Source organism: Somniosus microcephalus, unplaced genomic scaffold (genome assembly GCF_052327205.1).
Source record: "Somniosus microcephalus isolate GS21.2 unplaced genomic scaffold, FLI_Smic_1.0 unresolved_chr5, whole genome shotgun sequence".
Taxonomy (NCBI): Eukaryota; Metazoa; Chordata; class Chondrichthyes; order Squaliformes; family Somniosidae; genus Somniosus; species Somniosus microcephalus.
In genome coordinates, this window is record NW_028225183.1 from 50,361,924 (window position 1) to 50,506,102 (window position 144,179).

A 144,179-nucleotide genomic window follows, 5' to 3' on the forward strand; every position below is an offset into this window, starting at 1 on the left:
TGCATTTAACAAGTCCGTGGTTAATTTATTTAATTAATCAAAACCTATCGAAGTGACTGTTAATTTTGCCCCTGATTACTGTATATCAAAGCTTACCCACAGCCGAATTCAAACTGACTGGACTGCAGTTGCTGGGTTTACCTTTTCACAGTTCATTATTCCATCATATGTAATGCCTTACTCCCAAACCCATTTAAATTTCTGATGACTGTTACTTAACCAAACTTGGAATAACAGTCAATTATAAACAAGCAGTTCTGTTTACCGTTCTGAGTCTTTTGAAATGGGCCGAATCAATCAAAGTGCAAATTTCTTCTCTGGCGATGGATGCTGGGACTCGGCTGGAGAGCGTTTTAACGCCAGGATCGTCCTGGTCACAGGTGAGGCTTCCATTAATTATATCATTCACAGTCTGATCAATACTGGGCCACTGTAACTGCTGCACCTGCCATTCAACCAGGCTTACACCCTTCCGGTGCCTACTAGGTGTGTGGCCGACCGGACACCTCATGAGAAGTGAATCTGGGACATACCATTTACGCAGATCAAATAACACATCAACTTGTAGTGCAAATTGTCTCTTCTTTGAAATTCATCTTTGGTCCATGAGGCTTCAACTTTGAACTGATAATTCAAGAGCCCTCACCCTGCAACACTGAATGAGCCAAAGAGGGATGTTTCGCTTTCGACTCTAATTATCTGGCCTGCAATGCTCCATGTGGTTCCCTTACTTGCACAGCACTCCAATCTCCATCGTTTTGGACAGCTGATGTGCCCTTCCATTCTAATTGTCGCTGAGGACGATGTAGGAATATACTTAGCGTTTTACCATCCTTAAAGGCTGTTTCCTCCTCTCAGCCTCTGTCAGAATCCAGGAGATCTTCCCGGCTGAAGGCAGCGACTGGCCGTCCACAGAAATAAATGTGCTTTTATGCCAAATTACTTCCTGCTTGTCAGAAGCTGAGTGGGCGAGGGAGGAGCCAATCAAAAAAGCAATTCTCGGACTTGCAGTAACCGAATTAAGAGATAAGTGCTTTTTAAAAGTGTACATCCATTTCAAACAAGACCACGCCTTTTTAATGTAATCTGCGTCAAGCAATTGCAGTTTCTTTAGCTGTAATCCCATTAGTACAAAGTGCTTTGAAGAACCTCCAAGAGATTTACTACCAGACAGCGCCCTGCGATTGTAACTTGTAATCTTCAAAGCTGCATCTTATCTTTCTTTTTAAAGTAAACTTATGCAACTTTTCACAGTTACACAAGCAAACTTCAGCCAAAATAAATCCACACCAGCATCTTCACCTTAAAATGAAAATCAGAAAAGTTTAAGATATTGATCTCTGCAATGGGTTTTGAGCTCAGTTAGGGCATAACCTTTACCTGATATTCTCAGATCGGGAGCTCTTGAAGTATTTCCACAGTTTAAATCAGTTTAAAACCAAAAAGGAATCAAAGTATCTCAAACATAATACACATGTGTAGACATATATAGGGAAATAAATTAACACACTAAAAACAGCACGTGCTTCTAGAAACTGAAACCAGAAACACACAGCACACTGACACATGGTAATAGTGTTTGTAGAAGAAAAGAAATTAAGTAGAAACATTCTGAGCATTCTTAATGTGAAGCTCTCGGCTCATTTACACATTCACACATAATTCCCTACACACGGTACTGGGCCTAATTCTAGGGAATGTAGCCGGGCAAGTGGTGAAAGTGTCAGTAGGAGAGCATTTTGGCGACAGTGACCATAATTCGGTGAGATTTAAGGTGGTCATGGAAAAAGACAAAGACGGCCTGGAAATAAGGGTTCTAAATTGGGGGAAGGCCGATTTTAATATGATAAGGCAGGATCTGGCCAAAGTGGACTGGGAGCAGCTACTTATAGGAAAATCCACATCAAAACAGTGGGAGACTTTCAGAAGGGAAATAGAGAGAGTACAACGCCAACATGTTCCTGCAAAGGTCAAGGGCGGGACCAACAAGCAAAGGGAACCCTGGATGACAAGGGATATACAAAAATGCATTAGGAAAAAAAGGGGGGCTTTTGGCAGTTACAAAAGACTGTGGCCTAGATTTTCAGTATAGACAGTTTTGGGGCGCTAACCTTAGCGCCCGCCCGCAGTTAGCGCCCGCCCCAAAGTAGCGCCCCGTTGCCGGAAATTCAGTGGCTTCGCCCTAAGAGGTTGGTGGAGCGCTAAAAGAGGCGTTCCACGACTATCTTTAGGCGCTAAGCCGGCGGTGCAGAGCGCAGCGCCCGGCAGAGACTCTGCTGCCAGTGAGCTCTTAAAGGGGAAGGGTGCATGTGTGTTTTTTTCAAAGGCAGAGTCTGGGGGGGGGGAAAGGTGGAGGAGGAGGAGGAGGAGGAGGAGGAGGAGGAGGAGGAGGAGGTGGTGGTGGTGGTGGCCGGAAACATAAATACACCGTTCACAACAACACACTGGAGCCTTCCACACAACACATGCAGAGTGCTTGTTATAGTGCAGGAGGAGCGCCCTTTAATTTGCGCTCCCCAGGGTGTGTTGCGTTCCATTTTACGAACGCTCTGGACGCCAGCCGCACAATGGGGCGGTCCGACTGAAGTTTGGATTCGGGGCGGTCAAAGGGCGTTGCACGAGGATGTGACGTCATTTTCTGCGCGCGCATCCGGGCGGCCGCTAAACTTTGCGCCGGCGCTAACGGGCAACTTAATTTGGGGCGGGGCGCAAACTGCGCTGCGCCCGGGCGCTACATGCATAGCGCCCGAAAATCACTTCTCTTAAGGCGCTAACTGCTGGCGCAAGCAACTGAAAATCTAGCCCTGTGGACGGAGGAAGCCCTAGAGGAGTATAAAAAGTGCAGGGGCATACTTAAATAAGAAATTAGGAGGGCAAGGAGTGGCCATGAAATAGCACTGGCGACCAAAATAAAGGAAAATCCTAAGATGTTTTATAAGTATATTAAGGGCAAGAGGATAACAAGGGAAAGGGTAGGGCCCATTAGGGACCAAAGTGGCAATCTGTGTGTAGAGCCAGATGATGTAGGCGGGGTCTTAAATGAATTTTTTGCATCTGTGTTCACTATGGAGAAAGACGATGCAGACATAGAAATCGGGCAAGGGGACTGTGACATACTTGAACATATTAGCATCGAGAGGGAGGAGGTACTAGCGGTTTTAGCAGGCCAAAAAGTGGATAAATCCCTAGCCCCGGACGAGATGTATCCCAGGCTGTTGTGTGAGGCAAAGGAGGAGATTGCAGGGGCTCTGACACAAATTTTCAGAAACTCTCTGGCCACAGGGGATGTACCAGAGGACTGGAGAACAGCTAACGTTGTACCATTATTCAAGAAGGGTAGCAGGGATAAACCATGGAATTACAGGCCAGTGAGCCTAACATCTGTGGTGGGGAAATTATTGGAAAAAATTCTGAGGGACAAAATTAGTCTCCACTTGGAGAGGCAAGGATTAATCGGGGATAGTCAGCATGGCTTTATCAAGGGTAAATCGTGTCTGACCAATCTGATTGTATTTTTCGAGGGGGTGACTAGGTGTGTGGATGAGGGAAATGCTGTGGATGTGGTTTACATGGACTGCAGTAAAGCTTTTGACAAGGTCCCGCATAGGAGACTGGTCAAGAAGGTAAGAGCCCATGGCATCCAGGGTGCCTTGGAGCGTTGGATCCTAAACTGGCTGAGTGGCGGAGGCAGAGGGTGATGGTCGAAGATTGTTTCTGTGACTGGAAGCCTGTGTCCAGTGAGGTACCTCAGGGATCGGTGCTGGGTCCCTTGCTGTTTGTGATATACATAAATGATTTGGATGAGAATGTAAAAGGTAGGATCAGTAAGTTCGCAGATGACACGAAAATTGGTGGGGTGGTAAATTGCGAGGAGGAAAGCCTCAGGCTACAGGACGATATAAACGGGTTGGTCAGATGGGCGGAAAAGTGGCAAATGGAATTTAACCCTGAAAAGTGCGAGGTGATGCATTTTGGACGGACAAATAAGGCAAGGGAATACACAATGAGTGGTAGGACCCTAGGAAGTACAAAGGGCCAGAGGGACCTTGGTGTACATGTACATAGATCCCTGAAGGCAGCGGAACAGGTAGATAAGATGGTTAAAAATGCATATGGGATACTTGCCTTCATTAGCCGAGGCATAGAATATAAGAGCAGGGAGGTTATGATGGAGCTGAACAAAACGCTGGTGAGGCCACAGCTGGAGTACTGTGTGCAGTTCTGGTCGCCTCACTATAGGAAGGATGTGATTGCTTTGGAGAGGGTGCAGAGAAGATTCACCAGGATGTTACCTGGGATGGAGCACCTCAGCTATGAAGAAAGGCTAGACAGGCTGGGGTTGTTTTCCTTGGAGCAAAGAAGGCTGAGGGGGGATCTGATTGAGGTGTACAAAATGATGAGGGGCATAGATAGGGTAGATAAAGAGGAACTTTTCCCCTTAGTAGGGGGGTCAATAACAAGGGGGCATAGATTCAGGGTAAGGGGCAGGAGATTTAGAGGGGACTTGAGGAGGAACCTTTTCACCCAGAGGTTGGCTGGAATCTGGAACTCACTGCCTGAAAGGGTGGTAGAGGCAGGAACCTTCACAACATTCAAGAAGCATTTCGATGAGCACTTGAAATGCCATTGCATACAAGGCTATGGACCAAATGCTGGAAAATGGGTTTAGACTGGACAGGGATTGATGGACGGCGCAGACACGATGGGCCGAAGGGCCTCTTTCTGTGCTGTAAAACTCTATGGCCTAGAAATTCAGTTGCATTCGCCAGCCGTTAGCGCCTTAGGAGGGGTAGATCTGGAGCGCTAGGCACTTAGCGCCCGGGCGCAGGATGATCTGCACCTACGCCCAACTTCATTCGACATTTAGCGCCGGCGCAAAGTGTTTGCGCGCGCTCAGCTGCGCGCGCAACTTATGACGTCATTTCGTCGTGCAACGCCCTTTGTGCGCCCCAAACCGGAACTTCAGTCACGCCCGCCCAATGTGGGCGTGGCGGTGTTAAGAACTGTGAAGTGGAATGCAGCAGAGGCCCTGCGAGCCTCGGGGAGCGCTAATTAAAGGGCACTTACACTGAACTATAAAGGCCAGCCATTTTGCTGCAATGACTTTTCTGCAACGAATTTCTGGACAGAGACCAAGGAAGAGACCTTACTGATTTGGCCCAACATAGGAGAGGTATTTTTGGCTTCTGGCCAGAGCTTGGAAATTTGCCTCATTGTGATTTCATTGTTTGCAAGTATATTATGGGGGCTGCATGGGGTTCCAACCCTCAGTTCCAGCATTATGTGCGAAGGGCTCGCAGATGCTTGTGAGAGGGGCAGCCATGCCTAGACGCAGAGGGGGCATCAGGCGTCGGCAACGTAGGCCTTACCCACAAAGGGAATACCACCAGCAGGTGTCCTATCTCACCATGACTGCCGCGCAGTGTGTTAAGAGGCTGCGCTTCAGAAGGGAGGTGGTTGCAGAGATCTGCCAGCTGCTTCACAGAGATCTGCGTCCACAGCTGATGTGCAGGACGTCTCTGTCGGTGGAAGTGAAGGTCACGGTGGCTCTGAACTTCTATGCAAGCGGCTCCTTCCAAGCCGCTGCTGGGGACATAGCTAACATCGCCCAGTTCGCCGTGCATCGCTGCATCCGGCAGGTCACCGATGGCCTTTTCACAAGGAGACACCAATTCATCTCCTTCCCCATGACCCTAGAGAGGCAGGAGCAGCGTGCAGTCGGTTTTGCGAGGATCGCCGACTTCCCCATGGTGCAGGGCGTCATTCAGTGCACGCATGTGGCTTTGCGGGCACCTATCGACAATGCCGAGGATTACCGCAACCGGAAGGGCTACCATTCCCCCAATGTAGAGCTGGTGTGTGACCACAGGCAGCGCATCCTAGCTGTCAATGCCCGCTTTCCAGGCAGCAGCCACGATGCATTTATCCTGCGCCAGACTACTGTGGCTGACATGTTCCAGGCACAGCCTCCCCCAAGAGGATGGCTTATCGGGGACAAAGGCTATCCTTTGTGTATATGGCTCATGACCCCGCTCCGCGCGCCCAGGACCCCTGCTGAGGAGGCATACAACGAAAGCCATCAAGCCACAAGGAACATCATAGAGCAAACGATTGGCGTCCACAAGCAACGGTTCCGCTGCCTGGATCGCTCCGGCGGATCTCTGCAGTATTCGCTGGATAGAGTCTCCCAGTTCGTCGTCGTTTGCTGCATGCTGCACAACCTGGCTAGCCGCAGGACACAGACACTGCCACCTCACGTTGGACCACCACCTCAGGAGGACGAGCAGGAGGACCATGAGGAGGAGGAGGAGGAGGAGGAGTACCAGCCCAGGAGGGAGCCACAAGGTCCAAGGGCCGTCCGTCGGCGGCTTATTGAACGACACTTCTAGGCCGCCTGTCAGGGAATGGCTTGTGGCAATGAAGGCACATGAATACAGCCGCTCCACAAACCCTCAGCCGGTTAATGCAACAACCACTTGAAACATCACACATGGACAAGCAGTATAAAGAAAAAGCTTTATTGAACAAACTCAGGGCCCTTCCAACATGAAACCCAAAAACAGACAACACCCCCAAAAAACAGTCAAAAACATATCTCACTCCCACAACCTGGGGAGGAATAACAAAACTTGTCCATCCAAATGGCCTTCATCCTCGGCCTTACCAAAAGAACCCCCCCCATAGACAACACAACCACCCCCATAGAAAAAAACATTTGCCAACACACTCTACTTTGTGTGCTGAGAGGGCGAGTCCTTGTCCAGGCTTTCCGGCCCCTGGCCGACCTGCTGCTCCACCTCAACCTGGGCCCTGTGGGTGCTGCAAGGCTGGGGGAAGGCTCCTGAGGGGCACATTGCGTGACGACAGATGCCCTTGGGGGTCGGCCAAGACGAGCTCTGGCCCTCGAGGGGCCGGCTGCTGACTGCTGCAGCTGTGGCTGGGCAGCATCAGTCCCTCCAGCAGCTCGTCGCAGCTTCGCTGGGGGAGTGGCAGTGGCGGCTGCAGCAATGGGGGCAAGCTGGCTGATGCCAGGCGCTCGCTGCTCGCCTGAGACACTGGCACTCGGCCAGGCTGGCACTGCAGCAAGCGCAGCAGTCTGGTGAAGGCCAGACCGCTGTGCTGCTGCAGCGCGGCGGGTGCCCTGGCGAGGCCTGCCTGACACAGCGAGTGTGGCAGCAGTGAGTGCCCGTACTGCCCTGGTCTGTGCCCGCATCAGACCAGCCAGTGACTGCACGGCACCACTGATCAACTGTCCACTCGCTGCCTGTGCTGCCCTGAATTCGTCCTGACTCGCGTCCTGTGCTGCCCTGAATTCGGCCCGACTCGCGTCCTGTGCTGCCCTCAATTCGGCCCTACTCACGTCCTGTGATGCCCCAAATTCGGCCTGACTCGCGTCCTGTGATGCCCCAAATTGTTCGAGACCCCTGGCCTGTGCTGCCGCGAGTTGTTCGAAACCCCTGGCCTGTGAGGCCCCGAAATCGGACACACTATGGGCCAGGGACTCAATGGCCTCAGGCAACCGTGCCACAACCCCCATGAACTCGGTGGGCCGACGATCCGAGTCCGCAGACATTTGATCAAGGAGGCGCACCTCCTGGGCGAGGACCGTCTCCGGACTGGAGGCCGGACTCTCCCTCTGGGAAGAAGGCCGCCGAGCTGCCCGACCCTTCCCGCGTGGCTGCACGCCACTGGGCCCAGCAACTACACTCCCCTGCAACACTTCCCCCCTCTGGGGAGAAGGCAGCCGAGCTGCCCGACCTTTCCTGCGTGGCTGGACGCCACTGGGCACAGGAGCTACACTCCCCTGCAACACTTCCCCCCTCTGGGGAGAAGGCAGCCGTGCTGCCCGACCCTTCCCGCGTGGCTGGACGCCACTGGGCACAGGAGCTACACCCCCCTGCAACACTTACCCCTGGCTCTCCTCCAGGGAAGACGTGTCCCCTCCATTGCCATCGCCTGGCGCGGATGAGGGTTCCCCCGATGTGCCGCCTTCCTCTTGCTCCTCCTCGTCCTCCTCTTCCGAGGGACAGACACTCGCAGCTTCAGGGACCTCCTCCTCACCAGCTGAAAGCAGGAAGGCACAAGAGTAGCTTTAGAATTAAGACAGGGCGTCAGCGAGGGAGGCATGAGTGGTGGCATTCTGCGCATTGGTCGGACAGTGGCAAAGGATGTCGATCTGAAGCGCAAGGGGAACGAGAGAGGTCCAAAAGGTCATGTCCTTACCATTGGGGCCCAGCACAGGGTCGGCATCTCCAATTGCAACGGGGCCAATCACCCGGGCACCCATGAGTCGACCCACGCGGTCCTCAAGGTCACTGAGCTGCTGGAACTGGGGACGGCCTCCCCCGGTGACAGTCTGGCTCTTCAGATTCTGGGCCAGCTTGGCCTGCAAGAGAAAGGACTGCCTCTAAGTACAGTGTGGTGCCATGTTGTTGTGTGCACTGCCTCCCATGGTCGAATAGCTTGGCCAGTGTGTAAAGTGCAGAAAGTGCAATTGATGTTCATGCCAGTGCCATAGCTGCTGGATGAGGGCTGGCCATTAGGCCTTTGAGGTCCCTTTGCCCATAATTTGAGGTGCACATGCAAGGATGAGGAGGACACTGGAAAGGGTACTCACCCTGACAATCCGAGTGAGGTCGTTAAAGTTTTTCCAGCATTGGACAACAGTCCAGGATCATCGCAGGTGGCTGTGACCCTCTGGGCGATATCCCTCCAGGCTCTCCTGTACAACCTGTTGGGAGGCTTCTTGCCACTGTCCGGGAACAAGGTATGGCTTCTCTTCTCCAAAGCCCTAACCAGCACCTTTAAATCATGGCCAGAGAAGCGCTGCGCTCGCTCACGGGCCCTCTGCATCCTTCCTGGCGCTATTTCTCTCCAGCAGCAGTGTTTAGGCCTAGCTGGAGGGCTGCAGTATCAAGGGCGTGGCAGCAGACCAAGTCGACCCTTCCCCCTTTAAGAGCTGGCAGGCACCAGGGTGTCTGCTGTCACTCAAAACATGACTGCACCTGCGCTGCACCCGGCCTCGGCGGTATCAGTCTGCACCGCCGGCTTAGCGCCTAAAGATAGCCGTGCATCGCCAGTTTTAGCGCTCGAGCAAACTCCTTGGCCAAAGCTACTGAATTTCGGCGAACTGCCCTCCACTTTCCGGCGGGCGCAAACTTTAGCGGCCGCCCGACTTTACCGCCCCAAAAGTGGCCATACTGAATTTCTAGGCCTATGACTCTCTGACACTGAAACCACAAACAGCAGCCTTTACCTGCTGTGACGGGACTGATGTTAAGCTCTGTTTCCAAATCGTTCTCCCCCTTCTCATTACTATCTTTGGCCATTCTTCTAACACTCATCAGCACACGCTTCAAATGGATTTGAATGAAGAAGGTCCTCTACCTGAAACCATTCCATTCTCCATGGTAAATTCACCGCTGTGTATTTTTGGACTGCTACTTCCAGATTCCACCTGGGAGACCCTCCACGCCTCTGCCCAGGAAACCTTGGGCTAGATTTTCAGTATAGGCAGTTTTGGGGCGCTAACCTTAGCGCCCGCCCGAATTTAGCACCCGCCCCAAAGTACCGCCCCTTTGCCGGGAATTCATTGGCTTCACCCTAAGAGGTTGGTGGAGCGCTAAAAGAGGCGTTCCACTACTATCTTTAGGCGCTAAGCCGGTGGTCCAGAGGGATAGCGCCCAGGCGGGGCGCAGCGCAGGTGCGGTCATTTTTGGACTGACAGCAGACCCCGTGGCGCCGACCAGCTCTTAAAGGGGGAAGGGACGAATTGGTCTGCTGCCACGCCCTGCACACTGCAGCCTTGCAAAGAGGCCTCAACACTGCTGCTCAGCCCCAGGGAGTCATGGCAACGCCAGAGAAGGCCCGTCCGCGTGCCCTGCGCTTCTCAGAGGGTGATCTGGACATAATGGTCACAGCTCTGGAGGTGAGGCGCAAGATCTTGTTCCCAGAGAGTGGGAGGAATCCAACCCACCACGACTACACCAAAGCCTGGAAGCAGATCGCCCAGAGGGTGACGTTCACCGGCGATGCCCCCAGGACCCACAAACAATGTCATAAAAAATACAACGACCTGACCAGGATTGTTAGGGTGAGTGCCCTTTCCAGTCTCCTCCTCATTCTTGCATGTACACCTGACATGATGGGCAAAGGGAGCTGAAAGTCCTTTTGGCCAGCCCTCAGCCAGCAGCATTGGGACAGTCATGAGCATCAATTGGACATTCGGCACTCGACACTCTGGCCAAGCTATTCCACCATGGGAGGCAGTGCACACTACATCAGGGCTTCACTCTGGCCAAGCTATTCCACCATGGGAGGTAGTGCACACTACATCAGGGCTTCACTCTGTCCAAGCTATTCCACCATGGGAGGCAGTGCACACTACATCAGGGCTTCACTCTGTCCAAGCTATTCTACCATGGGAGGCAGTGCACACTACATCAGGGCTTCACTCAGGCCAAGCTATTCCACCATGGGAGGCAGTGCACACTACATCAGGGCTTCACTCTGGCCAAGCTATTCCACCATGGGAGGCAGTGCACACTACATCAGGGCTTCACTCTGGCCAAGCTATTCCACCATGGGAGGCAGTGCACACTACATCAGGGCTACACTGCGCACTTACAGCCCGTCCTTTCTCTTGCAGGCTAAAGTAGCCTTTAATCGCCAGGCCCGTGCCAGGGGTGGCCGCGCCAAGCTGCAGAAGCTCACTCGGCTGGAGGAGCACGTGTATGTGCTCATGGGAGCCCGTGTGATCGTCCCCACAGCGTGCAGAGTATCCGACCCTCCACTGCCCGGCAATGGTAAGGACTTCGCCTTTTGGCCCTCTCGCGTCGCACTGGCCCATCCGAGCTACCTCCTTTGCCACTGTCCCACCAATGCGCTGAATGCCACCAGTCCTAACTCCCTCGCTAACGTCGTCTCCTCACTCTGAAGCTACTCTTGTGCATTCCTGATTTCAGCTGGTGACGACCAGGACCCTGAAGCTGCCAGTGACAGCACCTCCGAGCAGGAGGAGGAGGAAGAGCAAGCCGGACCATCGGGGGAACAGTCACGTCCAGCAGGAGAGGAGGAAATGCTTGACACCTCCTCACTGGACGAGTGCCTGGAGGAACTGTCGCAGGGCAATGCAGCTTCTGGGACCAGTGGCGTCCAGCCACCCAGGAGCCGTGCGCGTGGCCTGCGGCCTTCCCCCAAAGCGGGGAAGGATCAGAGGGGAGTGCTGCTGATCGGCACACTCGCCGCCACCAACATGGCAAGGGTCCCCTAGTTCGGCCCCCTCCTCCCCAGCGGGAGAGTCGCGACTCCAGTCCGGACACCTTCACCTCGGAGGAGTTGCGGAAGCTGGATAAGATGGCCGAGGATTCGGACCGGCGCCACACGGAGCTCATGAGCATGGTGGGGCGCATGCCTGAGGCCATCGAGTCACTGGTGACCAGTGTGCGCGAGTTCGGGGCAGCAACTGCCGCGAGTGGCCGCATGCAGACTGATGCCGTCAAGACCCTGGCGGATGTGATGCGCACGCACACCAGGACACCAGGGGCACTCACTGCTGCCACACGCGCTGTCTCAGGCAGGCATCACCAGGGCAGCCGCAGCGCTCTACCATCCCAGCAAGCCACCCCTCGGCTGATTGTTGCGGATCCTGCAGTGCGGGCCCGGCCGAGTGCCACCGTGCCACAGCACCAGCCAGCGCATCCCAGATGCCAGCTGGCCCACTTTGCGCCATCCGTCGCCGCCATTCCCCCACTGGGGCGTCAAGGGCAAGCGGCTGCAGCTGATGGTGGCCAGGCTCAGGTGCGCCAGTCAGCAGATGGCCCCTCGAGGCCCAAACGCCATGTAGGCCGCCCCCCATCGGCATCTGGCGGAAGGGCATCTGAGCCTCAGGCGCCTTCCCCCAGCCTCGCAGCAGCCACTGGGTAGAGCTTGCGAAGGAGCAGCAGGCCGGGCAGGGGAGGCAAAAGGCTGGGCAAGGTCTCGCCCTCGTGGGCCACTCAGTAGAGGGTGTGGCCAGCTTTCCTTTTATATGGCGGTGGCCATCTTTATTTTGCCCATGGTTGTGTTGTTGGAGGGCTTACTTTTTGCGTTAGGCCGACGTTGAGGCCCGGTTTGAAGAAAGGTGGAGTGACTCCTCCCCAGTTTGGGGGAGTGAGTCGTTTGTTGGGCTTTTTGTGGGGCCCGTTTATTGTTTTTGGGGATTCATGTGGGAAGGGCTTTTCATTTTTGTGTAATAAAACATTTTCTTTATTCATGCAGTCTCCATGGTTGTTCTTCTTAGCGTTTGTTGGCTTCGCCGGCTGTTGGCTTGTGGAGCGGCTGCATTCATCTTCCCTCATGGCCCCTGGCCATTCCCTGACAGGAGGCTTAGAAGTACCGTGTAATAAGGTGGCGTCGTGCGGCCCTTGGCCCTGGTCGCTCCCTCCTGGGAACGTACTCCTGCTCCTCCTCCTCCTCCTCATCATTCTCCTCCTGCTCCTCCTCCTGAGGTGCTGGTCCAACGTCAGGTGGCAGTGCCTGAGTCCTGCGGATAGCCAGGTTGTGTAGCATGCAGCAAACCACCACAAATTGGGAGACCCGGTCCGGCGAATACTGGAGAGCTCCTCCGGAGCGATCAAGGCAGCGGAACCGCTGCTTGAGGACCCCAATAGTTAGCTCGATGATGTTGCGGGTGGTTTGATGGCTCTCGTTGTAGGCCTCTTCAGCAGCGGTCCTGGGCGCGTGCAGCGGGGTCATGAGTCAGGTGCACAAAGGATAGCCTTTGTCCCCGAGTATTCATCCTCTTGGGGGAGGCTGTGCCTGGAACATGTCATGCACAGAACTCTGCCGCAGGATAAAGGCATCGTGGCTGCAGCCTGGGAAGCTGGCATTGACTGCCATGATGCGCTGCTTGTGGTCACACACCAGCTGCACATTCAGAGAATCAATGCCCTTCCTGTTGCGATACTGCTCGCCATGCTCCAGAGGGGCCCGCAAAGCCACATGCGTACAGTCAATGGCGCCCTGCACCAAGGGGAATTCCCCGAGTCTGGAAAATCCCAATGCGCGCTGATGCTGGCTCTCCAGGGCCATGGGGAAGGAGATGAATTGGCTTCTCCTTCTGAACAGTGCTTCGGTCACCTGGCGGATGCAGCGATGCACGCCATACTGGGAGATGTTTGCTATGTCCCCAGCAGCGTATTGGAAGGAGCCGGTGGCATAGAAGTTCAATGCCACCGTCACCTTCACTTCCACCGACAGAGACATCCTGCACCTGAGCTTTGGCCGCAAATCTCGGCGAAGCAGGTGGCAGATCTCTGCAATCACCTCCTTTCGGAATCGGAGCCTTTTAACACATCGCGCGGCACTCATGTTTAGGTAGGAGCACTGCTGGCGGTATAGCCTGACTGGGTAAGGCCTACGTGGCCGACGCCTGTAGCCCCCTCTGCCTCTAGCCAGGGCTGCCCCTCTCACAATGTGTCTGCGAGCCCTAAGGACATGGAGCTGCAGCTCCGCGTTGGCACCCCATGCAACCCCCATCAAATCCTGGCAAACACTCAAATTTCCAAAAGGCCTCTTGCAGCGCTCTGGCCTGAGTCCAAAAATACCTGAGCTCTTGCTGCTTGAAACGAGTTAGCTATCTTTTGCCCTGCCAGTACACTTTTCACCTAATCCCAGCATATAACCATCTCGTCTAGCTTCTAATCTCTTTTACTTCTTTTGGTTCTTTTATTCTTTTGTCCGATCGCAACCCTGCCTTCGATCCAGTTCCTTTTCTCTCCAGTTTTGAAGAAGGGTCAAACCCGAAACGTCAACTCAAATTTCTCTCCACGGATGTTGCTTGACCTGCTGAGTTTTTCCAGCATTTTCTGTTGTTAGCTATCCTCCTTGTTGTGTCTCCAGAAATGCGTTGCACAAGAGTGTTTTCTGAAAAAAGGCTGGCCTTTATACTGGAGAGCACGTCCCCTTTAATTTGCGCCCCCTGGGGCCCGCGCTGGTTGTGTTGCGTTCCTTTTTCCAAACGCTCCGGCCGCCAGCCGCACAATGGGGCAGTCCGACTGAAGTTTGGAATCGGGGCGCACAAAGGGTGTTGCACGAGGATGTGACGTCATTTTCTGCGCACGCATCCGGGCGGGCGCTAAACTTTGCGCTGGCGCTAACGGGCAACTTAATTTGGGGCGGGGCGCAAACTGCGCTGCGCACGGGCGCTACACGCATAGCGCCCGAAAATCACTTCTCTTAAGGCGCTAACTGCTGGCGCTAGCAACTGAAAATCCAGCCCCTTGTTTCTGCTGGGACGTGAACACTGTATTCAGTGGGATCCACCCACCCGGGTAACCTTCCTTTTTTTTATATGTCAGGTCCCTGTTCGGGCGCCAATTTATCTGTAGGGATATAGATGTTGCAGTAACTCGTGAACCTGGACAGCAGCCAGCCAGAGAAAGTCACTCTACTCTGTAAATTAATGAAGTAAATGTTAAGGAGTTAAACATAGCAAACAGCGATAAAACAGTTTACTCAAGCATCAAGGCAACATTAAGGAATGAAAACGGCCAATAAACCAAGAATCTCAGTATTAAGGCAGAAGAGTGATCAGCTCTCCCACAGGCCCTGAATATTCTCCTTTTTGTTCCTGTACGTCCTTCCTCTAGGCGAAGGTTCTTCAGGCTCCATCCACTGCAGTAAATAATCTGCGACAATCTCCAAAGTTTATATGATTTTGTTGAGTTGAGGTCTGAATTAAAGTCAAGAGAAATTCCATTTTGAGCACTCCGCTGGGTTCTTTAATGATGGACGGCTGGCTGAGCCACTCAAAACCACGTGAACCCAGATTCTATATTTCGTGTCTTTCACAAAGATTTCTCAATATCTCAGCTCTGTTTTTCCAAGACAGTTTCTTGGAAAGCCAACATTGTTTTGAAAAAAAGAAGCCTGTTCAAAGCGCGTCGAAGCTTCACCCCATTGGTGCTTTTGCAGTTTCAACTTTAAAAGTCGAAATGTAAAGGGCAAAGTTGACCTTTTCCTTCATTCGTCAGGTAGTGGTCAGTTTCTGGCTGTTCACTCAGGTTGTGGTCAATTGGTCAGTTTCTCGATGTTCGGTCAGATTGTGGTCAGTTGGTCAGTTTCTCGACGTTCGGTCAGGTTGTGTTCAATTGGTCAGTTTCTCGACGTTCGGTCAGGTTGTGGTCAATTGGTCAGTTTCTAGATGTTCCGTCAGGTTGTGGTCAGTTGGTCAGTTTCTCGACGTTCGACCAGGTTGAGGTCAATTGGTCAATTTCTCGACGTTCGGTCAGGTTGAGGTATATTGGTCAGTTTCTGGACGTTTTGTCAGGTTGTGGTCAATTGGTCAGCTTCTCGATGTTTGGTCAGGTTGTGGTCAATTGTTCAGTTTCTCGACGTTCAGTCAGGTTGTGGTCAATTGGTCAGTTCCTCGAGTTTCGGTCAGATGGTGGTCAGGTGGGTCAGTTTCTCGACGGTCGGTTAGGTTGTGGACAATGGGTCAGTTTCTCGACGTTCGATCAGGTGGTGATCAGATGGTCAGTTTCCGGTTGCTCGATCAGACAGTGGTCAGTTACAGGATTTTCGGTCAGGTAGTGGTCACTTGGTCAGGGTCTGCCTGCTTATTCATGCTCTGGCAAATTGGTGTGTGTCTGCAGACTGGTTCAGGTATTGGTCACTTGTTGAGTTTCTGGGTGTCTGGAGAGTTTGTGGTCAGTTGGCCAGTTTTTGTGTGCTTGGTCAGGTTTTGTTGAAATTCTGTGTGCCAGGATGTGGTCCGTGCTAGGTGGTTGTGGTCAGCTAGTCAGTTTCTGGATGTTTAGAGAGGTTGTGGTCAGTTTCCCAGCTTCTGGATGTTCATTTTGTTTGCTGTCACCTGGTCAGTTTAATTTAACATATTCATTCACGGGACGTGGGCTTTGCTATCAAAAGTCGCATTTATTGCCCATTCCTAATGGACCTTGAGAATGTGTTGTTGAGCAGATTTCTTGAACCGCTACAGTCGGTGTGGTGAATGTGCACCCACGTTGCTTTTCCAGAGGGAGTTCCATGATTTTAACTGAACGACGATGAAGGAACGGCCGATATATTTCCAAGTCTGGATTGTGTGTGCCTTGAAGGGGATTTGTGGTTGATCTTGTCCTTCTAGGTGGTAGAAGTCACAGCTTTGGGAGGTGCTGGTCGAAGAAGTCTTGTCGGGTTGCTACTTGTAGATGGTACACACTCTGCTGGTAGTGGAGGGAGTGAAGGTTTAAGGTGGTGGATGTGGTGCCGATCAAGCAGGCTGATTCTTCCTCGATGGTATCGAGCTGTATTGCTTTGATGTAGTACATTAGTTTACGGTACTGCATTAGTTTCAGGTGGTGAAATTGTTTGAGGTGCTGGGATAGTTTAAGGTGCTCTATGAGATTCCGCTGCTATGCTTCAGGTGCTGCATTTGAGGTGCTGTATGATTTTAAGGTGCTTTAGTAAGCTGAGGGTCTGTTTTAGGTTGAGTGCCTGTATTAGCTTGGGGCTGAATTGGTTAGAGTTTCTGTACTGGTTTATGATGCTGTATTGGTTTTTGTTCTGTATTTTTAAATATGCTCTGTTGGTTTGAAGGGCTGTATTAGTTTGAAGGGTTGTGTTAGTGTGAGGTGCTGATTGGTTGCAACTGCTGCTTTATTTTAGTTATTTTTATTAGATTGAGGGTCTGTATAAGTTTGTGGATCCAGCGACACAAATTCCCCACTTTAATTGCTTAACTGAATGGTTACAGTTAACGAGAGACGTCACATCCCAGAGTGCAGCAGGGCAGCCCTGAGAGGACACTTTTACATTGGGAATTCAATTACTGAATGGCCACAGCAGAGAGAAGGACGTCACCGAAACAATATGAGGTCTAGAGATGGACCTGAAGGTGCTTGAAACAACAACCCGATTGCAGGGAGACTACAGCTGGCAATTTCCATTAGTTAATTAATGTGATCAGCAACTCCCAAATTTGGGGCTTTTAATTTCAATCTCAGCACTAAATGTATACTTTCACAACAGGGACTATCTCGGCTGTCGTTATCTGTTTGTTCGAATTTAAATAATATCTATTTTGGACGATGTTGCAACCTCAATGTCCCACAGGGTATAAATTAAAGGCAGTGGGAATGTACCGCCTCCGAGTATAATTCAGAGAGATTGCCTGCAGCACGAAGGGCCCATCGCTTCACACAGAAATTCAGTTACCAATTGACAGTGTCGAGAAAATATATTACATGGTCCTTGCCGTCATTGGTGTTACTGGTCCGTGACTGTAAGCATTGAAGTTGTGTGCATCTTTGTGTGAGCTGGTCTCTGGTTTTGCTCTGTGACTATTAATGTTACATGCTGGTCTAGTGGTGACAGTTACATAGACACCCGACCAGTGATATCATTTCGTTAAGTCAAATGTCCTGAATTACCTCTGCGGTTTTATTCCATTGCATCAACTGAAAATACACCACTGTTTTTAGTTCACAGGCTAGCTGAAATATCAAGCTATTCCCTTTAGTTGAAGATCATGTAGTATTGACTCAATCCTGAGTGCAAGCAACTCACTGAGGGGAAGCTATTAGTGAAAGAGGCTGTCACTGTAGAATTTTCTGAGGGTGGTCACTAACTGGAGTGGAACACCTGACCACAGTGGCCATGTTTTACTGGGAGTATCTTTCACTGTAGAACAGTACTGAGTGTGGGTCACTAACCAGAAAGGAACACCTGACACCAGTGGCCATGTATCGCTCTGAGTGTTTGTCAACGTAGAGTTGTACTGAGTGTGGGTCACTAACCGGATTTAAACAATCCAGTTCTACTTTGAATTCATGGTTTTAGGTGACTGATCTCTCCACTCCATGGAGCTGCCGATTTACGAATGCTGTTTTTGCTGTTCATTGAAGATATTTGGTAATATTCATATAGAGGAAAATGCATTCATATTGCTATGTTTCCTATTTAACTGCATCAACCGACACAGATGATATCTATTCACTGACATGTCAGCAGCAGTTCAGCACTGTTACGTTATTCAAATCCTCTGTATAATGAATTATTCTAACTCTAACTACAGGTACTGTAAACACTTTAATAGTCTGGGTGCTGATAAGTCCCCTTCCCCCAACACGGTCCTGTGAATCTGTGGGTCATGATTGCTGGCTTTTATTATCTTGTCATTATACGGGATGAATATTGGGCTGTGGTTATTGAATAGGCCACTTCTGCAACTGATTAACGTTTGACGATCGGGCTCTTATCTATGATATAGTCACTACACAGGTAACCTGCACCGATCTCTCTCCTTAGCTCAGTGGGATGTGTTATTGCGAGGTGGGAAATAACTGAAGAACATATATATCGGGGTTTTATAATACAGAGAGCAGTCCTAGGGTAGTAATACTAACATTAGTAATTGTTTAATAATGAAAGAAATAGTGCACTGCTTCAATAAATAAATACTTCAGCCTCGGGCGACTGTCTGTGTGGAGTTTGCACATTCTCCCTGTGTTTGCGTGGGTTTTCTCCGGCTGTTCCGGTTTCCTCCCACAGTCCAAAGATGTGCGGGTTAGGTTGATTGGCTATGATAAATTGACCCTTAGTGTTAGGGGGTTAAATACGTGGGGTTACAGGGATAGTGTGGGATATGTGTTGGTGTAGGGGTTACGGGGATTGGGTGGGATATGTGTCGGTGCAGGCTCGATGGGCCGAAATGGCCTCTATCTGCACTGTGGGGTTTCTGTGATCTGCAATGTTAGGAAAGAACGTCTTCTTCTAATCGTGTCCACGGACAGTCTATTCATAGCCCAGCCAGAACTGGAAACATTTTTGCACCTTGTTGTTGAATTCGGCAAGATCTGCAACAGTGCAGGGTTCCTCTAACGATGGGCATTGCAGGAGATGTTGCATAGTCTGTGCCTCAGTTCCACATTCACAAGTTGCCGGGTTGGTTGAATATCACCATTTGCTTTGTGATACCTTTGAGCAACCTACACCTCAAAGTCTGTTAAGGCACTTCCAGGTTGCCCAGTTTCAATTAGCTCTTGGGGGAAGGCTTTCATCAAGTAAAATTTCCATCGTATGGGGCTTGTTCAAGACGGCGAGCCGGTCTTTCCACAAGGTGATGCGGGCTTCAGATGAGTTTGTTTGTAATGGAACAACACTGTTCATGAAGCTCTTTCTTGACTTTAGGTGGCTGGGTGTAGGCATATGACAATGCAGAGGGTGTCTCTCATCTGATGTTTGACGGAGTCACTCTTTCTTGCTGGCTACCATTCTTCTTATATCAGGGGGAGTGATACCCACCAGGATATATAGGCTGTTGGTGTTTGTTGGTTTTAAGCAACCTGTGATAAATCAGCAGCTTGCATTCAGAACGGCATCCATCTTCTTGGCATGAGTAGACTTTTCCCAGGCAGGGCAGGTGTATTCGGCAGTGGAATAGCAAAGAGCAAGTGCAATGGTTCGCAATGTTTTCGGGCTTGTTCCCCATCTTGTGTTGGTGAACTTATTCAGGATGTTGTTTCGTACGCTCACTTTTGCCTTTGTCTTCTCGATGTGGTTCTTGAAGGTGAGGCATCGGTCAAGGGTGGCTCCTAAGTCGATAGGGTGCTCGCAATGCATCAGTGTTGCTCCACACCAGGTTACTTTCAGCTGGCTTCACGGTTTCTGAGGTGGAATGCACAAACGTGCGCCTTTGATGGGTTTGCGAAGGCCTCAGAAAGCGTTTTCTCCACGGTGTAAAAACCAGTGCTTTGGGCAATGACACATAAGTCATCAGCATATATAAAACGGCGTGTGACACCGTCTACAGGTTGGTCATTCATGTAGATGTTGTACAGCAGCGGTGCAAGCACGCTTCCCTGAAGAAGACCATTCTTCTGAATACGCCACCTGCAGCAGGAAAGAACTGATTACAGTGATTAATTTGTACTTATGTTACAAAGAACTACATAGAATTTAAAGCACAAAAGCAGGCCATCCGGCCCAATTGGTTGTTTGATGTTTATCCTCCACATGAGCCTCTGTCCATCCCAGCCCTTCTAACCATATCAGCATATACTTCTATTCCTTTCTCACTCATGAATTTGACTGCCCTCCACTTAATTGCATTATATTTTTGAACTCAACTGCTCCATAGTGTAGCGAATTCCACATACTACCCACACTCTGAGTAAAGAAACCTCTCCTAAATTCATTATTGGATTAATCAGTGACTACATTATATTTATAATCTCCAGATTTGGACTCCCTTACAATTGAAAATATCTGCTCTACGCCTATCCTATCGAACTCATTCATCATTTCAAAGCCCTGTATTAAGTTACACTTCAGCCTTCGATTATCTACAACAAGGAGACGTAGTCTGTTCATTCTGTACTGTTAGTTATGATCTCTCAGTCGTATTATCATCATTGTAACATAAATGTGCCCTTTTTGCAGTGCCTAGAATTTGTTTTTTTAACATGGCGATCAGAACTGTACACAGTACACTAATTGTTGTATAAAGAAGGTTCCTTATAAATTTTATATAACCTCTTAGCTTTATGATGCTATTCCTCTAGAAATGAACCCCGATGCTTTTTTGACACTTCCTGGCCTTGTTAACCTGCATTGCTACCTTAAATGATTTAATTGTCTGTAACCCTGAAACCCGTTGCTACTCTAGCCCATTCATACTCTTACTATCCAAGGAATATTTGAGAACCTTTTTCCTCCTAACAATCCAGCACTTGACACTTAGCTTCATTGAAATTAATTTTCCATGTAATCATGTAAACGCCCATTCTGCAAGTTTACTAATATCTTCAGGTATTTTCAGGTATTCCACCAATCTGCGAAAATGCCTTTATTCCCTACTCCCTATTTTCCGTTTTAGCAGCCAACATGCCTTCTATTATGCTGCTTGTCCACTAACTCCAGTTGCTCTGAGATTAGTCATGTGTCTGCCATGTGATACCTTATCGAAGGGATTTAGAAAACCAAGCTATATTACATCTATTACATTTACCACAGTGTCAGCTGTGGCACTGTAGGTAGCACACTCGCCATGAGTCATGAAGGTTGTGGGTTCAAGTCACACTCCAGGGACGGGAGCACATAAAGCTAGGAATACACTCCACTCCAGTGCAGTGCTGACGTCCCTTCTTCCTTCTCAGGTAGATTTAAAAGATCCCATGCCACTATTTCGAAAAAGAGTAGGGGAGCTATCCCTGATGCCCTGACCAATATTTATCCCTCAAAAATAATACAAACAGGTCATCTGGTCATTATCAGATTGATGTTGGCGGGTACTTGATGAGCACAAATTAGCTGCCACTTTTCACACATTACAACAGTGACTATACTTCATTGTCTGTAAAGCGCTTTGAGATGACCACTGGTAGTGAATGGCACTATATAAATCTAAGTTTCACAGAATCCCCACAGTGCAAATAGAGGCCATTTCGGCCCATCGAGCCTGCACTGACACATATTCCACCCAATCCCCGTAACCCCTACACCAACCCCACCGTATTTAATCCCCCTAACACTAAGGGTCAATTTATCATAGCCAATCAACCTAAACCCACACATTTTTGGATTGTGGGAGGAAACCGGAGCACCCGGAGAAAACCCACGCAAACACGGGGAGAATGTGCAAACTCCACACAGACAGTCACCCGAAGCCGGATTTGAACCCGGGTCCCTGGCACTTTGAAGCAACAGTGCTAACCACTATGCCACCGTGCTGCCCCGTAGTTTTCGTTTACGCTTTCTGATACTTATTCAGAGAATTCAACAAGATTGGTCAAGCATGACCTTGCCGTTTGGAATACTTGTTGACAATTCTTTATTATATTTCTTTGCTTCTAGAAGTTTTCCTATTACATCTCTGAGTAAAAATGCAATTATGTTTCCTGCGAGCGGCTTTAGCTTAACTGCTCTAATGGCCCTTGGATATTTATTCAGTCTTCTGTTATAAGTACCCGTACAATATTTACTCTCTGCCAGTTTTCTAATGCCATTTTACAATGATATACTAATGTACCTGTTCTTTCTTCTTATCTGTTTTGATATATGCTAATGCAATCCTTCTGAACCAATGGTTTTATTCGCTGTTTGATTACTTTATCAATTACTTCCCCCTTTATTCCTTAAATGTCTTGAAGTTGTTTGATGAATTTAGTCAATTAGTATTTGACAGGGTTTAATTCCACACCACACAGACATCTCTCCCTTCTTCAGGCACTGAACATTCATCCATATCTTTCTTCTACCCCTAATGTCCCACATCAAGCGTGGCTTCTTTCCTTCTGAGGTCGGATCTGCGCTCCAGGTGTCCATTTATATTTCTATACATGTCACTCTGCCTCTCTCCGGTGCAACCTCTGGTAAACCCGAGCTCCCCTCAAATTCAAAATGGATGGTATCTCGCCTGATAGACACCAGGAGGTCATTGTCTGGCCAGTTTCCCTCCACCGTCTCCGGCTTGTACATTTCTAGGGCCCCATTTGCAATTTATTGGTTTGGATCCATTCACTCGCCATTCCCGCTGGAGATCCACTCAGCTTCTCCAACTCTGGGCTGGGAATGATGTCCCTTAGAGATTCTTGACCTGACCCTAGTGCAGTGCCCCTGCTTCAAAGCACAGGTGCATAGACCTCGGCTGGGAACACTGGCATATCCCCACTCTCAAATAGTGTCGCTGTGGGAGCGTGGATTTGTCTCAGCTAGGCTGGATATTTGTGGTGTACTTGGAAACTTCATGTTCCAAGAATAATCCGGTGCACTGTTTCAACATTTTACTGTACATTGATGACTAGCACAATTTCCAAAAATAATCTGGACCCCTCCTGCAAGGTTTTGCAGTACACTGATGATGGGGGCCATTTCAAAACCTAATCTGGTCCCCTCCTTCACCATTTTACAGTTAGAATATAACAACATAAGAATTAACAGCAGCAGTAGGCCAAACGACCCTCGAGCCAGCTCCGCTATTCAATAATATCATGGCTGATCATCGACCTCAACTCTACTTTCCCGCCTGCTCTCCATATGCCTTGATTCCCCTAGAGTCCAAAAATCTATCAACCTCAGCCTTGAATTTAATGAAAGACTCAGCATTCCCTGCCATCTGGTGCAGACCATTCCAAGATTCACAAATCTTTGAGGGAAGAATTTTTCCTCATCTCAGTCTTAAATGGCCTACTCCTTATCCGGAGACTATGCCGCCTAGTTCTGGACACTCCAGCCAGATGAAAGTACCTCTCAGCATTCACCCTGTCAATCCCCTTCAGAGTCTTGTATGTCTCAGTGAGATCAGCTCTCATTCTTCCAAACTCCAGAGAGTATAGGCCCTTTCTACGCAATATCAATTCATAGGACAGCCCTTTCAGCCCAGGAATCAATCTTGTGAACATTCGTTGCACCGCCTCCAAGGCAGGTATATCCTTCCTTAGATAAGGAGATCAATACTGTTCACAGTACTCCAGGTGTGGTCGCACCAAGGCCCTGTACAGTTGTAGTAAGACTTCCTTACTCTTGTACGCAAACCGCCTTGCAATAAAGGCCAACATGCCATTTGACATCCTTACTGCATGTTGTACCTGCATTCTAGCTTTCTGTGTTTCTTGCACGAGGGCACCCAAACCTCTTGAAACGCCAACATTTGAAAGTTTCTCACAATTAAAAAAAATATTCTGCTTTGCTATTCTTCCAAAAATTGAATAGCCTCACATTTCCCTATATTACATCTACCACCTTACTGCACAATCACTTATTCTACCTAAACCCCTTTTCAGACTCTCTGTGTTCTCCTCACAGCTAACTGTCCTAACTAGCTTTGTATCATCAGCAAACTTGGATACATTACACTCGGTCCCTTCATCTAGGTCATTAAAATGGATTGTAAATATCTGAGGCCCCAACACTGATCCTTGCGACACAACACTATTTACAGCCTGCCAACCTGAAAAAGATCCGTTTATCCCTACTCTCTGTTTGCTTTCCGTTTATAAATCATCTATCCATGCTACTATATTACCCCCAACCCCATGAGCTCGAATCTTTTGTAATAACCTTGTATGTGGCACGTTAGCGAATGCCTTTTGGAAAGCCAAATATAATACACCCACTGGTTCTCCATTATCTATCCTGTTAGTTACATCCTCAAATAACTGTAATAAATTTGTCAAACACGACTGCCCTTTCATAAAGCCATATGATTCTGCCTAATTCTGTTATGATTTCCTAAGTGACTTCATACCACTTCCTTAACAATGGATTCCAGTAATTTCCCGACGACTGATGCCGGGCTAACTGGCCTGAAGTTCAATGTCTTTTGTCTCCCTGCTTTCTGGAAAAGCGGTGTTCCATTTGCGAACTTCCAATCCACTGGGACCTTTCCAGAGTCTAGGAACTTTTGGAAGATCAAAACCAATGCATACACTATCTCTTCAGCCACCTCTTTTAGAACCCTAGAATGTAGGACGTCAGGTCCAGGGGATTTTTTGGCTTTTAATCACTTTAGTTCCTCTAGTACTTTTTCTCTACTTATACTAATTACATGAAGTTCCTCACACTCATTAGACCCTGGGTTCCCCACCATTTTTGGTATGCTTTATGTGTCTTCAACTGTGAAGACTGATACAAAATAGTTGCTTAACCTTTGTGCCATTTCCTTATTCCCCATAATAATTTCTCCAGTGTCAGCTTCTAAGGGACCAACGTTTACTTTTGCTACTCTTTTCCTTTTTCCATACTTTTAGAAACTCTTACAATCTGTTTTTATATTTCTTGCCTTTTTTCTATCATATTCTATTTTTTCGCCTTTCATCAATTTTTTGGTCAACCTTTGCTAGTTTCTTAAACGTTCCCAATCCTCATGCTCAGTATTCTTTGCAACATTATAAGCATCTTCTTTAAATCGAATGCCATCCTTAACTTCTTTAGTTAGCCGCGGTTGGATGATTTTTCCCGTGGAGTTTTTGCTTCTCAATACAATGTATTTTTGCTGAGAATTATGTTATATGTCTTTAAATGCTAGCCACTGCTTCTCCAGTGCCATACCTTTTAATCTTTTTTTCCTAACTACCTTAGCCAACGTGCCCCTCATACCTATGTAATTGACTTTCTTTAAGTTTAGGACACTAGTTTCGGACTTAGGCAAGTTATTCTCAAAATTAATGTAAAATTCTATCGGGCCAGAAACTCGGGTCCCCAAGGGTGAGTATGCACTGTGAACTCACGCAAAGGGCCAACGGAAGTACCAGTGCTGTGCATGCACTGCGCTTGCGCTGGAACCTGGAACTTCCATTCCCTTGAAGGAAGGGATTCACTGGTCAAACGCGTGCACCGGAGAGGCAGCGTGTACACCTGGAACTTCTGATTTTTTTACAGGTTTCTCCGTTGGTATAAGTCCCCCGCAGTTGTGCAAGTAAAAAGCAGTTGCAAGGCCTGCTTTTAACAAGGTAAGAGGTTAATTAAGTAAAAGTAAATCATTTTTTCCACAGGTTACTCATTTCAAAATAGTTTAAAGAAAATAAGTTTATTTTTAGCCCCGTTATAAAATTTAATTAATTCTTGCAAAAATTTAAATTTTTGTTTGAAATTTATGTACTTAATTGTTATTTACAAAATGTGATTTAAAAAAATATTTGACGTTTTACTTAGGGCCGTTCTCTATTCATAGATTTGAAAGGTCTTCCTGTCAAATCTATGAATATTAATTCCCTGCTCCGATTGGCTCGCCATGGCCCACGTGGCCCCAGGTGATGCTGCAAATTAGCTTCGCTACTTGGATACGCAAGCACTGCATTCCGGCAGCTGGAGGAGGCCCAGGATCGGAATCCTACGTAGGCCCACAGCACAACGGCAGGTGCACTATGTAATTGCAAATCGGGGGCTTGTGCCTGCGGGAAGCTTCCAACCCGAATTTGTCACCCATTATATTATGATCACTCTGCCCCAGAGGCTCCTTTAGTATGCGATTGCTAATATACCCTGTCTCATTACACAATAGAAAAGTTAAAATAGCCTGTTCCCTGGTTGGTTACATGGCATATTGTTCGAGAAAACTCTCCATTATATTGATGACTGGTGCCATCTCCAATACATTTTACAATATATTGATGACTGGGACTATTTTCTGTCTGTTAACTGAACTGCAAAAATTCATTAAAATTGCATTTAATTTCCGATCCTCCATCATCTTCAAAATTTCCATCTTTGAAACTTACCTAAACTTGCTCTGCGCCTCTATCTCCATTTCAGAGGATAGGCTGTCCACTAATATCTACTATAAACCCACCGACTCCCATAGGTATCTTCATTATACCTCCTCCGAGCCTGCTTCCAGGAATAACGCTGTTCCATTCTACCAGTTTCTCCATCTCTGCTGGATCTTCTGAGTTTCCAAAATCTCTTCATTCTTCCACAGCCATGGATTCACGTCCACTGTGGTAGACATGGCCCAAGACCATGTCAATCCAACTTCCAGCATTAATGTCATCACCCCGTACCCTCCCTGCTGGAACCAAGATAGGGTTCCCCTGGTCCTCACCTTCCACTCCAACTGCCTCCACCTTCAACAGATCATGCTCTGCAATTTCCACAAATCTAGCTAAGGCTGTTGGCAAACATATTTTTCACTCCTTCTCCGCCCCTCCCATACCCCATCCCCTTGCGTCTGCCTGGTCCACTCTTCCATCACCCCCAACGTCCGCTGCCTTTCCCCTGACACCAATCTATGCAAACAGAGAAGTTGCAGCACCTACCCTTTCACGTCCTTCCTTCCCACCGTCCAGGGTGCCAAACATTCCTTCCTCACAATTAGCGATTTACTTGTACTTCTTCCAGTTCAGTGTACTGTATTCACTTCTCAGGATGCAGTATCCTTTTCATTGGGGAGGATAAACGCAGATTGGGTGAAAGCTTCGCTGAAAATCTTGGTTCAGTCTGCAAGCGTGACCCGGAGCTTCCAGTCGCTTGCTGCTTCAATTATACGTCTAAATCCCGCTATCGTCACTCTATCCTCGGCCTCCTGCACTGATCCAATAGATTTCAATGAGAAACAGCTCTGTATTTTTCGATTAGGCTCTTTATTGTCTGCCGGACTGAACAGGGAGGTTACAAACTTCAGGTCATAACCACCTCTCCCGTTTTCTCAGACAGCCTGTGCTGGTAATGGGGGATGGTTAATCTGGAGCCAATGGGAGTGGAGGAGGTGTGAGCTGGTGCTCTCGGTGGGGATCCCCTATCGGTGCACAGGCTGGGGCTGGTCCAAACCCTTGTGGCCAACCCGCACTTTACCCTCTTTTCTCCATCACAATCCCGGGCCATAGGATCCTTCTCTGCTTTGCGAGATTAACCATAATTCCCTCCCTGCGCTATTCTGCTATAAACATTTACACCGCCTCTGGACCAGTATTTTTTAATTGTCCCATTCAGCATCATCATCACACTTTTGCTATTGAATCACACTTGCCATCCAGCCGATCACAGACCTCCGCGTTCTTGTTTCCTCCACTACCCCAGATTTCTCCAGCTCTATCAATCCTATAAAAGTGTTCATCTGTAATATCTTCCACTTCTGCAGAAAGGTGATCGACCTCAAAATTTAACTGTTTCTCTCTCCACATAAGAACATACGAACATAAAAATAGGAGGAGGAGTAGTCCATTTGGCCCCTCTAGCCTGCTCTGCCATTCAAGAAGTTAATTGCTGATCTTCTACCTTATCTCCATTTTCCTGCGCTATCCCCATATCCTGTGATTCCGTTAATATTAAAAACCTATCGATCTCTCTCTTGAATATACTCAAAGACTGATCCTCCATAGCACACTGGTTTAGAGAATTCCAAAAATTATCCACGCTCTGAGTGAAGAAATTTCTCCTCACCACAGTCCTAAATGGCCGACCCCATATTCTGAGTATGTTACCCCTGGATCTAGACTTCCCAGCCAGGGAAATCATTCTCCCTGCATCTACCCTGTCAAGCACTGCAAGAATTGTGCATGTTTCAATGAGATCACCTCTCATTCTTCTAAACTCACGAGTATATATGCCTGGTCTACTCAATCTCTCCCCATTAAGACAATCCCTCCAATCCAGGAATCAGTCTGGTAAACAATTATTGCACTCTCTCAATGGCAAGTATATCTTTCCTTAGATAAAGAGATCAAAACTGTGCACAATACTCCAGGTGTGGTCTCACCGGGGTCCTATATAATTGCAGAAAAACGTCTTTACACTTATACTCAAATCATCATACAATAAAGGCCAGCATACCATTTGCTTTCCTAATTGCTTACTGTACGTGCATGTGAACTTTCACTGATTCGTGTACAAGGACACCCACGTCCGACTGAACTCCAACATTTCCCAATCTTTCACCATTTAAAAATAATCTGCTTTGCTACTTTTCCTACCAAAGTGGATAACTTCGTAATTCTCCACAATTTGCCATGTTCTTGCCCACTCACGTAACCTGTCTATATCCCCTTGAAGCTTCCTTGCACCCCCCTCAAAACTTATATTCCCACTCAGATTTCTATCATCAGCAAACTTTTATGTATAAAATGTTTCCCCTCATGCAAATCATTGCTGTAGATTGAGAATAGCTGAAACTGAATATTGATCCTTCCGCTAGCCCACTAGTTACAGCCTGCCAACCCAATAATGACCCGTTTTTCCCTAATCTGTGTTTTCTTTCCTATAATAAATCCTCAATTCCTGATAGTATATTGCTCCCAATCCAATAAGCACTGGGTTTGTTTGATGACCTCTTGTACGTCATTCAATCGGAAGCCATCTGAAAACCCAAATACACCACATCAACTCGTTCCCCCTTATCTATTCTATCAGCTGCAAACTCAAAAATCTCTAACAGATTCGTCAAACAGGATTTCCGTTTCATAAATCCATGTTGTCTGCCAAATCGGCCCAGATATTCGGATCGGAGGCTTCCCTCGTGTGCAAGCCCCCGACCTGCACTTACCTGGCGCGCCGGCCGTTGCGCTGTGGGCCCGCTTGGTATTCTGATGCTGGGCCTCCTCAAACTGCCAGCGCGCAGTGCTTGCGTATCCCAGGGGCGCAGTTAGTTCGAAGCGCCCCCTGGGATCACGTGAGCCAAACGTAGCAGGGAATCTCTATTCATAGATTTGACAGGAAGACCTGTCAATTTATGAATACAGGTCAATCGCAAATCATAACTAAAACTTCAAATAAATTTTAAAAAAACATCACATTTTTAAAATATCTATAATTTACATACAATAACTGTTTTAAACAATAATTTAAATTTTTGAAAATGTTAATTACAGTTTCTAACGCGGCGAAAAATAAATTTACCGTTCTCTGAAATATTTAAAAATAATAAAACTGTGGAAAAAATGTTTTAATTTTACTTAATTCACCACTTACCTTGTTAAAAGCAGCTCTTGCGACTGCTTTTTAAAAGTGTAGCTCCTGGAAATTAACCCTCCCAGAGGAAACTGCACTCGATCGACCTGTGAGGCGCTTCGTTTAATTCAACAGAATTTCTGGTTTCCCGCGCATGTGCAGTGCATGCACGAAACTGGCACTTTCGTTGGGCCTACGCGTGAGTACCCAACGCATACTCACCCGTGGTGACCCGAAGTTCTGGCCCAATATTATTATATTCAAAGTGTCCTGTTACCACGTCCTAAACAATAGATTCTCGCATTTTCCCTACTACTGATGTCAGGCTAACTGGTCTGTAGTTCCCCGTTGGGGGGTGGGGGGAAGCACTCCAGCTCCTCCTGGCCCACAAGCAGTGCTGTGAAGACAGTTACTGTCTCCTCGAAACTGTCCTCGCCTCCCTTCAGCTACCAGGTTTCGCGCGAGGTTTGGGAAACCCAACCCGCCACAATTAAACCCGTATAACAGGTTAAATCAAAGGCTGCCAGCCGCAATAGATTATTAAATTGCTAGCCCACCTTCTGGGAGCACTCCATTGCCCGCCCCCTGCTCCGCATCGGTTTAACCCGGAAGTGGCGAGCTGGAGTCGGGATGAAATTTTTTTATATTTTACTGTCCGAACAGACTCCAATCCTGCCGTTTTTGGTGCTAAAATACAGCCCTTACTTTCTTGGCTTTGTCAAGGAGAATGTTTGATTAGTAATGTCCAGACTTTTCTCCTTTTTCTTGCAGTTAATTTTGTGGCGATTGTGATCCTGTCCCGGGGAAAGTGCGGGCTTTCCACCTGAACCACTCGCTACCTGGTTGCCATGGCAGTCGCGGATCTAATGGTCATTATCACTGAGGTCATATTGTGGCAGATCAGTTACTATTATTTCCCAGGATCTTTCCTGGACATCACCCCTGTGTGTAGTGTTCAAAGTATCCTGAGTCGTGCAGCCGCAGGCTATTCTACCTGGTTCACCATCACTTTCACTTTTGATCGATTTGTGGCCATTTGCAGCCAGAAGCTGAAACCAAAATATTGCACCGAGAAAACTGCAGCTGTGGTTGTAGCAACAAGTTGCATTCTGCTCTGTTTAAAAAGCGTTCCCTTCTACTTTATATATGAACATAGACAGATAACCGACAATGTGCCGTAGTTCTGTTATGTAAAGCCAAGCTATTTTACTGAGCCCAAATGGGTGGGATTTGACTGGTTTTATACGGTTTTAACCCCACTGCTCCCATTCGCTTTAATTCTGTGGCTCAACGCTCTGACAGTCAGACACATTTTAATGGCCAGTCGGGTCGGTAAGGGGCTGAGGGGTGAGAGCAAGGGAGAGAATGGCAGAGACCCAGAGATGGAGAGCAGAAGGAACTCTATGGTTTTATTCTTCACCATATCCGGCAGCTTCATACTCCTGTGGTTGGTATTTGTTATAGATTTCTTATATTATTGTATTGGAGGAACAAATCCCTATTATTATAATGATTCTTTGTATACATTTGAAGAAGTTGGATATATGCTGCGGAGTTGAAGTTGCTGCACAAACACGTTTATTTATGGGGTGACCCAGTCCAAGCTCAGAGAGCAGGTGAAGAGTGTGGTGAAATATCCGGTTACCTCAATTATTCAATTAATTACGAATCACAACAACTGAGCTCAGGCCAGAGGCGGGTCCCAGTGTTTCCAGTCCAGGAATGTAATATTTAGCGCCAGACTCCCAGCATCTGAAATACACCAGGATTCGCTGGTGATCTGAAAATAGGTCATGGCACTATTTCTGACTGACAGTTCCGTTATTTTCTTTCGGGACAGGACCAGTAGTTTGCTGAATGTCACCTAAGCTCTTCTGTAAAGAGTCAATTCAGCTATTTAGTGCAGAAATTAGGAGGATTAGATTTCATAGAATATACAGCATATAAACAGGCCATTCGTCTCAACTATTCTATGATATCTATGCTCCACACTTGTCTCCTCCCACTGCATCTTCCTCATCCCTGCCTTTCAGCTTATCTTTCTGTTACCTTTTCTCTCACATACTCGTCTGGTTTGCTTTTGACAGAATCAAGGCGTCAACTCGCACCAAAGACCGGTAACCCACCACCCCTGAGCTCGCTGACCTACATTGGCTCCCTGTTCGTCAACACTTTAATCTTACAATTATCATCCTTGATTGCAAACCTCTACATGGCCTCCCTAGCTCTGTAACCACCACCAGCTCTACGTACGCAGCACCGCTCCACACCCACCGAGATCTCTGAATCCTCCAAATCTGGCACCTTGCACATGCATGATTTTAACCACGCCGCCATTACCGGAGGTGCTTTCAGCTGCCTGGGCCCTGAGTATTGGTATCCCCTCCCTAAAGCTTTCCCTCCTTAACTCTCTCCCCTCCATTAATATGTTCCTCAAACATTACCTATTCGATCATGTGTTAGGTAATCTGTCCTAATATTTCCCATGTGGCTCGGTGTCAATATTAATTGATGACGCTCCTGTGAAGCACCTTCGTACATTAAACTATGTTAAAGGCGCTATATAAATGCAAGCTCTTTTTTTACAGGAAAATAATGCACTTTCTCCACTTACATCCATGTCCTTTTTAAAGTATGGAAACCACAACTATGCAGAGTTCTCTAAGTGTGAGCTGACCAGGGTCCTATACAAATGTAACACAAATTACGAATCAGTTACAGCACAATGACAGGCCATTCGGCCCCAAATGTCCATGTCGGTGTTCAAGCTCCAGACCAACCTCCTCCCACTCTCCTTCTTTCAACACAGTCAAAATACCCTTCTATTCATTTCACCCTCGACTGCTTAACTCACCTCCCCTTCAATACATCCAAGCTCTTCGCATCAACTACGGCTTGTGGTAGCGAGTCCACATTCTGACAAGTAAATAGGGAACTCATTTCCTCCTGAATTTTTTATTGGGTTTATTGGTGGCAATCATATATCTGTAGCCTGGAGTTCTGTTCCCTCCCGCAAGTGGAATTATCTTCTCAACGTCTATCCCATCAAAGCCTTTCACAACTCTAAAGATCTCTATCAGGTCACGCCTCAGTCTTCTCCTTTCAGTCGAAAAGAGCCTCAGCCTGTGCAATCTGTCCTGGTAGATATAACCTCTCAGCTCTGGTATCATTCTAGTAAATCCTTTTTGCACCTACTCCAGTGCCAATTTGCCCATTTTATATGCTGGAGACCAGTCATTTTCGCAGTGCTCCAAGTACGGTCTAACCCATGTTTTATATAAGTTATAATAATAAATTATCTGCTTTACAATTCTATCCCTCTGGAAATGAATCCATGTGTTCTATTTGTCTTTTATGGCCTTATCAACCTGCATCGCGACTGTTAGTGATTATTGTATCTCTACCATCACATCCCTCTGTTCCTCAATCCCATTGAGACACTTATTTCCCAAGGAGTATGTGACATCCATAATCTTCCTATTAAAATGCATTACCTCATACTTCTCTATTTTGAAGTTAGTTTGCCAATTACACGCCCATTCTGCAGGTTTATTAACGTCTTCCTGTATTTTGTCGCAGCCCTCCTCTGAATTAACTATAAAACCACATTTTGTGGTCAAGGCCCAGCCAAATTTGCTGTGGATTTAGGGTCCATTTTAGGCGGTACTGAAATTTTATTCCGTTAATGCAAAATATACCAGTAAACTGAGTAAGCAGATAACTGTTTATGCAGGAATGATGGTCAGTTAGTTGGTGTTACATGAATGTGTTTTTAACCGAAGATTAGCCATGATTTATTGAATGGTGGAGCAGGCACGAAGGGCCGAATGGCCTAATCCTGCTCCTATTTCTTGTGGTCTTATTTTGACCAGTCATTCTACATAAAGCTAAGTCTGTTACTATTGTCCTCATTGTGTACTACAATTCCGAGTTTCGCTTCATCTGCAAACTATAAAATGGTGTCATGCTTACCCAACCCTAGCTTATTAATATGCATCAAACAGAGCATTAGAACTAATAGCGACCCCTGGCGTACAACACTGTCTGCCCCTTTAATCCCATGGGTGACAATTTTATGAACAGTTCTATTCTGTGCTACTTCTGCAAACACCTTTTGAAAATCCACCCACACACCATGAACCACATTGCACTCATGAAGTTCCTATTTTTCTATCAACTCGCATTCATCTATGTTAAGGTTCATTTGCCACTTAACAGCACAGTCTGCAAGTTTTCTTATCTCTTTTGTGAGATGTCATTTAGTGAAAAATGTCTTCAATATTTGAAGCGAAGCATCAGTTGTGTTGAATAAAAGCAATAATAATAAATAAAGGCAGATATCTACAACTGTGTGAGGTTTTGATAATTTCATCAGAAAATCTGAAGATTTATTGCAGAGTAAACTCGTTGTTTGTCACTTTGTACGATTGCTTTTCGAAAAAGTGGATGAAATTTGTATTTATTTCAACAAAGAGAACTGCTGTCCTGTTTGCATCAGAGCCTCTTTGTGTCTTTCATTAACTATTTATATCTTTAGGTTTCAGCTCTGGCTCAGTGAGTAGCACATTCGCCTCTGAATCAGAAAGTTGTAGCTTCCAATCCCACTTCCAGGGACTTAAGCACATAAAGCTCAGCAGACACTCCAGTGCAATGCTGAGGGAGTGCTGCACTGCAGGAGGTGCTGTCTTTTGGATGAGACTTTAAACCGAGATCCCATCTGCTCCCGTCCTGACAAAGTGTTTCGACCTGAAACCTTGACGCTATTTCTCTCCACGGATGTTGCCTGGCCTGCTGAGTTTTTCCAGCATTTTCTGTTGTTATTCCCGTCTGCTCTATCAGGTAGTGGTAAAAGATCCTGTGGCACTATTTCGAAGGAGAGCACGGCAGTTCTCCCCGGTGACCAGGTCAATATTTATCCCTCAAACAACATAACAGAAACAGATTATCGGGTCATTAGCACATTGCTGTTTGTGGGAGTAGGCTACCGCGTATCTTACATGACAACTGTTACTTCACCCCAGAAGGACTTCATTGGCTGTAAACTGCTTGGAGATTTCTGGTGTTCGACATAAGTTCCTCATTATCCTCAGTTGTTCCCAACACCGCCTAATATCAGCAGCTCCACACATCCCACACAATATCCTCAGCTCCACCCCACCCCACCATATATTCTCAACTCCACCCAGCCACTTACCCGGCGCAGCTCCTCCTTAATATCGTCATCTCCTCCCCACCCCAAGAATATCCAAATCTCCTCCTCACCACAACTAATACCTTAGCTCTTCCCCATCCCACCTAATATGCTCAGCTCCTCCACAGCCCACCTAATTATCTCAGCTCCTCCCACCTCACCTAATATACTCAGCTCCTCCCCACACCAACTAATATCTCTGCTCCCCCCGACCCCACCCCTATCCTCTGCTCCTCCACACCCCAGCAACATCTTCAGCTCCTCCCCACCCCACCTAATATATTCAAACCCACCCACATCAACTAATATCCTCAGCCCCTCCCCACCTCATCTAATATCCTCATCTCCTCCCCACAGCAACTATGATTTCTGCCCCTCCCCACCCCACCTATATCCTCAGCTCATCCACAACCTATCTAATATCCTCAGCTACTCTGCGCCACAACCTAATATCCTCAGCTCATTGCTCACCTGCTCATAACCTCAGATCCTCCACAACCCACCTATTAACCTCAGTTCCTCCCCACCCCACCTAATATCCTCAGCTCCTCCACACTCCACCTAATATCCTCAGCTACCCACCACCCCACCTAACTGCATCAACTCCTCCATCTTCCTAATATTCTCAGCTCCTCCCCAACCCACCTGATAGCCTCAGTTACAACCAGTCCCATTTAACATGCTCAGCTCCTCCGCAATTCATCTAATATCAACAGCTTCACACGCCTCCACCGAACATCCTCAACATCTCTGCACTTATCTCTGCATACATTCAACAGCTGCCAATCCAGTGGGTGCGATGAGCTGTCATAGATTATCAATCAAATAGAGCAAGGTGTTCCTGTCAATTCTTTGCAATTCGATGTAAGAGCAGAAATCCGCTGACAAATCCCTGGAGGAGAAATTGTGATTGACAGCTGTAGCCTGTTTGCAGAAATAGGTGAAGGGAGTACCTTCCCCTCCATAAACTGTCAAAGAACTCCACGTGCTTATGTATGCACGCAGTCTGCAGCTGTCAATCAAACCTTCTCCTCCTGTGAACGGTGCGGGAACTTCCTGCTCTTACATCAAGCTGTAACCAATTGACAGGAAGTTGTTGTTGTTCTATCTGATGCGGAATCTATGATAGTAAATTGTATGAATATAACAGAAGAACCTCCAGTTGTATTTTAAATGTCGTTATTTAACGCCTACGGAAATTATTTTTTTAATATTGGTCATATTGCACAGATGTGTTCAATAATGGTAATGCTCTGATCGCCCTCTCTGCTCCGTGCAGTAACTGCAGATAATTAGTGACTGAACACGGCGCTGCTACATTTTTCAGTGTAAAGTGGAAATATTTTAGCCCGTATTTTCCGCACGCGCTGAAAACCGATACTGCCGATCTGTCAATAATCCTCTTTAGAGATCGCACGCCTGCCCTGGTGAATGGCCTCTGCAGGTGGAGAATTCCACTTTCTGCAGAATCTCTGCCCACTGATAACATTTAAAAATCTTATGCCTGGTAAAGGTAGGTGTGAGGGCTTCTTTTACCAGCATAAGAGTTTCATTTTTCTTTTTAAAAAGGTTATTTGCTCACTTATATTTTAAAAATGCTTTCAGAAAAGCTAAGTTTATTTTTAGCCCCTTAAAAAAGTAATTATTTTTTTCAAAGTTTTAGTTTTTTTTGATTGATCACCATTCAAAATTTTGAAAGGTCTAAGCTGAGAGGCCGGTCAAAACTGTGAAGGGTGATTCCCTCCTTCGATTGGTTCCATTGATCCCGGGGAAGCATGCAAACTGCCTGCATTTCAGGGATACCAGGTCCTCTGCGCACGTGCACCAGGTGAAGCACAGGAGTGGAAGTTTCTGGAGCTCTGGAACCCACAGGTAAGGGCGTAATATTTTTTCCAGATTGGGAGCATCCAAACTTAGGAAGTCTCTGATAGAAAAATCAGGGCCAATTGTGCAACAAGAAAGATTGCTAAACTGCGTTTTTGAAGAATTACTTATGACTGTTGAATCGAACCATATAGCTGACTTGAGTCATGCTCTTTCTGAAAAAGTGCAGTCGTGTAAATGGTGTGTCATAAATCGCAACTTCTACAAGAAGTAACTCAGGAAGTACTACTGAACGGCCAGCTGAGGGCGCCGCCCGAGGAGTATAAATATTCAGGCGTGGGCCCAGCGTGGCCAGAGACATTCTGGAAACAGGAAGCTAGTGGCTACTAACTAGACCTCCATGTTTTGTTACAAGTCGATTAAAGCCTTGCATTATGTACAACCAAGTGCATAGTGAGTCTTTATTACGTCAATTTAATCGACTTGTTATCGTCTCCAAGCCTTGGGTGATTCGGCACAGCCAGCTGCAAGTCGAACTGCAGAAAGGGACCTGGGCAAGAAACTGATCCATCATGGAAAAACTCCTTAGACCCACTCATCTTGACTTGGATGCGAATGCACCTGTGGCAGCGAAGGTATGGAAGCATTCATTTCGTACCTTTAGCAACTTTCTTGAAGAATGTGGGGCAGGTGCCTCTAATAAGTTATGAATGCTTATTAACTACGTATCCCCTCATGTGTATGATTATATTGAGGACTGTATAGACTACGACACTGCTATCGAAATTTTACAGCAGGTGTTTTTCAAGTCCCTGAATGAAATCTTTGCTGGACACCTATTGGCCACAAATCGGCAGCAGCCTGGGGAAGCATTCGAAGAATTCCTCCAGAAACTTCGCAGGCTCAGCAAAGATTGTAACCTTAATGCGGTGCAGCTGAACAGTATCAACAGGAACTAATCAGCGATTCCTTTATCAACGGGATTGTGTCCCCTTTTATACATCAGCGCCTGCTGGAAAATAAAACCCTCAATTTACGGGCTGTTTGTGACCAGGCGTGTTCCCTGGACTTGGACAAGAAGAATGCAGGCACTTATATCCCACCAAATGGACGGGTGGCGGCTATCACCCTCAATAATTCTTTCGATATGTCTCGTGTTGATGCCCCAGCTGATGATGACTCTACTCTAACGGACGACGACCCTACCCTAGAGGCCTTTGCTGATGATGACCCCGCCCTAGCAGCATCCTGGCAATGAGGAAGAAAGTGTTTCTTTTGTGGGGGTGTATTCCATTACAGAAAATTTTGCCTGGCTCGTAATGCGACCTGCAATCATTGCAGCAAGAAAGGGCACTTTTCCAAGATATGCCAATCACGGGCCTCTGCTAACAAGAAAGGCCGATCCTCTAAAATACACCGGTCGAGAGCTCCTGTTAGCTTCACAGCTGCTATCTATGGAGATGCTCCTCCCCCAAGAACCACTGCTAAGGCTACAGCTGCCGAAGGAAAAATTATCCCTCCTCCAATCACAGCTGTTCTTCCCCAAAGTTTGTCCCATGCAGCTACGAAGGTTTCAGTAAATGGGCAGACTCTAAGCATGCTAATCGACTCCTGCAGCTCTGACAGCTTCATTAGTAAGCGGGCTGTAAGTAGGTTAAAACTTTGCATTTATCTCTCGGACAGGGAGATTGCAATGGCTCTGACGACTCTGACCACCAATTCTTCTGGCTTCTGTCTTGTCAACCTCATCCTCTAAGGTCACACGTCTACCTCCACCTGGCTCGGAGTACTCAAAAACTTATGTAGCGATAGGCTTCTGGGACAGGTGTTCCAGAAGCAGCACAAAAGAATCACTTTTGAGTTTGGAGGGTCGAAGTCGGAGCTTACCATTTCTAAAGTGCCGCTTTGTGCGCTCTCGGCGGCCTTACTCGGTGAGCCCTCCCTGTTTGCCAATCTCTCCCCCCGCTGTAAACCCATAGCCACCAAATTGAGGCAATTTACCCAAGACGACCGAGCATTTATCGAGGCAGATATCTCTCGCCTTTTAGCTGACGGTATTATCGAGCCATGTTCAACCCCCTGGCGGGCTCAAGTCATCATTGTGAAAAACCCTTGAAAACAACATAAGACACATCTGTGTATTGATTATTCACAGAGTAGTAATCAATATATCGGTTTGGATGCCAACCCGATACAACGCATAGATGTCATGGTCAACAACCTTGCCAAATACAAGGTATTTTCAACCTTCAATTTAAAGAGCGTGTACCATCAGGTACCACTGAAAGACTCTGACAAAAAGTATATGGCCTTTGAGGGCACTGGTCGGCTTTATCAGTTTTGTTGCCTTCCATCTGGGGTCACCAATGCGTTGGCCAACTTCCAACGGGCCATGGATGGCCTAGTCCGGCAAGTGAACTTGACATATACCTTTCCATATTTAGACAATATCACTATTGCCGGCCATGATGAAAAGGAGCATGACGCCAATCTTCAGAGATTTTTTGGCGTTCTCTGTCGTCACCACTTAACATTAACCGAATCCAAATCAGTGAAATCGGTGCCATCAGTGAACATTCTCGGCTACTGGGTGGGCAACAGTGTTATTAAACCGGACCCAGAGCGACTTCATCCACTTCAGGAGCTCCCTCCCCCTACGAATCTCGGCTCTCTTCGTCAGGCACTTGGCATGTTTGCTTATTATGCAAAGTGGATAGCTCACTTCTCCGATAAAATACAGCCCCTGCTTCATGCGAAGTCTTTTCCACTAGAAGCAACGTCTATTTCTGCCTTCAACCTCCTCAAACGACAGCTGGGGAAAGCCACGCCTCACTCCATTGACGAAAACCTTCCTTTTGTGGTTGAATGCAATGCATCGGAGGTGGCGATCTCGGCTACCTTGAATCAAGGTGGTCGGCCCATGGCATTCCTATCCAGGACCATACAGGGTAGCGAACTCCATTACCCCCCGTCGAGAAGGAGGCTACAGCCATCATCGAGGCTGTATGCCACTGGAGTCATTTTCTTGCTCGGCGTCATTTCACGCTCGTAACTGGCCAGCGCTCCGTGGCCTTCATGTTGGATAACCAGAAGTGCACAAAAATTTAAAATAATAAAATTCAACTCTGGAGGATGGAGCTGGCCGCCTTTGAATATATTATCCTTTACCGACCCGGCAAATAAAATTTTGCCCCGATACCTTCACACGGGCATTTTGCTCTTCAATATCAACGTCGACTCTGGTGGATCTGCATATGGACTAATGCCATCCTGGGGTTACCCTTATCTTGCACTTTGTGCGCTCCAAAAATCTATCATTTTCAACGGAAGACATAAAGAAAACTTGCTCCTCCTGTAGGATTTGTGCAGAATTGAAACCACAATTCTTCTGCCCATCAGATGACTTGCTCATACATGCAATGCAGTCTATGCAGAGGCTCAGCATAGACTTTAAAGGGCCATTGCCTTCGTCGACGCAGAACACCTACCTACTTACAATGGTAGACGAGCATTCACACTTTCCCTCTGCCTTCCCTGTCCTAATATGCTTACCTCTACGGTAATTAAACGCCTCGATCAGGTCTTTTCCCTTTGCTGGATGGCCAATTTTATCCAAATGGATTGGGGTCCCTCCTTTATGTCGAGTGAACTTAAAAGGTATCTCTCCCAACGGGGAATCATCTTGAGTAAGACGACACCATCTCACCCAATCGACAATGGACAAGTTGAAAGCTACAATGCCATTATCTTGAATGGTGTCTGTCTGGCGCTGAGGTCATGCAACCTACCAGACCAGCAGTGGGAAACTGTGCCGCTGACGTGTTACACTCTATCAGGTCTCTCCTCTCCAACTCCACTAATTTCACACCTCATGAGCGATTCTTCAAGTTCTGGCATCGCTCTACACATGGGACATCTCTACCATCATGGTTGGTGGCTCCAGCCCCGTGCTACTCCAGAGGTTTGTCCGGTCGGCCATGAATGAACCTCTCGTTGACGAGGTGGAGTTAACGGAGGTGAACCCAACATATGCACACGTGCAGTACCCTGATGGCCGGGAGTCCATTGCCTCGCTCAGAGATCTAGCTCCATGCCCAACTGGTCACACAGGCCCGAATGATGTAGGATCCCATGACGATAATGTCAACACTCCGCACCCCTATGAAGATGATGCCCTACCTGGGACATCGAGGGATCTGCCGGCAGTGCTACCGGATCAACTCAGGGAGCCGAATGCTCCCCGTAGGATGGCCACACGAAATGAGGACGCCGGACAATCTCCGGCTACGACCCAGGATGAGGCCAGCTCCGTGCCTGTGAGGACCCGCACCCAGATTCATGATATTCCCAGGCCTCCACAGGACGATCAAGACAACGTGGACTCGACCGACTTACCGGTACGGGCCAAGCGACCCAGGGCCCAGGACACGGTCCGGGGAGATGTGCCCTCCGGTCACAAGCAGAAAGCTAAATGACTACGGCTATTTTTGGTCTGCCTAGTCTGTTAAAGGAAGAGTGGACTTCCAAACCTTTTAGGGAGGAAGAATTTCATAAATTGAAATTTCCACAGGGAAGTACTACTGAACGGTCAGCTGAGGGCGCCGCCCGAGGAGTATAAATACTAGGGCGTGGGCCCAGCTTGGCCAGAGACAGTCTAGAAACAGGAAGGTAGTGGCTACTAACTAGACCTCCATGTTTTGTTACAAGTCGATTAAAGCCTTGCTTTATGTACAACCAAGTGCGTAGTGAGTCTTTATTAATCACAGGGTACTGAATTTGGATGATCAGCCATGATCGCATTGAATGGCAGAGTAGGCTCGAGGGGCCGAATGGCCTACTCCTGCTCCTATCTTCTATGTTTCTATGTTTCTTTGTTTATCGTTTTGCCTTCTGATCGTTGTTTGCAATGCAATAGGACATTGCAATTGCACCTCACTTTGCATTGTAGCAGTTATTTGCAATGCAATTGCACGTTGTAATTGAATATCCCTGAAACATAATCGCCATTTGCAATGCAATATAACATTGCAGTGGAATATCACTTTGCAGTATAATAGTAATTTGCCATGCAATAGCACATTTCAATGGAATATCACTCTGCAATATAATTCATTTGCAAGGCAATAGTACATTGCAATGGAATATCAATTTGCAAAATAATAGTAATTTGCAATGCAATAGCACATTGCAAATTAGTATCACTTTACAATATAATTGCCATTTGAAATGCAATAGGACATTGCAATGTAATTTCAGCTTGCAATATTATATTAATTTGCAATGCAATAGGATATTGCAATGGAATATCACTTTGCAACATAGTAGACATTTTCAATGCAACAGAACATTGTAATTGATTATCACTGCAATATAATTGTCCTTTGAACTGCAATTAACATTGAAAAGGAATATCACTTTGCAATATAATTGTCATTTGCAATGCAATCAAATATAGCAATGTAATATAACTTTGAAATGGAATAGTGATTGCAATGCAATGATCATTGCAATGGAATATCAGTTTGCAATATAATAGTGCTTTGCAATGTAATAGAAAATTACAAATCAATGTCGCTCTGACTTCTGACCATCGTTTGCAATGCAGTAGAATATTGCAATGGAATATCATTTTGCAATATAATCGTCATTTGCACTGCAATAGCACATTGAAATGGAATATCACTTTGCAATATAATAGTCATTTGCAAAGCAACATGACATTGCAATGGACTAGTAACTTGCAATATAATAGTCATTTGCAAAACAATATCACATGGCAGTATAATATCGCTTTTATAATATGATCGTCATTTGCAATTTAGTAGAACATTGCAATTGATTAGTGCATTGCAAAATAATAGTAATTTGCAATGCAATAGCACCTTGCAATGGAGTATCACTTTACAATATAATTGTCATTTGAAATGCAACAGAAGATTGCAATGGAAATATAACGTTGTAATATATTTGTCCTTTTACACTGCAATAGAACATTGCAATGGAATATCACTTTGCAATATAATCCTCATTTGTAATGCAATCAAACATAGCAATGGAATATAACTTTGCAATATATTAGACATTGCAATGCAATGGAACATTGCAATGGCATTTCAGTTTGCAATATAATAGTCCTTTGCAATGTAATAGAAAATCACAATTTAATTTCGGTTTGACTTCTGATCATCATTTGCAATGCAATAGGTCTTTGCAATTGAACCTCACTTTGCATTGTAGCAGTCATTTGCAATGCAATTGCAAATTGCAATGGAATATCACTGCAATATAATCGTCATTTGCAGTGCAGTAGAACATTGCAGTGGAATATCAATTTGCAATATTACAGTAATTTACAATGCAATGCCACATTGCAATGGGATATAACTTTGCAATATAATTGACATTTGCAATGCAATAGCACATTACACTGGAGTATCACTTTGCAATATACTCTTCATTTGCAATGCAATAGAGGTAAGAAATGAAGTATCACTTTGCAATATAATAGTCATCACAATGCAATGGAACATTGCAAAGGAATATTACTTTGCAATATAATAGTCATTGCAGTGCAATGGAACATTGCACTGGAATATCAGTTTGAAATATTATAGTCATTTGCAATGTAATACAAAATTACAATTTAATATCCCTTTGACTTCTGAGCATCATTTGCAATGCAATAGGACCTTGCATTTCAACCTCACTTTGCATTGTAGCAGTCATTTGCAATGCAATTGCACATTGCAATGGAATATCACTGCAATATAATCGTCATTTGCAATGCAATAGAACATTGCAGTGGAATATCAATTTCCAATATAACATTAATTTACAATGCAATGGCACATTGCAATGGAATATCACTTTGCAATATAATTGACATTTGCAATGCAATAAAACATTGCACTGGAGTATGACTTTGCAATATATTCTTCATTTATAATGCAATAGAAGTTTGGAATACAGTATCACTTTGCAATATAATAGTCATTGCAATTCAATGGAACATTGCAATGGAATCTTACTTTGCAATATAATACTCATTGCAATGCATTGGAACATTGTATTGGAATATCAGTTTGAAATATAATAGTCATTTGCAATACAGTATAACATTGCAATTGAATATAACTTCACCATATAAACATCATTTGCAATACAATAGCACGATGCAAAAGAATATCACGTTGCAATATAATAGTGATTTGCAATGCAATATGGCATTGCAATGGACTAGTAACTTGCAATATAATAGTCATTTGCAAAACAATATCACATGGCAATATAACATTGCCTTGCAATATGATTGTCATTTGCAATGCAGCAGAACATTGCAATTGATTAGCGTGTTGCAAAATAATAGTAATTTGCAATACAACAGCTCATTGCAATGGAGTATCACTTTAAAATATAATTGTCATTTGAAATGCAACCAAACATTGCAATGGAAATATAACTTGCAATATAATATTCATTTTCAATGCAATATGACATTGCAGTGGAACTTCCTTTTGCAACATAGTATTCATTTGCAATGCCACAGAATATTGGAATTGATTATCACTGCAATATAATTGTCATTTGCACTTCAATAGAACATTGCAATGGAATAACACATTGCAATAAAATAATCATTGCAATGGAATGTCAGTTTGCAATATAATAGTCATTTGCAATGTAATAGAAAATTACAATTTAATAGCCCTTTGACTTCTGTTCGAGATTTGCAATGCAATAGGACTATGCAATTGAACCTCACTTTGCATTGTAGCAGTCATTTGCAATGCAATTGCACATTGCAATGGAACATAACTGCAATATAATCGTCATTTGCAATGCAATAGAACATTGCAGTGGAATATCAATTTCCAATGTAACATTAATTTAAAATGCAATGGCACATTGCAATGGAATAGCACTTTGCAATATAATTGACATTTGCAATGCAATAGAACATTGAACTTGAGTAACATTTTGCAATATACTCTTCATTTGCAATGCAATAGATGTTTGGAATGAAGTATCACTTTGCAATATAATAGTCATTGAAATACAATGGAACATTGCAATGGAATATTACTTTGCAATATAATAGTCATTGCAATACAATGGAACATTGCACTGGAATATCAGTTTGCAATATAATAAAGATTTGCAGTGCAATATGACATTGCAATGGACGAGTAACTTGCAATATAATTGGCATTTGCAAAAGAATATCACATGGAAATATAATATCGCTTTGCAATATGATTTTCATTTGCAATGCAGTAGAACATTGCAATTGATTAGCGCATTGCAAAATAATAATAATTTGCCATGCAACAGCACATTGCAATGGAGTATCACTTTAAAATATAATTGTCATTTGAAATGCAACCGAAAATTGCAATGGAAATACAACTTGCAATATTATATTCATTTGCAATGCAATAGGACTTTGCAGTTGAATATCCTTTTGCAACATAGTATTCATTTGCAATGCAACAGAATATTGTAATTGATTATCACTGCAATATAATTGTCATTTGCACTGCAACAGTACATTGCAATGGAACATCACATTGCAATATAATCGTCATTTGCAATACAGTAGAACATTGCATTGGAATATAAATGTGCAATGTAACGTTAATTTACAATGCAATGGCACATTGCAAAGGAATATCACTTTGCAATATAATTGACATTTGCAATGCAATGGAACATTGCACTGGAGTATCACTTTGCAAAACACACTTCATTGCAATGCAATAGAAGTTTGGAATGAAGTAGCACTTTGCAATATCATGGCCATTGCAATGCAATGGAAAATTGCAATGGAATATTACTTTGCAATAGAATAGTCATTGCAATGCAATGGAAAATTGCACTGGAATATCAGATTGAAATAGAATAGTCATTTGCAATGAAATAGAACATTGCAATGGAATATAACGTTGCAATTTAAACATATTTTGCAATGCAATAGCACATTGCAATGGAATATCACTTTGCAATATAATAGTAATTTGCAAAACAATACCAAATGGCAACATAATATCGCTTTGCAATATGGTAGTCATTTGCAATGCTTTAGAACATTGCAATTGATTAGCGCATTGCAAAATAATAGTAATTTTCAATGAACAGCACATTGCAATGGAGTATCACTTTACAATATAATTGTCATTTGAAATGCAACAGAACATTGCAATGGAAATATAACTTGAAATATTACATTCATTTGCAATGCAATAGGGCGTTGCAGTGGAATATCCCTTTGCCACATTGTAGTCATTTGCAAAGCAATAGAAATTTGTAATAGATTATCACTGAAATATCATCGTCACTTGCAACACAATAGAATATTGCAATGGAATATCACTTTGCAACATAATAGTCATAGCAATGCAATGGAATTTTGCTATATAATATCAGTTTGTAAGATAATAGTCATTTTCAATGCAATAGAGCATTGCATTGGAATATTAATTTGCAATGGAATAGTAATTTGCAATGCAACAGAACATTGCAATGGAATAAGACATTCCAATGGAATATCACTTTGCAACTTAATGTTCATTGGCAATGTAACAGAACATTGCAATGGAATAGCACTTCAATATAATCGTCATTTGCAATGCAATAGAGCATTGGAATGGAATATCACTTTGCAATATAATGGTTATTTGCAATCCAATATGACATTGCAATGGTCTTTTAACTTGAAATAAATTAATCATTTGCAGAACAAAATCACATTGCAATATAATATCACTTTGCAACATGATCGTCATTTGCAATGCAGAACATTGCAAAGGATTATCATGTTGCAAAATATCAGTAATCTGCAATGCCGTAGCACATTGCAATGGAGTATCACTTTCCAATATAATTGTCATTTGAAGTGCAATAGAAGATTGCAATGGAATTTTAACTTGCAATATTATGTTAATTTGCAATGCAATACGGCGTTGCAATGGAATATCACTTTGCAACAAAGTTGTCATTTGTAATGCAACAGAACATTGTAATGGATTATCCCTGCAATATAATCATCATTTGCAATGCAATAGAGCATTGCAATGGAAAAGCACTTTGCCAAACAATCGTCATTTGCAATGCAAACAAACATTGCAATGAAATATAACTTTGCAATAGAATAGTCATTGCAATACAATGGAGCATTGCAATGGAATATCACTTTGCTATATAATAGTCATTGCAATGCAATAGAATATTGCAGTGAAATATCACTTTGCAATATAATAGTAATTAGCAATGCAATAGCACATTGCAATGGAATATCAACTTGCAATATGATAATCATTTGCAATTCAATAGCACATTGCAATGGAATATCACTTTTCCATATAATTAAAATGCAATGCAATAGCACATTGCAATGGACTTTATCAAATGTCTTTTGCTCCATGTCTACAAGCTAATAATAATTTGTGAACTGGGACTCATAAACCTCTTTGCTCCTCAACAGTTAATAGCTTCCCATTATTTAGAGAATACTCAGAACTATCTCACTTTGTTCCAAAGTGGCTGGTGTCAAACTTGCGTACATTGAACTCGATTTGCCTTTGTTTTGCCGGCTTACTGTGTCTGTCTCTGTCCATTTGATTACCTCCATTTCCCAACTGCACTACGAGCGGACCGTCTAACTTAGTGCGATCTTCAAAATATAATCTACAGTGCTCCATTGCTCCATCCAAGTCAGTCATAAATACGGTGAATAGTTGATGATCAAAGACAGATATCTGGGGGACGGCACTTGTCACATCTGACTCCGCTGCTAACGAGCATGTCTTTTGTGGGTGGGTTAATATTTCTGACGTGATGGTGGTCTGAGGCAGTCAACCATGAATTTGTGGGAAAAATGTGCTGTGCAGGCTGGATTATGGACAAGTAAATTGAATTTGTCGGAGATGCAATGATGCACTGCAGCCAATGAAAGTACTATTGTGAGCTTGGCATTGCAAGAGCCCCGATAGCTCAGTCGGTAAAGCATCAGAATTTTAATCTGAGGATTCAAGTCCCTGTTTGGTTCTGCTGTTAAATCGCGATACTCAACTTTACATTCGTACTTTGATCATTAAACAAAGAAAATAACAACAGGAGCAGGCCATTTCATGCCTGGAGCCTTTCTGCCATTTAATTAAATCATCGATCGATATCCGTTTGCATTCCTTTGCTCCAAATCCCTTAATACCTTTGGTTAAGAAACATCTCTCAATCTCAAGATTAAAATTGACAATCGGCCCAGCTTTAATTGCTGTTTGCGGAAGTGTGTTACAAATTTCTGTCACACAAACTTCTCTCCTGAAACGCTTGGATCTAATGTTGAGGCGATGGCCCCTTCTCCCAGATGGGTCAATCATCAGAAATAGCTTTTCGCTATCTACACTGGCATTTCCTCTTAATATCGTGAATACTTCAATCCAATCACCACTTAAGCTTCTAAATTCCAGGAAAAAAAACCGAGTTTGTGCAATATCCCGTTGTAATTTGTCCCTTGGACTCGATGTCTCCTTCACTTTTTAAGCCTAATAATACATTCCCAAGCTGTGATGCCAAGAATTGAACACAGTACCGCAGCTGTGGCCTAACCAGTGCTTTGTATAGCTGTGGCATCATTTCACCCTCTTATATTGTAATCCTACAGATATAAGTATCACTTTTCAATTAGCTTTTTGAATCTTTTCTGTACCTGTCCATGACCATTTAATGATATATGTACAGGGACACAAGTCTATTTGGAGCTCAACTGTTTCCAGCTTAACATTATAAGGAGTGTATTCTAAATACTCCTATAAAGATCGGTAGTGGATCTCGTCACACTTGCTAATATTTAAGTCAATTTGCCAGAAAATTGCACATTCACTTAATCTATGAATATCTGGTTGAATTTCTTGCTTCTATCACAACTGATTATAATACCGCCTATCTTTTTTGTCATCCTCAAACTTAGATGTCTGGCTCTCAATCCCATCAAGTAAGTCGTTAATGAAATCGCTGATTAGTTGAGTTCCCAAAAGTGATCAATCAGAGATACCACTCGTCATATTCTGCCAATTAATGTCCCTGATCATCATCTGCAAACATTGTCTCCTGCCGTGCCACCAATTTCCTAACGAGGTTAATAATTTGCCATCAATTACATGCGTTTCAAATTTAGCCCAATGTCCCATATGCGGGACTTTATCAAATGTCTTTGCTCCATATCTACAAGCTAATAATAATTTGTGAACTGGGACTCATAAACCTCTTTGCTCCTCAACAGTTAATAGCTTCCCATTATTTAGAAAATACTCAGAACTATCTTACTTTGTTCCAAAGTGGCTGGTGTCACACTTGCGTACATTGAACTCGATTTGCCTTTGTTTTGCCGGCTTACAGTGTCTGTCTCTGTCCATTTGGTTACCTCCATTTCCCAACTGCCCTACGAGCGGACCGTGTAACTTAGTGCGATCTTCAAAATATGAACTACAGTGCTCCATTGCTCCATCCAAGTCAGTCATAAATACGGTGAACAGTTGATGATCTAATACAGATATCTGGGTGACGGCACTTGTCACATCTGACTTCGCTGCTAACGAGCGTGTCTTTTGTGGGTGGGTTAATATTTCTGAAGTGATGGTGGTCTGAGGCAGTCAATCTGGATTTGTGGGAGAAATGTGCTGTACAGGTTGGATTATGGACAAGTAAATTGAATTTGTCGAAGAAGCAATGAAGCGCTGCAGCCAATAAAAGTACTTTTGTGAGCTTTGAATTGCAAGAGCCCGGATAGCTCAGACTTTTAATCTGAGGGTCCAGGGTTCAAGTCCCTGTTCGGGCGCTGCTTTTAAATCGCGATACTCAACTTTACATTCGCACTTTGATGATTTAACAAAGAAAATAACAACAGGAGCAGGCCATTTCATGCCTGGAGCCTTTCTGCCATTTAATTAAATCATCGATCGATATCCGTTTGCATTCCTTTGCTCCAGGTCCCTTAATACCTTTGGTTAACGAACATCTCTCAATCTCAAGTTTAAAATTGACAATTGGCCCAGCTTTAATTGCTGTTTGCGGAAGTGTGTTACAAATTTCTGTCACACAAATTTCTCTCCTGAAAAGCTTGGATCTAATGTTGAGGATATGGCCCCTTCTCCCAGATGGGTCAAACATCAGAAATAGCTTCTCGCTATCGACACTAGCATTTCCTCCTAATATCGTGAATACTTCAATCAAATCATCACTTAAGCTTCTAAATTCCAGGAAAAAAAAAACAATTTGTGCAATATCTCGTTGTAATTTGTCCCTTGGACTCTATGTCTCCTTCACTTTTTAAGCCTAATAATACATTCCCAAGCTGTGATGCCGAGAATTGGACACAGTACCGCAGCTGCAGCCTAACCAGTGCTTGAATAGCTGTGGCATCATTTCACCCTCTTATATTGTAATCCTACAGATATAAGTATCGCTTTTCAATTAGCTTTTTGAATCTTTTCTGTACCTGTCCATGACCACTTAATGATATATGTACAGGGACACAAGTCTATTTGGATCTCAACTGTTTCCACCTTAACATTATAAGGAGTGTATTCTAAATACTCCTATAAAGATCGGTAGTGGATCACGTCACACTTGCTAATATTTAATTCAATTTGCCGGAAAATTGCACATTCACTGAATCTATGAATATCTGGTCAAATTTCTTGCTTCCATCTCAACTGATTATAATGCCGCCTATCTTTTTTGTCATCCTCAAACTTGGATGTGTGGCTCTCAATCCCATCAAGTAAGTCGTTAATGAAATCTGTGATGAGTTGAGTTCCCAAAAGTGATCAATCAGAGACACCACTCGTCATAATCTGCCAATTAGTGTACCTGATCATCATCTGCAAACTTTGTCTCCTGCCGTGCCACCAATTTCCTAACCAGGTTAATAATTTGCCTTCAATTACATGCGTTTCAAATTTAGCCCAATGTCCCATATGCGGGAATTTTTAAAATGTCTATGCTCCATGTCTACAAGCTAATAATAATTTGTGAACTGGGACTCATAAACCTCTTTGCTCCTCAACAGTTAATGGCTTCCCATTATTTAGAAAATACTCAGAACAATCTTATTTTGTTCCAAAGTGGCTGGTGTCACACTTGCGTACATTGAACTCGATTTGCCTTTGTTTTGCCGGCTTACTGTGTCTGTCTCTGTCCGTTTGGTTACCTCCATTTCCCAACTGCACTACGAGCGGACCGTCTAACTTAGTGCGATCTTCAAAATATGATGTATAGTGCTCCATTGCTCCATCCAAGTCAGTCATAAATACGGTGAACAGTTGATGATCTAATACAGATATCTGGGGGACGGCACTTGCCACATCTGACTCCGGTGCTAACGAGCGTGTCTTTTGTGGGTGGGTTAATATTTCTGAAGTGATGGTGGTCTGAGGCAGTCAATCCGGATTTGTGGGAGAAATGTGCTGTGCAGGTTGTATTATGGACAAGTGAAAGGAATTTGTCGGAGATGCAATGATGCACTGCAGCCAATGAAAATACTTTTGTGAACTTTGAATTGCAAGAGCCCGGATAGCTCAGTCGGTAGCGCATCAGACTTTTAATCTGAGGGTCCAGAGTTCACGTCCCTGTTCGGGCGCTGCTTTTAAATCGCGATACTCAACTTTACATTCGCACTTTGATCATTTAACAAAGAAAATAACAACAGGAGCAGGCCATTTCATGCCTGGAGCCTTTCTGCCATTTAATTAAATCATCGATCGATATCCGTTTGCATTCCTTTGCTCCAGATCCCTTAATACGTTTGGTTAACAAACATCTCTCAATCTCAAGTTCAAAATTGACAATTGGCCCAACTTTAATTACTGTTTGCGAAAGTGTGTTACAAATTTCTGTCACACAAACTTCTCTCCTGAAACGCTTGGATCTAATGTTGAGGTTATGGCCCCTTCTCCCAGATGGGTCAATCCTCAGAAATAGCTTCTCGCTATCTACACTGGCATTTCCTCTTAATATCGTGAATACTTCAATCAAATCACCACTTAAGCTTCTAAATTCCAGGAAAAAAACCCGAGTTTGTGCAATATCCCGTTGTAATTTGTCCCTTGGACTCTATGTCTCCTTCACTTTTTAAGCCTAATAATACATTCCCAAGCTGTGATGCCAAGAATTGAACACAGTACCGCAGCTGTGGCCTAACCAGTGCTACGTACAGCTGTGGCATCATTTCACCCTCTTATATTGTAATCCTACAGATATAAGTATCATTTTCAATTAGCTTTTTGAATCTTTTCTGTACCTGTCTATGACGATTTAGTAATATTTGTACAGGGACACAAGTCTATTTGGATCTCAACTGTTTCCAGCTTAACATTATAAGGAGTGTATTCTAAATACTCCTATAAAGATCGGCAGTGAATCACGTCACACTTGCTAATATTTAAATCAATTTGCCAGAAAATTGCACATTCACTTAATCTATGAATATCTGGTCAAATTTCTTGCTTCCATCTCAACTGATTATAATGCCACCTATCTTATTTGTCATCCTCAAACTTGGATGTGTGGCTCTCAATCCCATCAAGTAAGTCGTTAAAGAAATCGGTGATAAGTTGAGTTCCCAAAAGTGATCAATCAGAGACACCACTCGTCATATTCTGCCAATTAATGTACCTGATCATCATCTGCAAACTTTGTCTCCTGCCGTGCCACCAATTTCCTAACCAGGCAAATAATTTGCCTTCAATTACATGCGTTTCAAATTTAGCCCAATGTCCCATATGCGGGACTTTATCAAATGTCTTTGCTCCATGTCTACAAGCTAATAATAATTTTTGAACTGGGACTCATAAACCTCTTTGCTCCTCAACAGTTAATATCTTCCCATTATTGAGAAAATACTCAGAACTATATTACTTTGTTCCAAAGTGGCTGGTGTCACACTTGCTTACATTGAACTCGATTTGCATTTGTTTTGGCCGGCTTACTGTCTCTGTCCATTTGGTTACTTCCATTTCCCAACTGCACTACGAGCGGACCGTCTAACTTAGTGCGATCTTCAAAATATGATGTACAGTGCTCCATTGCTCCATCCAAGTCAGTCATAAATACGGTGAACAGTTGATGATCTAATACAGATATCTGGGGGACGGCACTTGTCACATCTGACTCCGCTGCTAACGTACGTGACTTTTGTGGGTGTGTTAATATTTCTGAAGTGATGCTGGTCTGAGGCAGTCAATCTGGATTTGTGGGAGAAATGTGCTGTACAGGTTGGATTATGGACAAGTAAATTGAATTTGTCGGAGATGCAATGATGCACTGCAGCCAATGAAAGTACTTTTGTGAGCTTTGAGTTGCAAAAGCCCGGATAGCTCAGTCGGTAGAGCATCAGACTTTTAATTTGAGGGTCTAGGATTCAAGTCCCTGTTCGGGCGCTGTTTCAAATCGCGATACTCAACTTTACATTCGCACTTTGATCATTTAGCAAAAAAAATAACAACAGGAGCAGGCCATTTCATGCCTGGAGCCTTTCTGCCATTTAATTAAGTCATCGATCGATATCCGTTTGCATTCCTTTGCTCCAGATCCCTTAATACCTTTGGTTAACAAACGTCTCTCAATCTCAAGTTCAAAATTGACAACTGGCCCAGCTTTATTTGCTGTTTGCGGAAGTGTGTTACAAATTTCTGTCACACAAATTTCTCTCCTGAAACGCTTGGATCTAATGTTGAGGCTATGGCCCCTTCTCCCAGATGGGTCAATCCTCAGAAATAGCTTCTCGCTATCTACACTGGCATTTCCTCTTAATATCGTGAATACTTCAATCAAATCACCACTTAAGCTTCTAAATTCCAGGAAAAAACCCCGAGTTTGTGCAATATCCCGTTGTAATTTGTCCCTTGGACTCTATGTCTCCTTCACTTTTTAAGCCTAATAATACATTCCCAAGCTGTGATGCCAAGAATTGAACACAGTACCGCAGCTGTGGCCTAAACAGTGCTATGTAGAGCTGTGGCATCATTTCACCCTCTTATATTGTAATCCTACAGATATAAGTATCACTTTTCAATTAGCTTTTTGAATCTTTTCTGTCCCTGTCCATGACCATTTAGTAATATTTGTACAGGGACACAAGTCTATTTGGATCTCAACTGTTTCCAGCTTAACATTATAAGGAGTGTATTCTAAATACTCCTATAAAGATCGGCAGTGAATCACGTCACACTTGCCAGAAAATTGCACATTCACTTAATCTATGAATATCTGGTCAAATTTCTTGCTTCCATCTCAACTGATTATAATGCCACCTATCTTATTTGTCATCCTCAAACTTGGATGTGTGGCTCTCAATCCCATCAAGTAAGTCGTTAAAGAAATCGGTGATTAGTTGAGTTCCCAAAAGTGATCAATCAGAGACACCACTCGTCATATTCTGCCAATTAATGTACCTGATCATCATCTGCAAACTTTGTCTCCTGCCGTGCCACCAATTTCCTAACCAGGCAAATAATTTGCCTTCAATTACATGCGTTTCAAATTTAGCCCAATGTCCCATATGCGGGACTTTATCAAATGTCTTTGCTCCATGTCTACAAGCTAATAATAATTTTTGAACTGGGACTCATAAACCTCTTTGCTCCTCAACAGTTAATAGCTTCCCATTATTGAGAAAATACTCAGAACTATATTACTTTGTTCCAAAGTGGCTGGTGTCACACTTGCGTACATTGAACTCGATTTGCATTTGTTTTGGCCGGCTTACTGTGTCTGTCTCTGTCCATTTGGTTACCTCCATTTCCCAACTGCACTACGAGCGGACCGTCTAACTTAGTGCGATCTTCAAAATATGATGTACAGTGCTCCATTGCTCCATCCAAGTCAGTCATAAATACGGTGAACAGTTGATGATCTAATACAGATATCTGGGGGACGGCACTTGTCACATCTGACTCCGCTGCTAACGTACGTGACTTTTGTGGGTGTGTTAATATTTCTGAAGTGATGCTGGTCTGAGGCAGTCAATCTGGATTTGTGGGAGAAATGTGCTGTACAGGTTGGATTATGGACAAGTAAATTGAATTTGTCGGAGATGCAATGATGCACTGCAGCCAATGAAAGTACTTTTGTGAGCTTTGAATTGCAAAAGCCCGGATAGTTCAGTCGGTAGAGCATCAGACTTTTAATTTGAGGGTCTAACGTTCAAGTCCCTGTTCGGGCGCTGTTTTAAATCGCGATACTCAACTTTACATTCGCACTTTGATCATTTAGCAAAAAAAATAACAACAGGAGCAGGCCATTTCATGCCTGGAGCCTTTCTGCCATTTAATTAAGTCATCGATCGATATCCGTTTGCATTCCTTTGCTCCAGATCCCTTAATACCTTTGGTTAACAAACATCTCTCAATCTCAAGTTCAAAATTGACAACTGGCCCAGCTTTATTTGCTGTTTGCGGAAGTGTGTTACAAATTTCTGTCACACAAATTTCTCTCCTGAAACGCTTGGATCTGATGTTGAGGCTATGGCCCCTTCTCCCAGATGGGTCAATCCTCAGAAATAGCTTCTCGCTATCTACACTGGCATTTCCTCTTAATATCGTGAATACTTCAATCAAATCACCACTTAAGCTTCTAAATTCCAGGAAAAAAACCCGAGTTTGTGCAATATCCCGTTGTAATTTGTCCCTTGGACTCTATGTCTCCTTCACTTTTTAAGCCTAATAATACATTCCCAAGCTGTGATGCCAAGAATTGAACACAGTACCGCAGCTGTGGCCTAACCAGTGCTATGTACAGCTGTGGCATCATTTCACCCTCTTATATTGTAATCCTACAGATATAAGTATCACTTTTCAATTAGCTTTTTGAATCTTTTCTGTACCTGTCCATGACCATTTAGTAATATTTGTACAGGGACACAAGTCTATTTGGATCTCAACTGTTTCCAGCTTAACATTATAAGGAGTGTATTCTAAATACTCCTATAAAGATCGGCAGTGAATCACGTCAGACTTGCTAATATTTGAATCAATTTGCCAGAAAATTGCACATTCACTTAATCTATGAATATCTGGTCAAATTTCTTGCTTCCATCTCAACTGATTATAATGCCACCTATCTTATTTGTCATCCTCAAACTTGGATGTGTGGCTCTCAATCCCATCAAGTAAGTCGTTAAAGAAATCGGTGATTAGTTGAGTTCCCAAAAGTGATCAATCAGAGACACCACTCGTCATATTCTGCCAATTAATGTACCTGATCATCATCTGCAAACTTTGTCTCCTGCCGTGCCACCAATTTCCTAACCAGGTAAATAATTTGCCTTCAATTACATGCGTTTCAAATTTAGCCCAATGTCCCATATGCGGGACTTTATCAAATGTCTTTGCTCCATGTCTACAAGCTAATAATAATTTTTGAACTGGGACTCATAAACCTCTTTGCTCCTCAACAGTTAATAGCTTCCCATTATTGCGAAAATACTCAGAACTATATTACTTTGTTCCAAAGTGGCTGGTGTCACACTTGCGTATATTGAACTCGATTTGCATTTGTTTTGGCCGGCTTACTGTGTCTGTCTCTGTCCATTTGGTTACCTCCATTTCCCAACTGCACTACGAGCGGACCGTGTAACTTAGTGCGATCTTCAAAATATGATGTACATTGCTCCATTGCTCCATCCAAGTCAGTCATAAATACGGTGAACAGTTGATGATCTAATACAGATATCTGGGGGACGGCACTTGTCACATCTGACTCCGCTGCTAACGTACGTGACTTTTGTGGGTGTGTTAATATTTCTGAAGTGATGCTGGTCTGAGGCAGTCAATCTGGATTTGTGGGAGAAATGTGCTGTACAGGTTGGATTATGGACAAATAAATTGAATTTGTCGGAGATGCAATGATGCACTGCAGCCAATGAAAGTACTTTTGTGAACTTTGAATTGCAAGAGCCCGGATAGCTCAGTCGGTAGAACATCAGACTTTTAATCTGAGGGTCCAGGGTTCAAGTCCCTGTTCGGGCGCTGTTTTAAATCGCGATACTCAACTTTACATTCGCACTTTGATCATTTAGCAAAGAAAATAACAACAGGAGCAGGCCATTTCATGCCTGGAGCCTTTCTGCCATTTAATTAAGTCATCGATCGATATCCGTTTGCATTCCTTTGCTCCAGATCCCTTAATACCTTTGGTTAACAAACATCTCTCAATCTCAAGTTCAAAATTGACAACTGGCCCAGCTTTATTTGCTGTTTGCGGAAGTGTGTTACAAATTTCTGTCACACAAATTTCTCTCCTGAAACGCTTGGATCTAATGTTGAGGCGATGGCCCCTTCTCCCAGATGGGTCAATCCTCAGAAATAGCTTCTCGCTATCTACACTGGCATTTCCTCTTAATATCGTGAATACTTCAATCAAATCACCACTTAAGCTTCTAAATTCCAGGAAAAAAACCCGAGTTTGTGCAATATCCCGTTGTAATTTGTCCCTTGGACTCTATGTCTCCTTCACTTTTTAAGCCTAATAATACATTCCCAAGCTGTGATGCCAAGAATTGAACACAGTACCGCAGCTGTGGCCTAACCAGTGCTACGTACAGCTGTGGCATCATTTCACCCTCTTATATTGTAATCCTACAGATATAAGTATCACTTTTCAATTAGCTTTTTGAATCTTTTCTGTACCTGTCTATGACGATTTAGTAATATTTGTACAGGGACACAAGTCTATTTGGATCTCAACTGTTTCCAGCTTAACATTATAAGGAGTGTATTCTAAATACTCCTATAAAGATCGGCAGTGAATCACGTCACACTTGCTAATATTTAAATCAATTTGCCAGTAAATTGCACATTCACTTAATCTATGAATATCTGGTCAAATTTCTTGCTTCCATCTCAACTGATTATAATGCCGCCTATCTTATTTGTCATCCTCAAACTTGGATGTGTGGCTCTCAATCCCATCAAGTAAGTCGTTAAAGAAATCGGTGATTAGTTGAGTTCCCAAAAGTGATCAATCAGAGAAACCACTCGTCATATTCTGCCAATTAATGTACCTGATCATCATCTGCAAACTTTGTCTCCTGCCGTGCCACCAATTTCCTAACCAGGTAAATAATTTGCCTTCAATTACATGCGTTTCAAATTTAGCCCAATGTCCCATATGCGGGACTTTATCAAATGTCTTTGCTCCATGTCTACAAGCTAATAATAATTTTTGAACTGGGGCTCATAAACCTCTTTGCTCCTCAACAGTTAATAGCTTCCCATTATTGAGAAAATACTCAGAACTATATTACTTTGTTCCAAAGTGGCTGGTGTCACACTTGCGTACATTGAACTCGATTTGCATTTGTTTTGGCCGGCTTACTGTCTCTGTCCATTTGGTTACTTCCATTTCCCAACTGCACTACGAGCGGACCGTCTAACTTAGTGCGATCTTCAAAATATGATGTACAGTGCTCCATTGCTCCATCCAAGTCAGTCATAAATACGGTGAACAGTTGATGATCTAATACAGATATCTGGGGGACGGCACTTGTCACATCTGACTCCGCTGCTAACGTACGTGACTTTTGTGGGTGTGTTAATATTTCTGAAGTGATGCTGGTCTGAGGCAGTCAATCTGGATTTGTGGGAGAAATGTGCTGTACAGGTTGGATTATGGACAAGTAAATTGAATTTGTCGGAGATGCAATGATGCACTGCAGCCAATGAAAGTACTTTTGTGAGCTTTGAATTGCAAAAGCCCGGATAGCTCAGTCGGTAGAGCATCAGACTTTTAATCTGAGGGTCCAGGGTTCAAGTCCCTGTTCGGGCGCTGTTTTAAATCGCGATACTCAACTTTACATTCGCACTTTGATCATTTCGCAAAGAAAATAACAACAGGAGCAGGCCATTTCATGCCTGGAGCCTTTCTGCCATTTAATTAAGTCATCGATCGATATCCGTTTGCATTCCTTTGCTCCAGATCCCTTAATACCTTTGGTTAACAAACATCTCTCAATCTCAAGTTCAAAATTGACAACTGGCCCAGCTTTATTTGCTGTTTGCAGAAGTGTGTTACAAATTTCTGTCACACAAATTTCTCTCCTGAAACGCTTGGATCTAATGTTGAGGCGATGGCCCCTTCTCCCAGATGGGTCAATCCTCAGAAATAGCTTCTCGCTATCTACACTGGCATTTCCTCTTAATATCGTGAATACTTCAATCAAATCACCACTTAAGCTTCTAAATTCCAGGAAAAAAACCCGAGTTTGTGCAATATCCCGTTGTAATTTGTCCCTTGGACTCTATGTCTCCTTCACTTTTTAAGCCTAATAATACATTCCCAAGCTGTGATGCCAAGAATTGAACACAGTACCGCAGCTGTGGCCTAACCAGTGCTACGTACAGCTGTGGCATCATTTCACCCTCTTATATTGTAATCCTACAGATATAAGTATCACTTTTCAATTAGCTTTTTGAATCTTTTCTGTACCTGTCTATGACGATTTAGTAATATTTGTACAGGGACACAAGTCTATTTGGATCTCAACTGTTTCCAGCTTAACATTATAAGGAGTGTATTCTAAATACTCCTATAAAGATCGGCAGTGAATCACGTCACACTTGCTAATATTTAAATCAATTTGCCAGAAAATTGCACATTCACTTAATCTATGAATATCTGGTCAAATTTCTTGCTTCCATCTCAACTGATTATAATGCCGCCTATCTTATTTGTCATCCTCAAACTTGGATGTGTGGCTCTCAATCCCATCAAGTAAGTCGTTAAAGAAATCGGTGATTAGTTGAGTTCCCAAAAGTGATCAATCAGAGACACCACTCGTCATATTCTGCCAATTAATGTACCTGATCATCATCTGCAAACTTTGTCTCCTGCCGTGCCACCAATTTCCTAACCAGGTAAATAATTTGCCTTCAATTACATGCGTTTCAAATTTAGCCCAATGTCCCATATGCGGGACTTTATCAAATGTCTTTGCTCCATGTCTACAAGCTAATAATAATTTTTGAACTGGGACTCATAAACCTCTTTGCTCCTCAACAGTTAATAGCTTCCCATTATTGAGAAAATACTCAGAACTATATTACTTTGTTCCAAAGTGGCTGGTGTCACACTTGCGTACATTGAACTCGATTTGCATTTGTTTTGGCCGGCTTACTGTCTCTGTCCATTTGGTTACTTCCATTTCCCAACTGCACTACGAGCGGACCGTCTAACTTAGTGCGATCTTCAAAATATGATGTACAGTGCTCCATCCAAGTCAGTCATAAATACGGTGAACAGTTGATGATCTAATACAGATATCTGGGGGACGGCACTTGTCACATCTGACTCCGCTGCTAACGTACGTGACTTTTGTGGGTGTGTTAATATTTCTGAAGTGATGCTGGTCTGAGGCAGTCAATCTGGATTTGTGGGAGAAATGTGCTGTACAGGTTGGATTATGGACAAGTAAATTGAATTTGTCGGAGATGCAATGAGGCACTGCAGCCAATGAAAGTACTTTTGTGAGCTTTGAGTTGCAAAAGGCCGGATAGCTCAGTCGGTAGAGCATCAGACTTTTAATTTGAGGGTCTAGGGTTCAAGTCCCTGTTCGGGCGCTGTTTTAAATCGCGATACTCAACTTTACATTCGCACTTTGATCATTTAGCAAAAAAAATAACAACAGGAGCAGGCCATTTCATGCCTGGAGCCTTTCTGCCATTTAATTAAGTCATCGATCGATATCCGTTTGCATTCCTTTGCTCCAGATCCCTTAATACCTTTGGTTAACAAACGTCTCTCAATCTCAAGTTCAAAATTGACAACTGGCCCAGCTTTATTTGCTGTTTGCGGAAGTGTGTTACAAATTTCTGTCACACAAATTTCTCTCCTGAAACGCTTGGATCTGATGTTGAGGCTATGGCCCCTTCTCCCAGATGGGTCAATCCTCAGAAATAGCTTCTCGCTATCTACACTGGCATTTCCTCTTAATATCGTGAATACTTCAATCAAATCACCACTTAAGCTTCTAAATTCCAGGAAAAAAACCCGAGTTTGTGCAATATCCCGTTGTAATTTGTCCCTTGGACTCTATGTCTCCTTCACTTTTTAAGCCTAATAATACATTCCCAAGCTGTGATGCCAAGAATTGAACACAGTACCGCAGCTGTGGCCTAACCAGTGCTACGTACAGCTGTGGCATCATTTCACCCTCTTATATTGTAATCCTACAGATATAAGTATCACTTTTCAATTAGCTTTTTGAATCTTTTCTGTACCTGTCTATGACGATTTAATAATATTTGTACAGGGACACAAGTCTATTTGGATCTCAACTGTTTCCAGCTTAACATTATAAGGAGTGTATTCTAAATACTCCTATAAAGATCGGCAGTGAATCACGTCACACTTGCTAATATTTAAATCAATTTGCCAGAAAATTGCACATTCACTTAATCTATGAATATCTGGTCAAATTTCTTGCTTCCATCTCAACTGATTATAATGCCGCCTATCTTATTTGTCATCCTCAAACTTGGATGTGTGGCTCTCAATCCCATCAAGTAAGTCGTTAAAGAAATCGGTGATTAGTTGAGTTCCCAAAAGTGATCAATCAGAGACACCACTCGTCATATTCTGCCAATTAATGTACCTGATCATCATCTGCAAACTTTGTCTCCTGCCGTGCCACCAATTTCCTAACCAGGTAAATAATTTGCCTTCAATTACATGCGTTTCAAATTTAGCCCAATGTCCCATATGCGGGACTTTATCAAATGTCTTTGCTCCATGTCTACAAGCTAATAATAATTTTTGAACTGGGACTCATAAACCTCTTTGCTCCTCAACAGTTAATAGCTTCCCATTATTGAGAAAATACTCAGAACTATATTACTTTGTTCCAAAGTGGCTGGTGTCACACTTGCGTACATTGAACTCGATTTGCATTTGTTTTGGCCGGCTTACTGTCTCTGTCCATTTGGTTACTTCCATTTCCCAACTGCACTACGAGCGGACCGTCTAACTTAGTGCGATCTTCAAAATATGATGTACAGTGCTCCATCCAAGTCAGTCATAAATACGGTGAACAGTTGATGATCTAATACAGATATCTGGGGGACGGCACTTGTCACATCTGACTCCGCTGCTAACGTACGTGACTTTTGTGGGTGTGTTAATATTTCTGAAGTGATGCTGGTCTGAGGCAGTCAATCTGGATTTGTGGGAGAAATGTGCTGTACAGGTTGGATTATGGACAAGTAAATTGAATTTGTCGGAGATGCAATGAGGCACTGCAGCCAATGAAAGTACTTTTGTGAGCTTTGAGTTGCAAAAGCCCGGATAGCTCAGTCGGTAGAGCATCAGACTTTTAATTTGAGGGTCTAGGGTTCAAGTCCCTGTTCGGGCGCTGTTTTAAATCGCGATACTCAACTTTACATTCGCACTTTGATCATTTAGCAAAAAAAATAACAACAGGAGCAGGCCATTTCATGCCTGGAGCCTTTCTGCCATTTAATTAAGTCATCGATCGATATCCGTTTGCATTCCTTTGCTCCAGATCCCTTAATACCTTTGGTTAACAAACGTCTCTCAATCTCAAGTTCAAAATTGACAACTGGCCCAGCTTTATTTGCTGTTTGCGGAAGTGTGTTACAAATTTCTGTCACACAAATTTCTCTCCTGAAACGCTTGGATCTGATGTTGAGGCTATGGCCCCTTCTCCCAGATGGGTCAATCCTCAGAAATAGCTTCTCGCTATCTACACTGGCATTTCCTCTTAATATCGTGAATACATCAATCAAATCACCACTTAAGCTTCTAAATTCCAGGAAAAAAACCCGAGTTTGTGCAATATCCCGTTGTAATTTGTCCCTTGGACTCTATGTCTCCTTCACTTTTTAAGCCTAATAATACATTCCCAAGCTGTGATGCCAAGAATTGAACACAGTACCGCAGCTGTGGCCTAACCAGTGCTACGTACAGCTGTGGCATCATTTCACCCTCTTATATTGTAATCCTACAGATATAAGTATCACTTTTCAATTAGCTTTTTGAATCTTTTCTGTACCTGTCTATGACGATTTAGTAATATTTGTACAGGGACACAAGTCTATTTGGATCTCAACTGTTTCCAGCTTAACATTATAAGGAGTGTATTCTAAATACTCCTATAAAGATCGGCAGTGAATCACGTCACACTTGCTAATATTTAAATCAATTTGCCAGAAAATTGCACATTCACTTAATCTATGAATATCTGGTCAAATTTCTTGCTTCCATCTCAACTGATTATAATGCCGCCTATCTTATTTGTCATCCTCAAACTTGGATGTGTGGCTCTCAATCCCATCAAGTAAGTCGTTAAAGAAATCGGTGATTAGTTGAGTTCCCAAAAGTGATCAATCAGAGACACCACTCGTCATATTCTGCCAATTAATGTACCTGATCATCATCTGCAAACTTTGTCTCCTTCCGTGCCACCAATTTCCTAACCAGGTAAATAATTTGCCTTCAATTACATGCGTTTCAAATTTAGCCCAATGTCCCATATGCGGGACTTTATCAAATGTCTTTGCTCCATGTCTACAAGCTAATAATAATTTTTGAACTGGGACTCATAAACCTCTTTGCTCCTCAACAGTTAATAGCTTCCCATTATTGAGAAAATACTCAGAACTATATTACTTTGTTCCAAAGTGGCTGGTGTCACACTTGCGTACATTGAACTCGATTTGCATTTGTTTTGGCCGGCTTACTGTCTCTGTCCATTTGGTTACTTCCATTTCCCAACTGCACTACGAGCGGACCGTCTAACTTAGTGCGATCTTCAAAATATGATGTACAGTGCTCCATCCAAGTCAGTCATAAATACGGTGAACAGTTGATGATCTAATACAGATATCTGGGGGACGGCACTTGTCACATCTGACTCCGCTGCTAACGTACGTGACTTTTGTGGGTGTGTTAATATTTCTGAAGTGATGCTGGTCTGAGGCAGTCAATCTGGATTTGTGGGAGAAATGTGCTGTACAGGTTGGATTATGGACAAGTAAATTGAATTTGTCGGAGATGCAATGAGGCACTGCAGCCAATGAAAGTACTTTTGTGAGCTTTGAGTTGCAAAAGCCCGGATAGCTCAGTCGGTAGAGCATCAGACTTTTAATTTGAGGGTCTAGGGTTCAAGTCCCTGTTCGGGCGCTGTTTTAAATCGCGATACTCAACTTTACATTCGCACTTTGATCATTTAGCAAAAAAAATAACAACAGGAGCAGGCCATTTCATGCCTGGAGCCTTTCTGCCATTTAATTAAGTCATCGATCGATATCCGTTTGCATTCCTTTGCTCCAGATCCCTTAATACCTTTGGTTAACAAACGTCTCTCAATCTCAAGTTCAAAATTGACAACTGGCCCAGCTTTATTTGCTGTTTGCGGAAGTGTGTTACAAATTTCTGTCACACAAATTTCTCTCCTGAAACGCTTGGATCTGATGTTGAGGCTATGGCCCCTTCTCCCAGATGGGTCAATCCTCAGAAATAGCTTCTCGCTATCTACACTGGCATTTCCTCTTAATATCGTGAATACTTCAATCAAATCACCACTTAAGCTTCTAAATTCCAGGAAAAAAACCCGAGTTTGTGCAATATCCCGTTGTAATTTGTCCCTTGGACTCTATGTCTCCTTCACTTTTTAAGCCTAATAATACATTCCCAAGCTGTGATGCCAAGAATTGAACACAGTACCGCAGCTGTGGCCTAACCAGTGCTACGTACAGCTGTGGCATCATTTCACCCTCTTATATTGTAATCCTACAGATATAAGTATCACTTTTCAATTAGCTTTTTGAATCTTTTCTGTACCTGTCTATGACGATTTAGTAATATTTGTACAGGGACACAAGTCTATTTGGATCTCAACTGTTTCCAGCTTAACATTATAAGGAGTGTATTCTAAATACTCCTATAAAGATCGGCAGTGAATCACGTCACACTTGCTAATATTTAAATCAATTTGCCAGAAAATTGCACATTCACTTAATCTATGAATATCTGGTCAAATTTCTTGCTTCCATCTCAACTGATTATAATGCCGCCTATCTTATTTGTCATCCTCAAACTTGGATGTGTGGCTCTCAATCCCATCAAGTAAGTCGTTAAAGAAATCGGTGATTAGTTGAGTTCCCAAAAGTGATCAATCAGAGACACCACTCGTCATATTCTGCCAATTAATGTACCTGATCATCATCTGCAAACTTTGTCTCCTGCCGTGCCACCAATTTCCTAACCAGGTAAATAATTTGCCTTCAATTACATGCGTTTCAAATTTAGCCCAATGTCCCATATGCGGGACTTTATCAAATGTCTTTGCTCCATGTCTACAAGCTAATAATAATTTTTGAACTGGGACTCATAAACCTCTTTGCTCCTCAACAGTTAATAGCTTCCCATTATTGAGAAAATACTCAGAACTATATTACTTTGTTCCAAAGTGGCTGGTGTCACACTTGCGTACATTGAACTCGATTTGCATTTGTTTTGGCCGGCTTACTGTCTCTGTCCATTTGGTTACTTCCATTTCCCAACTGCACTACGAGCGGACCGTCTAACTTAGTGCGATCTTCAAAATATGATGTACAGTGCTCCATCCAAGTCAGTCATAAATACGGTGAACAGTTGATGATCTAATACAGATATCTGGGGGACGGCACTTGTCACATCTGACTCCGCTGCTAACGTACGTGACTTTTGTGGGTGTGTTAATATTTCTGAAGTGATGCTGGTCTGAGGCAGTCAATCTGGATTTGTGGGAGAAATGTGCTGTACAGGTTGGATTATGGACAAGTAAATTGAATTTGTCGGAGATGCAATGAGGCACTGCAGCCAATGAAAGTACTTTTGTGAGCTTTGAGTTGCAAAAGCCCGGATAGCTCAGTCGGTAGAGCATCAGACTTTTAATTTGAGGGTCTAGGGTTCAAGTCCCTGTTCGGGCGCTGTTTTAAATCGCGATACTCAACTTTACATTCGCACTTTGATCATTTAGCAAAAAAAATAACAACAGGAGCAGGCCATTTCATGCCTGGAGCCTTTCTGCCATTTAATTAAGTCATCGATCGATATCCGTTTGCATTCCTTTGCTCCAGATCCCTTAATACCTTTGGTTAACAAACGTCTCTCAATCTCAAGTTCAAAATTGACAACTGGCCCAGCTTTATTTGCTGTTTGCGGAAGTGTGTTACAAATTTCTGTCACACAAATTTCTCTCCTGAAACGCTTGGATCTGATGTTGAGGCTATGGCCCCTTCTCCCAGATGGGTCAATCCTCAGAAATAGCTTCTCGCTATCTACACTGGCATTTCCTCTTAATATCGTGAATACTTCAATCAAATCACCACTTAAGCTTCTAAATTCCAGGAAAAAAACCCGAGTTTGTGCAATATCCCGTTGTAATTTGTCCCTTGGACTCTATGTCTCCTTCACTTTTTAAGCCTAATAATACATTCCCAAGCTGTGATGCCAAGAATTGAACACAGTACCGCAGCTGTGGCCTAACCAGTGCTACGTACAGCTGTGGCATCATTTCACCCTCTTATATTGTAATCCTACAGATATAAGTATCACTTTTCAATTAGCTTTTTGAATCTTTTCTGTACCTGTCTATGACGATTTAGTAATATTTGTACAGGGACACAAGTCTATTTGGATCTCAACTGTTTCCAGCTTAACATTATAAGGAGTGTATTCTAAATACTCCTATAAAGATCGGCAGTGAATCACGTCACACTTGCTAATATTTAAATCAATTTGCCAGAAAATTGCACATTCACTTAATCTATGAATATCTGGTCAAATTTCTTGCTTCCATCTCAACTGATTATAATGCCGCCTATCTTATTTGTCATCCTCAAACTTGGATGTGTGGCTCTCAATCCCATCAAGTAAGTCGTTAAAGAAATCGGTGATTAGTTGAGTTCCCAAAAGTGATCAATCAGAGACACCACTCGTCATATTCTGCCAATTAATGTACCTGATCATCATCTGCAAACTTTGTCTCCTGCCGTGCCACCAATTTCCTAACCAGGTAAATAATTTGCCTTCAATTACATGCGTTTCAAATTTAGCCCAATGTCCCATATGCGGGACTTTATCAAATGTCTTTGCTCCATGTCTACAAGCTAATAATAATTTTTGAACTGGGACTCATAAACCTCTTTGCTCCTCAACAGTTAATAGCTTCCCATTATTGAGAAAATACTCAGAACTATATTACTTTGTTCCAAAGTGGCTGGTGTCACACTTGCGTACATTGAACTCGATTTGCATTTGTTTTGGCCGGCTTACTGTCTCTGTCCATTTGGTTACTTCCATTTCCCAACTGCACTACGAGCGGACCGTCTAACTTAGTGCGATCTTCAAAATATGATGTACAGTGCTCCATCCAAGTCAGTCATAAATACGGTGAACAGTTGATGATCTAATACAGATATCTGGGGGACGGCACTTGTCACATCTGACTCCGCTGCTAACGTACGTGACTTTTGTGGGTGTGTTAATATTTCTGAAGTGATGCTGGTCTGAGGCAGTCAATCTGGATTTGTGGGAGAAATGTGCTGTACAGGTTGGATTATGGACAAGTAAATTGAATTTGTCGGAGATGCAATGAGGCACTGCAGCCAATGAAAGTACTTTTGTGAGCTTTGAGTTGCAAAAGCCCGGATAGCTCAGTCGGTAGAGCATCAGACCTTTAATTTGAGGGTCTAGGGTTCAAGTCCCTGTTCGGGCGCTGTTTTAAATCGCGATACTCAACTTTACATTCGCACTTTGATCATTTAGCAAAAAAAATAACAACAGGAGCAGGCCATTTCATGCCTGGAGCCTTTCTGCCATTTAATTAAGTCATCGATCGATATCCGTTTGCATTCCTTTGCTCCAGATCCCTTAATACCTTTGGTTAACAAACGTCTCTCAATCTCAAGTTCAAAATTGACAACTGGCCCAGCTTTATTTGCTGTTTGCGGAAGTGTGTTACAAATTTCTGTCACACAAATTTCTCTCCTGAAACGCTTGGATCTGATGTTGAGGCTATGGCCCCTTCTCCCAGATGGGTCAATCCTCAGAAATAGCTTCTCGCTATCTACACTGGCATTTCCTCTTAATATCGTGAATACTTCAATCAAATCACCACTTAAGCTTCTAAATTCCAGGAAAAAAACCCGAGTTTGTGCAATATCCCGTTGTAATTTGTCCCTTGGACTCTATGTCTCCTTCACTTTTTAAGCCTAATAATACATTCCCAAGCTGTGATGCCAAGAATTGAACACAGTACCGCAGCTGTGGCCTAACCAGTGCTACGTACAGCTGTGGCATCATTTCACCCTCTTATATTGTAATCCTACAGATATAAGTATCACTTTTCAATTAGCTTTTTGAATCTTTTCTGTACCTGTCTATGACGATTTAGTAATATTTGTACAGGGATACAAGTCTATTTGGATCTCAACTGTTTCCAGCTTAACATTATAAGGAGTGTATTCTAAATACTCCTATAAAGATCGGCAGTGAATCACGTCACACTTGCTAATATTTAAATCAATTTGCCAGAAAATTGCACATTCACTTAATCTATGAATATCTGGTCAAATTTCTTGCTTCCATCTCAACTGATTATAATGCCGCCTATCTTATTTGTCATCCTCAAACTTGGATGTGTGGCTCTCAATCCCATCAAGTAAGTCGTTAAAGAAATCGGTGATTAGTTGAGTTCCCAAAAGTGATCAATCAGAGACACCACTCGTCATATTCTGCCAATTAATGTACCTGATCATCATCTGCAAACTTTGTCTCCTGCCGTGCCACCAATTTCCTAACCAGGTAAATAATTTGCCTTCAATTACATGCGTTTCAAATTTAGCCCAATGTCCCATATGCGGGACTTTATCAAATGTCTTTGCTCCATGTCTACAAGCTAATAATAATTTTTGAACTGGGACTCATAAACCTCTTTGCTCCTCAACAGTTAATAGCTTCCCATTATTGAGAAAATACTCAGAACTATATTACTTTGTTCCAAAGTGGCTGGTGTCACACTTGCGTACATTGAACTCGATTTGCATTTGTTTTGGCCGGCTTACTGTCTCTGTCCATTTGGTTACTTCCATTTCCCAACTGCACTACGAGCGGACCGTCTAACTTAGTGCGATCTTCAAAATATGATGTACAGTGCTCCATCCAAGTCAGTCATAAATACGGTGAACAGTTGATGATCTAATACAGATATCTGGGGGACGGCACTTGTCACATCTGACTCCGCTGCTAACGTACGTGACTTTTGTGGGTGTGTTAATATTTCTGAAGTGATGCTGGTCTGAGGCAGTCAATCTGGATTTGTGGGAGAAATGTGCTGTACAGGTTGGATTATGGACAAGTAAATTGAATTTGTCGGAGATGCAATGAGGCACTGCAGCCAATGAAAGTACTTTTGTGAGCTTTGAGTTGCAAAAGCCCGGATAGCTCAGTCGGTAGAGCATCAGACTTTTAATTTGAGGGTCTAGGGTTCAAGTCCCTGTTCGGGCGCTGTTTTAAATCGCGATACTCAACTTTACATTCGCACTTTGATCATTTAGCAAAAAAAATAACAACAGGAGCAGGCCATTTCATGCCTGGAGCCTTTCTGCCATTTAATTAAGTCATCGATCGATATCCGTTTGCATTCCTTTGCTCCAGATCCCTTAATACCTTTGGTTAACAAACGTCTCTCAATCTCAAGTTCAAAATTGACAACTGGCCCAGCTTTATTTGCTGTTTGCGGAAGTGTGTTACAAATTTCTGTCACACAAATTTCTCTCCTGAAACGCTTGGATCTGATGTTGAGGCTATGGCCCCTTCTCCCAGATGGGTCAATCCTCAGAAATAGCTTCTCGCTATCTACACTGGCATTTCCTCTTAATATCGTGAATACTTCAATCAAATCACCACTTAAGCTTCTAAATTCCAGGAAAAAAACCCGAGTTTGTGCAATATCCCGTTGTAATTTGTCCCTTGGACTCTATGTCTCCTTCACTTTTTAAGCCTAATAATACATTCCCAAGCTGTGATGCCAAGAATTGAACACAGTACCGCAGCTGTGGCCTAAACAGTGCTATGTAGAGCTGTGGCATCATTTCACCCTCTTATATTGTAATCCTACAGATATAAGTATCACTTTTCAATTAGCTTTTTGAATCTTTTCTGTCCCTGTCCATGACCATTTAGTAATATTTGTACAGGGACACAAGTCTATTTGGATCTCAACTGTTTCCAGCTTAACATTATAAGGAGTGTATTCTAAATACTCCTATAAAGATCGGCAGTGAATCACGTCACACTTGCCAGAAAATTGCACATTCACTTAATCTATGAATATCTGGTCAAATTTCTTGCTTCCATCTCAACTGATTATAATGCCACCTATCTTATTTGTCATCCTCAAACTTGGATGTGTGGCTCTCAATCCCATCAAGTAAGTCGTTAAAGAAATCGGTGATTAGTTGAGTTCCCAAAAGTGATCAATCAGAGACACCACACGTCATATTCTGCCAATTAATGTACCTGATCATCATCTGCAAACTTTGTCTCCTGCCGTGCCACCAATTTCCTAACCAGGCAAATAATTTGCCTTCAATTACATGCGTTTCAAATTTAGCCCAATGTCCCATATGCGGGACTTTATCAAATGTCTTTGCTCCATGTCTACAAGCTAATAATAATTTTTGAACTGGGACTCATAAACCTCTTTGCTCCTCAACAGTTAATAGCTTCCCATTATTGAGAAAATACTCAGAACTATATTACTTTGTTCCAAAGTGGCTGGTGTCACACTTGCGTACATTGAACTCGATTTGCATTTGTTTTGGCCGGCTTACTGTCTCTGTCCATTTGGTTACTTCCATTTCCCAACTGCACTACGAGCGGACCGTCTAACTTAGTGCGATCTTCAAAATATGATGTACAGTGCTCCATTGCTCCATCCAAGTCAGTCATAAATACGGTGAACAGTTGATGATCTAATACAGATATCTGGGGGACGGCACTTGTCACATCTGACTCCGCTGCTAACGTACGTGACTTTTGTGGGTGTGTTAATATTTCTGAAGTGATGCTGGTCTGAGGCAGTCAATCTGGATTTGTGGGAGAAATGTGCTGTACAGGTTGGATTATGGACAAGTAAATTGAATTTGTCGGAGATGCAATGATGCACTGCAGCCAATGAAAGTACTTTTGTGAGCTTTGAGTTGCAAAAGCCCGGATAGCTCAGTCGGTAAAGCATCAGACTTTTAATTTGAGGGTCTGGGGTTCAAGTCCCTGTTCGGGCGCTGTTTTAAATCGCGATACTCAACTTTACATTCGCACTTTGATCATTTAGCAAAAAAAATAACAACAGGAGCAGGCCATTTCATGCCTGGAGCCTTTCTGCCATTTAATTAAGTCATCGATCGATATCCGTTTGCATTCCTTTGCTCCAGATCCCTTAATACCTTTGGTTAACAAACGTCTCTCAATCTCAAGTTCAAAATTGACAACTGGCCCAGCTTTATTTGCTGTTTGCGGAAGTGTGTTACAAATTTCTGTCACACAAATTTCTCTCCTGAAACGCTTGGATCTAATGTTGAGGCTATGGCCCCTTCTCCCAGATGGGTCAATCCTCAGAAATAGCTTCTCGCTATCTACACTGGCATTTCCTCTTAATATCGTGAATACTTCAATCAAATCACCACTTAAGCTTCTAAATTCCAGGAAAAAAACCCGAGTTTGTGCAATATCCCGTTGTAATTTGTCCCTTGGACTCTATGTCTCCTTCACTTTTTAAGCCTAATAATACATTCCCAAGCTGTGATGCCAAGAATTGAACACAGTACCGCAGCTGTGGCCTAAACAGTGCTATGTAGAGCTGTGGCATCATTTCACCCTCTTATATTGTAATCCTACAGATATAAGTATCACTTTTCAATTAGCTTTTTGAATCTTTTCTGTCCCTGTCCATGACCATTTAGTAATATTTGTACAGGGACACAAGTCTATTTGGATCTCAACTGTTTCCAGCTTAACATTATAAGGAGTGTATTCTAAATACTCCTATAAAGATCGGCAGTGAATCACGTCACACTTGCCAGAAAATTGCACATTCACTTAATCTATGAATATCTGGTCAAATTTCTTGCTTCCATCTCAACTGATTATAATGCCACCTATCTTATTTGTCATCCTCAAACTTGGATGTGTGGCTCTCAATCCCATCAAGTAAGTCGTTAAAGAAATCGGTGATTAGTTGAGTTCCCAAAAGTGATCAATCAGAGACACCACTCGTCATATTCTGCCAATTAATGTACCTGATCATCATCTGCAAACTTTGTCTCCTGCCGTGCCACCAATTTCCTAACCAGGTAAATAATTTGCCTTCAATTACATGCGTTTCAAATTTAGCCCAATGTCCCATATGCGGGACTTTATCAAATGTCTTTGCTCCATGTCTACAAGCTAATAATAATTTTTGAACTGGGACTCATAAACCTCTTTGCTCCTCAACAGTTAATAGCTTCCCATTATTGCGAAAATACTCAGAACTATATTACTTTGTTCCAAAGTGGCTGGTGTCACACTTGCGTATATTGAACTCGATTTGCATTTGTTTTGGCCGGCTTACTGTGTCTGTCTCTGTCCATTTGGTTACCTCCATTTCCCAACTGCACTACGAGCGGACCGTCTAACTTAGTGCGATCTTCAAAATATGATGTACATTGCTCCATTGCTCCATCCAAGTCAGTCATAAATACGGTGAACAGTTGATGATCTAATGCAGATATCTGGGGGACGGCACTTGTCACATCTGACTCCGCTGCTAACGTACGTGACTTTTGTGGGTGTGTTAATATTTCTGAAGTGATGCTGGTCTGAGGCAGTCAATCTGGATTTGTGGGAGAAATGTGCTGTACAGGTTGGATTATGGACAAATAAATTGAATTTGTCGGAGATGCAATGATGCACTGCAGCCAATGAAAGTACTTTTGTGAACTTTGAATTGCAAGAGCCCGGATAGCTCAGTCGGTAGAACATCAGACTTTTAATCTGAAGGTCCAGAGTTCAAGTCCCTGTTCGGGCGCTGTTTTAAATCGCGATACTCAACTTTACATTCGCACTTTGATCATTTAGCAAAGAAAATAACAACAGGAGCAGGCCATTTCATGCCTGGAGCCTTTCTGCCATTTAATTAAGTCATCGATCGATATCCGTTTGCATTCCTTTGCTCCAGATCCCTTAATACCTTTGGTTAACAAACATCTCTCAATCTCAAGTTCAAAATTGACAACTGGCCCAGCTTTATTTGCTGTTTGCGGAAGTGTGTTACAAATTTCTGTCACACAAATTTCTCTCCTGAAACGCTTGGATCTAATGTTGAGGCTATGGCCCCTTCTCCCAGATGGGTCAATCCTCAGAAATAGCTTCTCGCTATCTACACTGGCATTTCCTCTTAATATCGTGAATACTTCAATCAAATCACAACTTAAGCTTCTAAATTCCAGGAAAAAAACCCGAGTTTGTGCAATATCCCGTTGTAATTTGTCCCTTGGACTCTATGTCTCCTTCACTTTTTAAGCCTAATAATACATTCCCAAGCTGTGATGCCAAGAATTGAACACAGTACCGCAGCTGTGGCCTAACCAGTGCTATGTACAGCTGTGGCATCATTTCACCCTCTTATATTGTAATCCTACAGATATAAGTATCACTTTTCAATTAGCTTTTTGAATCTTTTCTGTACCTGTCCATGACCATTTAGTAATATTTGTACAGGGACACAAGTCTATTTGGATCTCAACTGTTTCCAGCTTAACATTATAAGGAGTGTATTCTAAATACTCCTATAAAGATCGGCAGTGAATCACGTCACACTTGCTAATATTTGAATCAATTTGCCAGAAAATTGCACATTCACTTAATCTATGAATATCTGGTCAAATTTCTTGCTTCCATCTCAACTGATTATAATGCCACCTATCTTATTTGTCATCCTCAAACTTGGATGTGTGGCTCTCAATCCCATCAAGTAAGTCGTTAAAGAAATCGGTGATTAGTTGAGTTCCCAAAAGTGATCAATCAGAGACACCACTCGTCATATTCTGCCAATTAATGTACCTGATCATCATCTGCAAACTTTGTCTCCTGCCGTGCCACCAATTTCCTAACCAGGTAAATAATTTGCCTTCAATTACATGCGTTTCAAATTTAGCCCAATGTCCCATATGCGGGACTTTATCAAATGTCTTTGCTCCATGTCTACAAGCTAATAATAACTTTTGAACTGGGACTCATAAACCTCTTTGCTCCTCAACAGTTAATAGCTTCCCATTATTGCGAAAATACTCAGAACTATATTACTTTGTTCCAAAGTGGCTGGTGTCACACTTGCGTATATTGAACTCGATTTGCATTTGTTTTGGTCGGCTTACTGTGTCTGTCTCTGTCCATTTGGTTACCTCCATTTCCCAACTGCACTACGAGCGGACCGTCTAACTTAGTGCGATCTTCAAAATATGATGTACATTGCTCCATTGCTCCATCCAAGTCAGTCATAAATACGGTGAACAGTTGATGATCTAATACAGATATCTGGGGGACGGCACTTGTCACATCTGACTCCGCTTCTAACGTACGTGACTTTTGTGGGTGTGTTAATATTTCTGAAGTGATGCTGGTCTGAGGCAGTCAATCTGGATTTGTGGGAGAAATGTGCTGTACAGGTTGGATTATGGACAAGTAAATTGAATTTGTCGGAGATGCAATGATGCACTGCAGCCAATGAAAGTACTTTTGTGAACTTTGAATTGCAAGAGCCCGGATAGCTCAGTCGGTAGAACATCAGACTTTTAATCTGAGGGTCCAGGGTTCAAGTCCCTGTTCGGGCGCTGTTTTAAATCGCGATACTCAACTTTACATTCGCACTTTGATCATTTAGCAAAGAAAATAACAACAGGAGCAGGCCATTTCATGCCTGGAGCCTTTCTGCCATTTAATTAAGTCATCGATCGATATCCGTTTGCATTCCTTTGCTCCAGATCCCTTAATACCTTTGGTTAGCAAACATCTCTCAATCTCAAGTTCAAAATTGACAACTGGCCCAGCTTTATTTGCTGTTTGCAGAAGTGTGTTACAAATTTCTGTCACACAAATTTCTCTCCTGAAACGCTTGGATCTAATGTTGAGGCGATGGCCCCTTCTCCCAGATGGGTCAATCCTCAGAAATAGCTTCTCGCTATCTACACTGGCATTTCCTCTTAATATCGTGAATACTTCAATCAAATCACCACTTAAGCTTCTAAATTCCAGGAAAAAAACCCGAGTTTGTGCAATATCCCGTTGTAATTTGTCCCTTGGACTCTATGTCTCCTTCACTTTTTAAGCCTAATAATACATTCCCAAGCTGTGATGCCAAGAATTGAACACAGTACCGCAGCTGTGGCCTAACCAGTGCTACGTACAGCTGTGGCATCATTTCACCCTCTTATATTGTAATCCTACAGATATAAGTATCACTTTTCAATTAGCTTTTTGAATCTTTTCTGTACCAGTCTATGACGATTTAGTAATATTTGTACAGGGACACAAGTCTATTTGGATCTCAACTGTTTCCAGCTTAACATTATAAGGAGTGTATTCTAAATACTCCTATAAAGATCGGCAGTGAATCACGTCACACTTGCTAATATTTAAATCAATTTGCCAGAAAATTGCACATTCACTTAATCTATGAATATCTGGTCAAATTTCTTGCTTCCATCTCAACTGATTATAATGCCGCCTATCTTATTTGTCATCCTCAAACTTGGATGTGTGGCTCTCAATCCCATCAAGTAAGTCGTTAAAGAAATCGGTGATTAGTTGAGTTCCCAAAAGTGATCAATCAGAGAAACCACTCGTCATATTCTGCCAATTAATGTACCTGATCATCATCTGCAAACTTTGTCTCCTGCCGTGCCACCAATTTCCTAACCAGGTAAATAATTTGCCTTCAATTACATGCGTTTCAAATTTAGCCCAATGTCCCATATGCGGGACTTTATCAAATGTCTTTGCTCCATGTCTACAAGCTAATAATAATTTTTGAACTGGGACTCATAAACCTCTTTGCTCCTCAACAGTTAATAGCTTCCCATTATTGAGAAAATACTCAGAACTATATTACTTTGTTCCAAAGTGGCTGGTGTCACACTTGCGTACATTGAACTCGATTTGCATTTGTTTTGGCCGGCTTACTGTCTCTGTCCATTTGGTTACTTCCATTTCCCAACTGCACTACGAGCGGACCGTCTAACTTAGTGCGATCTTCAAAATATGATGTACAGTGCTCCATTGCTCCATCCAAGTCAGTCATAAATACGGTGAACAGTTGATGATCTAATACAGATATCTGGGGGACGGCACTTGTCACATCTGACTCCGCTGCTAACGTACGTGACTTTTGTGGGTGTGTTAATATTTCTGAAGTGATGCTGGTCTGAGGCAGTCAATCTGGATTTGTGGGAGAAATGTGCTGTACAGGTTGGATTATGGACAAGTAAATTGAATTTGTCGGAGATGCAATGATGCACTGCAGCCAATGAAAGTACTTTTGTGAGCTTTGAATTGCAAAAGCCCGGATAGCTCAGTCGGTAGAGCATCAGACTTTTAATTTGAGGGTCTAGGGTTCAAGTCCCTGTTCGGGCGCTGTTTTAAATCGCGATACTCAACTTTACATTCGCACTTTGATCATTTAGCAAAAAAAATAACAACAGGAGCAAGCCATTTCATGCCTGGAGCCTTTCTGCCATTTAATTAAGTCATCGATCGATATCCGTTTGCATTCCTTTGCTCCAGATCCCTTAATACCTTTGGTTAACAAACATCTCTCAATCTCAAGTTCAAAATTGACAACTGGCCCAGCTTTATTTGCTGTTTGCAGAAGTGTGTTACAAATTTCTGTCACACAAATTTCTCTCCTGAAACGCTTGGATCTAATGTTGAGGCGATGGCCCCTTCTCCCAGATGGGTCAATCCTCAGAAATAGCTTCTCGCTATCTACACTGGCATTTCCTCTTAATATCGTGAATACTTCAATCAAATCACCACTTAAGCTTCTAAATTCCAGGAAAAAAACCCGAGTTTGTGCAATATCCCGTTGTAATTTGTCCCTTGGACTCTATGTCTCCTTCACTTTTTAAGCCTAATAATACATTCCCAAGCTGTGATGCCAAGAATTGAACACAGTACCGCAGCTGTGGCCTAACCAGTGCTACGTACTGCTGTGGCATCATTTCACCCTCTTATATTGTAATCCTACAGATATAAGTATCACTTTTCAATTAGCTTTTTGAATCTTTTCTGTACCTGTCTATGACGATTTAGTAATATTTGTACAGGGACACAAGTCTATTTGGATCTCAACTGTTTCCAGCTTAACATTATAAGGAGTGTATTCTAAATACTCCTATAAAGATCGGCAGTGAATCACGTCACACTTGCTAATATTTAAATCAATTTGCCAGAAAATTGCACATTCACTTAATCTATGAATATCTGGTCAAATTTCTTGCTTCCATCTCAACTGATTATAATGCCGCCTATCTTATTTGTCATCCTCAAACTTGGATGTGTGGCTCTCAATCCCATCAAGTAAGTCGTTAAAGAATTCGGTGATTAGTTGAGTTCCCAAAAGTGATCAATCAGAGAAACCACTCGTCATATTCTGCCAATTAATGTACCTGATCATCATCTGCAAACTTTGTCTCCTGCCGTGCCACCAATTTCCTAACCAGGTAAATAATTTGCCTTCAATTACATGCGTTTCAAATTTAGCCCAATGTCCCATATGCGGGACTTTATCAAATGTCTTTGCTCCATGTCTACAAGCTAATAATAATTTTTGAACTGGGACTCATAAACCTCTTTGCTCCTCAACAGTTAATAGCTTCCCATTATTGCGAAAATACTCAGAACTATATTACTTTGTTCCAAAGTGGCTGGTGTCAAACTTGCGTATATTGAACTCGATTTGCATTTGTTTTGGCCGGCTTACTGTCTCTGTCTCTGTCCATTTGGTTACCTCCATTTCCCAACTGCACTACGAGCGGACCGTCTAACTTAGTGCGATCTTCAAAATATGATGTACATTGCTCCATTGCTCCATCCAAGTCAGTCATAAATACGGTGAACAGTTGATGATCTAATACAGATATCTGGGGGACGGCACTTGTCACATCTGACTCCGCTGCTAACGTACGTGACTTTTGAGGGTGTGTTAATATTTCTGAAGTGATGCTGGTCTGAGGCAGTCAATCTGGATTTGTGGGAGAAATGTGCTGTACAGGTTGGATTATGGACAAATAAATTGAATTTGTCGGAGATGCAATGATGCACTGCAGCCAATGAAAGTACTTTTGTGAACTTTGAATTGCAAGAGCCCGGATAGCTCAGTCGGTAGAACATCAGACTTTTAATCTGAGGTTCCAGGGTTCAAGTCCCTGTTCGGGCGCTGTTTTAAATCGCGATACTCAACTTTACATTCGCACTTTGATCATTTAGCAAAAAAAATAACAACAGGAGCAGGCCATTTCATGCCTGGAGCCTTTCTGCCATTTAATTAAGTCATCGATCGATATCCGTTTGCATTCCTTTGCTCCAGATCCCTTAATACCTTTGGTTAACAAACATCTCTCAATCTCAAGTTCAAAATTGACAACTGGCCCAGCTTTATTTGCTGTTTGCGGAAGTGTGTTACAAATTTCTGTCACACAAATTTCTCTCCTGAAACGCTTGGATCTAATGTTGAGGCTATGGCCCCTTCTCCCAGATGGGTCAATCCTCAGAAATAGCTTCTCGCTATCTACACTGGCATTTCCTCTTAATATCGTGAATACTTCAATCAAATCACCACTTAAGCTTCTAAATTCCAGGAAAAAAACCCGAGTTTGTGCAATATCCCGTTGTAATTTGTCCCTTGGACTCTATGTCTCCTTCACTTTTTAAGCCTAATAATACATTCCCAAGCTGTGATGCCAAGAATTGAACACAGTACCGCAGCTGTGGCCTAACCAGTGCTATGTACAGCTGTGGCATCATTTCACCCTCTTATATTGTAATCCTACAGAAAAAAAGTATCACTTTTCAATTAGCTTTTTGAATCTTTTCTGTACCTGTCCATGACCGTTTAGTAATATTTGTACAGGGACACAAGTCTATTTGGATCTCAACTGTTTCCAGCTTAACATTATAAGGAGTGTATTCTAAATACTCCTATAAAGATCGGCAGTGAATCACGTCACACTTGCTAATATTTGAATCAATTTGCCAGAAAATTGCACATTCACTTAATCTATGAATATCTGGTCAAATTTCTTGCTTCCATCTCAACTGATTATAATGCCGCCTATCTTATTTGTCATCCTCAAACTTGGATGTGTGGCTCTCAATCCCATCAAGTAAGTCGTTAAAGAAATCGGTGATTAGTTGAGTTCCCAAAAGTGATCAATCAGAGACACCACTCGTCATATTCTGCCAATTAATGTACCTGATCATCATCTGCAAACTTTGTCTCCTGCCGTGCCACCAATTTCCAAACCAGGTAAATAATTTGCCTTCAATTACATGCGTTTCAAATTTAGCCCAATGTCCCATATGCGGGACTTTATCAAATGTCTTTGCTCCATGTCTACAAGCTAATAATAATTTTTGAACTGGGACTCATAAACCTCTTTGCTCCTCAACAGTTAATAGCTTCCCATTATTGCGAAAATACTCAGAACTATATTACTTTGTTCCAAAGTGGCTGGTATCACACTTGCGTATATTGAACTCGATTTGCATTTGTTTTGGTCGGCTTACTGTGTCTGTCTCTGTCCATTTGGTTACCTCCATTTCCCAACTGCACTACGAGCGGACCGTCTAACTTAGTGCGATCTTCAAAATATGATGTACATTGCTCCATTGCTCCATCCAAGTCAGTCATAAATACGGTGAACAGTTGATGATCTAATACAGATATCTGGGGGACGGCACTTGTCACATCTGACTCCGCTGCTAACGTACGTGACTTTTGTGGGTGTGTTAATATTTCTGAAGTGATGCTGGTCTGAGGCAGTCAACCTGGATTTGTGGGAGAAATGTGCTGTACAGGTTGGATTATGGACAAGTAAATTGAATTTGTCGGAGATGCAATGATCCACTGCAGCCAATGAAAGTACTTTTGTGAGCTTTGAATTGCAAGAGCCCGGATAGATCAGTCGGTAGAGCATCAGACTTTTAATCTGAGGGTCCAGGGTTTAAGTCCCTGTTCGGGCGCTGTTTTAAATCGCGATACTCAACTTTACATTCGCACTTTGATCATTTAGCAAAGAAAATAACAACAGGAGCAGGCCATTTCATGCCTGGAGCCTCTCTGCCATTTAATTAAGTCATCGATCGATATCCGTTTGCATTCCTTTGCTCCAGATCCCTTAATACCTTTGGTTAACAAACATCTCTCAATCTCAAGTTCAAAATTGACAACTGGCCCAGCTTTATTTGCTGTTTGCGGAAGTGTGTTACAAATTTCTGTCACAAAATTTCTCTCCTGAAACGCTTGGATCTAATGTTGAGGCTATGGCCCCTTCTCCCAGATGGGTCAATCCTCAGAAATAGCTTGTCGCTATCTACACTGGCATTTCCTCTTAATATCGTGAATACTTCAATCAAATCACCACTTAAGCTTCTAAATTCCAGGAAAAAAACCCGAGTTTGTGCAATATCCCGTTGTAATTTGTCCCTTGGACTCTATGTCTCCTTCACTTTTTAAGCCTAATAATACATTCCCAAGCTGTGATGCCAAGAATTGAACACAGTACCGCAGCTGTGGCCTAACCAGTGCTACGTACAGCTGTGGCATCATTTCACCCTCTTATATTGTAATCCTACAGATATAAGTATCACTTTTCAATTAGCTTTTTGAATCTTTTCTGTACCTGTCCATGACCATTTAGTAATATTTGTACAGGGACACAAGTCTATTTGGATCTCAACTGTTTCCAGCTTAACATTATAAGGAGTGTATTCTAAATACTCCTATAAAGATCGGCAGTGAATCACGTCACACTTGCAAATATTTAAATCAATTTGCCAGAAAATTGCACATTCACTTAATCTATGAATATCTGGTCAAATTTCTTGCTTCCATCTCAACTGATTATAATGCCACCTATCTTATTTGTCATCCTCAAACTTGGATGTGTGGCTCTCAATCCCATCAAGTAAGTCGTTAAAGAAATCGGTGATTAGTTGAGTTCCCAAAAGTGATCAGTCAGAGACACCACTCGTCATATTCTGCCAATTAATGTACCTGATCATCATCTGCAAACTTTGTCTCCTGCCGTGCCACCAATTTCCTAACCAGGTAAATAATTTGCCTTCAATTACATGCGTTTCAAATTTAGCCCAATGCCCCATATGCAGGACTTTATCAAATGTCTTTGCTCCATGTCTACAAGCTAATAATAATTTTTGAACTGGGACTCATAAACCTCTTTGCTCCTCAACAGTTAATAGCTTCCCATTATTGCGAAAATACTCAGAACTATATTACTTTGTTCCAAAGTGGCTGGTGTCACACTTGCGTATATTGAACTCGATTTGCATTTGTTTTGGCCGGCTTACTGTGTCTGTCTCTGTCCATTTGGTTACCTCCATTTCCCAACTGCACTACGAGCGGACCGTCTAACTTAGTGCGATCTTCAAAATATGATGTACATTGCTCCATTGCTCCATCCAAGTCAGTCATAAATACGGTGAACAGTTGATGATCTAATACAGATATCTGGGGGACGGCACTTGTCACATCTGACTCCGCTGCTAACGTACGTGACTTTTGTGGGTGTGTTAATATTTCTGAAGTGATGCTGGTCTGAGGCAGTCAATCTGGATTTGTGGGAGAAATGTGCTGTACAGGTTGGATTATGGACAAGTAAATTGAATTTGTCGGAGATGCAATGATTCACTGCAGCCAATGAAAGTACTTTTGTGAGTTTTGAATTGCAAGAGCCCGGATAGCTCAGTCGGTAGAGCATCAGACTTTTAATCTGAGGGTCCAGGGTTCAAGTCCCTGTTCGGGCGCTATTTTAAATCGCGATACTCAACTTTGCATTCGCACTTTGATCATTTAGCAAAGAAAATAACAACAGGAGCAGGCCATTTCATGCCTGGAGCCTTTCTGCCATTTAATTAAGTCATCGATCGATATCCGTTTGCATTCCTTTGCTCCAGATCCCTTAATACCTTTGGTTAACAAACATCTCTCAATCTCAAGTTCAAAATTGACAACTGGCCCAGCTTTATTTGCTGTTTGCGGAAGTGTGTTACAAATTTCTGTCACACAAATTTCTCTCCTGAAACGCTTGGATCTAATGTTGAGGCTATGGCCCCTTCTCCCAGATGGGTCAATCCTCAGAAATAGCTTCTCGCTATCTACACTGGCATTTCCTCTTAATATCGTGAATACTTCAATCAAATCACCACTTAAGCTTCTAAATTCCAGGAAAAAAAACCGAGTTTGTGCAATATCCCGTTGTAATTTGTCCCTTGGACTCTATGTCTCCTTCACTTTTTAAGCCTAATAATACATTCCCAAGCTGTGATGCCAAGAATTGAACACAGTACCGCAGCTGTGGCCTAACCAGTGCTATGTACAGCTGTGGCATCATTTCACCCTCTTATATTGTAATCCTACAGATATAAGTATCACTTTTCAATTAGCTTTTTGAATCTTTTCTGTCCATGACCATTTAATAACATTTGTACAGGGACACAAGTCTATTTGGATCTCAACTGTTTCCAGCTTAACATTATAAGGAGTGTATTCTAAATACTCCTATAAAGATCGGCAGTGAATCACGTCACACTTGCTAATATTTAAATCAATTTGCCAGAAAATTGCACATTCACTTAATCTATGAATATCTGGTCAAATTTCTTGCTTCCATCTCAACTGATTATAATGCCGCCTATCTTATTTGTCATCCTCAAACTTGGATGTGTGGCTCTCAATCCCATCAAGTAAGTCGTTAAAGAAATCGGTGATTAGTTGAGTTCCCAAAAGTGATCAATCAGAGACACCACTCGTCATATTCTGCCAATTAATGTACCTGATCATCATCTGCAAACTTTGTCTCCTGCCGTGCCACCAATTTCCTAACCAGGTAAATAATTTGCCTTCAATTACATGCGTTTCAAATTTAGCCCAATGTCCCATATGCGGGACTTTATCAAATGTCTTTGCTCCATGTCTACAAGCTAATAATAATTTTTGAACTGGGACTCATAAACCTCTTTGCTCCTCAACAGTTAATAGCTTCCCATTATTGAGAAAATACTCAGAACTATATTACTTTGTTCCAAAGTGGCTGGTGTCACACTTGCGTACATTGAACTCGATTTGCATTTGTTTTGGCCGGCTTACTGTCTCTGTCCATTTGGTTACCTCCATTTCCCAACTGCACTACGAGCGGACCGTCTAACTTAGTGCGATCTTCATAATATGAAGTACAGTGCTCCATCCAAGTCAGTCATAAATACGGTGAACAGTTGATGATCTAATATAGATATCTGGGGGACGGCACTTGTCACATCTGACTCCGCTGCTAACGAGCGTGTCTTTTGTGGGTGTGTTAATATTTCTGAAGTGATGCTGGTCTGAGGCAGTCAATCTGGATTTGTGGGAGAAATGTGCAGTACAGGTTGGATTATGGACAAGTAAATTGAATTTGTCGGAGATGCAATGATGCACTGCAGCCAATGAAAGTACTTTTGTGAGCTTGGAATTGCAAGAGCCCGGATAGCTCAGTCGGTAGAGCATCAGACTTTTAATCTGAGGGTCCAGGGTTCAAGTCCCTGTTCGGGCGCTGTTTTAAATCGCGATACTCAACTTTACATTCGCACTTTGATCATTTAGCAAAGAAAATAACAACAGGAGCAGGCCATTTCATGCCTCTGGAGCCTTTCTGCCATTTAATTAAGTCATCGATCGATATCCGTTTGCATTCCTTTGCTCCAGATCCCTTAATACCTTTGGTTAACAAACATCTCTCAATCTCAAGTTCAAAATTGACAACTGGCCCAGCTTTATTTGCTGTTTGCGGAAGTGTGTTACAAATTTCTGTCACACAAATTTCTCTCCTGGAACGCTTGGATCTAATGTTGAGGCTATGGCCCCTTCTCCCAGATGGGTCAATCCTCAGAAATAGCTTCTCGCTATCTACACTGGCATTTCCTCTTAATATCGTGAATACTTCAATCAAATCACCACTTAAGCTTCTAAATTCCAGGAAAAAAACCCGAGTTTGTGCAATATCCCGTTGTAATTTGTCCCTTGGACTCTATGTCTCCTTCACTTTTTAAGCCTAATAATACATTCCCAAGCTGTGATGCCAAGAATTGAACACAGTACCGCAGCTGTGGCCTAACCAGTGCTATGTACAGCTGTGGCATCATTTCACCCTCTTATATTGTAATCCTACAGATATAAGTATCACTTTTCAATTAGCTTTTTGAATCTTTTCTGTCCATGACCATTTAATAACATTTGTACAGGGACACAAGTCTATTTGGATCTCAACTGTTTCCAGCTTAACATTATAAGGAGTGTATTCTAAATACTCCTATAAAGATCGGCAGTGAATCACGTCACACTTGCTAATATTTAAATCAATTTGCCAGAAAATTGCACATTCACTTAATCTATGAATATCTGGTCAAATTTCTTGCTTCCATCTCAACTGATTATAATGCCGCCTATCTTATTTGTCATCCTCAAACTTGGATGTGTGGCTCTCAATCCCATCAAGTAAGTCGTTAATGAAATCGGTGATTAGTTGAGTTCCCAAAAGTGATCAATCAGAGACACCACTCGTCATATTCTGCCAATTAATGTACCTGATCATCATCTGCAAACTTTGACTCCTGCCGTGCCACCAATTTCCTAACCAGGTAAATAATTTGCCTTCAATTACATGCGTTTCAAATTTAGCCCAATGTCCCATATGCGGGACTTTATCAAATGTCTTTGCTCCATGTCTACAAGCTAATAATAATTTTTGAACTGGGACTCATAAACCTCTTTGCTCCTCAACAGTTAATAGCTTCCCATTATTGAGAAAATACTCAGAACTATATTACTTTGTTCCAAAGTGGCTGGTGTCACACTTGCGTACATTGAACTCGATTTGCATTTGTTTTGGCCGGCTTACTGTCTCTGTCCATTTGGTTACCTCCATTTCCCAACTGCACTACGAGCGGACCGTCTAACTTAGTGCGATCTTCATAATATGATGTACAGTGCTCCATCCAAGTCAGTCATAAATACGGTGAACAGTTGATGATCTAATATAGATATCTGGGGGACGGCACTTGTCACATCTGACTCCGCTGCTAACGAGCGTGTCTTTTGTGGGTGTGTTAATATTTCTGAAGTGATGCTGGTCTGAGGCAGTGAATCTGGATTTGTGGGAGAAATGTGCTGTACAGGTTGGATTATGGACAAGTAAATTGAATTTGTCGGAGATGCAATGATCCACTGCAGCCAATGAAAGTACTTTTGTGAGCTTTGAATTGCAAGAGCCCGGATAGCTCAGTCGGTAGAGCATCAGACTTTTAATCTGAGGGTCCAGGGTTCAAGTCCCTGTTCGGGCGCTGTTTTAAATCGCGATACTCAACTTTACATTCGCACTTTGATCATTTAGCAAAGAAAATAACAACAGGGGCAGGCCATTTCATGCCTGGAGCTTTTCTGCCATTTAATTAAGTCATCGATCGATACCGTTTGAATTCCTTTGCTCCAGATCCCTTAATACCTTTGGTTAACAAACATCTCTCAATCTCAAGTTCAAAATTGACAACTGGCCCAGCTTTATTTGCTGTTTGCGGAAGTGTGTTACAAATTTCTGTCACACAAATTTCTCTCCTGAAACGCTTGGATCTAATGTTGAGGCTATGGCCCCTTCTCCCAGATGGGTCAATCCTCAGAAATAGCTTCTCGCTATCTACACTGGCATTTCCTCTTAATATCGTGAATACTTCAAGCAAATCACCACTTAAGCTTCTAAATTCCAGGAAAAAAACCCGAGTTTGTGCAATATCCCGTTGTAATTTGTCCCTTGGACTCTATGTCTCCTTCACTTTTTAAGCCTAATAATACATTCCCAAGCTGTGATGCCAAGAATTGAACACAGTACCGCAGCTGTGGCCTAACCAGTGCTATGTACAGCTGTGGCATCATTTCACCCTCTTATATTGTAATCCTACAGATATAAGTATCCCTTTGAATTAGCTTTTTGAATCTTTTCTGTACCTGTCCATGACCATTTAATAACATTTGTACAGGGACACAAGTCTATTTGGATCTCAACTGTTTCCAGCTTAACATTATAAGGAGTGTATTCTAAATACTCCTATAAAGATCGGCAGTGAATCACGTCACACTTGCTAATATTTAAATCAATTTGCCAGAAAATTGCACATTCACTTAATCTATGAATATCTGGTCAAATTTCTTGCTTCCATCTCAACTGATTATAATGCCGCCTATCTTATTTGTCATCCTCAAACTTGGATGTGTGGCTCTCAATCCCATCAAGTAAGTCGTTAATGAAATCGGTGATTAGTTGAGTTCCCAAAAGTGATCAATCAGAGACACCACTCGTCATATTCTGCCAATTAATGTACCTGATCATCATCTGCAAACTTTGTCTCCTGCCGTGCCACCAATTTCCTAACCAGGTAAATAATTTGCCTTCAATTACATGCGTTTCAAATTTAGCCCAATGTCCCATATGCGGGACTTTATCAAATGTCTTTGCTCCATGTCTACAAGCTAATAATAATTTTTGAACTGGGATTCATAAACCTCTTTGCTCCTCAACAGTTAATAGCTTCCCATTATTGAGAAAGTACTCAGAACTATATTACTTTGTTCCAAAGTGGCTGGTGTCACACTTGCATACATTGAACTCGATTTGCATTTGTTTTGGCCGGCTTACTGTCTCTGTCCATTTGGTTACCTCCATTTCCCAACTGCACTACGAGCGGACCGTCTAACTTAGTGCGATCTTCAAAATATGATGTACAGTGCTCCATCCAAGTCAGTCATAAATACGGTGAACAGTTGCTGATGTAATCTGGGGGACGGCACCTGTCACATCTGACTCCGCTGCTAACGAGCGTGACTTTTGTGGGTGTGTTAATATTTCTGAAGTGATGCTGGTCTGAGGCAGTCAATCTGGATTTGTGGGAGAAATGTGCAGTACAGGTTGGATTATGGACAAGTAAATTGAATTTGTCGGAGATGCAATGATGCACTGCAGCCAATGAAAGTACTTTTGTGAGCTTGGATTTGCAAGCGCCCGGATAGCTCAGTCGGTAGAGCATCAGACTTTTAATCTGAGGGTCCAGGGTTCAAGTCCCTGTTCGGGCGCTGTTTTAAATCGCGATACTCAACTTTACATTCGCACTTTGATCATTTAGCAAAGAAAATAACAACAGGAGCAGGCCATTTCATGCCTCTGGAGCCTTTCTGCCATTTAATTAAGTCATCGATCGATATCCGTTTGCATTCCTTTGCTCCAGATCCCTTAATACCTTTGGTTAACAAACATCTCTCAATCTCAAGTTCAAAATTGACAACTGGCCCAGCTTTATTTGCTGTTTGCGGAAGTGTGTTACAAATTTCTGTCACACAAATTTCTCTCCTGAAACGCTTGGATCTAATGTTGAGGCTATGGCCCCTTCTCCCAGATGGGTCAATCCTCAGAAATAGCTCCTCGCTATCTACACTGGCATTTCCTCTTAATATCGTGAATACTTCAATCAAATCACAACTTAAGCTTCTAAATTCCAGGAAAAAAAACCGAGTTTGTGCAATATCCCGTTGTAATTTGTCCCTTGGACTCTATGTCTCCTTCACTTTTTAAGCCTAATAATACATTCCCAAGCTGTGATGCCAAGAATTGAACACAGTACCGCAGCTGTGGCCTAACCAGTGCTATGTACAGCTGTGGCATCATTTCACCCTCTTATATTGTAATCCTACAGAAAAAAAGTATCACTTTTCAATTAGCTTTTTGAATCTTTTCTGTACCTGTCCATGACCGTTTAGTAATATTTGTACAGGGACACAAGTCTATTTGGATCTCAACTGTTTCCAGCTTAACATTATAAGGAGTGTATTCTAAATACTCCTATAAAGATCGGCAGTGAATCACGTCACACTTGCTAATATTTGAATCAATTTGCCAGAAAATTGCACATTCACTTAATCTATGAATATCTGGTCAAATTTCTTGCTTCCATCTCAACTGATTATAATGCCGCCTATCTTATTTGTCATCCTCAAACTTGGATGTGTGGCTCTCAATCCCATCAAGTAAGTCGTTAAAGAAATCGGTGATTAGTTGAGTTCCCAAAAGTGATCAATCAGAGACACCACTCGTCATATTCTGCCAATTAATGTACCTGATCATCATCTGCAAACTTTGTCTCCTGCCGTGCCACCAATTTCCAAACCAGGTAAATAATTTGCCTTCAATTACATGCGTTTCAAATTTAGCCCAATGTCCCATATGCGGGACTTTATCAAATGTCTTTGCTCCATGTCTACAAGCTAATAATAATTTTTGAACTGGGACTCATAAACCTCTTTGCTCCTCAACAGTTAATAGCTTCCCATTATTGCGAAAATACTCAGAACTATATTACTTTGTTCCAAAGTGGCTGGTGTCACACTTGCGTACATTGAACTCGATTTGCATTTGTTTTGGCCGGCTTACTGTGTCTGTCTCTGTCCATTTGGTTACCTCCATTTCCCAACTGCACTACGAGCGGACCGTCTAACTTAGTGCGATCTTCAAAATATGATGTACATTGCTCCATCCAAGTCAGTCATAAATACGGTGAACAGTTGATGATCTAATACAGATATCTGGGGGACGGCACTTGTCACATCTGACTCCGCTGCTAACGTACGTGACTTTTGTGGGTGTGTTAATATTTCTGAAGTGATGCTGGTCTGAGGCAGTCAACCTGGATTTGTGGGAGAAATGTGCTGTACAGGTTGGATTATGGACAAGTAAATTGAATTTGTCGGAGATGCAATGATCCACTGCAGCCAATGAAAGTACTTTTGTGAGCTTTGAACTGCAAGAGCCCGGATAGCTCAGTCGGTAGAGCATCAGACTTTTAATCTGAGGGTCCAGGGGTTAAGTCCCTGTTCGGGCGCTGTTTTAAATCGCGATACTCAACTTTACATTCGCACTTTGATCATTTAGCAAAGAAAATAACAACAGGAGCAGGCCATTTCATGCCTGGAGCCTCTCTGCCATTTAATTAAGTCATCGATCGATATCCGTTTGCATTCCTTTGCTCCAGATCCCTTAATACCTTTGGTTAACAAACATCTCTCAATCTCAAGTTCAAAATTGACAACTGGCCCAGCTTTATTTGCTGTTTGCGGAAGTGTGTTACAAATTTCTGTCACACAAATTTCTCTCCTGAAACGCTTGGATCTAATGTTGAGGCTATGGCCCCTTCTCCCAGATGGGTCAATCCTCAGAAATAGCTTCTCGCTATCTACACTGGCATTTCCTCTTAATATCGTGAATACTTCAAGCAAATCACCACTTAAGCTTCTAAATTCCAGGAAAAAAACCCGAGTTTGTGCAATATCCCGTTGTAATTTGTCCCTTGGACTCTATGTCTCCTTCACTTTTTAAGCCTAATAATACATTCCCAAGCTGTGATGCCAAGAATTGAACACAGTACCGCAGCTGTGGCCTAACCAGTGCTATGTACAGCTGTGGCATCATTTCACCCTCTTATATTGTAATCCTACAGATATAAGTATCCCTTTGAATTAGCTTTTTGAATCTTTTCTGTACCTGTCCATGACCATTTAATAACATTTGTACAGGGACACAAGTCTATTTGGATCTCAACTGTTTCCAGCTTAACATTATAAGGAGTGTATTCTAAATACTCCTATAAAGATCGGCAGTGAATCACGTCACACTTGCTAATATTTAAATCAATTTGCCAGAAAATTGCACATTCACTTAATCTATGAATATCTGGTCAAATTTCTTGCTTCCATCTCAACTGATTATAATGCCGCCTATCTTATTTGTCATCCTCAAACTTGGATGTGTGGCTCTCAATCCCATCAAGTAAGTCGTTAATGAAATCGGTGATTAGTTGAGTTCCCAAAAGTGATCAATCAGAGACACCACTCGTCATATTCTGCCAATTAATGTACCTGATCATCATCTGCAAACTTTGTCTCCTGCCGTGCCACCAATTTCCTAACCAGGTAAATAATTTGCCTTCAATTACATGCGTTTCAAATTTAGCCCAATGTCCCATATGCGGGACTTTATCAAATGTCTTTGCTCCATGTCTACAAGCTAATAATAATTTTTGAACTGGGATTCATAAACCTCTTTGCTCCTCAACAGTTAATAGCTTCCCATTATTGAGAAAGTACTCAGAACTATATTACTTTGTTCCAAAGTGGCTGGTGTCACACTTGCATACATTGAACTCGATTTGCATTTGTTTTGGCCGGCTTACTGTCTCTGTCCATTTGGTTACCTCCATTTCCCAACTGCACTACGAGCGGACCGTCTAACTTAGTGCGATCTTCAAAATATGATGTACAGTGCTCCATCCAAGTCAGTCATAAATACGGTGAACAGTTGCTGATGTAATCTGGGGGACGGCACCTGTCACATCTGACTCCGCTGCTAACGAGCGTGACTTTTGTGGGTGTGTTAATATTTCTGAAGTGATGCTGGTCTGAGGCAGTCAATCTGGATTTGTGGGAGAAATGTGCAGTACAGGTTGGATTATGGACAAGTAAATTGAATTTGTCGGAGATGCAATGATGCACTGCAGCCAATGAAAGTACTTTTGTGAGCTTGGAATTGCAAGCGCCCGGATAGCTCAGTCGGTAGAGCATCAGACTTTTAATCTGAGGGTCCAGGGTTCAAGTCCCTGTTCGGGCGCTGTTTTAAATCGCGATACTCAACTTTACATTCGCACTTTGATCATTTAGCAAAGAAAATAACAACAGGAGCAGGCCATTTCATGCCTCTGGAGCCTTTCTGCCATTTAATTAAGTCATCGATCGATATCCGTTTGCATTCCTTTGCTCCAGATCCCTTAATACCTTTGGTTAACAAACATCTCTCAATCTCAAGTTCAAAATTGACAACTGGCCCAGCTTTATTTGCTGTTTGCGGAAGTGTGTTACAAATTTCTGTCACACAAATTTCTCTCCTGAAACGCTTGGATCTAATGTTGAGGCTATGGCCCCTTCTCCCAGATGGGTCAATCCTCAGAAATAGCTCCTCGCTATCTACACTGGCATTTCCTCTTAATATCGTGAATACTTCAATCAAATCACAACTTAAGCTTCTAAATTCCAGGAAAAAAAACCGAGTTTGTGCAATATCCCGTTGTAATTTGTCCCTTGGACTCTATGTCTCCTTCACTTTTTAAGCCTAATAATACATTCCCAAGCTGTGATGCCAAGAATTGAACACAGTACCGCAGCTGTGGCCTAACCAGTGCTATGTACAGCTGTGGCATCATTTCACCCTCTTATATTGTAATCCTACAGAAAAAAAGTATCACTTTTCAATTAGCTTTTTGAATCTTTTCTGTACCTGTCCATGACCGTTTAGTAATATTTGTACAGGGACACAAGTCTATTTGGATCTCAACTGTTTCCAGCTTAACATTATAAGGAGTGTATTCTAAATACTCCTATAAAGATCGGCAGTGAATCACGTCACACTTGCTAATATTTGAATCAATTTGCCAGAAAATTGCACATTCACTTAATCTATGAATATCTGGTCAAATTTCTTGCTTCCATCTCAACTGATTATAATGCCGCCTATCTTATTTGTCATCCTCAAACTTGGATGTGTGGCTCTCAATCCCATCAAGTAAGTCGTTAAAGAAATCGGTGATTAGTTGAGTTCCCAAAAGTGATCAATCAGAGACACCACTCGTCATATTCTGCCAATTAATGTACCTGATCATCATCTGCAAACTTTGTCTCCTGCCGTGCCACCAATTTCCAAACCAGGTAAATAATTTGCCTTCAATTACATGCGTTTCAAATTTAGCCCAATGTCCCATATGCGGGACTTTATCAAATGTCTTTGCTCCATGTCTACAAGCTAATAATAATTTTTGAACTGGGACTCATAAACCTCTTTGCTCCTCAACAGTTAATAGCTTCCCATTATTGCGAAAATACTCAGAACTATATTACTTTGTTCCAAAGTGGCTGGTGTCACACTTGCGTACATTGAACTCGATTTGCATTTGTTTTGGCCGGCTTACTGTGTCTGTCTCTGTCCATTTGGTTACCTCCATTTCCCAACTGCACTACGAGCGGACCGTCTAACTTAGTGCGATCTTCAAAATATGATGTACATTGCTCCATCCAAGTCAGTCATAAATACGGTGAACAGTTGATGATCTAATACAGATATCTGGGGGACGGCACTTGTCACATCTGACTCCGCTGCTAACGTACGTGACTTTTGTGGGTGTGTTAATATTTCTGAAGTGATGCTGGTCTGAGGCAGTCAACCTGGATTTGTGGGAGAAATGTGCTGCACAGGTTGGATTATGGACAAGTAAATTGAATTTGTCGGAGATGCAATGATCCACTGCAGCCAATGAAAGTACTTTTGTGAGCTTTGAACTGCAAGAGCCCGGATAGCTCAGTCGGTAGAGCATCAGACTTTTAATCTGAGGGTCCAGGGGTTAAGTCCCTGTTCGGGCGCTGTTTTAAATCGCGATACTCAACTTTACATTCGCACTTTGATCATTTAGCAAAGAAAATAACAACAGGAGCAGGCCATTTCATGCCTGGAGCCTCTCTGCCATTTAATTAAGTCATCGATCGATATCCGTTTGCATTCCTTTGCTCCAGATCCCTTAATACCTTTGGTTAACAAACATCTCTCAATCTCAAGTTCAAAATTGACAACTGGCCCAGCTTTATTTGCTGTTTGCGGAAGTGTGTTACAAATTTCTGTCACACAAATTTCTCTCCTGAAACGCTTGGATCTAATGTTGAGGCTATGGCCCCTTCTCCCAGATGGGTCAATCCTCAGAAATAGCTTCTCGCTATCTACACTGGCATTTCCTCTTAATATCGTGAATACTTCAAGCAAATCACCACTTAAGCTTCTAAATTCCAGGAAAAAAACCCGAGTTTGTGCAATATCCCGTTGTAATTTGTCCCTTGGACTCTATGTCTCCTTCACTTTTTAAGCCTAATAATACATTCCCAAGCTGTGATGCCAAGAATTGAACACAGTACCGCAGCTGTGGCCTAACCAGTGCTATGTACAGCTGTGGCATCATTTCACCCTCTTATATTGTAATCCTACAGATATAAGTATCCCTTTGAATTAGCTTTTTGAATCTTTTCTGTACCTGTCCATGACCATTTAATAACATTTGTACAGGGACACAAGTCTATTTGGATCTCAACTGTTTCCAGCTTAACATTATAAGGAGTGTATTCTAAATACTCCTATAAAGATCGGCAGTGAATCACGTCACACTTGCTAATATTTAAATCAATTTGCCAGAAAATTGCACATTCACTTAATCTATGAATATCTGGTCAAATTTCTTGCTTCCATCTCAACTGATTATAATGCCGCCTATCTTATTTGTCATCCTCAAACTTGGATGTGTGGCTCTCAATCCCATCAAGTAAGTCGTTAATGAAATCGGTGATTAGTTGAGTTCCCAAAAGTGATCAATCAGAGACACCACTCGTCATATTCTGCCAATTAATGTACCTGATCATCATCTGCAAACTTTGTCTCCTGCCGTGCCACCAATTTCCTAACCAGGTAAATAATTTGCCTTCAATTACATGCGTTTCAAATTTAGCCCAATGTCCCATATGCGGGACTTTATCAAATGTCTTTGCTCCATGTCTACAAGCTAATAATAATTTTTGAACTGGGATTCATAAACCTCTTTGCTCCTCAACAGTTAATAGCTTCCCATTATTGAGAAAGTACTCAGAACTATATTACTTTGTTCCAAAGTGGCTGGTGTCACACTTGCATACATTGAACTCGATTTGCATTTGTTTTGGCCGGCTTACTGTCTCTGTCCATTTGGTTACCTCCATTTCCCAACTGCACTACGAGCGGACCGTCTAACTTAGTGCGATCTTCAAAATATGATGTACAGTGCTCCATCCAAGTCAGTCATAAATACGGTGAACAGTTGCTGATGTAATCTGGGGGACGGCACCTGTCACATCTGACTCCGCTGCTAACGAGCGTGACTTTTGTGGGTGTGTTAATATTTCTGAAGTGATGCTGGTCTGAGGCAGTCAATCTGGATTTGTGGGAGAAATGTGCAGTACAGGTTGGATTATGGACAAGTAAATTGAATTTGTCGGAGATGCAATGATGCACTGCAGCCAATGAAAGTACTTTTGTGAGCTTGGAATTGCAAGCGCCCGGATAGCTCAGTCGGTAGAGCATCAGACTTTTAATCTGAGGGTCCAGGGTTCAAGTCCCTGTTCGGGCGCTGTTTTAAATCGCGATACTCAACTTTACATTCGCACTTTGATCATTTAGCAAAGAAAATAACAACAGGAGCAGGCCATTTCATGCCTCTGGAGCCTTTCTGCCATTTAATTAAGTCATCGATCGATATCCGTTTGCATTCCTTTGCTCCAGATCCCTTAATACCTTTGGTTAACAAACATCTCTCAATCTCAAGTTCAAAATTGACAACTGGCCCAGCTTTATTTGCTGTTTGCGGAAGTGTGTTACAAATTTCTGTCACACAAATTTCTCTCCTGAAACGCTTGGATCTAATGTTGAGGCTATGGCCCCTTCTCCCAGATGGGTCAATCCTCAGAAATAGCTCCTCGCTATCTACACTGGCATTTCCTCTTAATATCGTGAATACTTCAATCAAATCACAACTTAAGCTTCTAAATTCCAGGAAAAAAAACCGAGTTTGTGCAATATCCCGTTGTAATTTGTCCCTTGGACTCTATGTCTCCTTCACTTTTTAAGCCTAATAATACATTCCCAAGCTGTGATGCCAAGAATTGAACACAGTACCGCAGCTGTGGCCTAACCAGTGCTATGTACAGCTGTGGCATCATTTCACCCTCTTATATTGTAATCCTACAGAAAAAAAGTATCACTTTTCAATTAGCTTTTTGAATCTTTTCTGTACCTGTCCATGACCGTTTAGTAATATTTGTACAGGGACACAAGTCTATTTGGATCTCAACTGTTTCCAGCTTAACATTATAAGGAGTGTATTCTAAATACTCCTATAAAGATCGGCAGTGAATCACGTCACACTTGCTAATATTTGAATCAATTTGCCAGAAAATTGCACATTCACTTAATCTATGAATATCTGGTCAAATTTCTTGCTTCCATCTCAACTGATTATAATGCCGCCTATCTTATTTGTCATCCTCAAACTTGGATGTGTGGCTCTCAATCCCATCAAGTAAGTCGTTAAAGAAATCGGTGATTAGTTGAGTTCCCAAAAGTGATCAATCAGAGACACCACTCGTCATATTCTGCCAATTAATGTACCTGATCATCATCTGCAAACTTTGTCTCCTGCCGTGCCACCAATTTCCAAACCAGGTAAATAATTTGCCTTCAATTACATGCGTTTCAAATTTAGCCCAATGTCCCATATGCGGGACTTTATCAAATGTCTTTGCTCCATGTCTACAAGCTAATAATAATTTTTGAACTGGGACTCATAAACCTCTTTGCTCCTCAACAGTTAATAGCTTCCCATTATTGCGAAAATACTCAGAACTATATTACTTTGTTCCAAAGTGGCTGGTGTCACACTTGCGTACATTGAACTCGATTTGCATTTGTTTTGGCCGGCTTACTGTGTCTGTCTCTGTCCATTTGGTTACCTCCATTTCCCAACTGCACTACGAGCGGACCGTCTAACTTAGTGCGATCTTCAAAATATGATGTACATTGCTCCATCCAAGTCAGTCATAAATACGGTGAACAGTTGATGATCTAATACAGATATCTGGGGGACGGCACTTGTCACATCTGACTCCGCTGCTAACGTACGTGACTTTTGTGGGTGTGTTAATATTTCTGAAGTGATGCTGGTCTGAGGCAGTCAACCTGGATTTGTGGGAGAAATGTGCTGCACAGGTTGGATTATGGACAAGTAAATTGAATTTGTCGGAGATGCAATGATCCACTGCAGCCAATGAAAGTACTTTTGTGAGCTTTGAACTGCAAGAGCCCGGATAGCTCAGTCGGTAGAGCATCAGACTTTTAATCTGAGGGTCCAGGGGTTAAGTCCCTGTTCGGGCGCTGTTTTAAATCGCGATACTCAACTTTACATTCGCACTTTGATCATTTAGCAAAGAAAATAACAACAGGAGCAGGCCATTTCATGCCTGGAGCCTCTCTGCCATTTAATTAAGTCATCGATCGATATCCGTTTGCATTCCTTTGCTCCAGATCCCTTAATACCTTTGGTTAACAAACATCTCTCAATCTCAAGTTCAAAATTGACAACTGGCCCAGCTTTATTTGCTGTTTGCGGAAGTGTGTTACAAATTTCTGTCACACAAATTTCTCTCCTGAAACGCTTGGATCTAATGTTGAGGCTATGGCCCCTTCTCCCAGATGGGTCAATCCTCAGAAATAGCTTCTCGCTATCTACACTGGCATTTCCTCTTAATATCGTGAATACTTCAAGCAAATCACCACTTAAGCTTCTAAATTCCAGGAAAAAAACCCGAGTTTGTGCAATATCCCGTTGTAATTTGTCCCTTGGACTCTATGTCTCCTTCACTTTTTAAGCCTAATAATACATTCCCAAGCTGTGATGCCAAGAATTGAACACAGTACCGCAGCTGTGGCCTAACCAGTGCTATGTACAGCTGTGGCATCATTTCACCCTCTTATATTGTAATCCTACAGATATAAGTATCCCTTTGAATTAGCTTTTTGAATCTTTTCTGTACCTGTCCATGACCATTTAATAACATTTGTACAGGGACACAAGTCTATTTGGATCTCAACTGTTTCCAGCTTAACATTATAAGGAGTGTATTCTAAATACTCCTATAAAGATCGGCAGTGAATCACGTCACACTTGCTAATATTTAAATCAATTTGCCAGAAAATTGCACATTCACTTAATCTATGAATATCTGGTCAAATTTCTTGCTTCCATCTCAACTGATTATAATGCCGCCTATCTTATTTGTCATCCTCAAACTTGGATGTGTGGCTCTCAATCCCATCAAGTAAGTCGTTAATGAAATCGGTGATTAGTTGAGTTCCCAAAAGTGATCAATCAGAGACACCACTCGTCATATTCTGCCAATTAATGTACCTGATCATCATCTGCAAACTTTGTCTCCTGCCGTGCCACCAATTTCCTAACCAGGTAAATAATTTGCCTTCAATTACATGCGTTTCAAATTTAGCCCAATGTCCCATATGCGGGACTTTATCAAATGTCTTTGCTCCATGTCTACAAGCTAATAATAATTTTTGAACTGGGATTCATAAACCTCTTTGCTCCTCAACAGTTAATAGCTTCCCATTATTGAGAAAATACTCAGAACTATATTACTTTGTTCCAAAGTGGCTGGTGTCACACTTGCATACATTGAACTCGATTTGCATTTGTTTTGGCCGGCTTACTGTCTCTGTCCATTTGGTTACCTCCATTTCCCAACTGCACTACGAGCGGACCGTCTAACTTAGTGCGATCTTCAAAATATGATGTACAGTGCTCCATCCAAGTCAGTCATAAATACGGTGAACAGTTGCTGATGTAATCTGGGGGACGGCACTTGTCACATCTGACTCCGCTGCTAACGAGCGTGACTTTTGTGGGTGTGTTAATATTTCTGAAGTGATGCTGGTCTGAGGCAGTCAATCTGGATTTGTGGGAGAAATGTGCAGTACAGGTTGGATTATGGACAAGTAAATTGAATTTGTCGGAGATGCAATGATGCACTGCAGCCAATGAAAGTACTTTTGTGAGCTTGGAATTGCAAGCGCCCGGATAGCTCAGTCGGTAGAGCATCAGACTTTTAATCTGAGGGTCCAGGGTTCAAGTCCCTGTTCGGGCGCTGTTTTAAATCGCGATACTCAACTTTACATTCGCACTTTGATCATTTAGCAAAGAAAATAACAACAGGAGCAGGCCATTTCATGCCTCTGGAGCCTTTCTGCCATTTAATTAAGTCATCGATCGATATCCGTTTGCATTCCTTTGCTCCAGATCCCTTAATACCTTTGGTTAACAAACATCTCTCAATCTCAAGTTCAAAATTGACAACTGGCCCAGCTTTATTTGCTGTTTGCGGAAGTGTGTTACAAATTTCTGTCACACAAATTTCTCTCCTGAAACGCTTGGATCTAATGTTGAGGCTATGGCCCCTTCTCCCAGATGGGTCAATCCTCAGAAATAGCTCCTCGCTATCTACACTGGCATTTCCTCTTAATATCGTGAATACTTCAATCAAATCACAACTTAAGCTTCTAAATTCCAGGAAAAAAAACCGAGTTTGTGCAATATCCCGTTGTAATTTGTCCCTTGGACTCTATGTCTCCTTCACTTTTTAAGCCTAATAATACATTCCCAAGCTGTGATGCCAAGAATTGAACACAGTACCGCAGCTGTGGCCTAACCAGTGCTACGTACAGCTGTGGCATCATTTCACCCTCTAATATTGTAATCCTACAGATATAAGTATCACTTTTCAATTAGCTTTTTGAATCTTTTCTGTACCTGTCCATGACCATTTAGTAATATTTGTACAGGGACACAAGTCTATTTGGATCTCAACTGTTTCCAGCTTAACATTATAAGGAGTGTATTCTAAATACTCCTATAAAGATCGGCAGTGAATCACGTCACACTTGCAAATATTTAAAACAATTTGCCAGAAAATTCCACATTCACTTAGTCTATGAATATCTGGTCAAATTTCTTGCTTCCATCTCAACTGATTATAATGCCACCTATCTTATTTGTCATCCTCAAACTTGGATGTGTGGCTCTCAATCCCATCAAGTAAGTCGTTAAAGAAATCGGTGATTAGTTGAGTTCCCAAAAGTGATCAGTCAGAGACACCACTCGTCATATTCTGCCAATTAATGTACCTGATCATCATCTGCAAACTTTGTCTCCTGCCGTGCCACCAATTTCCTAACCAGGTAAATAATTTGCCTTCAATTACATGCGTTTCAAATTTAGCCCAATGCCCCATATGCAGGACTTTATCAAATGTCTTTGCTCCATGTCTACAAGCTAATAATAATTTTTGAACTGGGACTCATAAACCTCTTTGCTCCTCAACAGTTAATAGCTTCCCATTATTGCGAAAATACTCAGAACTATATTACTTTGTTCCAAAGTGGCTGGTGTCACACTTGCGTATATTGAACTCGATTTGCATTTGTTTTGGCCGGCTTACTGTGTCTGTCTCTGTCCATTTGGTTACCTCCATTTCCCAACTGCACTATGAGCGGAACGTCTAACTTAGTGCGATCTTCAAAATATGATGTACATTGCTCCATCCAAGTCAGTCATAAATACGGTGAACAGTTGATGATCTAATACAGATATCTGGGGGACGGCACTTGTCACATCTGACTCCGCTGCTAACGTACGTGACTTTTGTGGGTGTGTTAATATTTCTGAAGTGATGCTGGTCTGAGGCAGTCAATCTGGATTTGTGGGAGAAATGTGCTGTACAGGTTGGATTATGGACAAGTAAATTGAATTTGTCGGAGATGCAATGATTCACTGCAGCCAATGAAAGTACTTTTGTGAGCTTTGAATTGCAAGAGCCCGGATAGCTCAGTCGGTAGAGCATCAGACTTTTAATCTGAGGGTCCAGGGTTCAAGTCCCTGTTCGGGTGCTGTTTTAAATCGCGATACTCAACTTTGCATTCGCACTTTGATCATTTAGCAAAGAAAATAACAACAGGAGCAGGCCATTTCATGCCTGGAGCCTTTCTGCCATTTAATTAAGTCATCGATCGATATCCGTTTGCATTCCTTTGCTCCAGATCCCTTAATACCTTTGGTTAACAAACATCTCTCAATCTCAAGTTCAAAATTGACAACTGGCCCAGCTTTATTTGCTGTTTGCGGAAGTGTGTTACAAATTTCTGTCACACAAATTTCTCTCCTGAAACGCTTGGATCTAATGTTGAGGCTATGGCCCCTTCTCCCAGATGGGTCAATCCTCAGAAATAGCTTCTCGCTATCTACACTGGCATTTCCTCTTAATATCGTGAATACTTCAATCAAATCACCACTTAAGCTTCTAAATTCCAGGAAAAAAACCCGAGTTTGTGCAATATCCCGTTGTAATTTGTCCCTTGGACTCTATGTCTCCTTCACTTTTTAAGCCTAATAATACATTCCCAAGCTGTGATGCCAAGAATTGAACACAGTACCGCAGCTGTGGCCTAACCAGTGCTATGTACAGCTGTGGCATCATTTCACCCTCTTATATTGTAATCCTACAGATATAAGTATCACTTTTCAATTAGCTTTTTGAATCTTTTCTGTCCATGACCATTTAATAACATTTGTACAGGGACACAAGTCTATTTGGATCTCAACTGTTTCCAGCTTAACATTATAAGGAGTGTATTCTAAATACTCCTATAAAGATCGGCAGTGAATCACGTCACACTTGCTAATATTTAAATCAATTTGCCAGAAAATTGCACTTAATCTATGAATATCTGGTCAAATTTCTTGCTTCCATCTCAACTGATTATAATGCCGCCTATCTTATTTGTCATCCTCAAACTTGGATGTGTGGCTCTCAATCCCATCAAGTCAGTCGTTAAAGAAATCGGTGATTAGTTGAGTTCCCAAAAGTGATCAATCAGAGACACCACTCGTCATATTCTGCCAATTAATGTACCTGATCATCATCTGCAAACTTTGTCTCCTGCCGTGCCACCAATTTCCTAACCAGGTAAATAATTTGCCTTCAATTACATGCGTTTCAAATTTAGCCCAATGTCCCATATGCGGGACTTTATCAAATGTCTTTGCTCCATGTCTACAAGCTAATAATAATTTTTGAACTGGGACTCATAAACCTCTTTGCTCCTCAACAGTTAATAGCTTCCCATTATTGAGAAAATACTCAGAACTATATTACTTTGTTCCAAAGTGGCTGGTGTCACACTTGCGTACATTGAACTCGATTTGCATTTGTTTTGGCCGGCTTACTGTCTCTGTCCATTTGGTTACCTCCATTTCCCAACTGCACTACGAGCGGACCGTCTAACTTAGTGCGATCTTCATAATATGAAGTACAGTGCTCCATCCAAGTCAGTCATAAATACGGTGAACAGTTGATGATCTAATATAGATATCTGGGGGACGGCACTTGTCACATCTGACTCCGCTGCTAACGAGCGTGTCTTTTGTGGGTGTGTTAATATTTCTGAAGTGATGCTGGTCTGAGGCAGTCAATCTGGATTTGTGGGAGAAATGTGCTGTACAGGTTGGATTATGGACAAGTAAATTGAATTTGTCGGAGATGCAATGATGCACTGCAGCCAATGAAAGTACTTTTGTGAGTTTGGAATTGCAAGAGCCCGGATAGCTCAGTCGGTAGAGCATCAGACTTTTAATCTGAGGGTCCAGGGTTCAAGTCCCTGTTCGGGCGCTGTTTTAAATCGCGATACTCAACTTTACATTCGCACTTTGATCATTTAGCAAAGAAAATAACAACAGGAGCAGGCCATTTCATGCCTCTGGAGCCTTTCTGCCATTTAATTAAGTCATCGATCGATATCCGTTTGCATTCCTTTGCTCCAGATCCCTTAATACCTTTGGTTAACAAACATCTCTCAATCTCAAGTTCAAAATTGACAACTGGCCCAGCTTTATTTGCTGTTTGCGGAAGTGTGTTACAAATTTCTGTCACACAAATTTCTCTCCTGGAACGCTTGGATCTAATGTTGAGGCTATGGCCCCTTCTCCCAGATGGGTCAATCCTCAGAAATAGCTTCTCGCTATCTACACTGGCATTTCCTCTTAATATCGTGAATACTTCAATCAAATCACCACTTAAGCTTCTAAATTCCAGGAAAAAAACCCGAGTTTGTGCAATATCCCGTTGTAATTTGTCCCTTGGACTCTATGTCTCCTTCACTTTTTAAGCCTAATAATACATTCCCAAGCTGTGATGCCAAGAATTGAACACAGTACCGCAGCTGTGGCCTAACCAGTGCTATGTACAGCTGTGGCATCATTTCACCCTCTTATATTGTAATCCTACAGATATAAGTATCACTTTTCAATTCGCTTTTTGAATCTTTTCTGTCCATGACCATTTAATAACATTTGTACAGGGACACAAGTCTATTTGGATCTCAACTGTTTCCAGCTTAACATTATAAGGAGTGTATTCTAAATACTCCTATAAAGATCGGCAGTGAATCACGTCACACTTGCTAATATTTAAATCAATTTGCCAGAAAATTGCACATTCACTTAATCTATGAATATCTGGTCAAATTTCTTGCTTCCATCTCAACTGATTATAATGCCGCCTATCTTATTTGTCATCCTCAAACTTGGATGTGTGGCTCTCAATCCCATCAAGTAAGTCGTTAATGAAATCGGTGATTAGTTGAGTTCCCAAAAGTGATCAATCAGAGACACCACTCGTCATATTCTGCCAATTAATGTACCTGATCATCATCTGCAAACTTTGACTCCTGCCGTGCCACCAATTTCCTAACCAGGTAAATAATTTGCCTTCAATTACATGCGTTTCAAATTTAGCCCAATGTCCCATATGCGGGACTTTATCAAATGTCTTTGCTCCATGTCTACAAGCTAATAATAATTTTTGAACTGGGACTCATAAACCTCTTTGCTCCTCAACAGTTAATAGCTTCCCATTATTGAGAAAATACTCAGAACTATATTACTTTGTTCCAAAGTGGCTGGTGTCACACTTGCGTACATTGAACTCGATTTGCATTTGTTTTGGCCGGCTTACTGTCTCTGTCCATTTGGTTACCTCCATTTCCCAACTGCACTACGAGCGGACCGTCTAACTTAGTGCGATCTTCATAATATGATGTACAGTGCTCCATCCAAGTCAGTCATAAATACGGTGAACAGTTGATGATCTAATATAGATATCTGGGGGACGGCACTTGTCACATCTGACTCCGCTGCTAACGAGCGTGTCTTTTGTGGGTGTGTTAATATTTCTGAAGTGATGCTGGTCTGAGGCAGTCAATCTGGATTTGTGGGAGAAATGTGCTGTACAGGTTGGATTATGGACAAGTAAATTCAATTTGTCGGAGATGCAATGATCCACTGCAGCCAATGAAAGTACTTTTGTGAGCTTTGAATTGCAAGAGCCCGGATAGCTCAGTCGGTAGAGCATCAGACTTTTAATCTGAGGGTCCAGGGTTCAAGTCCCTGTTCGGGCGCTGTTTTAAATCGCGATACTCAACTTTACATTCGCACTTTGATCATTTAGCAAAGAAAATAACAACAGGGGCAGGCCATTTCATGCCTGGAGCTTTTCTGCCATTTAATTACGTCATCGATCGATATCCGTTTGAATTCCTTTGCTCCAGATCCCTTAATACCTTTGGTTAACAAACATCTCTCAATCTCAAGTTCAAAATTGACAACTGGCCCAGCTTTATTTGCTGTTTGCGGAAGTGTGTTACAAATTTCTGTCACACAAATTTCTCTCCTGAAACGCTTGGATCTAATGTTGAGGCTATGGCCCCTTCTCCCAGATGGGTCAATCCTCAGAAATAGCTTCTCGCTATCTACACTGGCATTTCCTCTTAATATCGTGAATACTTCAAGCAAATCACCACTTAAGCTTCTAAATTCCAGGAAAAAAACCCGAGTTTGTGCAATATCCCGTTGTAATTTGTCCCTTGGACTCTATGTCTCCTTCACTTTTTAAGCCTAATAATACATTCCCAAGCTGTGATGCCAAGAATTGAACACAGTACCGCAGCTGTGGCCTAACCAGTGCTATGTACAGCTGTGGCATCATTTCACCCTCTTATATTGTAATCCTACAGATATAAGTATCACTTTTCAATTAGCTTTTTGAATCATTTCTGTACCTGTCCATGACCATTTAATAACATTTGTACAGGGACACAAGTCTATTTGGATCTCAACTGTTTCCAGCTTAACATTATAAGGAGTGTATTCTAAATACTCCTATAAAGATCGGCAGTGAATCACGTCACACTTGCTAATATTTAAATCAATTTGCCAGAAAATTGCACATTCACTTAATCTATGAATATCTGGTCAAATTTCTTGCTTCCATCTCAACTGATTATAATGCCGCCTATCTTATTTGTCATCCTCAAACTTGGATGTGTGGCTCTCAATCCCATCAAGTAAGTCGTTAATGAAATCGGTGATTAGTTGAGTTCCCAAAAGTGATCAATCAGAGACACCACTCGTCATATTCTGCCAATTAATGTACCTGATCATCATCTGCAAACTTTGTCTCCTGCCGTGCCACCAATTTCCTAACCAGGTAAATAATTTGCCTTCAATTACATGCGTTTCAAATTTAGCCCAATGTCCCATATGCGGGACTTTATCAAATGTCTTTGCTCCATGTCTACAAGCTAATAATAATTTTTGAACTGGGATTCATAAACCTCTTTGCTCCTCAACAGTTAATAGCTTCCCATTATTGAGAAAGTACTCAGAACTATATTACTTTGTTCCAAAGTGGCTGGTGTCACACTTGCATACATTGAACTCGATTTGCATTTGTTTTGGCCGGCTTACTGTCTCTGTCCATTTGGTTACCTCCATTTCCCAACTGCACTACGAGCGGACCGTCTAACTTAGTGCGATCTTCAAAATATGATGTACAGTGCTCCATCCAAGTCAGTCATAAATACGGTGAACAGTTGATGATGTAATCTGGGGGACGGCACTTGTCACATCTGACTCCGCTGCTAACGAGCGTGACTTTTGTGGGTGTGTTAATATTTCTGAAGTGATGCTGGTCTGAGGCAGTCAATCTGGATTTTTGGGAGAAATGTGCAGTACAGGTTGGATTATGGACAAGTAAATTGAATTTGTCGGAGATGCAATGATGCACTGCAGCCAATGAAAGTACTTTTGTGAGCTTGGAATTGCAAGAGCCCGGATAGCTCAGTCGGTAGAGCATCAGACTTTTAATCTGAGGGTCCAGGTTTCAAGTCCCTGTTCGGGCGCTGTTTTAAATCGCGATACTCAACTTTACATTCGCACTTTGATCATTTAGCAAAGAAAATAACAACAGGAGCAGGCCATTTCATGCCTCTGGAGCCTTTCTGCCATTTAATTAAGTCATCGATCGATATCCGTTTGCATTCCTTTGCTCCAGATCCCTTAATACCTTTGGTTAACAAACATCTCTCAATCTCAAGTTCAAAATTGACAACTGGCCCAGCTTTATTTGCTGTTTGCGGAAGTGTGTTACAAATTTCTGTCACACAAATTTCTCTCCTGAAACGCTTGGATCTAATGTTGAGGCTATGGCCCCTTCTCCCAGATGGGTCAATCCTCAGAAATAGCTCCTCGCTATCTACACTGGCATTTCCTCTTAATATCGTGAATACTTCAATCAAATCACCACTTAAGCTTCTAAATTCCAGGAAAAAAACCCGAGTTTGTGCAATATCCCGTTGTAATTTGTCCCTTGGACTCTATGTCTCCTTCACTTTTTAAGCCTAATAATACATTCCCAAGCTGTGATGCCAAGAATTGAACACAGTACCGCAGCTGTGGCCTAACCAGTGCTATGTACAGCTGTGGCATCATTTCACCCTCTTATATAGTAATCTTACAAATATAAGTATCACTTTTCAATTAGCTTTTTGAATCTTTTCTGTACCTGTCCATGACCATTTAGTAATATTTGTACAGGGACACAAGTCTATTTGGATCTCAACTGTTTCCAGCTTAACATTATAAGGAGTGTATTCTAAATACTCCTATAAAGATCGGCAGTGAATCACGTCACACTTGCTAATATTTAAATCAATTTGCCAGAAAATTGCACATTCACTTAATCTATGAATATCTGGTCAAATTTCTTGCTTCCATCTCAACTGATTATAATGCCGCCTATCTTATTTGTCATCCTCAAACTTGGATGTGTGGCTCTCAATCCCATCAAGTAAGTCGTTAAAGAAATCGGTGATTAGTTGAGTTCCCAAAAGTAATCAATCAGAGACACCACTCGTCATATTCTGCCAATTAATGTACCTGATCATCATCTGCAAACTTTGTCTCCTGACGTGCCACCAATTTCCTAACCAGGTAAATAATTTGCCTTCAATTACATGCGTTTCAAATTTAGCCCAATGTCCCATATGCGGGACTTTATCAAATGTCTTTGCTCCATGTCTACAAGCTAATAATAATTTTTGAACTGGGACTCATAAACCTCTTTGCTCCTCAACAGTATTTATAAGTCTTGACAGTTCTTCCAGTCAGATTATGAATGAAGCATTACCCGCTCCAATTGGCTGCCCATGGCCCACGTGATCCCAGGAGATGCATCGAACTAACTGCGACCCTGGGATACGCAAGCCCTGCACACTGGCTGCTGGACCAGGCCCAGGATCGGAATTCCATGGGGACCCGCAGCTCAACAGCCGGCACACAAGGTAAGTGCACATCGGGTGCTTGCACCCGCGGGAAGCCTCTGACCCGAATTTCTGGGCCATTAATATATCGCAGTCATTTGCAATGCAATTGAATATTGTAATGGAATATATATTTGCTATATAATAGTCATTTGCAATGCAATAGTATATTATGATGGAATATATCTTTGCTATATAATAGTCATTTGCAATGCAATAGCACATTGGAATGTTATAAGATTTTGCAAGACAACTGTCATTTTAAAAGCAATAGGACATAGCAATGGAATATCACTTTGCAATATCATAGTAATTTGCAATGCAATAGATTACTGCAATGGAATATCGCTTTGCAATTTAATCGTCATTTGAAATGCAATAGAACATTGCAATGGTATAACTCTTTGCAATTTAAATGTCATTTGCAATGCAAAAGCATATTGCAATGGAATATCACTTAGCAATGTAATAATCATTTGAAAAGCAATGGCACAATGCAATGGAATATTAATTTTGAATATAATAGTCATTTGTAGTGCAGTAGAACATTGCAATGGAATATCATTTTGCAATATAACAGTCATTAGCAATGGAATAGGACATTACAATGGAATACAACTTAATATATCGTAGTCATTTGCAATGCAGTAGCATATTGCAATGGAATATCACTTAGCAATATAATTGTCATTTAAAATGCAATAGCACATTGCAATGGAATATCATTTTGGAATAATATCGTCATTTGCAATGCAATAGAACATTGCAATGGAAAATCATTTTGCAGTATAGCAGTCATTAGCAATGAAATAGCACATTACAATGGAATACCACTTAAAAATATCGTAGTCATTTGTAATGCAATAGAACATAGCAGTGGAATATCACTTTGCAACATAATAGTCATTTGCAGTGCAAGAGAACATTACAATGCAATATCGATTTTTCAATAAAATCATCATTGCAATTCAACAGCACATTGCAATGGAATATCACTTTGCAATATAATAGTCATTTGCAGTGCAATAGAACATTGCAATGGGATATCATATTGCAATATAACAGTCATCAGCAATGCAATAGGACATTAGAATGGAATACCACTTAACAATACCGTAATCATTTGTAATGAAATAGAGCATTGCGATGGAATATCAATTTGCAATATAATATTCATTTGCAGTGCAATAGGACATGGCAATGGAATGCCAATTAATAATATCGCAGTCATTTGCAATGCAATAGAAAATTTTAGTGCAATATCATTTTTCAATATAACAGTCATTAGCATTGCAATAGGACATTAGAATGGAATAGCACTAAACAATATCGTAGTAATTTGCAATGAAATATATAGCATTGCGATGAAATATCGGTGGCGTCGTGGTTATGTCACTAGATTTGTAAGCCAGAAACTCGATCAAATGCTTTGAGGCATATAGGTTCAAATCCCACCACGGCAGCTGGAGGAATTTAAATTTAATTCTGGAATTAAAATGTTAGACTTAGTAATGGCGACCATGATACCATTGTCGATTGTTGCAAAAACCCATCTGGTTCAGTAATGTCCTTTAGGAAAGGAAATCTGCCGTCCTTACCTGGTCTGGCCCACATGTGACTCCAGACCCACAGCAATGTGGTTGACTCTTAATGCCCTCTGAAATGGCTTAGCAAGCCACTCAGCTGTAAACAACTGCTACAAAAAAGAATAAGAATAAAACCGGTTGGACCACCCAGCATCGACTTCGGCACCGGAAACGACAATAACAACGGCAAACCCAGCCCTGTCGACCCTGCAAAGTCCTCCTTACCAACATCGGGGGGCTTGTGCCAAAATTGGGAGAGCTGTCCCACAGACTAGTCAAGCAGCAGCCTGACAATCGTAATTACCGAATTATACCTTAAAACCAATGTCCCAGACACCACCATCACCATCGCTGGGTATGCCCTGTCCCACTGGCAGGACAGACCCACCAGAGGTGGTGGCACAGTGGTATACAGTCGGGAGGGAGTAGCCCTGGGAGACCGCAACATTGACTCAGGACCCCATGAGGTCTCATGGCATCAAGTCAAACATGGGCAAGGAAACCTCCTGCTAATTACCACCTAACACCCTCCCTCAGCTGATGAATCAGTACTCCTTCATGTTGAACACCAATTGGAAGAAGCTCTGAGAGTGGCAAGGGCACAAAATATCCTCTGGGTGGGGGACTTCAAAGTCCATCACCAAGAGTGGCTCGGTAGCACCTCAACTGACTGAGCTGGCCGAATCCTAATGGATATAGCTGCCAGACTGGGTCTGCGACAGGTGGTGAGGGAACCAACAAGAGGGAAAAAGCTACTTGATCTCGTCCTCACCAATCAACCTGTTGCAGATGCATCTGTCCATGACAACATTGGTGGAAGTGACCACCGCACACTCCTTGTGGAGACAAAGCCCCGTCATCATGTTGAAGATACCCTCCACCGTGCTAAATGGGACAGATTTCGAAAAGATCCGGCAACTCAAAACTGGGCATCCATGAGGCGCTGTTGGCCATCAGCAGCAGCAGAATTGTAGTCAACCACAATCTGTAACCTCATGGCCCGGAATATCCCTCACTCTACCATTACCATCAAGCCGGGAGATCAACCCTGGTTTAACGAAGAGTGCAGGAGAGCATGCCGGGAAAATCACCAGGCACACCGAAAAATGAGGTTGCAACCTGGTGAGGCTACAACACTGGACTACCTGCATGCCCAACAACGGAAGCAACATGCGATAGACAGAGCTAAGCGATCTCACAACCTTCGGAACAAGTCAAAGCTCCGCAGTCTTACCACATCCAGTCGTGAGTGGTGGTGGACAATTAAACAGTAAACAGGAGGAGGAGGCTCAAAAAATATCCCCATCCTCAATGATGGTGGAGCACAGCACGTGAGTGCAAAAGACAAGGCTGAAGCATTTGCAACTATCTTCAGCCAGAAGTGCTGAGTGGATGATCCAACTCGGCCTCCTACTTAGGTCCCCAGCATCACAGATGCCAGTCTTCCGCCCATTCAATCCACTCCACGTGATGTCAAGAAACGGCTGAAGACACTGGATACTGCAAAGGCTATGGGCCCTGACAACATTCCGGCAATAGTACTGAAGACTTGTGCTCCAGAACTAGCTGCGCCCCTAGCCAATCTGTTCCAGTACAGCTACAACACTGGCATCTACCCGGCAATGTGGAAAATTGCCCAAGTATGTCCTGTCTACAAAAAGCAGGACAAATCCGAACCGGCCAATTATCATCCCATCAGTCTACTGTCAATCATCAGCAAAGTGATGGAAGGTGTCGTCGAAAGTGCTATCAAGCGGCACTTACTCAGCAATAACCTGCTAACTGACGCCCAGTTTGGGTTCCGCCAGGGCCACTCAGCTCCTGACCTCATTACAGCCTTGGTCCAAACATGGACAAAAGAGCTGAACTCAAGAGGTAAGATGAGAGTGACTGCCCTTGACATCAAGGCAGCATTTGATCAAGTGTAGCATCAAGGAGCCCTAGCTAAACTGAAGTCAATGGGAATCATGGGGAAAACTCTCCATTGGTTGGAATCATACCTAGCACAAAGGAAGTTGGCTATGGTTGTTGGAGGTCATTCATCTCAATCACATGACATCACTGCAGGAGTTCCTCCGGGCAGTGTCCTAGGCCCAACCAACTTCAGCTTTTTCATCAATGACCTTCCCTCCATCATAAGGTCAGAAGTGGGGATGTTCGCTGATGTTTGCACACTGTTCAGCACCATTCGAAACTCGTCAGATACTGACGCAGTCCGTGCCCATATGCAGCAAGACCTGGACAAAATTCAGACTTGGGCTGACAAGTGGCAACTAACATTCGCACCACACAAGTGTCAGGCAATGTCCATCTCCAAAAAGCGAGACTCTAACCATCTCCCCTTGACATTCAATGGCATTACCATTGCTGAATCCCCCACTATCAACATCCTGGGGGTTACCATTGATCAGAAGCTGAACTGGACCAGCCATATAAATATTGTGGCTGCAAGAGCAGGCTAGAGGCTGGGAATACTGCGTCGATGTCTCACCTCCTGACTCCCCAAAGCCTTTCCAACATCTGCAAGGCACAAGTCAGGAGTGTGATGGAATACTCTCCAGTTGCCTGGATGAGTGCAGCTCCAACAACACTCAAGAAGCTCGACACCATTCAGGATAAAGCAGCCCGCTTGATTGGCACTCCATCCACCACCTTCAAAATTCATCCCCTCCACCACCGGTGCACTGTGGCTGCAGTGTGTACCATCTACAAGATGCACTGCAGCAACACGCCAAAGCTCCTTCAACAGCACCTTCCAAACCCGCGACCTCTACCACTTAGAAGGACAAGGGCAGCAGACACATGGGAAGATCACCACCTACAAACTCCCCTCCAAGCCACACAACATCCTGAGTTGGACCTGTATCACCGTTCCTTCACTGTCGCTGGGCAAAATCCTGGAACTCCCTTCCTAACAGCATTGTGGTTGTGCAGCTGTTCAAGAAGGCGGCTCACCACCACCTTCTCAAGGGCAATTAGGGATTGGCACTAAATGCAGGCGTAGCCGGCCAGCGACGCCCACATCGCATCAATGAAAAAAAAAAGTAAAGGGTAAACAGCCTGTCAGCATCCGCACAGTCAAGCCCTGAAAGAATATATATGTTCTTCCTTCGTACAGTCTGCTGATTTCATGTCACCACAGAAAACAATGTTTAACTGGATGGACAAGCTGCCACAGATTTCTTCTCCTCGCACATTCTCTGACACGCACGCGGCCGTATAAAGGGACAAAAGCAGCACACGAGAGAAAAGGCGATTAGACTCCCGTCCGTAGTGTCTAATTGCCTCAATTTGGCCGAACGCCATATGAAGCAGCAATTTGAATGAAACATTGCACTTCATTTCAGTCTTAAAACGTTAAGCGATCACACACTGAAAACCGCAAGCAAAAGGAAAAGGACAAGGCCCGTGACAGTCACTAAACTGCATTCAAACATAGCAAGCAAATCAGCTCGCTTCAAAGATTTTGTGATTAGAAATTCATACCTCTAGAATTTGGCTGAAAAGAAGAGATTGCAGGGGCTGCTCGCTTCTCGGCCGCAGCGCCAGCGATAGGAACAAATCATCCGCTCAAAACCGAGTCCTTCAACCTGCTGGAGCTGACGCTAACCGAGCGCTCAATCCTCAGGACCTGATTGGACACATTCAAATGGGGGCGTTCTTGCGCCGCTGTATGTGATTGGGTGGTTGTTGCCACGTGATCAGGGTGCGGAGCGATGCAAGGAAGCTGAAGTTGTCTGGCAATTGTTATTGTTTCAAGGTTTCCGTTCTAATCCATGTAAGTGTAAAACTGAGGAAAGTATACAAAAGGGTTTTCAGAATGGATTATCTACTGTGGCCGATATTCCTGCTGGATTTTCATGGCAAGAAATCTGCACTTGGAATATTGGTATAAGGGAAGTGGAATATCCAGGCTGCCTGGCAGAAGACGGATCGATGAAGCGATTGTTCCCATTGGAAGCAGGAAGGCAGCAGCAGCATGCTCACCACTGTTCCTTTCACGGAATCAAAGACTCCATTTTTATACAATAGATATATTTGTAAAAAGAAAAACCTGGTCACGTCTCTGGATGGGCTGGAGCCACCAATCTTTTAATTAACGGCCGAACGCACTGGCTTATTGCGCAACAGAGACAGATCAAAAGTGCTTTGCAATTGGAATTGGAATTACTTCACAGGAACCCAAGTGCTTGTGTAACAGAGCGTTCACAGCAGAGGCACCGATTTTGCAGCAAATGAGAAGGTGCTTGGGTCCAATCGACTATCGGGGTAGTCGAGGCCGAGTGGTTAATGCGATGGATTTAAAATCCATTGGGGTTTCCCTCTGCAGATTCGAATCCTGCCGACTACGGAAATGAGGACCTCTTCCCAAGTGATCCGTTTTTACTGCATTTTAACCGCTGCCTTTCGGTTCCTGAGACACATTCAAAGCTACAATCAAACAACGATTCAAGCAGAAAGTTAAACAAGCACTTCACCCCATTATTACATAAAGGCATCATGAGAGGCCTGGGCCACAAGAGAAATACTACATTGTTTAATTCTCTTGAAACGGTGAAAGCAATTTTAACCGTCGAAAATATTTATTTTGCAACCCATTGAAGAAAATGCACGTCGTCCGCGCAGCCATTATCCAGTTCATGCTACTACCTACTGCGATGATTATTAATGAACTAAGCCAGACCAACCACAGTTCTAAACCCCGCCGGCCAAGATCGGTACATGACAACATAAGAAAGAGGAGCAGGATTTGGCCATGCGGAACTCAATCCTGCTCCGCCATTCAATAAGATCATGGCTGATCCTCTACCTCAACTGGAAATTACCGACCTAGCCCCATATGCCTTGATTTCCGTAATGAAAAATCCATCTCTGTTAGGAATGTACTCAGACTTCCACAGCCCACTGCGGTAGAAGATTCCAAAGACACTCAACCCTTAGAATGAAGCAATTTCTCCTCATCTCAATCCTAAATGGCTGGCCCCTTATTCTGAAACTTTGACCCCTAGTTCAGGACTCCACAGCAAGGGTAAACAACCTCTAAGCATCGGCTAAGTCAAGCCTGGAAAGAATTTACATCTTCTTCCTTCGTCGAGTCTGCTGATTTCATTTCACCACAGAAAACAATGTTTAACTGGATGGACAACCAGCAGGAAATACAATGCAGCCGCAGATCTTTTCTCCAACCACATTCCCTGACACGCACGCGGCCCTGTAAAGAGCAAAAGCAGCACACCAGAGGAAACGCGATTTAAATCCCGTTCGTAGTGTCGAATTGACTTCATTTGACCGAACGCCATATGGAGCAACAATTTGAATCAGACATTGCATTAAATTTCAGTTTCAAAACGTTAAGCGATCACACAATGCAAACCGTACGCAAAAAGAAAAGCACAAGGCCCGTGCGAGTCACTAAAACACATTCAAATACAGCAGCCAAATCAGTTGTCAAAGATTTTGTGATTAGAAATTCATACCTCTAGCATTTGGCTGAAAACAAGAGATTGCAGGGGCTGCTTGCTTCTCGGTCGCGGCCCCAGCGACAGGAAGAAGTCATCCGCTCACAACCGAGTCCTCCAACGTGTGACTGATTGTGACGGAGCAGCTCAATCCTCAGGCCCTGATTGGACACACTCAAATGGGGGTGTTCTCTCGCCACTGTAAGAGATTGAATGGTTGTTGACACATGATCAGGGTGTGGGGCGATGCAAGGAAGCTGAAGTTGTCTGGCAATTGTTATTGCTTCAAGCTTCCCATTCTTGTCCATGTAAGTGTAAAACTGTGGAAAGTGTATAAAAGTGTTTTCAGAATGGATGATCTATGTGGCCGAATTTCCAACTTGATTTTCATGGCAAGAACGCTGCACTTCGAATATTGGTGTAACCGAAGTAGAATATCCAGTCTGCCTGGCAGAAGACTGATCGCTGAAGCGATTGTTCCCATTGGAAGCAGGAAGGCAGCAGCAGTTTCCTCACCACTGTTCATTTCACGGAATCAAAGACTCCATTTTTCTACAATAGATATGTTTGCAAAAATTAAAAGCCGCTTTTGTCCCTGGGTGGGCTCGAACCACCAACCATTTTAGTTAACAGCCGAACGCGCTGGCCCATTGCGCCACAGGGACATACGAAAAATTCTTTGCAATTGGAATTATTCCACAGCCTCCCAAGTCATAGAGTCATAGAGTAATACAGCACAGATAGAGGCCCTTCGGCCCATCGTGTCCATGCCGGCCATCAAGCCCTGTCTAATCTAATCCCATATTCCAGCATTTGGCCCGTAGCCTTGTATGCTATGGCATTTCAAATGCTCATCCAAATGCTTCTTAAATGTTGTGAGGGTTTCTGCCTCCACAACCCTTTCAGGCAGTGAGTTCCAGACTCCAACCACCCTCTGGGTGAAAAAGTTCTTTCTCAAATCCCCTCTAAACCTCCCTCCCTTTACCTTGAATCTATGCCCCCTAGTTATTGACCCCTCTACTAAGGGGAAAAGCTCCTCAGCATCCATCCTATCTATGCCCCTCACAATTTTGTACACCTCAATCATGTCCCCCCTCAGCCTCCTCTGCTCCAAGGAAAACAAACCCAATCTGCCCAGTCTCTCTTCATAGCTGAAGCGCTCCAGCCCTGGTAACATCCTGGTGAACCTCCTCTACACCCTCTCTAACGCGATCACATCTTTCCTGTAGTGTGGCGACCAGAACTGCACACAGTATTCCAGCTGTGGCCTAACCAGTGTTTTATACAGCTCCATCATAACCTCCTTGCTCTTATATTCTATGCCTCGGCTAATGAAGGCAAGTATCCCATATGCCTTTTTTACCACCTTATCCACCTGTTCCGCCGCCTTCAGGGATCTGTGTACCTGCACACCCAGATCCCTCTGACCCTCCGTCTTGCCTAGGGTCTTACCATTCATTGTGTATTCCCTTGCCTTGTTAGTCCCCCCAAAGTGCATCACCTCGCACTTTTCCGGGTTAAATTCCATTTGCCACTGTTCCGCCCATCTGACCAACCCATCTATATCGTTCTGCAGACTGAGGCTACCCTCCTCGCTATTTACCACCCTACCAATTTTAGTATCATCCGCGAATTTACTGATCATACCCTTTACATTCATATCCAAGTCATTAATGTAGACCACAAACAGCAAGGGACCCAGCACCGATCCCTGTGGTACCCCACTGGCCACAGGTTTCCAGTCACAAAAACAACCTTCGACCATCACCCTCTGCCTTCTGCCACTAAGCCAGTTTTGTATCCAATGTGCCAAGGCACCCTGGATTCCATGGGCTATTACCTTCTTGACCAGTCTCCTGTGCGGGACTTTATCGAAGGCCTTACTGAAATCCATGTATACCACATCCACTGCGTTACCCTCATCCACACACCTAGTCACCCCCTCAAAAAATTCAATCAAATTAGTCAGACATGATCTTCCCTTGACAAAGCCATGTTGACTATCCCTGATTAATCCTTGCCTCTCCAAGTGGAGACAAATTTTGTCCCTCAGGATTTTTTCCAGTAATTTTCCTACCACTGATGTTAGGCTCACTGGCCTGTAGTTCCCCGGTTTTTCCCTACTACCCTTCTTGAATAATGGTACTACATTAGCGGTTCTCCAGTCCTCTGGCACATCCCCTGTGGCCAGAGAGGTCCTGAATATATGTGTTAGAGCCCCCGCAATCTCCTCCTTTGCCTCACACAGCAGCCTGGGGTACATTTAATCGAGGCCTGGGGATTTATCCATTTTTAGGCCAGCTAAAACCGCCAATACCTCCTCCCTCTCGATGTTAATATGTTCGAGCATATCACAGTCCCCCCGCCCTATTTCTATGTCTACGTCGTCCTTCTCCATAGTGAAAACAGATGCAAAAAATTCATTTAGAACCCCTCCTACATCTTCCGGCTCCACACACAGATTGCCACTTTTGTCCCTAATGGGCCCTATTTTTTCCCTAGTTATCCTTTTACCCTTAATATACTTATAAAACATCTTCGGATTTTCCTTTATTTTGCTCGCCAGTGTTATTTCATGGCCCCTCCTTGATCTCCTAATTTCTTTTTTAAGTATCCCCTGCACTTTTTGTACTCCTCTAGGGCTTCCTCCGTCTTTAGCCTTTTGTATCTACCAAAAGCCCTCCTTTTTTTCCTAATCCATTCCCGTATATCCCCTGACATCCACGGTTCCCTGTGGTTTTTGGAACCACTCTTGACCTTTATGGGAACATGTTGCCCTTGTATGATCTCAATCTCCCTTCTGAAAGCCTCCCATTGCTCCGATGCGGATTTTCCTACAAGTAGCTGATCCCAGTCCATTTTGGCCAGATCCTGCCTTATCCTATTAAAATCGGCCTTCCCCCAATTTAGAACCTTTATTTCCGGCCCATCCCTGTCCTTTTCCATGACCACCTTAAATCTTACCATATTATGGTCACTATCACCAAAGTGCTCACCTACTAGCACTTTTTCCACTTGGCCGGCCACATTCCCTAGAATTAGGTCCAGTACCGCCCCCTCTCTTGTAGGACTTTCTACATGCTGGCTCAAAAAGCTCTCCTGGATGCACTTTAAGAATTCTACACCCTCTGAGCCTTTCACACTTTGACTATCCCAGTTAATATTGGGGAAGTTGAAATCCCCCATTATTACCCTATTATTTGCACATTTCTCTGAGATTTGCCTACATATCTGTTCCTCTATCTACCCCTGACTGTTTGGAGGCCTATAGTACACTCCCAGCAAAGTGCTTGCCCCCTTTTTGTTTTTAAGCTCCACCCATATGGCCTCATTAGAGGACCCAGCTAATATATCATCCCTCCTTACTGCAGTAATTGACTCCTTAATTAATATTGCGACACCCCCTCCTCTTATACCTCCCCCTCTGTCTCGCCTGAAGATTCTGTACCCCGGAATATTGAGCTGCCAGTCTTGCCCCTCCCTCAACCATGTCTCAGTGATAGCAACAATATCATACTCCCATGTGTTTATCAACACCTTCAGTTCATCCACCTTATTTGCAAGGCTCCTTGCATTAAAATAGATGCCATCCAGCCTTGCCCTTATATATTTGCCCTGCCTACCAAGCTGACTTGTTTTTTCCTCCATAATTGGCAGCACATCCCCCCCTACTTCAGCTCCCCCCTGTATCCCATCCCCCTGCCAAGTTAGTTTAAACCCCCCCCGACAGTGCTAGCAAACCTCCCCGCAAGGATATTTGTCCCGCTCTGGTTCAGGTGCAACCCGTCCGACTTGTACAAGTCCCACCTTTCCCAGAAGCAGGCCCAGTGATCCAGGAAAGTAAAACCCTCCCCCCTACACCAACTCTTTCGCCACGCATTCATCTGCTCTATCCTCCCATTCCTATACTTACTAGCACGTGGCACTGGGAGTAATCCAGAGATTACACCCTTTGAGGTCCTGCCCTTTAATCTGTTACCTAGCTCCCTAAATTCTTGATGCAGGACCTCATCCCTCTTTTTACCTATGTCGTTGGTACCAATGTGGACCACGACCACTGGCTGTTCACCCTCCCCCTCCAGAATGCCCTGCGGAATCAGTGATTATATGGCAGAGCGCTCACAGCAGAGGCACCTATTTTGCAGCAAATGAGAAGCTGCGTGGGTCTAATCCACGGTCAGCGTTCTCATGCCCGAGTGGTTAAGGCGATGAACTAAAAATCCAGTTGGGGTTTCCCCGCGCAGGTTCAAATTCTGCCGACTACGGCACCGTGGACGTCGTCCCAAATGATCCGTGTTTACTTAATTCTGTGCCGAGATTCAAAGCTATAATCAAACAACAATTCCAGCAGAAAGTATTACAAGCACATCACGGCATCAATAGAGACCTCGGCCGCAGGCGAATACTATGTTGTTTAATGCTCTTGAAACCGTGAAAGCAATTTTAACCATCGAAAATATTTATTTTGCAACCCATTGAAGAAAATGCACGTCGTCCGCGCAGCCATCTTCCAGTTGAAGCTGCTTCCTACTGCGATGTTTATTTAATGAACTAAGCCAGACGAGCCACTGTTCTCAACCCCGCCGGCCAAGATCGGTACATTAGATCATAAGAAATAGGAGCAGGATTTGGTCATGCGGCACTCGATCCTGCTCCGCCATTCAATAGGATCATGGCTGATCCTCTACCTCAACTGAAAATTACCGACCTAGTCCCATATAGAATGATTTCCGTAATGTAAAAATCCATCTATGTTAGGAATGTACTCTACGAATGAACAGCCACAGCTCTCTGCTGTAGAGAATCCAAAAGATACACAATCATTAAAATTAAGCAATTTCTCCTCAACTCAATCCTAAATGGCCGGCCCCTTATTCTGAAACTTTGTCCCCTAGATCAGGGCTCCACAGCCAGGGTAAATAGCGTCTCAGCATCCGCTCAGTCAAGCACTGAAAGAATTAACATGTTCTTCCTTCGAACAGTTTGCTGATTTCATTTCACCACAGAAAACAATGTTTAAGTGGATGGACAACCAGCAGGAAATAGAATGCAGCCTCAGATTTATTCTCCAACCACATTCTCTGACACACACGCGGCCGTATAAAGGGACAAAAGCAGCACATGAGAGAAAAGGCGAGTTGAATCCAGTTCCTGGTGTCGAATTGCCTCAATTTTGCCGAACGCCATATGAAGCAGCAATTTGAATCAGGCATTGCACTTCGTTTCAGTCTCAAAACGTTAAGCGATCACACACTGCAAACCGCACGCAAAAAGAAAAGCACAAGGCCCGTGAGAGTCACTAAACCGCATTCGAACGTAGCAAACAAATCAGCTCGCTTCAAAGATTTTGTGATTAGAAATTCATACTTCTAGAATTCGGCTGAAAACAAGAGATTGCAGGGGCTGCTCGCTTCTCGGCCGCAGCGCCAGTGACAGGAACAAGTCATCTGCTCACAACCGAGTCCTCCAAACTACTGGAGCTGATTGTGACGGAGCAGCTCAATCTTCAGGCCCTGATTGGACACATTCAAATGGGGAGTTCTCGAGCCGCTGTATGTGATTGGTTGGTTGTTGTCACGTGATCAGGGTGTGGAGCGATGCAAGGGAGCTGAAGTTGTCTGGCAATTGTTATTGTTTCAAGCTTTCCGTTCTAATCCATGTAAGTTTATAACTGAGGAAAGTATAGAAAAGTGTTTTCAGAATGGATTATCTACTGTGGCCGATTTTCCTGCTGGATTTTCATGGCAAGAACTCTGCACTTGGAATATTGGTATAAGGGAAGTAGAAACTCCAGGCTGCCTGGCAGAAGACTGATCGATGAAGCCATTGTTCCCATTGGAAGCAGGAAGGCAGCAGCAGTTTGCTCACCACTGTTCTTTTCACGGAATCAAAGACTCCATTTATATACAATAGATAGATATGTTTGCAAATAGTAAAACCTGGTTACGTCTCTGGATGGGCTCAAGCCACCAACCTTTCAATTAACAGCCGAATGCGCTGGCCTATTGCGCCACAGGGACAGCTAAAAAAAAACTTTTGCAATTGGAATTATTCCACAGGAACCCAAGTGATTATGTAACAGAGCGTTCACAGCAGAGGCACCGATTTTGCAGCAAAGGTGAAGGTGCGTGGGTCCAACTGCCTAACGCGGTAGTCGTGGCCGAGTGGTTAAGACGATGGACTTGTAAATCCATTGGTGTTTCCCCGCGGAGATTCGATTCCGTTCGACATATGGAAATGAGAACGTCGTCCCAAATGACCCGTTTTTACTGCAATTTAACCGCTGCCTTTCGGTTCCTGAGACACAATCAAATCTACAATCAAACAAAGATTCAAGCAGAAAGTAAAACAAGCACTTCACCCCATTATTACATCACGGCATCACGAGAGGCCTAGACCACAGGTGAAATATTACGTTGTTTAATGCTCTTGAAACCGTGATAGCAATTTTAACCGTCGAAAATATTTATTTGGTAACCCATTGAAGAAAATGCATGTCGCCCGAGCAGCCATTTTCCAGTTTATGCTACTTCCTACTGCGATGCTTATTAATGAACTAAGCCAGACCGGCCACAGTTCTCAACCCCGCCGGCCAAGATCGGTACATTAGATCAAAAGAAATAGGAGCAGGATTTGGCCATGCGGCCATCGATCCTGCTCCGCCTTTCAATAAGATCATAGCTGATCCTCTACCTCAACTGAAAATTACCTACCGAACCCCATATACCTTGATTTCCGTAATGTACAAATCCATCTCGGTTATGAATGTACTCAACGACTGAAAAGCCACAGCCTTCTGCGGTGGAAAATTCAAAAGATACACAACTCTTAGAATGAAGCAATTTCTCCCCATCTCAATCCTAACCGGCCGGCCCCTTATTCTGAAACGTTGACCCCTAGTTCAGGACTCCACAGCTAGGGTACACAATCTCTCAGCATCCGCCCAGTCAAGCACTGAAATAATTTAACTGTTCTACCTTCGTACAATCTGCTGATTTCTTTTCACCACAGCAAACAATGTTTAACTGGATAGACAAGCAGCAGGAAATAGAATGCAGCCGCAGATTTATTCTCCAACCATATTCTCTGACAGGCACGTGGCCGTATAAAGGGACAAAAGCAGCACACGAGAGAAAAGGCAATTTGAATCGCATTCGTAGTGTCGAATTGCCTCAATTTGGCCGAACGCCATATGAAGCAGCAATTTGAATCAGACATTGCACTTCATTTCAGTCTCAAAACGTTAACCGATCACACACTGCAAAAAGAAAAGCACAAGGCCCGTGCGAGTCACTAAACCGCATTCAAACGCAGCAACCAAATCAGCTCGCGTCAAAGATTTTGTGATTGGAAATTCATAACTCTAGCGTTTGGCTTAAAACAAGACATTGCAGGGGCTGCTCGCTTCTCGGCCGCGGCGCCAGCGACAGGAACAAGTCAACCGCTCACAACCGAGTCCTCCAACGTACTGGAGCTGATTGTGACGGAGCAGCTCATTCCTCAGGCCCCGAATGGACACATTCAAATGGGGGCGTTCTCGCGCCGCTGTTTTTGATTGAATGGGTGTTGTCACGTGATCAGGGTGCGGGGCGATGCAAGGAAGCTGAAGTTGTCTGGCAATTGCTATTGCTTCAAGCTTTCCGTTCTTATCCATGTAAGTGTAAAACTGAGGAAAGTGTAGAAAAGGTCTTTCAGAATGGATTATCTACTGTGGCCGATTTTCCAACTTGATTTTCATGGCAAGAACGCTGCACTAGTAATATTGGTATAAGGGAAGTAGAATATCCAGGCTGCTTGGCAGAAGACTGATCGATGAAGCGATTGTTCCCATTCTAAGCAGGAAGGCAGCAGCAGCAAGCTCACCACTGTTCCTTTCACGGAATCAAAAATTCCATTTTTATACAATAGATATGTTTGCGAAAATTAAAAGCTGCTTACGTCTCGAACTAACAACTTTTAAGTTAGCAGCCGAACGTGCTAGCCCATTCCGCCACAGAGACAGATGAAAAATACTTTGCAATTGGAATTATTCCACAGGAACCCACTGATTATATACCAGATCCTTCACAGCAGAGGCACCCATTTTGCAGCAAATGCGAAGCTGTATGGCTCTAATCGATCGTCGGGGCTGTCGTGGCCGAGTGGTTCAGGCGATTGACTCATAAATCCGCTGGGACTTCCCCGCGCATGTTCGAATCCCGCCGACTTACCTTCTCACCATAAGCAGAGAAAGGGCCATGATGGGAGAGTCTGTGCGAACTTCTACTCTCACATGGGTGGGAAATAAGGCCATGTGGTGAGAGTTTGCTAGACTTACCATCTCACATGGGCCAACCACAAATTAGACTGTGGCAGAATGAAGTTAGGGACCCCCTCCGATCAGAAGCTGAATGGGCAGTTGAGCCAATAATAGCAGACTTATTACAAACCGGTATGGTGACAAAGACCAGCTCCCCGGTATGGCCAGTGCAGAAACCAGATGGATCCCGGCGAATGACCATTGATTATACTGCTCTAAATCGGGTCACTCCCAAGCTCCATGCCTTAGTGGGGAATCCCGCCACTTTTTTATAACGGCCTCCACCCAGCCCTGTCCATATTCGGCGCTGGACATCCGAAACGGATTTAGGACATGTCCGTTGGCTCCTGGATCCCAAGAGTGTTTCACTTTCACTGTACGGTCCATTCAATATACATGGACCTGTTTGCCTCAGGGATTTCACAATGCCCCTACTATTTTTCACGAGAGCCTGGAAAAGGCTCTCCAGCCGGCATTGGCAGATACCCAAATGCAAGATCCTGCCTGTCTTCAATAAGTAGATGACATTCTCATTGGTAGACCCTCGCCCTCAGCGCCTCTGGACGCCCTGATACAATATAACAGTAATACTTTATTTCAAATTAACCTATCCAGACATTGAAAGTTATATTCAGGCAAGGATCAGAGAAGATCCCTTCTGTATAATTAGGTGTTGAGATGGGCTCTGTGTTCAGGATGAGTGTCATATGTGTTTCTATTCCATTAGTCTGAGAACGTGTGATTTGTAGGGCAAATATTCCCTATTATTCTCTGCTCTTATAATTATGCCAAATTTCAGGCTCAATGCGGCAGGAATAAGTCAGTTGAGAGAGAGCTAGCAGGAAGCTCAAAATGTGCCGCCTATCCTCAGAATTTTAATACCACAATTGGCTAATTTCTCAAATATTTCCATATGGAAATGATAATTTTTCATTTTTTCTACCGTTGTTTCTTTCTTCCCTCAGGCTCTCTTTCTCTGCTCTCACTGACTCTCTACCGTCGGTTCTCCACAGTTTATTTTTTGTCCTCTTGCACTGTTTTCCTCAGGCTCGCACGCTTTTCTCAGACTTGTATTGCCTTAGTGCCTTTCTCCACCTCAGGACGACCCACAGCGCTTTACAACCAATGAAGTATTTTGAAGTGTTTTTATTTTGCAATGTTGGAAACGCCGCAGCCAATTTGCACAAAAAATCTCCCACAAGCAGCAATGTGATAATGATCAGCTCAACTGTTTTATTCGTGCTGTTGATTTTGGGATAAGTTATGAATTAAATTTACAATCTTTGTGCTCCAACAAACATCTATGTATTAGTGTTGCCCGGTGAACACGTTGCTTCTTCTGATCTAGTGGGTTGCATCAGAAGAGATTTTGCCGTCTACTAATTTAAATTCCTTTTATTTCCCCTTTATTTAGCAAGACAAAGACACAGTTCAATCATCAGTTACTAGTTTCAAAACCGCGGTTAGTTTATGTGGTAGCCTAGGCGAGCGGTTGAAGGAGCTGGATTCAGGTTTTCGTCCCTGCGGAAACATGGGGTCAAATCCCACCACTGCTCGATATTGTGGCTTTTATAAATTTCGCTGCTTCATCCAGAGCAGTTAACCATGCAGACAGGGAGGCTTGTTCGTATCATGTCATTTCTTCATGACTGTCTTTTAGTGGTTGTTAGAAGGTAGATGCGATTTGAAGAATTTCCTCTGGTCCATAATTGGCCTGAGCCCAGCAGCGAACATTAGATACACCGTCACCCAAGAAACTGAATTCAGGCAGTTTTCTCACTCTTCTCCACACCTCACTTATTCAGATATACAGCACTTTTACATTTGTGTTTCTTCCATTTCTTGCAATCAATCGACCGCGCCCCCCATTGCTGTCACTCTCACACCCACCATCTCTCTGTCATTTCCCCGTTCGCCCTTCAAAACGTTCAGCAGCACCTCCCATTTGCTCCTGTGCTCCAATCCGCTTAATATAACACGAATATATTCTTTCAATCTAACCTATCCAGACATTACATTAAGAAATTGTTAAAAGATGATCCATTCTTCAATGTAAAAAAACTTGGGGGGATCAGGACTCTGTGTTCAGGATGTTAGTCAGATGTGTTTTTCATACCATTAGTCTGAAACACTTGTGATTAGGAGGGCAAATATTCCCTATTGCTCTCTCCTCTTATAATTATGGTAAATTTCAGGCTCAGTGCGGCAGATATTTTTATCGCACTTTACGCTTTACTTACAGCAACTTCCTTCTTGCAATAAACACAATAACCTACAACCCAAATTTCGAATCAATTTATATGCACCAACATAAGTTGCAAATGCTGCATACTTGCAGCAGCCTTGCCCTTCCTCTTTCTCTCCACGCATTCCTGCAGCGCCGCCTCTCCAGCACCAGATGGTGCTCTTGTCCTTTACACAACAGGGAATAGCTTCACACAAGAGGGTACACCGTTACACAACACGGAGAACCTTTACACAACAGGAAACATATTACTCAATAGCGGACATCTTTACAAAGCAGACAACATCTCTAAACAACAGGGAAAACCGTTACACAACAGCGAACATTTTTACACAACAGAGAACACGTTTATATAACAGGGGACATCTTTACACAACAGGGAATTTCTTTACACAGCAGAAAGCACCTTCATGCAAGACTTCCTCTTCATCTCAGTCTCCGTTTCCCTGTCTGTCTACATCCCTCTCTGTTTCTCTCGCAGTCTCGGTCTTTCCCTCAGTCTCGGTCTCCCCCTCATGTTATTCAGTCTGTTTGTCTCTCTCTCCTTCTGGTTTCTTCGATGCCTTTCTCTGTCGCTCCCTCTGTGTGGCTAACAAGACCCTTGCTGGTTGTCTGTGTCTGTCCCATTGTGGGTGGTGTAATTCTGAATGTCCTTGTGATATTGTGCAGCCATTTGAGGCTGCCAACACAGTTGCTGCGGGATCCGGGTCTCTGGGCTGTTTGCGGGCCAGGCTATACCTTTCAACACAGCCTGGATACTGTAATTTGTCTCGCTAACACGCAGCACTGTGGAGCATCGGACCCTAAACACCAGCCAGGCTCCTGCACCAACCGCTAGCAGAGTGGCGCAGTGGATCATATTGGATTAAATTCCATTAGTCTGCGGAAATTGTGATTAGGAGGTCAAATATCCCATATTATTCTCTCCTCTTCTAATTATGGTAAATTTCAGGCTCAATGCGGCCGGAATAGTTCAGTTCAGAGAGAGCATTTGAGCAAAGATGAAAAGATGACGCCTTTACTCGGAAAGTTATTCCCACAATTGGCAAAATTCTCAAATATTTCCATATGGAATTGATTATTTTTCTTGCTTTCTACCGTTGGTTCTTTCTTCCCTCAGGCTCGTTCAGTCCGCTCTCGCTGACTCTCTGCCGCCGGTTCTCCCACTTTCATTTGTTGTCCTCTTTCACTGTTTCCCCTCAGGCTCGCACGCTCTGCTCAAACTTGTATTACTTTAGCGCCATTCACGACCTGAACACGGCCCAGAGCGCTGTACAGCCAAAGAAGTACTTTAAAGTGTAATTCCTGTTGTAATGCAGGAAAAGCCGCAGCCATTTTGCGCACAGCAAGCTCCGAAAGGCAACAACTTGATAATGACCAGATATCTCTAGTTTTGTTCGTACTGTTGCTTTCGGGATCAATTTTGAATTAAATTTGCAATTGGTGTGTTCAAACATCCATCTATTTATGGGTGTTGCCCTGTGAACAAGTAGTTTCGTCTGATCTAGTGTGTTGCAATATCAGAAGAGAGTTTGCCGTCGACTACTTGAATTTCCTTTGTTACCCTTTGAAACACAATGCCACTTTTGAATCACCAGTCACTAGTTTCACACGCTAATACTGTCTCTCTGATAGCGTGGCCGAATGGTGTAACGAAATGGATTTTAAGCTCTGATTTTTTCTGAGGCGAGGCTTCGAATCCCACCGCTGCCAGTTATTGCGGCATTTTTAAATTGTGTTGGTTCACAAAAAGCGTTATATTGTGCAGACTGGCTAGTTTTACCAATATCTATTTCACTTCTTAAACTTTCGATGCCATCATTTCTGTTCACTCTCACGTCTCCACGCGTGCTGCATCTCACTTACTCAGATTCCACCACTTTTATCATTTTGTTGCTCCTTGCTGCCACCATCTCACCGCCGCTTCCCTGTTCCCCCTTCCAAACTTACCGGTTGAACAGCACCTCCCATCTGCTCCTGCGCTCCATTCCGATTAATATATCAAGAATGTATTCTCAAACTGACACAGAGGGAGTAATAGACTGGATTTTAGCGGTATTACTGTTCCAGAGAGCAGTAATGCGTTGCACTCTGGTGTTATAGGTGCTTACTCTCTGATCGCCTTCAAGAATGTTGGGAAAACACATGGCAGATGGAAGTTAAGGCAGAAAGGTGTGGCGTAGTATAATTTGTTAGGACGAATGAGGAGAGGCAATATGAATGAAAGCTTATGGGAAGTTGGCTTTATCAATAGAGGAATAGTGAAAAAAGTAAAGAAGTTACGCTACATCTTCCTAAAACACTGGTTACACTCAGCGGGAGTAATTTGCTGAATTATCGGCATATATTTTGGGAAGGATGGCAAGGCCTTGGAAAGGATGCAGAGGAGATTCCTAGAATGGTACCAAGGTTAAGGGATTTAGTTATGTGGAGTGATTGGGGAACCTTGGATTGTTCTCCTTAAAGCAGATACGGTAAAGGGGAGGCTTAATAGAGATATTCAAAAACTTGAGGTGATTTGATAGAAAAGTAGGAAAACTATTTCCTCTGACAAGTGGAATGGTAACCAGAGGTTATAGATGTAATATATTTTGGCGCACAGACGCTTGTTAAGTGCAGGAACATATTACCTAAAAAGGTAGTGGAGTCAGATTCGAAGCAACTTCAAAAGGAAATTGGACATGTTTTTGAATGGAATTAATCTGCAGGCTCGTTGGAAAAACGCTGGGGTGTGAGATGAAATTGGACATCACTTTCAAAGGCATGACAGTCTATGATTTTAACCTCTCCTTAATGTCAAATGCCTACATGAGCTCTACTCTCAGTCTACATTTTTCCGAGAAGCAATAGGCCAAATAATTACCAAAGACTTCCATCTCATTTCACATTCCATTTTTCCTGGAGTGACGAGGCCAGAATTCTTCTCTTCACCCACAGTTGCATCAGGTGCTCCTTCTTCAGCACAGACATAGAAAACAAAGGAAGGTTAGAAAGAAAAGGCAGCCAGGTCTTCTCTACTACATTACAACAAAGCATCAGTTCTGGATGTAGTTCAGTGGTTGAGCGCATGCTTCGCATGTATGAGGTCCTGGGTTCAATTCCCAGCATTTCCAAATGTTGTTTCTCACAGCTTCCTTTTCGGCAAAATGTTGTTTTAGGCGTTCCAGAATCTGAGGCCCAGGTTAAACCTTTTTTCCAGTCCTTATAATCTATCGACCGCGCCACGCTTGCTGCCACTCTTGCACCCAACATCTCACAGCCGCTTCCTCGTTCGCCCTTCCAAACTTCCCTGTTGAACAGCGGAGCTCACCTGCTGCTCCGGCCCAATCTGATTAGTATAACAAGAATATATTCTCAACCTGTCCGATCCAGACAGTGAACGTTACAATAAGACAACGATAAGAGAAGATCCATTCACTATAAACAGGTGGTGAGCTGGAACCTGTGTTCAGGATGAGGGTCAGATTTGTTTTTCATTCCATTTATCTGATGAACTTGTGATTAGGAGTGCAAATATACTCTATTATCTAATGTATAAAAATAGAGCCTTTGATTCCGGGAAATGAACGGTGGTGTGCATACTACTGCTGCCTTCCTGCTTCCAATGGGAACAATCGCTTCAGCGATCAGTCTCCTGCCAGGCAGCCGAGATTTTTTACTTCCCTTATACCAATATTCCAAGTGCAGAGTTCCACAGTTCAGCGTTTAGGGAGTTGATCACACCGCGGGTAAAGGCTGCACAGGCAGGAAGAGAATGGGTGACTTCCAGGCAGAGTAGTAGGCGCATGCAGTTAGTGCAGATGTCCCCTGTGACCAACCCCTTCTCAAAGAGATATACCGCTTTGGATATTGTTGGGGAGGATGGCTTATTAGGGGAAGGAAGCAGCAGCCAACTTCCTGGCACCGATGGTGCTGCTGCACAGGACGGGAGCAAAAAGAGGGGTAGAGCTATATTAATGGGGGATTCTAATTTAAGGCGAATAGAGAGGCGTTTCTGTGGCCACAAACGTGACTCCGGGATGGTATGTTGCCTCCCTGGTGCAAGGGTCAAAGATGTCTCAGATTGGCTGCGGAACATTTTGGAAGGGGAGGATGAACAGCCAATTGTCGTGGAGCATATAGGTAACAATTTTATAGGTAAAAACGCGACGAGGTCCAAAAAGCTGAATATAGGGAGTTAGGAGGTAAATAAAAATTGAACCTCAAAGTTAGTAATCTCAGGATTGCTACCAGTGCCACGTGCTAGTCAGAGTAGAAATAGAAGGATCTTTCAGATGAATACGTTGCTGGAGGAATGGTGCAAGGGGGAGGGTTGCAAATTCCTGGGATATGGGAATCGGTTCTGGGGAAGGTTGGACCAGTACAAATCAGTACTATGGTCCACCATAGCAGCCCCGGGCATTAAAGCAGAACCTGTAGCAGTCATACAAGAGGCTCGACTCTGTTACAATTATAATGCACCGGGCCACCTGGCTAAGGAATGCACCAGCCGAGAGATGGTTTACTAATTGCGGGCGGACAGTGCTTCAACAGGCCGACTGTTACCGACAGGGTGGAGGGAGAGAGGGGCAGAGATCGAACCGGCCCGCTTTAGGCCCCCCAGGGAATACCCAAGAGAGCCTTGTCTCACCAAGAGATGGAGGCGTTCCGAGCCCTCCTCGCCAGCTACTAGGATGTGACGGTCTCCACGGCCGGGGAATCGAAGTCCAAACGCCCGTGTCTAAATGTACTGTTAGGAGGCCGACAGTACTGCGCCATTTTAGGCACGGGGGCATCGGTGTCGATAACTGACACAGAATTTCCCACCTTAGCTCAAAGCATTCAGATAACTGGGGTTAGTGGAGAAAGGGTGATCCTCCATCGGAGTGTTCCACTTCCCCGGCAACTGTCGCTTTGAGTTCATACCTGGTGGGTCAAGGCAGAGTCCAAGCCCTCCACCCGGTTAAGTGCACATGGGCGGAGGAAGGACCATTGGGGAGAGTTTGCGAGGCTTACACACTTACATGGGCCACTCACAAATTAGACTGTGGTAGAGCAGTGATGGATCCAGTGAGGCTCCACGGTCCCTAACACGAGGCCCACCGACAATCCGCGCTCCGATCAGAAGCTCATCGGACACTAGTGGGTTTTGGCGTCACGAGGCCCAGTACGTGGTTCCTACATCGATTCAACATGCCCTGATACAATCTTACCACGAGCCCGTGCATTTCGGAGGGTATAAGTTATATTAGATTATAGCTGACACCTGGTGGTGGCCCAGCATGGCCAGAAAGTTCCACGAGTATGGGCGCCTATGTCTACCTTGCCTCCAAACGGGAATCGGGAGTCACATATGTATACGTAGGGGGCACGCCCGGTGTCCCAGGGGACCCTGGACGCAGTTACAAATGGATTTCAAAGGACCCCTTCCCCCCAGCGGCGGGTATAACCATGTCCTTGTAGTCATCGATCTTTTTAACCGTTGGGCCGAGGCTTTCCCCACTAGGAGTAATATAGCCGAAGCAGCTGCGAAAATCCTAGCGATGGAAGGCATTCCCCGATGGGGGGGGTGCCTTACCAGATAGATTCCGACCAGGGAACCCACTTCACCGGCAAGGCCATGAAACAGGCTTTAGCCCTCCTGGGTGTTTGACAACTGGTCAACATCCCATCCACAATCCTCAGGAATGGTGGAACGGATGAGCCGCACTTTAATTCAGTCTGTGACTAAGGCCAATTTACAGACCAGAAAGGGGTGGCACGCAGTCCTCCCCGCCATTTTTTGTGGCTTACGAGCCACGCCAGCCAAAGGCACTGGCTTAACTGCGTTTGGACTAATGACAGGACGAGCTATGGTGTCACCACATGACACACCTCGTCAGGGTACGGGGACACTTCCCAATTCCAGACAACTCTCCTGACATAACTATGCCTGATCAGTGAGGCAAATCAGGCCACCCACTTTCGGGTTCAACACTTACAGGAGGCACATGATGCCAAAAGAGAAAGGGGAATTTGGGAAGCGCCCCCTCCTGTAGGACAGTGGGTGATAGTTCAGCGACCGGTTCCAGGTACCTTTGAGCCACGGTGGGATCGGCCCTTCCAGAGCCTCCTAAGTACAGGATTCACCGTTTGCCTACAGGAAAAATTGGATGAAAAATGGAGACACTGGAGCCAGAGCAAGCCAGTGATGGAGCCCGGGGAAGAGATTTCCTCATCTCTTGGGGACCCTATGATTAAAAGGAAATAATAACGAGTATTGACCTCTCTTTTCTCCCCTATATTTGATCAGGGCCGGATTTGGAAGAACTAATTCGATTCTTCGGGTTGCTATTTTACCTGTCTCTTTCTTACAGATGAGCGGGCCCGACCTCAGTACTGCCACCACTTCCGGGGATGTCGACCTTTCTGCAGTCCAGTTTTTTGACTTAACCAGAGATCCTGCGAACTCTCACTATTTTACGACTCTAACCTTCCTCGGAACTCACCCCTTCACTCTAGAGTTCCGATTATCTCCCTTTTTTCGTAGCACTACCGGACCCCTCGTTATACATCCCAACAGAACTCAGAATCTTTTATTTACCCCACCCCGCACAGAGGAGATAGACCGGTTCCGACACACAGCTGCTCTTTGGGAACTGCTGGTGTCGGGACTGGAGTACGTTCCCGAGGGGATATCCACTCCATTTTATAGGCCCTCCTGCCTCCGAAGGAGGGCAGTGCAACCTGTCTTCACACATTCCCGTCTGATGGCTGCTAACCCTCACCGAATTACGAAAAGTCAAGTAAGTTATATTGAGCCACTGTCACACCGCCTCTGCCGCAATGCCAGGTATGCAGTAGCCTTAACACCGCTCTGAGCCTTGCGCCCACGGCTAACAGCAGGACAGTCCGAAATGGGCTTGGAGGCAGACAGAGGGTGAGAGAGGGAGAGCCTGTTAGTTACCACAAGCTAGTGCCGAGAATGCTAAATGAACTGGACTCCTTATGCATGGCGGTGGTATAGAATAACGATGGGGTGGCTTATCTTGGGAATGATAGGGTTACTGTTCAGCCAACAAACAACACCCTCCATGGTGCTGGGGTTCAGCGTCGATCGGCCGGGCGCCCCCTTTTTCTGTGAGATGACTACTGGTCCACACAAAACACACAAGGGGGTCTGTACCAGTAAAATCACAGGAAGGAAGGACAGGATATGCTGCCAGAATAATGCCGGGCGTTGGGACCCCTTATGTACGTACACCCTAGAGATGTGAAACTTTCAGGATTACAGAACAATACGAGGATCCCGGGAAACCTCCTGTGATTGAATGCTACTGGGGTGCCCCACCCACACCCCCACCCCCACTGGCTTCCGTGACACCATCCTCCCGAGAGCGCGAACCACTGACATGCCCCCCCATGACAAAGGGACCTGCTAGTGGGCTGGTGTTCACCCGACCTGGGGATATATTGTATGATAACGTGCGTCCTGAATTAGTGTCAGTGGTGCTGAAGCTGGCCAACACCATCCTGCCTGCTTCGTGTTCACTACAAACTCAACAGTTATACCAGCGCCTTCTAACACAGGTATTGAAACAATGCGCGGATCGATATTCAAGGCGATATTCCATTTCAATATTCGATTATATTGCAAATGACTATTGTATAGCTAAGTGATGCTCCATTGCAAAGTCCTATTGCATTGCAAATGACGATGATATTGCCAAGCAATATTCCATTGCAATGTGCTTTTGCATTGCAAATGACGATCATATTGCAAAGTGATATTCAATTGCTATGTGCAATTGTATTGCAAATGTCTATTTTATTGGAAAGTGATATTCCATTGCAATGTGCAGTTGCATTGCAAATGACTGTTATACTGCAAAGTGACATTTCATTACAATGTTCTATTGAATTGCAACATACATTAATATTGCAAACTAAAATTCCATTGCAATATACCATTGCACTGCAATGACTATTCTGTTACAAAGAAATATTCTATTGCAATGTTCTATTGCATTGAAAATGACGATTGTTTTGCAGTGATATTTCATTGCAACGTTCTGTTGTTTTGCAAATGACTACTGTGTTGCAACTGCACTTCCATTGCAATGTGCTATTGCATTGCAAATGAATATAATATTGCAAGTTAACATTCCATTGCAATGTCTATTGCATTGCAAATTAATATTATATTGGAAAGTGCTATTCCATTGCAATGTTGTATTGCATTGCCAATGACGATCAAAGTACAAAGCAATATTCCATTGCAATGTTCTATTGCATTACAAATGAATATTATATTGGAAGGTGCTATTCCATTGCAATGTTCTATTGCATTGCAAATGTCAATTATATTGCAAAGTGATATTCTATTGCAATGTGCTATTGCATTGGAATTGAATTATATTGCAAAGTGATCTTGCAATGTGCTATTGCATTGCAAATGACTTATTATGTTGCAAAGCGATATTCCATTGCAATGTTCTACTACATTGAAATTGACGATTATGTTGCAGTGATATTCCATTGCAATGTTACATTGCATTGCAAATTACTATTAAATTGCAGAGCGATATTCCATTGCAATATTCTATTGCATTGCAAATTATTAATATATTGCAAACTGATATTCCATTGCAATGTTCTATTGCTTTGTAAATGACGTTCACATTGCAACGCAATATTCCATTGCAATGTGCTGTGGCATTGCAACTGATTAAAATATTGCAAGGTGATATTCCATGGCAATGTTCTGTTGCATTGCAGATAATGTTTATGTTGCAGTGATAGTCTATTCCATTGTGCTATTGCATTGCAAATGAAAATATTATAAGTTGATAGTCCATTGCAATGTTCCCTTGCATTGCAAATGACTATTATATTGCAAGTTAATCGTCCACTACAATGTCCTATTGCATTGAAAATGACTATTATATTGCCTAAGTAATATTCCATTGCAATGTGGAATTGCCTTGCAAATGACTGGTATATTGCAAAGTGATATTACACTGCAATGATGTATTACATTGCAGATTATTATTATATTGCAAAGTGATATTCCATTGCAAAATTCTACTGCACTGCAAATATCTACTATATTGCCAAGCGATGTTCCATTGCAAAATACTATTGCATTGCAAATTACAATCATATTGCAAACTGATATTGCAATTTTGCATTGCATTGCAATAACTATTATATTGCGAAGATATATTCCATTGCAAAGTAATATTGCTTTGCACATGACGATTATATTGCAAACTGATATTCTGTTGCAATGTTCCATGACATTGCAATGACTATTGTATCGCAAATTAAAAATCCATACCAATGTTCTATCACACTGCAATTGACAATAACATTGCAGTCAAATTCCATTGCAATGTTCTATTGCATTGCAAATTCCTATTATATTGCAAAGTGCTTTTCCATTGCAATGATTTGTCCATTGCAAATGATGATCAAGTGCAAGGCGATATTCCATGTCAATGTGCTAATGCATTGCAAGTAACTATTATATTGCGAGGTAATATTCCAGTGCAATGTTTTATTATGTTGCAAATGACTATTGTATTGCAAAGTGATGTTCCATTGCAAAGTCCTATTGCATTGCAAATGACGATCATATTGCTAAGGGATATTCCATTGCAATGTGCTATTTCATTGCAGATGAATATAATATTGCAGGTTAATTTTCCATTGCAATTTTCTATTGCATTGCAAATGACTATTACATTGCAAACTACTATGCTATTGCAATGTTCTATTGCATTACAAATGACTATTATATTGTAAATTGATACTCCATTGCAATGTTCTATTGCATTGCAAATTACAATCACTTTGCAAGGCAAGATTCCCTTGCAATGTGCTATTGTATTGCATCTGAATATTATATTGCCAAGCGATATTCCATTGCAATTTTCTGTTGCATTACAAAGGACTACTAAGTTGCAAAGTGATCTTCCATTGCAATGGCCTATTGCATTTCAAATGGCAATCATGTTGCAGTTTAGTATTCCATTGCAATGTGCTATTGTATTGCAAATGACTATTATATTGCAAGCTAATAGTCCATTGCAATGTTCTATTGCATTGCAAATGACGATTATATTGCAGTGCTATTCCATTGCAATGTGCAATTGCATTGCAAATGAAAACAATATTGCAAAGTCATGTTCCATTGCAAACTCCTATTGCATTTTAAAAGAATATCATATTGCAAAGCGACATTCCATTGCAATGTTCTATTGCACTGGAAATGACTTGTATATTCAAAAGTTATATTCCAATGCAATTTTAAAGTACACTGCAAATGACGATGTTATTTCAAGTCGATTATGCATTTCAATGCGCTATTGCATTGCAAATGTGTATTATATTTCGAGGTAATATTTCACTGCAATGTTCTATTCCATTGCAATGTCATATTGCATTGCAAATGACGATCATATTGCGAACCATTATTCCATTGCTATGAGCTTTTCGCTTGCAAATGAGTATAAAATTTGTTCCAGTCCTACTCAGGTCCCCTCCCTCCCCTCTTTTTCTGATACATCGATGACTGCATTGGTGCCGTTTCCTGCTCTCGCCCTGAACTAGATAAGTTCATTCACTTTACTTCCAATTTCCACCCTTCCCTCACCTTCACATGGTCCATCCCTGACTCTTCCCTTCCCTTCCTTGATTCTCCCTCTCCATTTCCGGCGATCGGCTTTCAACAAACATCCACTAACAGCCCACCGACTCCCACAGCTACCTGGACTACACTTCCTCCCACCCCGCTTCCTGTAAGTACTCTATTCCATTCTCCCAGTTTCTCTGTCTCCGCCGCATCTGTTCTGACGATGCCACCTTCCATACTAGTGCTTCTGACATGTCTTCCTTTTTCCTCAACCGAGGATTCCCCTCTACCATGGTTTATATGGCCCTTGACCGTGTCCGTTCTATTTCCCGCACTTCTGCTCTCAGCCCTGCACGCCCCTCCCAGAACCACGGTAGGGTTCCCCTTGCCTTAGATTTCACCCCACCAGCCTCCACATTCAACCGATCATCCTCCGCCATTTCCGCCACCTCCAACGTGATCCCACCACCAAGCACCTCTTCCCCTCACCTCCCCTTTCAGCATTCCCAAGGGACCACTCCCTCCGTGACACCCTGGTCCACTCCTCAATCACACCCAACAGCCCTGCTCCTTCACCTGGCACCTTCACGTGCAAGCGCAGGAGCTGCAGCACATGCCCTTTTACCTCCTCCCTTCCCACTGTACAGGGTCCCAAACACCCCTTCCAGGTGAAACAGCGATTTACTTGTACTTCTTGCAACATACTGTATTCGCTGTTCATGATGCGGTCTCCTCTACATTGGGGAGACCAAATGCAGATTGGGCGACCGCTTTGCAGAACACCTCCGTTCAGTCCATATGGGTGACCTGAGCTTCCGGTTGCCTGTTAATTCAATTCACCGCTTCACTCCCACTCTGATCTCTCTGTCCTCAGGATATATCATTGTTCCAATGAAGCTCAACGGAAGCTCGAGGAACAGCACCTCATCTTTCGATTGGGCACTTTGCAGCCTGCCGGACTCAACATTGAGTTCAACAATTTCAGATAATTAACCCTGCCCCCATTTTTCATGCAGTATGATTTTTGCCATTTCTATTTGCAACATTTTATCTTTCCTGCCTCTTACACAAGTACAGGATGTTCTTTCTATTTCTCCCTCCCCTGCTAACCCTCCCCCCTTTCTCTGTACCTGCTTAATATCTGTTTCATCTCCAGCTTTTTCCAGTTCTGATGAAGGGTCCCAGACCTGAAATGTTAACTCTGTTTCTCTCTCCACGGGTGCTGCCTGGCCTGCTGAGTATTTCCAGCATTTTCTGTTGTTATTTCAGATTTCCAGCATCCACAGTATTTTGCAATTATAAAATTGCCAATTATTATTCCATTGCAATGTTCTGTTGCATTGCAAGTGAACATTAAATTGCAAAGTGATATTCCATTGCAATCTGCTATTGCATTGCAAATGACTATTATATTGCAAAGTGATATTCGATTGCGTTGTGCTATTGTATTTCAAATGACTATTATATTGCAAATTTATATGCCAATGCAATTTTATATTGCATTTTAAATGATGACCGTATTGCAAGGAGTTATTCCATTTCAATGTGCTATTGCATTGCAAATGAGTATTATACTGCGAAGTTATGTTCCAATGCAATTTTATATTGCATTGCAAATGGTGATCGTATTGCAAGGTGACATTCCATTTCAATGTGCTATTGCATTGCAAATTACTATGATATTGCAAAGTGATATTCTATTGCAATGTGCTATTAAATTGCAAATGACTATTATATTGCAAAGATATATTCCAATGCAATTTTATATTGCATTGCAAATGTTGATCATATTGCAAGGTGATATTCCATTTCCATGAGCTATTGCATTGCAAATGACTATAATGTTGCAGAGTGATATTACAAGGCAATGTGCTATTGCATTGCAAATGACGATCTTGTTGCAAGGTGCTATTCAATTTCAATGTGCTATTGCATTGCAAATGACTATTATATTGTGAAGTTATATTCCAATGCAATTTTATCAAATCAAATCAAATCAACTTTTATTGTCATTGTTAGTGCACAAGTGCAGCACAACGAAATTTAGGCTTGCGGCTCCTGAGAGTGCACATTTAGATTAAGGCATTTAAACATTCAACATACATTTGGCTTGAAATACATTAACATAAACATAACCATAATAAAGTGCATTGGCAGATGTGCAGGCTTTAGAGTTTATTGGTGGAGTTCAGTAGGATGACAGCCCTGGGAAAGAAGTTGTTCCTAAATCTGGTCGTATGGGTGCGAATGCATCTGTAGCATCTCCCAGATGGCAGGAGGGCGAACAGACTGTGGCTGGGGTGGGTAGGGTCTTTGATGATGGACCATGACCTCGGTAAACAGCATTTCTGGTATATGTGCTCTATGGTCGGTAGCTGGGTGCCGTTAATGCGTTGGGCAGTTTTGACTAACCGCTGCAGGGCTTTCCGGTCATAGTAGCTACAGCTGCCATACCATACTGTGATACAGTTCGTCAGGATGCTCTCTATTGTGTAGCGGTAAAAGTTAGAGAGGATCAGGGGTGACAGGTTACATCCCTTCAGCCTCCTTAGGAAATATAGGCACTGCTGGGCCTTCTTCACCAGAGAGGAGATATTGAGGGACCAGGAGAGTTCTTCCGTGATCTGGACTCCGAGGAACTTAAAGCTGGCCACCATTTCCACCACAGCCCCATTGATGTGGATGGGGGTGTGACTTCCACCTTTAGACATCCTGAAGACCACAATGCTTTCTTTGGTTTTCTTGATGTTACGGGCCAGGTTGTTATCGGCGCACCACTTCACGAGATGCTGGACCTCCTCCCTGTAGGCTGACTCATCATTGTTGGAGATCTGGCCTACTACCGTGGTATCATCCACAAACTTGATGATGGTGTTGGAACCATGAACAGCCACACAATCGTTTGCATTGCATTGCAAATGTCGATCATATCGCAAGGTGATATTTCATTTCCATGTGCTATTGCATTGCAAATGACTATCATATTGCAGAGTGATATTACAATGCAATGTGCTATTGCATTGCAAATGACTATTATATTGCAATGTGATATTGCACTTCAATATTCTATTGCAGTGCAAATGACGATCATATTACAAAGCGATATTCCATTGCAATATTCTATTGCTTTGCAAATCACGATTTCATTGCATTAATATTCCATTGCAATGCTCTACTTCATTGCAAATTGTACTATATTGAAAAACGATATTCAATTGCAATGTACTATTGCATTGGAAGTGACTATTATATATCAAAATGATATTCCACTGCAATCTTCTACTGTATTTGAAATATCTATTATTTTGGAATTTAATAGTACGGTGCAATGTGCTACTGCATTGCAAATGCATATCATATTGCAAAGTGATATTGTATTGCAATGTGCAATTGCATTGCAATGACTATTATACTGCAAAATCATATACCATTGCAATATCCTATTGCATTGCAAATGAAGGAAGATTATATTGGAGTGATATTCCATTGCAATGTTCCCTCGCATTGCAAATGAGTACTATATTGCAAAGTGATATTCCATTGCAATATCCTATTGCAATGCAAATGATGATCATTTGCAAAGCGATATTCCATTGCAGTTCGCTACTGCAATTCAAATGACTTTTATATTGTGAAGTGATATTCCATTGCAACGTTCTATTGCAATGCAATGTTCTACTGCATTGGGCAAATTATTATTTAAATGGCAATAGATTGGGAGAGGGGGAAGTACAGAGAGACCTGGGTGTTCTTGTACACCAGTCCCTGAAGGCGAGCATGCAGGTGCAACAGGCGGTCAAGAAGGCAAACGGTATGCTGGCCTTCATAGCAAAAGGGTTAGAATACAGGAACAGGGATACCTTGCTGCAGCTGTACAGGGCACTGGTGAGACCACACCTCGAGTACTGTGTACAGTTTTGGTCGCCTCATCTGAGGAAGGATGTTCTTGCCATGGAGGGGGTGCAGCGGCGATTCACCAGGCTGATACCAGGAATGGCGGGAATGACCTATGAGGAGAGACTATGTAGTTTAGGGATGTACACACTGGAGTTTAGAAGATTGAGAGGGGACCTCATAGAAGTGTATAAAATTCTGACAGGTCTAGACAGACTGGATGCAGAAGGAATGTTTCCCTTGGCGGGTGAAAACAGAACTAGAGGACATAATTTAAGGATAAGGGCTAAACCATTTAGGACAGAGATGAGGGGGAATTTCTTCACTCAGAGAGTGGTGAACCTGTGGAACTCATTGCCACAGAGGGCAGTGTACGCCAGCTCATTAAATATATTTAAGAGGGAATTAGATATATTTCTACGGGCAAAAGGGGTTAAGGGTTACGGAGAGAAGGCGGGGACGGGATACTGAATTAAAGGATCAGCCATGATCTCATTGAATGGCGGAGCAGGCACGAAGGGCCGAGTGGCCTACTCCTGCTCCTATCTTCTATGTATCTATGTATCTATGTATTACAAATGACTATTATATTGCAAAGTGCTATTCATTGCAATGTTCTGTTGCATTGAAAATGACTACTATGTTGCAAAGTTATACTCCATTGCAATATCTTTTGCATTGCAAATGATGATCATATTGCAAAGCAATATTCCATTGCAATGTGCTATTGCATTACAGATGCCGAATATATTGCATTGATAATCCTTTGCAATGTTCAGTTGCATTGCAAATGACGATCACATTGCAAGGAAATAGTCCATTGCAATGTGCTATTGCATTGCAACTGACTTTTATACCGCAGAGTGATATTTCATTGCAATGTTTTTTTGCAGGGCAAATGATGATTATGATGCAAACTGATATTCCAAAGCAATTTTCCATTGCATTGCAATGACAATGATATTGCAAAGTGATATTCCACTGCAGTATTCTACTGAATTGCAAGTGACGATTATATTGCAGTGATATTCCATTGCAATGTTCTATTGCATTGAAAATGACTATTTATTGCAAACTGATATTCCAATGCAATGATTCAGTGCATTGCAGTGAATTTTATAAGAAAAGTGATATTCCATTGCAATATCCTATTGCATTACAAATGGCGATCATATTGCAAACTGATATTCCATTGCAATGTTCCAATGCATTGCAATGACAATTATATTGTAAAGTGAAATTCCATTCCAATGCTCTATTGAATTGCAAATGACGATGATATTGCAGTGCTATTCCATTGCAATGTGCAGTTGCATTGCCAATGACTACTATGTTGCTAAGTGTTATTCCATTGCAATGTCCTATTCCATTGCAATGTTCTTTCGCATTACAAATCACTATTTCATTGCAATCTGATATTCCAGTGCAAAGCTCTATTGCATTGCAAATGACAATTATATGGCAAAATGATATTAATTTGCAAAATTCCATTGCATTGCAATGACTATTATATTGCAAAGTGATATTCTATTGCAATGTGCTATTGCATTGCAAATGACGATTATATTGCAGTGAAAATCCATTACAATGTTCTGTGGCATTGCAAATGACTACTATGTTGCAAACTGATAGTCCATTGCAACCTCCTATTGCTTTGCAAAAAAATATAATATTGCAAGTTAAAATTCCATTGCAATGTTCTATTGCATTTGAGGCTTGTAATAAAGGGACATCTACAATTATGGGGGATTTTAACTATCATATTTATTGGACAAATCAAATTGGGCAGGGCTGCCTTGAGGATGAGTTCATTGAGTGTATTAGGGATGGGTTTCTTGAGCAGTATGTAACTGAACCAACCAGGGGGCAAGCAACCTTAGCTCTGGTCCTGTGTAACGAGACAGGATTAATTAAAAATGTCCCAGTAAAGGATCCCCTTGGAATGAGTGATCATAACATGGTTGAATTCCATCTTAAATTAGAGGGTGACAAGGTTGGATCTCAAACAAGCGTGCTAAGATTGAATAAATGAGACTATGAAGGTATGAGAGCGGAATTGAGTAGAGTGGATTGGGAAAATAGATTAAAGGGTAAGACGATACATGATCAGTGGTGTACATTTAAGGAGTTATTTTACTACTTCCAAAAAAAAACATATTCCACTGAGAAGAAAAGGGTGTAAAAGAAAAGACAGCCATCCGTGGCTAAGTAAAGACATTAAGGATAGTATTCGACTAAAAATAAGGGCATATAAGGTAGCCAAATCTAGCGGGAGGATAGAGGATTGGGAAAACTTTGAAAGACAGAAAAAATAACAAAAAGGTGGATTAAGAAAGGGAACATAGATTATGAAAGTAAATTAGCAAAAAATATAAAAACAGATAGTATGAATTTTAATAGTTACATAAAAAGAAAAAGGGTGGCTAAAGTAAATGTTGGTCCCTTAGAGGATGAGACCGGGAAATTAATGGTGGGAAATATGGAGATAGCAAAAATACTGAATGAATAATTTGTATCAGTCTTTATAGAAGAAGACACTAAGAATATCCCAACACTGGACAAACAGGGGGCTAAAGGGGGGGGAGGAGCTAAACACGATCAAAATCACTAAGGAAGTGGTACTCGGTAAAATAATGGGACTCAAGGCGGATAATTCACCTGGACCTGATGGCTTACATTCTAGGGTCTTGAGGGAAGTGGCGGTAGGGATTGTGGATGCATTGGTAATAATTTTCCAAAACCCCCTGGACTTGGCAAAGGTCCCGGCAGACTGGAAAACTGCTAATGTAACACCCTTATTTAAAAAGGGCAGTAGACAGAAGACTGGAAACTATAGAGAGGTTAGCCTAACATCTGTGGTAGGTAAAGTTTTGGAGTCCATCATTAAGGAGACAGTAACAGGACATTTGGATAATCATAATTTAATAGGACAAAGTCAGCATGGTTTTATGAAGGGGAAGTCATGTTTGACAAAATTGCTGGAGTTCTTTGAGGCAGTAACATATAGGGTGGATAAATGGGAACCAGTGGACGTAGTGAATTTAAACTTCCAAAAGGCATTTGACAAGGTGCCACACAAAATATTATTGCTTAAGATAAAAAATCATGGGATTGGGGGTAATATTCTGGCATGGATAGAGGATTGGCTATCTAACAGAAGGCAGAGAGTTGGGATAAATGGTTCATTCTCAGACTGGTAATCAGTAACTAGTGGTGTTCCGCAGGGGTCAGTGCTGGATCCCCAGCTCTTTACAATCTATATTAACGAATTGGAGGAGGGGACCAAGTGTAACATATCAAAGTTAGCAGATGATACTAAGATGGGAGGGAAAGTAGAGATTGAGGAGGACATAAAAAACCTGCAAGGGGACATAGACAGGCTAAATAAGTGGGCAGGGATTTGGCAGATGGAATACAATACTGGAAAGTGTGAGGTTATGCACTTTGACAGGAAAAATCGTAGAGCAAGTTATTATCTTAATGGCAAGAAACTGGAAAGTACTGAAGTACAAAGGGATCTGGGGGTCCTGGTGCACGAAACTCAAAAGTTTAGCATGCAGGTGCAGCAAGTGATTAAGAAGGCCAATGGAATGTTGGCTTTCATTGCTAGGGGGATAGAATATAAAAATAGCAAGGTATTGGTTCAGTTGTACAAGGTATTGTTGAGACCGCACCTGGAATACTGCGTACAGTTTTGGTGTCCATATTAAGAAAGGACATACTTCCTGTCGAGTCAGTACAAAGCAGGTTCACTCACTTAATCCCGTGGATGAGGTGATGGACATATGAGGAGAGGTTGAGTAGATTGGGACTCTACTCATTGGAGTTCAGAAGAATGAGAGGCGATCATATTGAAACATATAAGATTGTGAAGGGATTGGATTGGGTGGATGCGGGGAAGATGTTCCTGATGATGGGTGAAACTAGAACTAGGGGGCATAGACTTAGAATAAGGGGCTGCTCTTTCAAAACTGAGATGAGGAGGAACTACTTCACTCAGAGGGTGGTAGGTCCATGAAATATGCTGCCCCAAAAAGCTGTAGAAGCTACATCATTACATAAATTTAAAACAGAAATAGACAGTTTCCTAGAAGTAAAGGGAATTTAGGGTTGCGGGGAGCGGGCAGGAATTTGGACATGAGTCTAGATTCGGATCGGTCATGGCCCTTTGGGTTGCGGAGCGGGCCCAGGGGCCTTGTACCCTGATCCTGCTCCTATTTTGTGTGTCTAATTCTGTTAGATTCAGGAGATGGTTCTGTGATAGTGGATTGGCGGTTAGGATCAGATCAGCCATGAACTTATTGAATGGCGGAGCAAGCTCGAGGGGCCGATTGGCCGACTCCTGCTCCTATTTCTTATGTTCTTATGTTCAAATGACAATTATTTTGCAACACGCTAATCCATTGCAATGTTCTGCTGCATTGCACACGATGATCATATTGCAAAGTGATATTCCTTTGCAATGCGTTATTGCTTTGAAAATTACTATTATATTGCAAGTCAATAGTCCATTGCAATGTCATATTGCATTGCAAATTACTATTATATTGCAGTGATATTCCATTGCAATGTGCTATTGCATTGCAAATGATGATTATATTGCAAAGTGATATTGCATTGCAATGTTCTATTGCATTGCAAATGATGATCATATTACAAAGCAATATTCCATTGCAATGCTCTATTGCATTGCAATGACTATTATATTACACAGTAATAGCCCATTGCAATGTTCCATTGCTTTGCAATGACTATTATATTGCTAAATGATATTTCATTCCAAAATTATATTGCATTGCAAATGATGATTATATGGCAAAGGGATACTCCATTGCCATGTTCTATTGCATTGCAAATATCAATTATATTGCAAAGTGATATTCCATTGCAATGTGCTATTGCGTTGCAATTGATGATTATACTGCACGGATATTCCATTTTTAAGTGTTATTGCATTACAAGTTGCTATTAAAATGCAAAGTGATACTCCATTGCAATGTTCCATAGCATTGCAAATGACGATCAAACTGGAAGGCAATATGCCGTTGCAACGTGCTATTGCATTGCCACTGATTATTATATTGCAAGGTGATATTATATTGCAATGTTCTATTGCATAGCAAATGACTACTTTATTGCAAACCGATATTCCATTGCAAAGTCCTACTGCTTTGCAAATGATGATCATGTTGCAATACGATATTTCATTGCAATGTTCTATTGCATTGCAAATCATTATTATATTGCAAACTGATATATCACTGCAATGTTCTATTGCATTGCAAATGGATACTATATTGCAAATTGATATTACATTTCAATGTAATATTGCAATGCAAATGATGATCATTTTGCAAAGTGATATTCCATAGCTATGTGCTATTTCATTTCAAATGACTATTATATTGCGAAGCAATATTCCATTGCAATGTGCTACTGCATTACAATTGACAAATATGTTGCAGTGATAATCCATTGCAATGTTCTATTGCACTGCAAATGACTATTATATTGCTATGCGAAATTCCATTGAAATGTGCTATTGCATTTCAAATAATTACTTTAGTGCCAACTGATACTTCATTGCAAGGTTCTTTGCATTGCAAATAATGATTATATTGCAAGCTGATATTATTTTGCAACGTTCCATTGCATTGCAATGACAATGATATTGCAAAGTGATATTCCACTGCAGTATTCTACTGAATTGCAGGTGACGATTATTTGCAGTGATATTCCATTGCAATATTCTATTGCATTGCAAATGGCAATCATATTGCAAAGTGATATTCCATTGCAATGTTCCAATGCATTGCAATGACAATTATATTGCAAAGTGAAATTCCATTCCAATGCTCTATTGAATTGCAAATGATGATTATATTGCAGTGCTATTCCATTGCAATGTGCAGTTGCATTGCCAATGACTACTATGTTG

The 144,179-nt window shown here is 42.9% G+C and overlaps 26 non-coding genes across 26 annotated transcripts; all 26 read left to right on the plus strand.

Moving 5' to 3' along the window:
* The first annotated feature begins 56,324 nt into the window (after positions 1 to 56,324).
* Positions 56,325 to 56,397, plus strand: trnak-uuu (transfer RNA lysine (anticodon UUU)). Its single transcript has one exon. It is a non-coding gene; the product is annotated as a tRNA-Lys (tRNA).
* Positions 56,398 to 58,122: 1,725 nt separating this feature from the next.
* Positions 58,123 to 58,195, plus strand: trnak-uuu (transfer RNA lysine (anticodon UUU)). Its single transcript has one exon. It is a non-coding gene; the product is annotated as a tRNA-Lys (tRNA).
* Positions 58,196 to 61,702: 3,507 nt separating this feature from the next.
* Positions 61,703 to 61,775, plus strand: trnak-uuu (transfer RNA lysine (anticodon UUU)). Its single transcript has one exon. It is a non-coding gene; the product is annotated as a tRNA-Lys (tRNA).
* A 1,717-nt stretch (positions 61,776 to 63,492) lies between these two features.
* Positions 63,493 to 63,565, plus strand: trnak-uuu (transfer RNA lysine (anticodon UUU)). The gene has a single exon. It is a non-coding gene; the product is annotated as a tRNA-Lys (tRNA).
* A 1,717-nt stretch (positions 63,566 to 65,282) lies between these two features.
* On the plus strand, positions 65,283 to 65,355 carry trnak-uuu (transfer RNA lysine (anticodon UUU)). The gene has a single exon. It is a non-coding gene; the product is annotated as a tRNA-Lys (tRNA).
* A 1,717-nt stretch (positions 65,356 to 67,072) lies between these two features.
* On the plus strand, positions 67,073 to 67,145 carry trnak-uuu (transfer RNA lysine (anticodon UUU)). The gene has a single exon. It is a non-coding gene; the product is annotated as a tRNA-Lys (tRNA).
* Positions 67,146 to 68,862: 1,717 nt separating this feature from the next.
* On the plus strand, positions 68,863 to 68,935 carry trnak-uuu (transfer RNA lysine (anticodon UUU)). The gene has a single exon. It is a non-coding gene; the product is annotated as a tRNA-Lys (tRNA).
* Positions 68,936 to 72,424: 3,489 nt separating this feature from the next.
* Positions 72,425 to 72,497, plus strand: trnak-uuu (transfer RNA lysine (anticodon UUU)). Its single transcript has one exon. It is a non-coding gene; the product is annotated as a tRNA-Lys (tRNA).
* Positions 72,498 to 74,228: 1,731 nt separating this feature from the next.
* Positions 74,229 to 74,301, plus strand: trnak-uuu (transfer RNA lysine (anticodon UUU)). Its single transcript has one exon. It is a non-coding gene; the product is annotated as a tRNA-Lys (tRNA).
* A 1,725-nt stretch (positions 74,302 to 76,026) lies between these two features.
* Positions 76,027 to 76,099, plus strand: trnak-uuu (transfer RNA lysine (anticodon UUU)). Its single transcript has one exon. It is a non-coding gene; the product is annotated as a tRNA-Lys (tRNA).
* A 1,731-nt stretch (positions 76,100 to 77,830) lies between these two features.
* On the plus strand, positions 77,831 to 77,903 carry trnak-uuu (transfer RNA lysine (anticodon UUU)). Its single transcript has one exon. It is a non-coding gene; the product is annotated as a tRNA-Lys (tRNA).
* A 1,732-nt stretch (positions 77,904 to 79,635) lies between these two features.
* Positions 79,636 to 79,708, plus strand: trnak-uuu (transfer RNA lysine (anticodon UUU)). Its single transcript has one exon. It is a non-coding gene; the product is annotated as a tRNA-Lys (tRNA).
* Positions 79,709 to 81,438: 1,730 nt separating this feature from the next.
* trnak-uuu (transfer RNA lysine (anticodon UUU)) lies at positions 81,439 to 81,511 on the plus strand. Its single transcript has one exon. It is a non-coding gene; the product is annotated as a tRNA-Lys (tRNA).
* Positions 81,512 to 83,222: 1,711 nt separating this feature from the next.
* trnak-uuu (transfer RNA lysine (anticodon UUU)) lies at positions 83,223 to 83,295 on the plus strand. The gene has a single exon. It is a non-coding gene; the product is annotated as a tRNA-Lys (tRNA).
* Positions 83,296 to 85,008: 1,713 nt separating this feature from the next.
* Positions 85,009 to 85,081, plus strand: trnak-uuu (transfer RNA lysine (anticodon UUU)). Its single transcript has one exon. It is a non-coding gene; the product is annotated as a tRNA-Lys (tRNA).
* Positions 85,082 to 86,788: 1,707 nt separating this feature from the next.
* Positions 86,789 to 86,861, plus strand: trnak-uuu (transfer RNA lysine (anticodon UUU)). The gene has a single exon. It is a non-coding gene; the product is annotated as a tRNA-Lys (tRNA).
* A 1,726-nt stretch (positions 86,862 to 88,587) lies between these two features.
* trnak-uuu (transfer RNA lysine (anticodon UUU)) lies at positions 88,588 to 88,660 on the plus strand. The gene has a single exon. It is a non-coding gene; the product is annotated as a tRNA-Lys (tRNA).
* Positions 88,661 to 90,368: 1,708 nt separating this feature from the next.
* Positions 90,369 to 90,441, plus strand: trnak-uuu (transfer RNA lysine (anticodon UUU)). Its single transcript has one exon. It is a non-coding gene; the product is annotated as a tRNA-Lys (tRNA).
* A 1,726-nt stretch (positions 90,442 to 92,167) lies between these two features.
* Positions 92,168 to 92,240, plus strand: trnak-uuu (transfer RNA lysine (anticodon UUU)). The gene has a single exon. It is a non-coding gene; the product is annotated as a tRNA-Lys (tRNA).
* A 1,708-nt stretch (positions 92,241 to 93,948) lies between these two features.
* On the plus strand, positions 93,949 to 94,021 carry trnak-uuu (transfer RNA lysine (anticodon UUU)). Its single transcript has one exon. It is a non-coding gene; the product is annotated as a tRNA-Lys (tRNA).
* Positions 94,022 to 95,747: 1,726 nt separating this feature from the next.
* Positions 95,748 to 95,820, plus strand: trnak-uuu (transfer RNA lysine (anticodon UUU)). Its single transcript has one exon. It is a non-coding gene; the product is annotated as a tRNA-Lys (tRNA).
* A 1,708-nt stretch (positions 95,821 to 97,528) lies between these two features.
* Positions 97,529 to 97,601, plus strand: trnak-uuu (transfer RNA lysine (anticodon UUU)). The gene has a single exon. It is a non-coding gene; the product is annotated as a tRNA-Lys (tRNA).
* Positions 97,602 to 99,326: 1,725 nt separating this feature from the next.
* trnak-uuu (transfer RNA lysine (anticodon UUU)) lies at positions 99,327 to 99,399 on the plus strand. Its single transcript has one exon. It is a non-coding gene; the product is annotated as a tRNA-Lys (tRNA).
* A 1,705-nt stretch (positions 99,400 to 101,104) lies between these two features.
* Positions 101,105 to 101,177, plus strand: trnak-uuu (transfer RNA lysine (anticodon UUU)). Its single transcript has one exon. It is a non-coding gene; the product is annotated as a tRNA-Lys (tRNA).
* Positions 101,178 to 102,890: 1,713 nt separating this feature from the next.
* On the plus strand, positions 102,891 to 102,963 carry trnak-uuu (transfer RNA lysine (anticodon UUU)). Its single transcript has one exon. It is a non-coding gene; the product is annotated as a tRNA-Lys (tRNA).
* Positions 102,964 to 104,672: 1,709 nt separating this feature from the next.
* Positions 104,673 to 104,745, plus strand: trnak-uuu (transfer RNA lysine (anticodon UUU)). Its single transcript has one exon. It is a non-coding gene; the product is annotated as a tRNA-Lys (tRNA).
* Positions 104,746 to 144,179: the final 39,434 nt, after the last annotated feature.